Source organism: Mytilus edulis, chromosome 11 (assembly GCF_963676685.1).
Source record: "Mytilus edulis chromosome 11, xbMytEdul2.2, whole genome shotgun sequence".
Classification (NCBI taxonomy): domain Eukaryota; kingdom Metazoa; phylum Mollusca; class Bivalvia; order Mytilida; family Mytilidae; genus Mytilus; species Mytilus edulis.
Genome location: NC_092354.1, coordinates 35,782,214 through 35,926,392, shown reverse-complemented (window position 1 = coordinate 35,926,392; position 144,179 = coordinate 35,782,214). Strand labels below are relative to the sequence as shown.

Genomic DNA, 144,179 nt, shown 5'->3' with positions numbered 1-144,179 from the left:
CGAACAGTGGTTAAACAAATGGAGCTGCATAAAAAGGTAATTTGAAATCTATGCCTTCCGCCATTCCACTTACAATTACAGTTAGGTAACCATTGAATAGGTCAAGATATAGTACCTGCTCACGCGTTTTAGGATCTTTAATTGCTGAAAAAACAATTAACATTAGTTCATAAACAAATGAAATGGGGAAGTGTGTGAACAAAATATACAAGTTAAATGGGTCATTTTTAGAAAAATTTAGAAATTTCGTTATGGTGTTTTTCAAAAATAAAATGACGTTCGAAAAGGATAATAGTTGAAAATTACTCGAATGAAATATATTTAATCTAATTTAAAAGATTTTTGAATTTTTTTTCCCCAAGTTAAAATGCAGTCACAGAACAACTAAATTTTTAGTAATAAACGTAATTTATGTGAAAACAAGTTGAATAACTTCTGATTCCTTTCTTTGAGTTTGCAAATAAAAAGCATTTTTTTCTTTGAAATTGAGTGATACATTCGCAAACTGAGATTTAAGATCACTAAAAAAATCTTTTTTTTTTATTGTTGTTTTTGTCTTGTGAGTTTTGAAGCTTTGATAACATTATTGCCTATTTCAATTTGTCCTGTCTGTGTTCAAACCCACTCAACAAATCTGTTATTTCTGTATTAAAATTGGTTTCACTTTCACTTAAATTTTTGTTAACTTAAGCGATTTCTAGCTGTACATTTTCTTATTTGTCCTCCGACCCCCAATGGTGACTGGGGAATAGAAATATGGTCACTTGGTCTTCTCCCGACCGGCAGTAAAACGCTTGCCGAAGGGGGGCGTCCGTTTGGCTGTGCGGGATATATCAAGTCGCAGTCACGTCCGGTCAGAATGGGGACGTTAAATCCAATGTCTCGTGTAGAGAGAGTGCCACGCTCTTTGCACGTTAAGAACCCTTGCAACAACTCTTTGAGGGATCCGTAGGTGGTCTGTTGCAAGGCAAAATTTCTGTCCCTATCCAATATTCCCTTATTTTCCAGTGGCATTCCAAATTTCCCCGACCATCATCCCAGATGGCCTCTATTGTGACAAGACCTACCTATTGTATTTCTTGTCAACTTGTTCTCATCCTGAATATGCATGAAATATTTCACATGGACGTTAAGCAACCAAAAATCAATCAATCTTATTTGTCCTCGAGATTTTGAACTATATATTCGACATCTTTTTTGTCATATTCTTCTTTTGTACCGGTAAGTTTGGACGAATAATCTTCTAACATGGATGTCTGAATTTTTTCTTCCTCTCTATGAACCATGTCCAGAACACCATCAGAAAAGGCAGATTCGATATCATCATTAATGTAAGCGTTTAACTTCTTATTCATTAACGTTATGTCAAGTTCGGCTACAAAAGGGACTTGTAGGTTGTTTGATATCAATGACATTCCCATTTGTTTGCATTCAGAAGCAGACTTCGTACAGGGTTTACAATCAATAATAGTGACTATCGTCAACAAAATAATTATCAACACGAAAAACAAAATCTTTCCCGTCACCTTTATTGTAAATGTGTTATATCCTTTCTTTGAATATCAACTTTGTGGTGTACGTCCTAATATAAAACAGTTCTGCTGAAAAAAATGGAATAATTTCGCAATTTATATAGAAATTGATTTATGTCCTGATAACGTTATGAAATACTTCCACAATAACATTTATGTTTGCTATATTAACAAAATCATCACAATATGACATGTACGACGCAAGCAGACGTTCTTTATACGATATAGTACTAGGGTTTTTTTTGACGCGCGTGGCACTGTGATGCGAGTATGGTGCTTTGAATATATAACGATATACGCTATTTTAAGACGATTGCTAAGTGTAAACATCGTATGAGATTGCGTCATTGCACTTGTTATTTTGAAATTGTTGCACATCTTAAAGAGACTATAGAGACAATAACAAGTGGAAACAAGGAGTTATCGTTCATAAACTCGGAACAGTAACTTATCAAGTCCAAGTTGGAGATTTAATATTGAAGAGATTTATTGATCAGATTCGTGAATTCGTATCGGAGGAAAATAAAGACATACCAAACATACTTGAAATTACCATATCTGATATTGACACTAAATTCATTACAGTACCAACATGTAATTCAAACCGCGATACCGAAAACTCTGAAAATAACAATGAATCCGAACAAACTAAAATAACCGAAAATAAAACAGTTGAAAATGCTAATGATACGTTACGCACCGCACAGAAAGAGTAAGAAAGGCACCATAGACTTATTGAAAACATATGACTAAATATTTGTGGTTAAGTTAGTGTAGTGATACAACTGTAGGTTTAGGATTTCATAATTGAACATTTAATATATAGACAGTGAAGCTTGTAGCTATTTAGTTCAATTGAGTGCAAATTGAATTTATTACTTTTATTCACTAGAGATTAAACTTGTTTATCTTGATCTTCTAAATTAAAAGGGGGATGATTGCTATGTTTACATTATATCTCCCTTTAACTGTAAACACATGGAGAAAATGGTGAACAGCTAAAACTGTTTTTGTGCAAGAAATAACCTCAGGATTGACATATAATTATAGGAAAGACTATAATATAGAAACATAGAACCAAAATTTGATAGAACAACTTATAATTTATGGAACAACAGTGTATTTGAAAAAAATACTAGTCATGAGTAAAACCGGAAGTCCAAAATCTGGTATGGTGGAGTTGAAAACCGACCCAAAACAAATAACTTTTAAAGTAAATAAACAATCTGTATTGTTATGGAGGCGTGTGCTCCTGTTGAGATATTACATTAAACTCGGGGAAAATGATAGCATTAAAGTCACTTGGTCGGACTACGATATTAAATTGAGAAAAATCCTTTTAGAAGACGAAAAAGCTCCCTTTCAACCTGTGTGCCCTGCAACAAACCTGTCAAAATCAGTAACGCAGATAGCTGTTAAAGGGAAAAAACTTGTTACTATTACCCTTTATTACACAACATACAATTGCTTGGTACAAGGACAAGTAACACAGAAGTGGGTTGAAACTGAATTCAAACTAATAAGCGATAAAGTACAAGAGATTATGAAAAAAGGGGGAGGGGAGCCTGACCAACTAATTAATACTATGCCTCTAGAGAGTCCATTAAACGTTGATACTCAAGTCCATAAAACTGATCAAAAAGTATCAAATGATTTTAAAGAAAAGTCTAATCTAGTAGTTATAAGAAAAGAAGGAGAAAATAATGACAAACTTTCAACTGACAGTGAATTAGACACAGAACAAAAAGAGACAGAAATTGAACAAGAAGGTATGAATGAGAGCTTACCAGATAAAGATATTATTGAAGTTCTACATACTATAGAGAGTGACCACATTAGTCAAACAGTATCTTTAAAAAATGATGTCCAATCAGTGCAAATTGGAAATAACCAAATTCTAGAAATAACAAAACAATTTGACACTAAACTTGAATCACTAGAGAAAAGGGTTTTTGAATCAAGTAATGGGAAAATACTAGAAAGAATAAATAAATTGGAAGTAAAAGTTGATCAGCTTATTTTACTTTCTGAGAAAATAGAGCACAACATAGACAAAAATTATGTCAATAGTACAAATCATAAATGTAAAACTGACCATGATGACTGTGCTAATTTATTGAAACTCTGATTGAATTAACAACCAAAATTTCAGGCTTAGAAAGCAAATTTGAAAAATTTGACTTTGAAAATAAAGCTAAACAAGATATAGAAGATGAAACTGAGCCAAACATCCAGGTAAATGTAGACCTGCATAATAAATTTAGTATACTAGAAAATGAACCTGAAGAATCAGAACTAGGAAATAGTCATGTTTCTTACATAAGCAAGAAAACATTAACAAATAATGAAAATGAGAGTTCAAAGACAGAAGAAAGTAAAAAGAATGAAATATGTGACGTAAATGACAAATACATCACAACTGACTTATGGATCATTGGATCTTCAGTTACGAAACACATAAATCCTAAAGTTATGTACAAAGACAAAAAAGTGATAGTTGCAACGCTTAAAGACAAAACAGTAGGTGGTGCAAAAAAACACATAGAAAATGAGGGTATAAAAGCTACGGTAACCCTTTTTCAAATTGGTTCCAATGATTTGAACAAGAAAGTCCCAAGTGAAGTATTACAAGAAGTTGAAGACCTAGTTTATACATACCAAAAATGTATACCAACAACAAAAATTGTACTTTGTGAATTACTTCCTAGGTTCCAGAGGAACACAATCTGGAGAAAGATGTATGAAAAAAGGAGAGCAGAGTTCAACTTAGGATTAAAAGAAATAAGTGATCACTATAATTGTAGTTTTGTTACTTGTCCACACCTAAGAGAAGACGATATAATCGATGGAATTCATCCTTCTATCGAAACTGGTGTCCCAAAACTAGTACGAGCATACAAAAAAGTTCTAAATAAATGATGGGGCTGAAGGAGTATTTTGACAATTGGCCGAGTAAATCTACTAATCAAAACTACCAAAACAGAAATAAGCATGTAAATAAGCAAAGATACAATACAGATAGATATGGAGAACCTTACATGTATACAAGAGAACAAAGAAATAACTATAATTATGGAAAGAATGAACAGCAAAATAGCTATATGTACAGCCAGTCTGGACCCTCAAATCAGAATCACAATGAATATTGGCATGATAAAAGTAACATGCAGGAATCCTTCCATCATAAAGATGAAAATACTCAGGAAAAGCTTAAATGGGTTTTAACATCTCTAATGAAAGAATTGTACAACTAAATAGTTAGATATTTTATTTTATTATATGTTATAGCTACATAGAAATTAATGAAATTTAAACTCATTATTTACAGTTTCTATTTTGGACTTGAAAATATAACAGAAAAATAAATAAAAATGTTATTGACCTCAGAATCATGTGTATTGGCAATAACTTTATCATCTAGTCATAATATGAACCAATATTAACTTACATGTTTATTTAGAATAAAGAGAAAAGTCTATGTTTCAAAGGTAATGATAAAATAAAACAACAACAAAGTAAAGCGCTATTTTTGGAATTACTTTAACTTCTTTAACATTGTTTGAGGTTTGATAAATGGAATTTATTTTCAATATATTTATATTATACACACACAAATTCCATATTAATGAAGGAATTTTAACAGGTCAAACCGTCTACGTATTTGTGTTTATATATCATATACACATGTAGATACATGTATATAAGGGAATGTGTATAGATACAAAATGCTTATCTTGATTTGGGTATATTATATATACCGGTACATATATATTTTAAAAATATATACTTTTTGTTATAATTAAAGCATCTTAGAAAAAGATAAATATGTTCAAACTAAGTTTCATATGAGTTAATATACATGTTCTTGAATGGGGAAATTTCTTGCATAATTAAATGTTTTATAAATAAATATGAAAACTAAACAAATGTTTTCATCTATAGATTCTATTTCTATATCTAGCTGGAATGTTCATGGATTGGGACAGAAACACAGAGACCCTGATTTCTTGGAATTGATAAACCATGACATAAATATATTGATAGAAACTTGGAAAGGGGTAGAACCTGATGTCCAAATACCTGAATATAATTATTATTGTAAGCAAAGAACTAAAGCTAATAAAGCAAAAAGAAATAGTGGGGGTATTATTGTTTACTATAAGAAAAAGTTTGAAAAAGGAATTACTTATCTAAAAAATGTAACCAAATCTCAGAATAGATTGTGGATGAAACTTGATAAGTCATTTTTTGGACTTCAAGATGATTTGTATATATGTGGCATATATATTCCACCAAAGAATTCCCCCCATTACAATAATGAATATGAAGGTTTGGAATCAGAAATAAGTTTCCTTTCTAGCAAGGGAAATTTTTTGTTAATGGGTGATTTTAACTCAAGAGTATCTAATTATTCTGATTTTGTAGCAAATGATGAAAACAACATAAATTTGACTCATATTTTACCAGATAACTACAAGTCAGATTTTCAACTGACTAGAAAAAGTCAATATAAAATCATAAACCCACAAGGGAGGGATTTACTAGACCTCTGTGTTTCTGCCCAACTCCGTATTCTAAACGGGAGATTTATTGGAGATTTGTTAGGAAATATGACATTTTTTAGCATGAAAGGATGCAGTGTAGTTGATTATGCAATAACTAGTGAAAGTCTACTCTCCTCAGTGAATTATTTTATAGTTAAAACTCCATCATACTTTTCAGATCATAATCAAATTGTTACCCATTTAAAATGTGATGGAAAACTGCCAAATATAAATAATATTTATAAAAAAATAGATTTTGAATTCAAGTGGACAAACACTTCAAAACTCTTGCTTGAGAATGAGCTTAAAGAAAAATATATATATATGAAGAATTAAACAATTTTCAACAAACAAACTTTGAAAATACTCAAGATGGACTGAACAGAGCTACAGACTTAATTTCAGACATTTATATAACTTTATCACATAAGTGTATAAGAAAAAGATATTTTAAAAGGAAAAGAAAAAGAATATCTAACTGGACAGACTCAAATTTTTTTGCATTAAGAAGTACTTTTAATCTGTATAGTAAAAAATTAAAGTTATCTCCCTTTGATCAATCTTTAAGACTGAAATACTTTTTTTATTCTAAACTTAAAAAAAGAGAATTTAAACTCAATGTTCTGAATAAACTAGACAACATGTCACCAAATGAAAGCAAGGAATTTTGGAAACTATTAAGAACAATAAAAATTAATAAGGACAAGAATGATGATAACATGCTAGATTTAAGTCAGTTTGCAGATCACTTTAAAAATCAGTGTAAACCTGAAAAGATAGATAAAAATTTTGAGAAAAGTATTTTTGAAGAATTATGCAAAACAGAGAAGTTGCTAACATCAAAAGAAAGTGATACACCAATAAATATATCTGAAATAAAAACACAAATTAAAAGATTAAAAAGTGGGAAAAGTTGTGGACCAGATAAAATATGTTATGAAATTATAAAACATAGTTGTTCTGTAATGTTAACAGCCATAGCTAAATATTTTAACCTTATATTATCTACCTCTCTATATCCTGAAAATTGGAATAAATCATTTATAATTCCATTATTTAAAAGTGGGGATCATCTTGATCCTTCAAACTACAGAGGAATTTCTCTGATGAGCTGTCCAAGTAAATTATTTAATATGGTTATAAATTGTAGATTACTTAATTTATTTGAAAATAATATATGTCACCATCAACTAGGCTTTAAGAAGAATAGTAAGGACTTCAGATGGTGTCTTTATTGTAAAGACTCTGTTTAATAAATATATAAATTATGAAAAGAAAAAGATTTATGGTTGTTTTGTAGACCTAAAAAAGGCATTTGATTCAGTGTGGAGGTTAGGTCTTTTGTACAAAATAACAAAAAATGAGAAAATTGGTGTAAAATTTTACAATTTGATAAAAAAATATGTATAAGAATACTGAAGCTTCAGTAAAATTAAAGGAGAATATATCTGAATATGTCTCTATTGATAGAGGAGTGAAACAAGGGGATAATATGAGTCCAAACTTATTTAATGTTTATATAAATGATCTACCAGAAATATTTGATGAAAGTTGTAAACCAGTGACTCTGCAAAATATGTCAATGAACTGCCTTATGTTTGCAGATGACATTTTGTTATTATCTGAAACTCCTGAAGGTTTACAGAACTCTATAAATAAACTAAATTCTTATTGTAATAAGTGGCAGCTCACAATAAACACACAAAAAACTAAAATAATGGTCTTTCAACAGAAAAACATTTTATATAATAAATATGATTTTTACTTAAATGGTGACAAACTAGAAAAAGTTTTAAAATATAAATATCTTGGAAATATAATTGAAGCATCTGGGAAATTGACTTCATCACACACTGAATTGGCTAAGAAAGGTACTAAAGTTTTGTTTTCTATTTTTAAGTATCTTTCTCCTTTAGAAAATGTGTCTATAAAAGTATACAAAAAATTGTTCGAATCACTAGTTAAACCTATTCTTATGTATAACTCTGAAATTTGGTATATGGATTTTTATGAAAAAATAATAAGAGCTGAAAGACGAGCTCAAATTAAAGACATGAGTAAATTTGATATTTTATCAATGATTGATAGTAGCCAAGTGGAGAAGACACATTTAAAATTTTGCAAATATATACTTGGGCTTAGTAAACAATCTGTCAATATAGCTGCAAGAGCAGAACTAGCTCAGTATCCCATAGATGTCTTCATTAAAGTACAATCATTGAAGTACTTAGCAAGAATTTCTAGTGATGAAAATAACCCTTTATTATATGATGCTTTTTGTTTATCTAAATGGCTTAGCACTAACGGTATATTTTCATGGTTTTCATATGTAGAAAATATAGCCAATGTAAATAAATTAGATATAAATAAAATTCAGGATATAAATTATAAACAAGAGAAGAGTTCATTCTCAAAAAATATTAAAAAAGAACTTAAAGATAGCTTTGAAAATATTTTCTTTGAAAAATTAAAATTAACTAATGAAACCAGTAAAATATTCTTGTACAGTAAAATAAAAACAAAATATGAAATAGACAAATACATTTCTAAAAATAGTTTTGAAAATAGAAAATTATTATGTAAAATGCGTGTAAGTGACCATTTCTTGGAAATAGAGAGGGGTAGATATAAAAGAATTCAAAGAGAAAATAGAATATGTAAACATTGTAATGTAAATGCGGTTGAAGATGAAACCCACTTTTTCTTAAAATGTAAAATTAATAAATCTTTACGTAATCAGCTTGAAAAAGATATAAATAATATATGTCCAGAATATTCTAATTTGTCTGAAACAGATAGATTACAATTAATTCTATCTTCATTTGATATTATGCAGCTTACTGTTCCGTTCATTAAAAAGTCATTTGCACTGAGGGGAGTGGACACAACGCCTGCATACATATTACTGTTTTACCACTTTATATATGATGTTTAATATGTTAATTTTTCTATTGTGTATATTGTATTGTATTGTTTGTATATGCCTTCAACCCCCAGGGGTATAAATGTGCATTTCATTAATAAATAAATAAATTATACGTTATCACTTTTATAGTTTAATTGGCTTATAATTAATACTGACAGTTAAGAATTTATAATCATCAGATTAGCGGGTATTGTGTATTTGTTCTATAACCCTGTGATTGCACTGACACACTGTTTTGTACTATGGGAGATGTGATGTGTAATAGCCAATATTCACCGTGTATAACATATCTTGGGGATTCTTTTCTATTTTTAGCCTAAATTGCTGTCATAGATTGCCCAGTTTTCTGACCTCGTTGCCGCTAATTTTATATCGCGCATATATTTTAACAATTCCTGTGCCCGTGTGCTGTATTTCTCAATGTAGACACTCATAAAAACCATGAATACTAGTCTATTCATGTATGGACAAATAAACACTCGACGATTTTTTTCAATGCAAACTTTCCCCCTTTTTAATTTCAAACCGCCCTCGTCCACCTCTTCCATTGCTTTTATCGTTCTCAAAAGAGAATGAAGCTCAATAAACTTTCCCTCCCAAATTTTTGACTTAATTTTAAAAGGCACGTGTTCCCCCGCTGTGTCATGAATGCTAGATTCTTGTGACGGAGGGAAATCAATGGAATTTTTTTCAATTTCAAAGTTTTGATGTAACGGGTCGTGCCTTAAAGCGGGGAACGCTCGTGCACCCTCCTCCGACTCATTACCCGATGAGAAATCAGTAGTTTCCACCGGTCCTTCTGCCACCACGTGTCCGACCCCTTGTGTTTTCTTGGCAGTTCTTTTCCGGCCAGCTCCGTCCTTCTTTTGGGGGATTTCTTCGTTCTGCACTTTCTGTCCTCCTGTTCTGTTAGCCGTTCTTCTCTTCTTTCCCATGGCCCTTGAGGGCGATCCTATTGCAGTTCTCTTATTTGGCATCTTTTCTTTTTCTTTTAAATAGTTTAACTAATATGTGTAACACCTGCTTTCTAGTCGACAGCAAATTAACAAGGCCCCGAAACGGAAATTCCAAAATTCTAATTCAAGCTGATACGGAAATATGGTTGTACAAAGATAAACAATGGGTGTTATAATATTTGTTATTTCATATCGGTTGAGAATAAGCTTCTCTTTATTAATAAAAAGGGGTCACATGATATTCATTATTTTTCAGTAATAAATTCCATCGGTCATAAACAGAACAAAACGGACCAGAAAACCGGTCGTTGATGGATTTTAACATGATAATGACCGATGGGGCGTGGTTTCTGTTAGGAGACAACTTTTTCATATATATAGGATTATTGCATACAGTGTTAGCAATGATTTCTTTGAAACAAATTTATTGGTTTAAAGAAATGTATGTCGGGACCTATTCAAAAAGGTGTGCTCGACTTCACTGGCTTCGCACATGGTGGTTGGAATTTAAATGTTGTTTTATTGGACTTTTTGTAAACAATAAACGGTATCTGGTCATAGAACAGTCTATTAAACTGTATGGAATTTCCTGAAAAACTTGGGGTTATCAATATCGTTCCCACCTATCGATAGAACAACGGCAAATGGTGATGTTCTCTGTTGCCTATAGCCTATAAATTTGACATAATCTGCTGGCATACTGCTGTACCAGGTGAAGGGTCGGCATCGTACGGCCATCAAATGTCTGGACTCATTCTGTCCTGGATGATTGAGCAACAGATCTGTGAAATGGTGTTGTCCCGAATTTGCTGCGAAGCCTTCTCACGAATGAGTGACCACTACAATTTCTGTTTGCGATAAGTCTGTAAAGGAAGACATTTTCAATTTTGTATAGTGTTCCAATATGTAAAAATTTATATTTATATCATTATACGTTTCGCTAAGTTTTTTTTTCTATTTGGAGAATCAAAACTTGCATTTATTCGTCTGAATCGAAGCCACCAGCTATCAATTGGTTAACTTTTTTGACTGATGAGTCTTTTGTAGACGAAACGCGCGTCTGGCGTATATACAAAATTGAGTTCTGGTATCTCCTCTGATAGAACTCTTCTGATATAAAAGCACACATGGTGTAATCAGAAAGTATTCTCAAATGGAAGAAACTTGGCCGACGATAACAGTGATCAACAGTCAGGGTGTTAAAACATTGTGGTCAGTAAATAACCATGTCCCTCTTTAGCTTTAAAAGCTCAGATATGTGAAGGCGTAGGTGAAAATACCCACTGACTTCTTTGTCCTCAGAATTTTAGTCTACGTAATTTAAAAAATATATTTTAACATTGACTGAGGGAAATATCGTGATACTGATAGCAAATTTAACTATTCAAATAGTAACTCAACAGTCCAATCAGTGTACTTAAAATTTTAAGATGTAATTTATGACGATACAAAGTTCACTATTGATATTGTTTGTTTCTGCTGTACAGGAGCTAGGATTTTATGATTATACCCCATGAGTGAATGGGGTATAGAAATATGGTCACTTGGTATTCTCCCGACCGGCAGTAAAACGCTTGCCGAAGTGGGGCGTCCGTTTGGCTGTACGGGATGTATCAAGTTCGCAGTCACGTCCGGTCAGAAGGGGGACGTTAAATCCGATGCCTCGAGTAAAGAGAGCGCCACGCTCTTTGCACGTCAAGAACCCTTGCAACAACTCTTTGAGGGGGCCTGATGCAAGGCAAAATTTCTGTCCCTATCCAATATACCCTCATTTTCAAGTGGCAGTCCAAATTTCCCCGACCATTATCCTAGATGGCCTCTATTACAACAACCTACCTATTGTTAACTTGTTCTCGTCCTGAATATGCATGAAATATTTGCCACTGGACGTTAAGCAACCAACAATCAATCAATCAACTTTATGATTATATATTTGTTGGTTATAACTAATACTATCTGTCACCCATTGTGTTTGCGCCTAATCTAATCAGATGTGTATCATTAAATGACATGCATGTCTTCAGGTCAATCTTCTCTGTCCCGAAAGTAGGTTTGACACTTTCTAAACCTAGTTTTTCAATAATGGTGGTTTTTTCCGTCATTTTCATACAAAAATACCGGGTGCGGCATTCGAATCAATTGGAATTACATAACAGAATTCTGTAGAGACAATACGTACAACTTAACATGACAGAAAATATATCAGATCAACATTACCACATCCACCATCACTCGTCTGACAATTATCCTTTCCAGAGCTCTGATCAGTACTATAATCTTCGTCATTCATCTGACCATCGTCATTTCAAGAGCTCAGATCAACGGCACCACCTCCACCATCATTCATCTAACCATTATCATTTCCAGAGCCCAGATCATCAGTTCAACCTTCACCATTATTCATTTGACCATTATTTATCGGACAATTTTCTACCCCAAGGGTGACTGGGGAATAGAAATATGGTCACTTGGTCTTCTTCCGACCGGCAGTAAAACGCTTGCCGAAGTGGGGCGTCCGTTTGGCTGTGCGGGATGTATCAAGTTCGCAGTCACGTCTGGTCAGATTGGGGACGTTGAATCCGATGCCTCGTGTAAGGAGACTGCCACGCTCTTTGCACGTAAAGAACCCTTGCAACCTTGCAACAACTCTTTGATGGGTCCGTAGGTGGCCTGTTGCAAAGCAAAATGTCTGTCCTTATCCAAAATACCCTCATTTTCCAGTGGCAGTCCAAATTTCCCCGACCATCTCAGATGGCCTCTATTATTTCAAGACCTACCTATAGTATTTATTGTGAACTTGTTCTCGTCCTGAATATGCATCAAATACTTGTCACTGGACGTTAAGCAACCAATAATCAATCAATCGGACAATTTTCCTTTACAGATCTCAGATCAGCAGTTCAACCGTCACCATCATTCATCTGACCATCGTCTTTTCCAGAGCTCAAATCAGCAGTACAACCTTCACCATCATCATTTCCAGAGCTCAAATCAGCAGTACAACCTTTATCATCATTCATCTGACCATCATCATTTCCAGAGCTCAAATCAGCAGTACAACCTTCGCCATCATTCATCTGACCATCATCATTTCCAGAGCTCAAATCAGTAGTACAACCTTCACCATCATACATCTGACCATCGTCTTTTCCAGAGCTCAAATCAGCAGTACAACCTTCACCATCATTTCCAGAGCTCAAATCAGTAGTACAACCTTCACCATCGTTCATCTGACCATCATCATTTCCAGAGCTCAGATCATCAGTTCAACCTTCACCATCGTTCATCTGAACAGCGTCCTTTCCAGATCTCACGAGCAGCAGAATAATGAAGGAAAAAAAAAACAATACCTCAAAACATGACTAAGTCTAGAGTCCTAATCTCAAATGTAGGTCATCACTTGTGAATGCTCAGTACTATCCAGGGCACATCCATTGATGAAGTTTAATTGATGCAATATATTTAGTTCCAAAAGAATATCAGAACATAAACACAAAACTTAACCAGAGCAGCTCAGGCATAAATTGTATTTAAAGTCATTATGCTAAGTTTACACAAATGAATGTGAAGAACTGGGATTCCATGAGACGCATAAAATTCTTGGCATCTCAAGGCATAGTTGCAGGATACTTCATTTATTTGGAACTATATGTCATGTCTGTAGTTCCCTTTTGGAATCATTATTTTATCACCATTTTCTAATTTAAGTTCACGGGTTCGAAATGATAATTAATGAACTGTGGGAAAAAAACAAACTTTAAGGCATGCTCAAGCTTTTCTGGTTCCATTATTGAACGATGAAATTGTTTGCCTTTTCGTTCATAGTGCATGTAAAGAGGCATATTGCCTAGCCTCGTCAATCTTATACATTGTTAGTCCAGGTATCATATTTTGAAGTTTAGAATATTTTGCGCGTGAACAGTTATTTTCACGACAAAAATGTCAAGTACAAATAAAGGCAACAAAGCGTCAAAATACAGTCGTTCTTTTCTTTTCTTTTTTGTTAACGTTAATACTAAAAATATTGACATTAAAATGTCCAAAATGTTACTAATAATTGCAAAGTGAGGGAATATACATCCTTCAGTTATACTGCAACAGTATCAACAGATTTGACTCACAACAATATTTGATTGAAAAGACTTTCTGACGTTTGTTGTGGACATCGAAATAAAGATTGTTCATGAGCACTAAAATACGTATCGTATGTTGTTTTTAGTTTAAGAAACACTTTTGAAAATAAATACTTACAATCTAGTTGTTGAGCTCGGTATATTAGATGGAACTGTCGTAAGAGATCTGTATCTGCACTTGTAAGAGATCTGTATCTGCAATCAACAGTCTTACCCGAGCAACTACATGAGGTAGGGCATCCATTGACGGTGATGCAGGATGGATATAAAAGTTAAAATGTCTAATTGTACTTGCATTTCTACCTAAATTTCCTTTATTTGTAAAATCATTTTGATTTTTTTTCTCCCTATAATCTGACATAGGTGTTTGGGGGAGAACATCAAGGGGGAGACCATTCACTACTATTTTTCCATATCTAATCGTTTTTTCCCACTGCTTTTGCTAAACAAAAATTTATAACAAACTATTTACTAAAATACATTTAAAAAATATTTTTGTTGAGCCTTTGAGTGAATACAAAAAAGCGAGACATAGTGATCCTACATTCTGTTTCGTCAGCGTCCACAAATTCTGATTGAATTATCCAAAGAATGGTAAAATTTGTTGAAAAATGTTGCAAATTTTCAATAAACGGAGTTGGTTTAATTTTACTTATTATACAATTGTCAATGCGTATAAGAAAATTATCTTGTTCAAATGACCGATTTAAGGTAACATGAAATACAATTATTATAAAAGTTGTCAAATTTACAGTATAATGTGATAGTATAATATATTATTCTGCAATTGTGACAGAATCGTTTATAAGAAACCGGAATTTTGCAAAGGTTCTTTTAAAAGACCGTACCAACGATTATTTTTCTAGGGTTCCAGCTGTCAATATCTCATACTACCTCAGAAGGGTTCTTATTTTGCCATAAGAAATACTGAAATGGACCACTGTCAGCCGGAAATAAATCGTTTACGTCAAAGTGGTCTGTAACATCTTTCATAAAAGCATCAGGACTGTCGCAATTAATTATACCAATTTTATGAAGAAAGCGTAATTTTAGAGCCATGTTTTGGTGCTTGATACATAAGCATGTGTTACGGGTAGCATAGGAAACTAATGAGAAATTTATCGGACTATATTTACAAAATCTTGAATAAGAAAGTTTTATATCTAAATTTTCTGACCTAAACTTGAGAAACAGATTGTTCATGTGATCTGATAAAATGTGCTTTTGTTTTTGCTGACCGCTAACAGTTTTATAATCTGCTTTCCTTCGCATTATAGACGAGTTGTCCCTTCGGTTTAAAAAGGTTAAAACTGCTGTTTTAATTTCTTCTTGTATTTCTGGAAGTCTCTTACGTAAAACTTTTTTCATTTTCTTACACGTTGACATGAGAGATCTCCTACGGATACCAAAAACCTGACTTGTAATAGATTTCATTTTGTATTGTTTTGTTACCTTCCCATTTACTATGTTTTTGGTAAAGCAGGGATCAACAGCCTTAATTTCTTCCACAAGTACATTGTGAAATTGTAGTTTACGTCTAATTGTTTTATTTTTGGACGGCTCAAGACCGACATATCTCATTTCGTCATCCGCGGAAGTCAAAGGTGTGATATTTTCCTTATTTTGTTGATTTTTGTTTGATTTTGATTCATTTTTTACTATTTTCAATCTACTGATTATCTGTCATACGGATATGAACCGTACGTAGTTAGAAGTGCCGAAGACTCTGTTGTTGAACCATGCTGATTAAGATGGATTACACAGCACCGTGTACAACACGATGCGGCACCCAATATAGATTAAAAAAAAAGTCACCGAGGAAAAATCAAGACGATGCATAATAATATTTTGTTTTCTTCAAATTACTGGAACTAACGGAAAGATCTTTTGATATAAGGACGATACAGCTGCATTGTTCCAACGTGTATTATGTAAAGAAAGCACATGCTTTAACCAGACGGATGATGGATTAAAGAGGAGACATTACATTGTTGAGCAAGATTCAATTGCTGAATCAGGTATGCTAAAGTTAAAACGATTGACTGATTGGTTACTTAACGTCCAGTAGCAAATATTTCATGCATATTCTGGACGAGAACAAATTAACAATAAATACAATAGGTAGGTCTCGTCATAATAGAGGCCATTTGGGATGAAAGTTAAAACGTAAACCTTTCGTATCTGAGGGGTTCAGTTGAACATATATACAATTATAATAGACGAATATCATCTTAATATTTTGTAAAATATGCTGCATAAATGTCTTCTTTTGTTAAATTGAACTTTTTTTTATTACTGTTTAAAACTTTTCATATGTGCTTGCCTGTTTTATGAATGTGTGGTCATCGTATTTACGCTTATGCTTGTGTGTACAATCAATTAACGTCAAATTATTATTAGAGTCTGTAAATGTACTCTCACCTTGAGGATGGTAGCCCCAGTAGGTTTATCTAAACACAAACATTTATATTCTCACCAGTGGTTTCCATTTTCTTTACTTTAAATATTTGTTTGTCAGTACTTTAAACGACAAATCTGTTATTTTACCTTCGTGACGTAAATATATAATTGTCATGTCAGGTACATGATGAACAGTACAGACAAAGTGTGCATCTGGGAAATATAGTTTTACTGTGTGTTCTGTAAATAGATGTACGCTGCGTGTGTAGGAGACAAACAACACCCCAAGTTGTATTTATATTTCATCATGTAATTCACTCCAATGTTTCACATATTTAGCGAAGTTACTAATTTGATCATTACAATAAATTACATTGCATTCTTTGTCAGTCAAAGGGTCCCATATAGGTCGTAATTTTGTATTTTCAAACTTCATTATATCTTTTTCATTTTCCTCTTTATCCATCACAAATTCGACAGCCATTCTTTAAAACAAATAAATATTAACAAAAAGAAGAGATGATGGTTTAAAAAATGTATCCATAGTAATGGTGGTTATTTCCAGTCGTTCCCTTTCGTACGAGTTATCATGTATACCTGTATGACAAAACTTTGCCTTTCCCGTGTCATCAGCAGATGCACCTTTTTGAAAGCTACCTAAAGAAGGACATAATCTTATTATTGCTGAAAGGATTAAGTCTCATTTAAAAAAAATTTGTAAGTAAATTTGTTGATTGACTTTTGTTGGAACATTCAACCAACAAATTGCCAGATCTCATTTTTGAAACTTTTTTGACAGTACCAGCAACGCTTTGAATTTGTTTGTGAATTACAAAAGGCGATATTTTTGAAATTGGATTTCATCTGTTCCTTTTATTACAATAAATCTTGGCCAACTGTCATCTTCCCGACAGGGCTCTGAATCATCACATTTTCTTTTCTTATGTATTAAAGCTGATTTAGAGGGTTTGTTTTGTTGTGCCATATGAAAGGAGAAAGGTTCACCATTCTCGTCATCCACCCACCTCGGAGTGCCTACAAGGGCGATGCTGTGTTTCCGTGGCGAACCGGGATCAAGTGCTAATGCCGAAAACGAGCTCCAAATATAATGTAGCAGGTCCTCGAAATCAGCACCTAACATCCACTGCGGAAAGCACCAGATGTTCCAAGAATAGTATACTCAAGCAGAGCGTATCCATCAAGCGAAAAAGAAAGAGTACCACTTGATTGACCCATGAGCCATCGCCTTCCTCAGTTATCCGGAATATAAATAGCTTAATTTGAAATACATGTGTATATTATGAAAATTGTTACAAGAAAGCTTATTGTTGAGGATTAACTGAAGGGCTCGACATGACCAGCCGATTGATCGAACCGGGTCCATCCGACCTCCCGTTTAGATGATATCGAAGCCAAAGCAGCTTATTGAACTATAGTCTCGTCCGTCCGGGTATTTTCTGACCGTAAGGAGTCTGGCTATAGCCCTCATCCACAAGGATCTCGTCAACCACCGACACGGGTAGCAACCCACGGCAAACGGGTTGGAGAGCCTATTTTATTTAAAACATCGGGCATCTCACGATGTTCGGATCACTTTAGTCTGGTCTCTACCCTTCGACCTGTCCAGCATGGGTAACCCTACCAAGAGACGAGGCTCCAGCTGGCATAGCTCTTGGGGTCACTGAGACAGGCAAGCCCCCCGACCACGGCAAGGATAGCAATCCACCGGAGGGACGTTGAATCCGATGTCTCGTGTAAAGAGAGAGTGCCACGCTCTTTGCACGTAAAGAACCATTGCATGGAATCTTTCAGGGCCCGTAGGTGGCCTGTTGCAAGGCAAAATTTCTGTCCCTATCCAAAATACTCTCATTTTCAAGTGGCAATCAAAAAGACCTACCTATTGTATTTATTGTGAACTTGTTCTCGTCCTTAATATGCATGAACTATTTGCCACTGGACGTTAAGCTACCAACACTCAATCAATCACTGTTATAGTGTCATATTGTCGCTTTTATAGAAATTGGAGTTCTAAGATTCTCCCTAATTCAGTAATAATGTAGTTCACTTTGTAATGGCCCCTTGTTTCTTCCTCCAACAGTGCGTGAACTTTCAATACAAGGTCCTGAAACATTGAAAGACACAAATGTAATTGTTTATTAATTTTTAAGGTGCCAACAGAAGTTTGAAAACATTTATTTTTACTTAATTTTTTAGGTGCGAACAGGAGTTTGCCCATATATATAATTTTTTTTACTTTATAATTTTTATGCCAACAGAAGTTGAGACATTTTATTTTTACTCTTTTTTTTAAATTGTGCAAGTATTTCTTTTTTTTCAATTGTCATTATAAATACTGTTTTGCTTATACATTTGTAAATAACACTCACATAAACATGTAATGATGTATTTGATTTTGTATTTTGTTATGCTCCTGTTGTTAAACTCACAAAAATCATGCTCGAAAGTTTTATCACCTCAAGGTCTGGTTGACATTCTTGAGTTTGATTCAGCAATGGTATGACACTTTCACAATTGTAATTACTATAAAACACAGATCAAGTTATCATTTTGACTGTTCTCGAGTATTTTTAATAAAACACATAATTGTAAAAAAAGGATAAAGTTTACCATAATAAAGCAGCCGTTTTGAACAAAATAAAAAAAAAAACATTTTTAGATCTTGTCATACAGCTTTAACTGCTTGTGATATCTTTGAGAACATTATGGCAAATAGTCGAACAATTTGTTTGAAATTATTTTATTGTTGAGAAGCTGATCTCTCCTCCATTCTAGGTTTCCATATAGCTATGGCTATGAGAAATAAATACTAAATTTGTGATTGATCGTCCGCAATTGGACCATTTAGTTTTGTTGTCATCTTCATAGAGACTACTCGAAACCCTGGAGTTCTTCCAGAACCTTCAACTTTTTGTCTAGCACCAGCACCTTGCTTTTCTCGGTCCTTTAAGCTATCAATTTAGTAACTCTTAAATACCATGTCTGCTCCTAAATACTTATCGGTGAAAGATTTTATGTAAGGCAGTATGACATCATTTGCATGATAATCAAATATGTTTGCACGTGATGGCCTGGAATAACCATTGATGGCCAGCCAAGGAAAAAAGCGATCTAATAACTTCATCCTGTTATGTTACGTTCCATACTCAACACATCTGTGTTTAATGCAATCAATTCTTTGGAACTTTTGATCACCTTTTTCGCATATTGTCAAGTTAACAGCTTCATATTTATCTTCAAATGTCAAACCATTTACTTTAAGCCAGGAATTTTTGATTTGTTGGTTTATGTATCGGATCTGCCAACCCTATTTCTTCCAATTTTGGTAAAAAATAAAATCGTAGTGTCGTGCTTTTTAGCTCACCTGACCTGAAAGGTCAAGTGAGCTTTTCTCATCACTTGGCGTCCGTCGTCCGTCGTCCTGCGTCCGTCGTCTGTCGTCCGTCGTCCGTCGTCCGTAAACTTTTACAAAAATCTTCTCCTCTGAAACTAATGGGCCAAATTCTACCAAACTTGGCCACAATCATCCTTGGGGTATCTAGTTTAAAAAATGTGTGGCTTGACCCGTCAAACCAACCAAGATGGCCGCCATGGCTAAAAATAGAACATAGGGGTAAAATGCAGTTTTTGGTTTATAACTTAAAAACCAAAGCATTTAGAGCAAATCTGACATGGGGTAAAATTGTTTATCAGGTCAAGATCTATCTGCCCTGAAATTTTCAGATGAATCTGACAACCGGTTGTTGGGTTGCTGCCCCTGAATTGGTAATTTTAGGGCAATTTTGCTGTTTTTGGTTATTATCTTGAATATTATTATAGATAGAGATAAACTGTAAACAGCAATAATGTTCAGCAAAGTAAGATCTACAAATAAGTCAACTTATTTAAAATGGTCAGTTGACCCCTTTAGGAGTTAATGGCCTTTATAGTCAATTTTTAACCATTTTTCGTAAATCTTAGTAATCTTTTACAAAAATCTTCTCCTCTGAAACTACCATGCCAAACTAAACCAAACTTGGCCACAATCATCATTGGGATATCTAGTTTAAAAAATGTGTGGCGTGACCCGGCCAACCAACCAAGATGGCCGCCATGGTTAAAAATAGAACATAGGGGTAAAATGCAGTTTTTGGCTTATAACTCAAAAACCAAAGCATTTAGAGCAAATCTGACATGGGGTAAAATTGTTTATCAGGTCAAGATCTATCTTCCCTGAAATTTTCAGATGAATTGGACAACCCATTGTTGGGTTGCTGCCCCTGAATTGGTAATTTTAGGAAAATTTTGCTGTTTTTGGTTATTATCTTGAATACTATTATAGATAGAGATAAACTGTAAACAGCAATAATGTTCAGCAAAGTAAGATCTACAAATAAGTCAGCATGATCAAAATTGTTAGAGGACCCCTTAAGGAGTTATTGCCCTTTATAGTCAATATTGAACAACTTTTCGTCATTTTTGTAACTTGTATAAAAATCTTTTCTAAAACGACTTGTCCAAATTTAACCAAACTTCGCTACAATCATAATACATTGTACTAGGGTATCTATTTAAAAAAAAAGTGTCTAATGACCCCGCCTACCAACGAAGATGGCCGACATCAGTAAACACATTAACAGGTGAGCGACACAGGCTCTTGAGAGCCTCTAGTTTATTTCAGCCGGCCCTATAAAAGCGTTAGCAATGAAATAAAAATATTTATATTTTGAGCTAATGCAGATATATAACTTATTTCGAACACAAAAACATAACTCAAAATTTATTTAAGCTACTTTAGATTGAAATAAATATATTAGGTGTACCAACATTGATCGGTAAAAATACAGGAGAAGTTGTCCATTATGAAATAAAGGACCGGTCAAAATTTATCGCCACATAGGACCGGTGCAAAAAATAAAAACATTTAATAATAAAATTAACGGTATCAATTTTCTTGCACCAGATGCGCATTTCGACAATACTTGTCTCTTCAGTGATGCTCCTGGCCAAAATCTTTGAAATCCAAAGCTTATAAAAGTTACAACCCTATGGCTTTCTGACTGAAAAAAATATGTCCTTGGCCAACTTAGTAATAAAAACTTGGTGTCCTATGCCAACTTAGTAATAAAAACTTGGTGTCCTATGCCAACTTAGTAATAAAAACTTTGTGTCCTATCCTACTATTCCAATGTATTGTAAATAAAAGTATACTTAATAGAGGCATTTAACATATGTTGTCTTTATAATATGATCTAAAGCAACAGTTTCATGTTTGATTTTGTTGATTCACATACAATTACAGGCATGGCATTATCATAAATTATACAATGAATATAGCATTCAAAAAGACATTGCATAATGAAATCAAACCACAAATAGGTGTTTGTTAAACTGAAAAATTAATGAAGCTGCATGTATCTTATATAGAATTTTATCAATACCTTTAAATATTAATTATAAAAACAAGCTCCAGGAGAAACATGAAACTCAATAGCATTTGGTTTAACTCTCTATATATATTTGAACCTGAAGACCCATAGGTTGCCTTGGAATGTGTTTTTTAATAGGAATGGTAATAATTGGTTTAACATTTTCCCATTTACAGAAAATGTACCTGATGTGACCCCGAATGATTTTTGCTACTTTGTTAATTAATGTAATGTACATGATGTATGTTTGTTGCACTTCACCATATACCTTCTTATTACTGAATTTAATAATTATATGTACATGTAGGTAACTCTGCAATAAGGGAGGTAAATCATGTATAATGAAAAGACTGAAAAGACAAAAAAGGAGATATTCAACCATGACTTTTCAGATGTCTTTACTGCAATGTCTGAATTTTAAAATGACCATATAAAAAATAGTATGTCACACCATATACATCTGTAGGCATATGTAAAAAATTAGGAAATTAAATGATAAATCTAATTATGTTGGTTTCCTGATAAATTCAAAAGTACAAAATGTATGTAAATTATATAATTCTAATCAATGTATCATCTTCTTTGTTCCAGCTCCTCCTTTGCCTACTAACAGATGAATGGATAAGAAATTTGGTTGGATTCCTAATGCGAAGAGGAAAACAGGGATATTCTACAATGAAGTGCTGAAATCGCTATATGATAGTTACTAGCCTGGGATCCGGCCCAATCTAGCTGCGCGTCGTAAGGGCCAGGTGGGGAACAAATACCATGTGATCGATTCAGTGCCAGTTGACTCTGAATTTAAAGTGAGGCTGAATAAATATTTGCATAAATTTTGATGTTTGATGTAAACCAGCACAATTGGAATCCAATTGACACCTTGGACATGTGAAATCTTAAACTTTTAACTTTCTCACCAGGCGATTGCTGATAAGAAATAACCCTTTTCTGCTTACTAATTATCATCATACTACTAATTAGATATGATAACACTATACATCAATTCATAAAGAAAAAAAATTACAGTCTAGTTTTTACTAATTGATGTTAAACAAGAATTGGTTGGATACAGATGTAAAACAAACATTGAGGACAAAATTAGTATTAACCAATCATTGACAGGCAGTACATTGATACACGCCTGGCTATACTGACAAGATTAGCCAGGACCCCAAGCTAGATAGTTACTGGCCGTATTGTGGAGATCACAAAATATTCAGAACTGTTTCATGACTGAGAGAAACCTTCAGTATTCATATCAGGGAGACATATACAACGTTAAAACCAAAATTGCTTACATAAAAAGTGAAAACTATCAGAAAATTATGTACCACTACCTGGGGATAAAGACAATATTGTCAGATTGACGTCAGCCTTAGAAGACCAAAAAAAAGGTTCTTGAGGAAAAAATGCCAGATTAGAAAAAGATGATGAAGCATTGTTTTGTAAAAATGTCCCAGGAAACGGTCGGTTAAAACCAGGAAGGCATTCATTTCATCGTTTTAATGAAGACACAATATATGAAGTAAAACTGTTAAATGATAGTATAACAAATCTTAGAAATCAGTTGTTGGCAGTTAAAACATCGTTCACAGCATCATTTTGGAAGCCTGTAAATAAATCAAAGTTTAATGACAAACAAAGAAAAAAACAAAATAAATGGAAATGTGAGAAAAGAACCCAGAAAAGGAAACTAGAACGGTGCAGTCAGTTATTTGAAAAGGAGGAGATCGTTGTACTGAATGGGAATTCTTTTCTCCAGCGCTGTCTGGTGTAAACCAAGTAACAGAAATAGAAGACATTACACAAGTGTTTCCTGGAAAATCAGCAGGTTTGATTCGGACTGTCTTTCGTATATGCTGGAGGGGTTCTTCTGAGAATCAGCTGCAGAAATTGTAGAAAGTGTACTGTAAAATATTAGAGATTATAATTTTTAACAGTGTACATTGTATGATAACAGGGGTTAACATTTTCTAAATTTCATGAAAAAATAGTTGAGTCCCAACTATACAATATAATTCAGCAAACAAACTGTCAGTCTTTTCAATTTTTAAATTCCTAGATCCATCTTTTCATTATAATTAATCATGTTTATTACATGTAATTCAACAAACTGTAAGTCAATGTTACATTATTTTGTAAGACTTCAAGTTGTCATAGTTTGATTTCTGTTCCTATTTTTGTTTATGCTTACTACATGCAATTTATTGTTAGTAATAAATTTAACTGTTTTCATGCAATATACTGTACATGTATGTTTTATATATTTTGTCTAGTCATACACCATTGGTCCTAAAGCAAATCCAATCCATCACATTTAAAATTATTAAATATACAAATGTTCTTTTTCGAAGCAAAAAGAAAACATCGACTCTGAAAAGCTTGAGCCACCTTTTGCAACCAAAGTTCGGCGAAGAGGGCAGTAATGCTAACAGTTTAACCTAATTGGCATATATCAACCTGTCATGACAGATATATGGATTAACTTCTAGGAATCTGGTTTTGACAAATGTCCCGGTATTTATTCCGATTTTTAGCTTACTAAAGCATTTAGAAGAAATTTCCTGGTGATAGTTTCCACTTAAGAACTTCGCAAGTTGACTTCCCAATCAATTATTTCAATATTAAATTGCAATAATTGTCACAGGATGGAAACTAATAAAACAAAGTACAACTACCTACCCTACGTGTGAAAGTAGCTTAAACTGACAATACTGCTAGCCAAGAAAACTAGGACTATCTATTTTCTTTTTTTTTCAGATACCAGCAAGAAAATGATAATAGTACTGACTTCCTATTTGTGCAACAAACAAGCTCAAAAAAGATTGATAAGCTTATATGGGAATGCTACTTATAAAACATCAAACTACAGTTTACCTCTTTTTTTCATTTGTGTCCAAACCAACATTGGTCATTCAATTGTAGCATCGTTCATCAACGCTAAAGAAAGTCAATCTGCTGTAAGAGAAGCCTTGGAGATAATAAAGAAATGGAACGTAAATTGGAAACCCCAATTTTTCAAACTTAATAAACAAAAACAGTTAACTTTAAACTTGTAACTTGCCTATTATTGTGTATACACGCTGATAAAATGCATAACCCCGAAAAAAAGTATTACACGAAGTTAATATATTAGTACATGGTAAAATGAAATGTTTGGTATATAGGTAAATGTGTTAATATTTGTATACAATCTATCTTTTCAGATTGGCTTCCCAATATCTGACGTATGTGCTCGTCAAGGAAATGATAATAGGAATCCACATTGCCGGAAACTACTTACCTTATAAGTTAATTAATGCAATCTGCCAAGACAACTGAAAACAGAAAGCGAAGAAAATAGATTGTAAACCAAGAATGATGTTCGCTATTGTTATTTTGTGAATGAATTATGTTATAGTTGATGAGGAATTGTTTTCTGTTTAAAAAGAGTTTAAAAGTTAACATGTATTTTAATTGTAAGACATCGACTTGATAGTTGATATATACCTGTATCTTACAGTTTCAGTTTAAATTCGTATTGGTCCAATAGACAAATTATATTGCCATGAGTTCTAGCAAATGAAGTATTACTCAAAAAAGAAGATGCTACTGTTTTATAAAAGTTTCAATTAATTTTGCAGCAAGTAGGGAACAAAATATTGCTAGGTTCAATACTAATAGCTTTCCTTTTTTACAAACGGTTAGATCTTCCATATTTGACATTTATTTCCAATATAAACTAAGGCTCATGGACACATATCCTGCATTTAGAAGAATGATCATTTATGATTTAATTAGCCCATCATTTTGTTTAAATATCATCCTTGTCCTTTCACCATCCCCTCTGATGATTACAATGATAATAAGCAAATGTTCAAACCAAAGGGTGAAATATTATGTTAAACACGTATCTTTGTTGCCTTATCATATGTAAAAATAAATTTATATATATGTAAAATAAAAGTCATTTCATTGTTATTGATCAATTTGTGTATTTTGTATGTAAGCCATGACACTGATGTTTGAACTGTTTTGCATTGTCATTTCGGGGCCTTTTATAGCTGACTATGCAGTATGGGCTTTGCTCATTGTTGGGGGCCGTACGGTTAACTATAATTGTTAATTTCTGTGTCATTTTGGTCTCTTGTGGACAGTTTTGGTTAGGGCATGGGTTGGGTTAGGGTTGTGTACTTTGACAAGGGTTAGTGAGGCGCCCTTTTTCACTTCTGCGCAAGTCTGCCCTTTTTGTGACTGTGCATGCGTCAGACATTTCCAAAAATATTTCGAAGTACAGAGTATGAAAAGTGCCTTTGACTTCAATCTTCAAACAGATGTAGAATGGATTTGAATAGAGATATTTTCATAAAGTTAACTGTTCCTAAAAGATGGAAAGGCGATCTAGAGGATGGAAACTTATTGGTATCACTGAAGTGTACGGCAGCACTTTCCGACCTCTCTGAAGAAACGTTGTGCGAGAGTGAAGCCTAACCCCGAAATTAACCCCAACTCCCAAACTACAAAAAAATGACTTGCGGTCTTCGCCACGGGGTTAATTGTCAAAAATTACTACCCGTAACGGGGCCGATTTTTTTTATGTTCAAGCCGATCGAAGCATAGGACCATGTTGAACTATTAAAAAGATCGCTTATAAAAAGTACCAAAAACAATAACCTGACCCCCCATTCCTCCAAAACTCTTTTTTTAAGAAGTTCGTGGAAAACCTTTATACGAAAATCCAATCGGTTACCCTTCTAGCCTTACACGTTTCGAGATAAAGTAAGGCCTCCAAATCAACAATTTTAACACATTTGGGGTTTGGGTTAGGGTCAGGGTTTGAGTTTGAGTAAGGGTTTGAATAGAGATATTTTCTTAAAGTTAACTGTCCCTAAAAGATGGAAAGGCGATCTAGAGGATAAAAACGTATTGATATCATTTCGAGTGTACGGCCGCACTCGATGACGTCACTGATATTTGAAAGATTTTTTAAAATCTTTTTTTAACTATATTGATTTACTCTTTGGAAGTTTTGGATTTTCTATGGTCGGGTTGTTGTCTCTTTGACACATTTCCATTCTCAATTTTATCTTCAAAAGGATATTGCGTTAGAAACAAAGAAACAAGTATGCCGATTACTATGTTTAATGGGAAACCACAGATATCTCTTTTTTAATATATGAATGCACATATCACTACATTGTTAACGAAACATAACAAAAAAAGCTAAAATATAAGACCTTGAAATATTTTAAATGTACATGTATTTTCATTTAAGTCAACAAACGAAACAGGTATCCTTTACAACTCGGTTCAAGCTAAAACTTTTAATTCTTGGCAATTTAATGGTTCCATGGATTACAGTATACTTTTGTAATTACGCTTTTATAAAACAATGTGTAACTTAAAAAAAGAACTGTAGTAGATCTGCGTACAGTATAAATGACACAACTGAAAACACAAATTACAAAGTACAATTAAGTTATTTCTTCAATGACTTAAAATCTCTCGATATGAGCTACTGTCAATTTCCTCGGAACACTTTGATGGCATTTTTTTCTCTGCAGCTAACCAAGAAAATTAGGATGTAATTTGACAAGCATTTAAGTATTCACTGTTACAAAACATTTTTGTACCATTCTCCAGTGCAACTCTCATATTTATTGCTACAGTGCCAGCATTCATCTTGTTCCCACTCTTTTCACCATCTTCAAATATTGACTTCAAATACAACTTAACTTTGTTTGAAAATCTCACATGCTTCTTTTCTTTTTTAAGGCTTTGTTGGTCTTTGGATATATCTTGTGAGATAACAGGTTAACAACCATCAATTCTTAAAATTTAATATTTCAGACAAATTTATAAAAGCATCGTACCATCTGAGCCTAATCTTGTCGCAAGTTGACATTTGCTGAAGATCGTTGTTGTGGTCCCCAATTTCAAAAAATGCATATGCATATCCATAAATGATGTAAACGTCTGAACACAACCTTCTTGACAACCGAAACCATCACCTGAAGAACTCTGCTTTATGGATAATTCCACCTTCATTGGAGGCTCAAAATCAGCAATCACTTTCAATGACCTGAAAAAAAAGTTTATAAAATTCAAAATCATCTTTTTTTCTAAAAAAATCATGATTATACATGTTTGTATTTTAATAAAACATGATTGTATGAATAGAAACATTACCAATGTGGTCCGAAGTCAGTAATTGCTATTTGTGACGCACCTGCTAAAGCTTTGGTAAACATTACTCTCGATTTTTAGTTGAGTTTGTGTTGTTTCTTATTTATTATTTATAACTGTTGATGTAAATGTCCTTTGGATTTTTTTAGTCTTTCTTAAATCACTGAGCCCAGATACTGAACCAATATCAAATAGTTGTAGCATGTATGATGTCAATTCTGGATAAAGTTCAGCATAACTTTTTCGCCCAGATCCTGAAATTCGCTGTGAGCATGCCAATTTCTTTTGATTCAAATTGTACCTAGAAAGTTCAGAAGATTGTCTAGAAATTTCATCAACTCCACAATAGGTTTACATGCTCGCTTGCTTCAAACTTTTGTGATTAAATTTTACGTCAAGTTCACCACCACCCATAAATGTGTTTGATTCAAGACTTGCAAGAAAAGTCTTGATAAGGTTTCTATCGCGTGAAGTAGTTGCATACTTTAATGCCGGCCCAAGAAATCCTTTAATTTTTCTTTTATAGACTACTTTTAAATTCTATCCTTCCCAGGCCATTCTATATCATTGATTAAACCTTCCCAGTTTATTGTAGACGACCTACGGATTAAGTAACTACCACTGCCTCCATACAGCAGTATCAAGGGCAAATTTCTTCAAAACAAATCCCTAGCATCAGATGATTTATACTTGAACTTCTCTTTACAATTAATCTTTAAATTACTGTTTCAGAATACAGGATAAATGCATCTTTCAGTAAAAACATACTTTTTTCTGTAATTTTCTCAGCAACAACAATAAGTGCAAAAGATTTAACTCTGGATCTTACATGCAGTTTTAAATTGTTACCTACTGATACAAGTTTTTTTCATAGAATATTCCCACGATAGCCTGCACTGTTTTAAGTCATACCATAAGTGTCCTGTACCGATTTCTTGTTTTCGACTCATTATTTCTATTTTTCTTGTAAAATTTAATGTCTGACATTGATGCAGTGGTAGTTACTTGAATATTCAGGTTTTTTTTCTGTCCCTATCCAATATACCCTCATTTTCCAGTGGCAGTCCAAATTTCCCCGACCATCATCCTAGATGGCCTCTATTACAACAACCTACCTATTGTAATTATTGTTAACTTGTGTTCGTCCTGAATATGCATGAAATATTTGCCACTGGACGTTAAGCAACCAACAATCAATCAATCAATGTAGTCCTTTAGTACCCTTCACATTGCATACTAAAAAAATCAAACCCTTTTAACAAGTTCAATATAAATAATACACAAGTTTCAAAGTAAATCATTCCACAAAATGGAACAAGATGAATACGACGACATCTTTCACTACCTTAAAGAGACCAAGTACGTTTATGGTAAGAATAATGACAAACGGATTTTAAGAGGAAAAGCAAAGAACTTTGTGTTAGGAAGCCATGACAATCTATACTACATTAAAGAGAGGAGAAAGAAACAAGTTGTAACGCACGAAAGACTAATATCTGTGTCGAGGTTATGCAATGTAAATTGTGAATCACACTTGGGACGTGACAAGACATATCACAAAGTAAAAAAGGTAGGAATAAACAATTTATACAGTATATTTGAGAATTAATTGAATAGAAAATATTTATTGTACATCTTGCAAAAAGAATGTTGTTTGCCAAAATATTGAATTAGACTTATATACGTTATTCATGCAGCAATTCAACAACAGTGTTCAAAATCAAAATCACATTTATATCTTGAATACAACGATAGAGCCAACAAATATAATATGAGAGTTATAAAATTGGACCCCGATTTGGACTAACTCGAAAACTGGGCCCAAAATCATAAATCTAAGTACATATTTAGATTATGCATATCAAAAACCCCTAGAATTCATTTTTTTTAAATCAAGCTAAGTTTAATTTTTGACCTTAATGTATACTTGTTCCAATTGCATGTTGCCTTCATGGCCTGTTCTAGATATGGAATTAACTGCGAAGAAAGTCATTGTCAATTAATACGATTATGTTTTTCTATATGGGTTAACTTAAAACAGTTCTGAAAGATAAACACTTAACCATTATATGTATTATATATTTCTCCCATAGCCGCTGAACAGTTAATTTAATTTTCTAAAAGGCCAAGTAAGTTTTTTTCATCACTTGGCGCCCATCGTCGTTAATTTTTACAAAAATCATCAGCTCTGAAACTACTGGGCCAAATTTTACCAAACTTGGTCACAATCATTATTGGAGTATCTCGTTTCATCAATGTGTCCGGTGACCTGGCCAACCAACCAAAATGGCCGCCATGGTTAAAAAAAAAATTAGGGGTAAAATGTTGATTTTGGCTTATAACTCTCGATACCGAAGCATTTAGAGCTTTTATTATATAAAAAACAATCGAATTGTTCTATTTTCCCAGGATGAAAAATTCTTCATTCGTTATACTCTAATAATTGATATTATACATTTAGTATTTCAGACAAAGTTACATTAAATTGGTTGTCCATTTGGAATGAGAAGAAAAATCATTTTTGATTTATATATGACTTTGTGTAAGGTAATCTGGACTATAAACCGTTTATGAATGATATTCAAAACGCTTGAATAATGGCACACATTGGCAAAGTTGTGTGACGAAGAACCTTGTCTTGGACCCTACATTAAATACAGGGGTAAACACAGATAAAAATGAAACTTTATAAATAATGCTGAAGCTTTAACTTTCGTGCTTTTAATGTAGGATGCAAATAAAGCTATAATAATCTGCATAATATAATACACGAATGAAACCAAAAGAACAACCTATTTGATGAAATAATTGGTAACTGACCTCTAATGGAGTTAATGTTCTTTACAGTCAAGTTTTTAACTAATTTCGTAATCGTCTCCTTTAATAGTTATCAAAAGTACCAGGATAATAATTATATACGACAGACGCGCGTTTCGTCTACACAAGACTCATCAGTGACGCTCAAATTAAAAAAGTTAAAAAGCCAAATAAATATAAAGTTGAAGAGCATTAAAAGAGGGATAAAAGATTCCGAATGAGCAAGATTTGTTTGAAGAGACTACCATAAACATCACCACTATAAAAGAGAGCTTCAACACATCACCAACTAATACCAGCCATTCTTCTAGCACGTTTTGCAGCTTAAGACCTTACTACTGAAGACTGGCACACATCAGATGAAGGCTAATAGACTTTATCAGGCATTAAATTAGGTTACTGACAATGACTAAAATCTGTATCATATAATGTATTCATACTTTGTACATATATAACATATAATTATTTAAGCTTAGGTACTTAATATATTATAAATTGTTGGAATTAAAATTGAATTATTCATTTAACATTACCATGCTTTATTTGACAGTGGTACATACGTGTACATGTATTTTTTATTTGTGTTCTATTCACTATAAACATATTGATTGACACTGAGTGGTTCTTTGTTTTAGATAAAACTGATGTCAGATTGTACATAGTCTAGCTTTGAACACCTTGATTCATTCAATATTTAAGATCTTTACTTTTTAGGAAATATATGGTGTTTAAGTGAGAAACTGAAGAATACAGATAAATCAGACAACTTGATTGCAGGATTTTTAAAATGAGAACGAAAATTTGTTGTTTCAAACCGACTGATATTCTATCTCATACTTTTATTACTCATTTATGTGATTTTGGATTAACTGGGAAGAATTGCAATCTCCCTTCAAATGAACTTTTGACTGGATATTGCCGTATACAGAGCAAGACATTGTTACACAATAAACGACATAAACTATCTATTGAGATTCGTTTCCTTCATTCTGTTTAATCATCTGTTATTTGACTTTTGTAAATATAGCTGTGATATGAAAAACATTAACATTAAAGATAAAGGATACCACAGTATGCAACACCAAAGTGCATTTCTGCAAGTGAAGGTAATTAGAAATAACAGAAAAAAACATAGTATCTAGAATGTCAAAAATGGTGATGGCCATGCTGGATCAAAATATATTGGTTTCTATTTTCATTGAAATCAGCACAATCTTTGCGGAAATTTTTTTTTTGCCTAAAATATAGTTTGTTTTACATCATATGAAATGGTCACATTATTTTTAAAAGAATAGGAAAATACTCAGGAGTATGAGAGTACTCTGTAATTGGAAAAGTGAAAATTAGTTCGTTCATAAACAAACAAGTTAACTGCATGTCAATGATTGTATTCCAGGTTAGTTTTGCTGTCAGTATGTCGAAGACGTTGTTAGGCATAGTGAAAAATTGTCAAGAACATGTTTATGATGTGAAGACAAAACAGTTGCCAAACTTGGTTCAAAAATTGTTCAGTAAAGCTTACCAGACTTTTGTGATGTGTGTTTTAGATAGTAAAAAAAAAGCTTATGAAACAAGTCTCCTCAAGTGACAAAATGACACAGAAATTAACTTGTCACCATTTAGCCTTCAACAGTGACCATACCACATAGTCAGCTATAATAGGGTCTGAAGTAACTAATGTAAATTAAACAATTAAAAAAAACGCTATGAACAAGAGACTAGTAAACAATATTCCATACTATCTTAACTGCAGGTAAGTTTGTTATGTGTATTAAAACTTCCCTGATTTAGAAATTACCAATTAACTTTGCTACTGTAACAGATCTCTATGTTTATATAAACATAACATTGCATAATTTGTATGAGACAACTTTCCACCATAGAACAAATATTGTTTATGAAAGCAACTATCTGAGATCAACATACTCTAATCATTGCATAACAAAAACACATCATAGCAAGTTTAAAAAGGCTGTATATGTCTGAAAAGCATGCTCTTTTATTTTGATAGCTTAATCTCAATTTAAATTTTTATTAATTTTAGGAGCACATCAGAATTGAAAAACTTCCAAAATCTTATTCTTATGTATGCCTCGAAAGAGCACTCAGTCCACCAGTATACAGGGCAACGAACAGACTGGCTGCCCTCGACCACAATGCCCATACAGAACGTGAAGTGATGCAGAACAAAGATGGTTCATTAAGGTTTGTATGATTTGCCAGTACGCACTACAGCAATCACACCATCCTCTCTATTAAATAATAGATTTTTTTGTCCATCCTCTAATCAGATAATGCAAATGAAATCAAAGTGAAACCCTGTATAAAATGAAACTGTTGCCTTGGACAAATGCCTACATTTAAACTTTAATTTATGTTTCTACTTGTAAATGGGAACGAAGTTGTAACAAAAAAACGTCAAGGTCCTGTGAAGGAAGACAAAAAGTACAGTAACATCCAAGACCTAATCAGAATCTGGGTCTGTGCATAAGTAATTAGATTCCACTAGCTGAATAACTTGAAACTGTTGACCAAAATGCCGATTATACGCAATTTAAATATTTTTTTTGGTACGGGAACAATTTTAATCTGTATTTTACAGTATTACCCATCTGTTTTCAATGATAAAAAAAAAAGATTTTGAGCGACAATATGCCTTTAAACTAATGTATTATGAAAATTGTTGATTGTTTTAACCTTGAAAATTGTGACGTCATTCTTCCCTCGATGCAGGAGAGAGAAGATGTAGACAATTGGTAACAAGTGTTGACTACTGGGCTGGTGATTCACTTAGGGACAAACGTCCACCAACAATGGCATCGACCCAGTTGTTTAAAAGGTACCAGGATTATAATTTAGTACGCCATACGCGCGTTTCGTCTACAAGACTCTTCAGTGACGCTCATATCAATATATGTGAAAAGCCAAAAAAGTAAATAGTTGAAAAGCATCGAGGATCCGAAATTCCAAAAATTGTGCCAAATACGGTTCAGGTAATTTATGCCTGGGATAAGAAAATCCTTAGTTTTCGATAAATTCATGTGTTTTTTAAACAGGAATTTTTTTTAAAGGACCACATAATTGATATTCATGTCAACACCTAAGTGTTAAATTCTGGGCTGGTGTATCCCTCGGGGACGAAACGTCCACAAGCAGTTACATCGACCTAGTGGTGTAAAAGTTATCGAAGGTACCAGGAATCTAATTTAGTACGTCAGACGCGCGTTTCGTCTACATAAGACTCATCAAGAAAATAAGCAAGCTGAGAAGAAGAGTAAGCCAGAAGTAGTAGGAAAGAAGTGGGATCGGTAATGGCTGAAAATGAAAAAAAAAATTTCAGGAATATGTCCGGGAACTGATTTGATAGAGAAAGGAAGAAAAAATTTGGATGTGATCCAACGACAAAATTATCAAAAAGATCAGCATTATGAATCATAAAAATTGAGAGAGAGAAAACAAACAGAAAGGGTCCGTTTTTTCCTTAAGTGCTGCATAGACACAGAGTTTTAGGGGGGATTTAAAAGACACATAAATTATTGACATTTTTTAAGCAGTGGTCACGTTGTTGACGTGTGACCTATGCTGACATTAACAAACACAAGACAGTTTTGCTTCCATTTCTACAGGTAGTGATGACTGAAACAGATGATATGAACACTTTGGAAAATACTTCTATCACATAATGGAAGGGCAGACACGAAAATTACTGAACTAATATCATAGATTGATATGTGTTCCGTCCGTGGTAATTTTTTCAAAAATCATGTGTAAGAAATTACCATTTACAACAACGCCTTTCGCGGTATAATTTTGTTTGGTTATATTTGATTTCTAAACTCGTTTTAAAACATTTTTTGAATTATAATACCTGTTTAATAGAGTAGAATTTGCAACTAAAATTTTGACCACGAAACAAAAACATTGATTGATTTGGATTTAGGAAATAGACAGTTTAGTCTCAATTTCATGTATTTGGTTTGATGTTATATTTGTTATTCTCGTGGGATTTTGTCTGATGCTTGGTCCGTTTCTGTGTGTGTTACATTTTAGTGTTGTGTCGTTGTTCTCCTCTTAAATTTAATGCGTTTCCCTCGGTTTTAGTTTATTACCCCCATTTTGTTTTTTGTCCATGGATTTATGAGTTTTGAACAGGAGTATACTACTGTTGCCTTTATTTAATAAAACAATTGAATGTATGACTCTTCAATTTAAGATAATCGACTTGGGGTTGTACGAGGTACAGTATGGGTCAAAGAAGCAAGTTGCAACGACATTTGTTTTAGCCAGTGGGACCGAGATGGACAGAGAGATTTCAGAAGACAACAGATCACAAACACCATCACCAAATCCACCACCTAGGTCCTCACCCAACAGAAAATCTGACAAAATGCCAATCCTACGTATGCCAGTAAGTCGAAGGAAGAACACTAACAAACAGTATAAGAAGGTTATTTTTGTTTTTCTTTCACAAATTGTTCTTTATTATGACTTTTATCGGGACTTCGGGATCAGGTGTTTTTAAGCTCGGGATTTCGGGATTGACTCTTTTGGGATGCGGGAATTTTTTAATTTTTTTTCGAATGTCGGGGTTGATTCTTTTGGGATCCGCAAATTCTATTTTTTTTTTCGAATTTCTAGATTTCGGGATTCAAATTTACTTAAAGTCGGGACCTCGGGATTTCGTATTGTTGAAGCCCGGGGTTTTGGTATCATATAGCCAAGCACTATTTGGCTGTCCGTATAGAAATGAAAGTCTTCATTGTCTATGTCTAATTGATCTTTAATAATCTCTGCTATGTCTATTCCAAGCCCAGCAGCACATAGTTCGAGACGGGGTATAGTATGTCCGTGCTTCGGAGCAACCTTCGTTTTTCCAATAAGGAATCCTATATCACTAGTTTCTCCTGAGAACACCTTTAAATACGCAACGGCGGCTACAGCTTCCTTCGATGCATCACAAAAAACATGAGCTTCTAACCTATTATAATAATAATAATAATAATAATAATATCTTTATTTAAAGAGAGTGACTCATTTGGATTAAACCAATTTTCAATATCTCTACATGCATACATGTTAACAATATGAATAAAAAATAATTAATCTACTGTTACACACATGTAAACAATAGACGTATATAAAGTAATATAACAACAACAACAAAAACAACTATGGTATACATTGTGGCTTAACTTATAAATTCAACACTTTTAAAAATAAAATGACTTGTAAGAGTTTTTGAATGCAGATATACTTTTTGATTTTTTAATTTCACTGGACAGTGAATTCCACACTTTTGGACCACTAAAAGAAAAACTTGGTTTGTATAATTCTGTATTTGATTTAGGGACAATAAAATTATCCGATGATGAAAGTCGAGTATTGTACGATTGTTTACTACTTGTAGGCACAATAAGATTGGATAAATATTTTGGTGCCTACTTGCATTCTCAACTGAATAAATACAATACATTCTTGGAATACGCAAATCACAAAGGTTTTTCAACGAGTCAACCCATACTTTCCAGCGTTTATGAAAATCTTCCTCTAGCGGATCATCCCAGTCGGTAGACGAAGAGCATGACATAATCTCGCGTAGCAATAACTTTCCTTCTAGAGTTACTGGTGCGGTAAAACCAATGGGGTCGAATAAGCTGTTGATAGTAGAGAGCACCCCACGGCGCGTGAATGGCTTCGGTTCTGTATCGACACTAAATACAAAGGCATCTAAATTAATGTCCCATGATATGCCTAGACTTCTTTGCAACGGTAAACTTTCTTCGTCAATGTCAATGTTTTTCAAGTCTTTCGCAAGATCATCTTTAGCAAATTGTTTAAGTACTTCTGTTGAGTTCGACGCGATTTTGTGTAGTCTTAATCTGCCGCCTTTCATCAATTCACTTTGTGTATTCTTCACTAAATCAACGGCTTCGCACACACTTGAACAACTTATTAGTCCATCATCGACGTAGAAGTTCTTAGATACAAATCTCTGAACGTCAAAGATGCGGTTTGGACAGATCTACGCAAACCATATGTGGCAACAGCTGGTGAAGGGCTGTTGCCAAATACATGAACTGTCATTCTAAACTCCTCCAGAGGTTTACTTAAATCACTATTTGGGTGCCATAAGAAACGAAGATAGTTGCGATGATCGGTCTTAACACGGAAGTTATGAAACATTTGTTCCACATCAGCTGTTACTGCAACGCGTTCACGACGAAACCTAAGCAGAACTCCTTGAAGACTATTCGACAAGTCTGGACCCGACATTAACACATCATTGAGGGCTACACCTCCAAATTGAGAGGACGAATCAAAAACAACTCTGATAGATTCTGGCTTTCGAGGATGGTATACCCCGAACATGGGCAAATACCATCGCTTATCATTCGGTAATAGACTTGGTGCTTTTTCAGCATGACCACGTTCAAATATTTTGTCCATAAACAACTTCACATGTTCCAACTTAGTAGGAATACGGCACAAATTCATGTCAAGAGAATTGGCGCGTTTTAACGCAAGAGCTTTGTTATCTGGCAATGGTTGAATATTCTTACGAAATGGCAAAGGTGCGGTCCAATGCCCATCAGTGTCTTTTTCAAACTCCGAGTCCATTAACCTTAGAAAACGTGTATCGTCCACTGAAAGTCCTATTTTGTTATCCTTATCTGTTTTTATAAATAAATCGGTTTCAACCTTAATTTTACTTTGACAAGGTTCAAATAATGTTGGTCGACCGCTATTTGTGATGTATGTTTTGTATACAGTTATTTCAGGCATATGTGCATTTCCAAGACAGACTTGTCCAACAATGACCCAACCTAAGGGTAACTTTTGGGCAAATGGGAGCCGGTCTCCCTCAGTTCTCTGATCTAACACATAATGCACTGCAGATATGTCTCGACCAATTAATAGCTCTATTTCTATGTCTTCCATCACTTTAGGAATATATTGGGATATTGGTTTGAGATGGGGATATTGAAACGCAATTTCTGGAGACGGAATCTCGTCTCGGTTGCAAGGAATGTCATTACATTCTATAATATTTGGCAATCTAAACATACAACTTCCATCTAAAGACTGAACAGAATATCCAGTTCCTTGCCTACCACTTGCTTGAACTTTACCAGCACAAGAAATCAACGAATAATTAATATCAGGTCAATGATCCTGGAATGCGTTAAAGAGATTAGATGTTGCTAATGTATGCGAACTCTGATCGTCAATCATTGCGTAGACAATACGATGTTTTTCAGGCATGTTGTGATTTACAATTCTTACCGGAATAATTTTGGCGCAAGATTTGCTTGTATTTTCAGGATACCCACAAACCTGTGTACACGTCACCTTAACATCATCACCAGAGTCCATGGTCCCCTCCCCTTCTTGGACTGAGACCTCCACATGAAGTGCTGTGGGATGTGATGGACTCTTACATATAGCACATTTAATATTGTCACATATACAGTTTGCAGCCCTATGCTTTGTTGGACCACAACATTTGAAACAAATACTGTTTGTTAGAATAAAGTGTCGTCTTTCCGATAAGGGTTTCTTCCGGAATGCCGTACAATCATTAAGAAGATGATTTGTCTTGTGTATCGGGCACAAATTTGCCTTGTGTAACTCATTGTTTGTTTTTCTTTCCTCAATTGTTTCTGTTTTATGAGTAGAAATGTTCACATTTCTGTACGATTTCCTATACGTGCGATCTTGTTCGCTTGCACTACTTGTTTTCTCATGAGTACTGGTAAGTTGAAAACTTGGGTCATTCTTCATTTTAGCGATTCTCTGTATGAATTGTTCGAAAAATGTAAACGGGGGATAGACACATTGTTCTCGTTCCTTGTATCTTGTTGCGTCTGTTGTCCATTTCTCACGGAGATTCCATGGCAGTTTGGAAATGAGGAGATTGACTCCTGTCGAGGAGTCAAAATACGAAAACAGAATGTTATACTGAGGTTGACATTTTATTGAAGCTATTTCAGAAGCAAGGTCTGCTAACTCATATAAGCGTTTTGGGTCTTGTTTGTCGATGACCTTGAATGACGAAATTCTTCTTTTTAAGCATGTCTCTATGACTTCTGGCGAACCGAACCTTTGTTCTAGTCGTTCCCAAATTTTCTCAACTGCTAAACCTGGATTTATCGCATTACATGCACGAATGGTTGACGCCTGTTTTGATGACTCAGGCCCCAGCCAACGTACTAATAAATCGAGTTCTTCTGTAGAAGAAGTGTCTAATTCTAGCATGATGCCCTTAAAACTTATTTTCCATGAAACATATAGCATGGGATTATCGTCAAATTTCGATAGGCGATTTAAGATGAGATCTTTCTTAATCAAAAAACGACTTAGTCCAGTGGCAGATTGTAAGGTTGAATCATCTATTGTTTTTGGTTTAAATGCTGAAGCAGATGCATTTAGCGTTGACACTGGTTCAATACGACTTGGTTGTTCATAATTATCACTTGTGAACTTTTGGCTAGGCTGGCCATGTGGAGTACTAGATGAAAAAGTTACATGGTTGTTATTAGAATCTGTCTTTGTGTCACTACGAAATCGTTCATCAGAATCTATTTGTTTAACTAAAGTCTGATCATAATCATCTAAACTTAACAGATAGTCACTTTGAGCACTTTTCAACTCTAACAGTGCCTCTAACTCTGCTGTTTGCTTCCGAATCTCAATCTCAGTTTCTAAACACTTTAATCTAATACGTTTGGCTTCAAGTTCTTTTGATTGTCTTTGTTGGGTAGCTGTACTAGCTAATGTTACAGAATCTGTACTCACAGATGGTTGTTGTGGCACAGGAGAACCTATGCAAAAAGACTGTTGCACAGGTAGACTTCTATCATGAGACGCCTGCACAGATGAACTTCTTTGTGGAGATGGCTTATTACTAGCATTAACTTGATCAAAGCATTCATCAAAGTCTGAAAGTAGTTGTTTAACCAATTGAATGTTTTTGTCCAATGATTTATCGTAATCATCTCTACTTTCACAAAATGACTGTAATTTGTCTGAAAACGCATGTCCTTCAGCTTGACTCATCTTTGCTGTTGCTGTATGAGATCTTTTACTGTGATGTTACATGACCCAAAATCAAAGAACACTATAAATTTGGATATGTTTATTCCTCCTTCTACTGAGGGTAAAAGACTACAAAAAAGAAAATATCACAATGTAAATGACAAGCAAACATACATGTATCAACCATAAGTCATTTATAACAAGCAATCAATATCAAACATAAAAATATTGGATGAATAACGCCGACTTTATACTAGTAAAATCTTGAAAAATAAAAAATAAAACTTTATTACGATTCACACGTTTCATACAGTGAAAATTAAAAAAATCTGACATGACCCATGTGATCAACTCATTTGACGATTCGCACTTTTCATACAGTGATTTGAACAACGTGATTTGTGTGTGAAATAATTCAAAGCGTATACTTTATAATCAGTAAAAATACTTATGTAAACTTTATCTAACAATAGTTTTAAGATAAATAAATGTAAAGAACTTACTCTATGGCGCTTATAACCAGCAAATATAAGTGTTGAAAGCAGAACAAATTTGACAGGAAATGTGTCTGACACCACAAAAATACTAATAAAGGTAACAAATCGGAAATCCGTTCCGGTAACATTACAAGCAGATTACTAGTATGTATTCATTGGCATGAGACTAGCAGCTTTGTTAACCATGTGACCAAGTCATACGTTTAGAGTCTCTAGTTCAACAAACAGTTTTGATAATTGTGATAAAGGCATTTCTTGTGTTTTACATACCCCATAATTTATGAGAAAATAAAATTTAGAGGAATCCTCACTCATGTATTTAAGCAACTTTTATTATTGTGTGGCTTAAATTTGAAATTTTAAAGCAATACCATAAATACAAATGGCTTAAATTCCTCAAATTACAGTAGAGGTTGTCTCTTTGGCAGTGAGAATAATTGAAAACTGGTAGTTTCTTTTTAGGTAATGAGTAGAAAATGACTGTTAGAAAGGAAATGAAAGTAATTTCAATTGTTTATTTTTGCAGAGAGGACAGAATGTTTGACATGAATGTTTTTGAAGATGACGAAGAGGAAGAGGATGTAGAGGAGGATTGTCCTTTACCTAGTCACAACAAGCAAACCAAGCAAAAGAAGCCAGTAGTAGTAAGAAAGAGATTGGATGAAATTGAAATGGCTGAAATTGAAAAATATTTTAAATCATATTTACATTTAGAAATTTGTCCAAGAACCGAGGCAGTAGAGAAAGCCAAAAAGAAAAGCATGAAAGAACAAGGGAAAATTTGAATGAGATCTAACGATAAAATTATAAAAAAATAAGCAATATGAATCATAAAAAGTGAGAGAAGAAAGACTTCGGTCTTAATTTGAGTTTCATTTGACAGAAAAAGTTAATCCTTAAAAACATGACAATAATGTTAGGAGTGTGACAAAATTTGTAAAGGGTTAGTTTTGCTTTAGCAAGAAGAAATGTTGCATTTATACATATTATTTTATATTTTGCAGTTTGTTTTATTTTATCAAGAGTGCATATACGATCTCAAGATTTGTTTTGTAAATAGTTTTTCACGAATGACAGAATGTTAAACTTTGTCAAATTTGCATACACATTGCAAGGTTTTCCCCACTTGCTGAGCAAACACCTCGCACAATTACACCACACAGAGTATACTATACTAATGTCTGCACCAAGTCAAGACAATTGTTTATCATTTTTTATGGGACTCTTTCGTTTTGAATTTTCTAGGAGTTAGTCCTGTTGTGTAGTGTTGTTATTTTGATGTTGTAGTTAACATTGCCATTTAAGACGGAGGTTTGGAATGCCATAAAACCATGTTCAACCCATCATTTTTTTTAATTCCCTGTACCAAGTCAGGAAAATGGCCTATTACAGTTCGTTTCTGTGTGTGTTACATTTTGTGTCGTAGTTATGTTTGATGTGTTTACCTCAGTTTTAGTTTGTAACCCGGATATGTGTTTTTCTCTATCGATTTATGAGTTAATTATTATTTACCTGCAGATTTTAAAATGGGTCTAGGTACAATAGTTTAGTTAAGCGGTCATTTATAAATCTGTATTTCTGGAATTTTCTGCAAAAAGGATGACTGGGGAAACAAATTTATGGTCACTTGGTCTTCTCCCTATCTTTTATACCCTCATTTTCCTGTGGCAAATAATGCCCTGGGTGACCCTCTATCTAACTGTGATATACCATATACTGATTTTAAATCTAATATTAAAGAATATGTTTTTAATATATTGAAAAATGAATGGAGTAAAAAAGATGATAATAAATTTAATGAAATTAAACCTTATTTAGGCAAACTTTCTAATAATTTTTTGTGCAGAAAAGATCAGTGTGTTATTTCTAGATGTCGTATTGGTCATACTAGAGAATAACACACGAGTATCTTTTAAAAAATGAAGAAACCACAATGTGTATCTTGCAACTGCAAGTTTACTATTAAACATGTTTTCATTAATTGTATTGATTTTGCTGATATTCGTTAGAAGCATTTCAATGTCAATAATATGTATGATTTATTCAATAATGTTCCATTTACAAATATTGTTGCATATTTAAAAGAAATTGGAGTTTATTATAGAATATAAAAAATGTTATTATATTTAAGTCGTTTTTAATTTTTTATCACGTAATCTTACTGTTGATTTTTATTTGTATATATCCAATTTGCTTTAGTCAATAATTTTAGTATATTGAAGGACTTTTTGTCTTATTTTAAAAATATGCTTTAAATGACTTTTTGTCTTATTTTAAAAATATGCTTTAAATTGTAAAAATATTAGAAATAGCTCTCGCCGCGATATAGCCTTTTGTGCTAATGCGGTGTAAAAAGCCACCAACAATCAATCAACCAATCCTGTGGCAGTCTAAAATCCTGGATGGCCTCTATAGTTACAAAGTATGAAATATTCGACACTGGACGTTAAGCAACCAACAATAAATCAATGAATAATTTCAGCAATAACATAAGTATGGATTTAGCATAACAAGTTTGACTTGAGTTGGAAGATTAACCAATGATATTAAAACATAATTTAGCATTTTAACTGACTTTTTTCTCTTGAATTTTTCTAACATTAACCATTTAAGATGGAAAAAAATATCAGATTGATCGATCATGACATTTATCCTTGTTAAGTTTATCTTCAATCAATACATGTGATATAACTTTATTTGGAGTTATGCCTTTTTTAAAACTGTATAAAAGCTTGTTTTTTGTCAATCTGGAAGTGACAAAATTGGCAGTTAAATGGTTCTGCAGGTATTACACTTATCACAGGAAACAACTTTCAAATCAATAAAAAGGTATAATTATAAAACATGGTTTTACCTACATAAACAATTCTTGATTAAAAATGATTAATAAATCAACAGTAAAAATTAAAGAATTAAAATAACATTTTAGTTCCAAAGAGAGGATACCAAAACAAAATTACTCAATACATGGGACACATGTATGAGTTTTTTTAATTTGTGAGACTACTTGCCACAGTCAGTACAAATTTGGTATTAAAGATTAAGTGGCAAAAATAAAAATTAATCTTACTTTCAAATATTTTATAAATCATACCTTGTTTGTCCCTAATTTTTCTTCCATAGTGGGTCAGAGCATCAGTAAGTAGATCACATCTGTTTTCTGGGGACATTTCTTTTGATATATTAGCAAAGCCTCCTAAATAGGACCACAGTCTTTCTATTCTTTCACCATCAGTTCTTCGTGTACCATATATAATCTGCAATATAGAAAGTCTGTTATTTGATTAATTGTATTGGAGAAGGGTTTTGTTTTGAATGCATTATACCAATAGTGTATGGGGACAGTTATATGGTGGCAAAAAGCTAATTAAACGAGAATATTCATAGTGGCCTGAAGAAAGAGATGGTGGCAAAAAGCTAATTGTTTTCGTCCTGAATATGCATGAAATATTTGCCACTGGACGTTAAGCAACCAATAATCAATCAATTTTAAGGATGAACACGAATGTTGACACTTTTGTTTTACACAGAAACCGTCTAAAATTTAACTAAATTGCTCTAATTGTGAAGATTTCAGTAATTTAACATGACTTTATGGTGATATTACTCAAAATATGTGCATTGTTATGTCAAAAACAGCACATATTTATGTAGCAGCAACTTTCTACTGTACAATAAATAACTGAAAGTTTACATTTTAAGAACTTTGTAAAACTGCTATATTTTTGGGCCAAAAAGTGGTCGGTCTTACTGGACCTACGCCTTTGAGAAAGGGAATGGATAATGTGTTAAAGCCACGACTACCCAACCATAGAGCAGACAACATACATTTTATGATCCAGCTTTGTATTATTATAAAGAGTTATGAAATTAAAAAGTCTGTTAATGCATTGTTTCCCTATGCACTTTAAAAAAAAATCTCCTAAAATTTGTCTAAATTCAGACTTTTTAAAGTGAATAATTCCACACGTTTGCATTGTCTTATCGCGAACCTTTTTGTACTTACCCGGCACACGCATATACGATGCTCTTTTTTACATGTACTTCACTCCCTATGTTTTACATATTTAGCGAGGTAACTCAGTTGGGACTTTGCAATAATGTACGTTGCAATGTTTGTCGCCATAAAGGTCTATAATTTGTATTTTTTTAATTTCTTTACATTTTTTTCGCTTCCTCTACATCAATCACAAATTCGTTAGCCATTCTCATAAAGCTGATGACCGAAACTGCATTTACCCCAGTGATTCTGTAAAACAAGTAAATATCGTATAAAAAGGAGAAAAAAAGTATCATAATGTCCTACATCATGTTCAATACAAACACAAATAAGTTTAATATAAAACTAACAAAATTAAATGTAAATGCAAACACAAATCCCAATCATTTTGTAACGGAGAAAAATTTGAATCCATTTGGTCACCATTCGAAAAAAACACTGACCAAGTTACAGACATAAACAGAACTACAAATTAATGTCACTCGAGAAATGTTTAAACACTGCTTTACAATATAAAATCAAAAACAAAATACCAGATTTTAAGACACTTGTAAGGATTAAATGATCATGATGTTGCTTCTGGCTCTGAATTGGCAATAACTTTTAGATTTCTCTGAATCGGGCGTATGTATATCTTTGCCTGGCTGCCTATTATCTGCTTTAATGACTCAACGACCCATTTGCAGTTTGGGCGTTGGAGTTCCCTGCAGTTGATGGTGCAATGAAGTAGTTCAAAACTACCGATGTTGTACAACTGAGGAAACCCCTTTTCTTCTGTTGACAAAATCTTATAAACTTCTTCTTCGTTGTCGTCTAGCCGGAACTGTATCTTTTTATGACCTAATCCTGCAGATTGTAGTGAAATTTTTTCAGACGATGATGGTGTTCTTGTTGCGTTGCAAACAAATTGACCTGTCCAGGTTCTCACCTGCTGTTTACTTCTGGTCCTTCCAGTGATTCCGCTCCTCGCTGGCCGAAACAGTTGTGTTTCTGTAAAAGAGGTACACGAGGCATCGGATTTAACGACCCCCTTCTGACCGGACATGACTGCGAACTTGATACATCCCGCACAGTCAAACGGACGCCCCACTTCGGCAAGCCTTTTACTGCCGGTCGGGAGAAGACCAAGTGACCATATTTCTATACCCTAGTCACCCTTAATTTGAACTCCTGCGTCCAAATTGAAAAGATACGAAAATTTCGACTTCTTTAAAATTCAAAATTGCCGCCAACAACGTGATCTGTTGAACTTATATACGTAGTTGACTACGTATTGACATTGACGACAAAAAATAATCCTACGACTTTTGCAATTTTGGGAAATCTTAACTACTTGTCTTTAGAGATTTTCGGCGATTAGATATTTCATACATTTGTTCTTTGACATCTTAGCCAAACGCTCAGGGGATAATAAACAACATAAGGATTCCGTATGTGCTCTGCTTCCTATGTGCAACTTCAAAATTTTGGGAAAATCGACGATCATTTAAGGTTTTTCTGGTCATATTTTTTTGTAATCCAGAATGAAAAGTATAAAAAAACTGTCCAATAAGTTACAAATAATATAGTAGCCAGCTAGATAATAACAATGGCACGTATTTCAGCATTTATTTGGCAGCACACAAATCCAGGGTGCTCGCATACGGCAGCTTAACTGCCTAGAAATCTCCTGTTTTGAAACGGCTGCCGGCACTTAAAGAACAACAACAAATAACCTATATTTACGTACATGATATAGTTTCGAATTGGACAATTGGTCGCCAAAAACTCGTATACACAGAATTGCCCAACCCTTTCAACCGTGATATATCGTTTTGACAATAAATATACTTTGATTTTTTTAAACTTTTGGAATTTTTGAATACATAAATCAAAAATAACAAGAAAAATTCTATGAATTATTTATCTATTTAATGTTTGCATAATTAAGTAATAATGACTATGTAAAGATTATATATCTTTTATTTTTAAATCTTATTCCAGATTATGGAAATAGCCCCATTTGAAGTCGACGAGACTAACATTAAAACGTTTTTAGCGCCAACCCCCATAGATATGGGGGATATTGGCAAAATTGGTTTGTTGGTCGAAGACCCACTAGTTACCATTTCAGGCTGATTGGTTAAAGTAAGTTTCGTAATAAATTTGATATATTTGTAGTTTATAAACCACACATTTTTCATTCGTTTTTTAACTAACTGATATTTTATCTTAACACAGGATATTTTAATAAGGAGTTACTGTTACTAGTATCAGTTATTGAAAATTGGAACGTTAGAATTTCGAAAGTTTTCGATTGTTGGTAAAAAATTGAAGAGCACTGAAAATTGGGGTCCTACCACTGCTAATATAGTGCTGCTTACTTTTATTTCTGTTACATACCCATCAAAGACCATCACCTTAACCACCCCAAGGGTGACTGGGGTATAGAAATATGGTCACTTGGTCTTCTCCCTACCGGCAGTAAAACGCTTGCCGAAAGGGGGCGTCCGTTTGGCTGTGCGGGATGTATCAAGTTCGCAGTCACGTCCGTTCAGAAGGCGGACGTTAAATCCGATGCCTTGTGGAAAGAGAGTGCCACGCTCTTTGAACGTTAAGAACCCTTGCGACAACTCTTTGAGGGGTCCGCGAGTGGCCTGTTGCAAGGCAAAATTTGTGTCCCTGTCCAATATACCCTCATTTTCCAGTGGCAGTCCAATTTTTCCAGACCATCATCACAGGTGGCATATATTGTAGCAACCTGCCTATTGTATTTATTGTGAACTTGTTCTCGTTCTGAATATGCATAAAAGATTTGCCACTGGACGTTAAGCAACCAACAATCAATCCATCCCCTAAACATACGTTTCTTTCCCCTATTGATATTGATCCTCACCAAAACATGGATGTGCCAGAGAGTGAGGCAACAAACCAAGATAAAAGTCATGAGAGTTCTGATTGAAAAATAGAATGCTTAACAATTTATATGAGCCCAGGCATAGCCGCTGTCAGTATTGCGCTCCAAAACAAGGAGCGGAAAAGGGTCAAATTCCCAATTACCCTACTCTAGCAAAGGTAATTAAAGAACTTGCCGATCAATGTGGCCTGAGGGAAGAGGCAGAAAAAAGAGGTCTATGTTCTGTGATTGATGTGAAAATTGCCAGGCTGTTAAAAAGCAAAGATGGTCCAAAGGCTTATTCAATCAGCACACAGAATTCCTGGGAGTTGGAAAGTCCTTGTTTCAAGGATTCAGGTGATTGCCTTCAAGGAAGGTAATGATAACATTTATTCTTGCAGTTCATATATATATATATAATCAACAAAACAGGGAGGGGGTGGGGGAAGGCTCTGCAGTTACAGGTTTCCACTCTGAAAATACATGTACACCACTTTTTGTTATGTCATATATATGTTGTAATATTTAATAAATTTATCTTACTTTCCGTTTTATGGATATATTACAATACAAAAAAATAAATAATAATTACTCATAAAACCTAAATAAAAAATTGTATGAAAAATTAAACGTAGAATTATAATAAGTATTGTTTGTAAACATTTCTTTTGTAGGATGCAAGAATTTATTTACATATGATTTTTATGTTTCCTTCACAAATGAATATTTAAAATACCAAAACAGAGTATATTGTCATATAAAATACTTATTCCTTAATTGTAACTCTGAAAATATTCTGATTTCAATCATTGTTAGTTTCTTCAGAAACATAAATACAGTATACATTTGGTATATATTTCTTTCATTCCGATTGAATTAAATAAGTTTGATAAGAATATTATTTTTCTGTTTTCCGATCTAATATAAATAGTTTAACCAGAATGTTCTCCACGCAAGTCTATGATGAAATACACTGTCAGTATCCCGTGGTTAATCTTCAAACATAATTAGTTTACATGTTATCGAGAAACGTTATAATTGACCCAGATGCACACAATGTACAGTGGTCGTTTTAACACAAATATAACTGCTTCGTCAAAGACCATCACGGCCATCAAGTGACCATATCAAACACGTAGAGAACAACCTGTTTAGAACTGCAGAAATGACCCAAAACTTTCGAGACGTTCCGAGAATTTTATTCTGACTTCCCGCCGAGAAATATTGAGTGGCCCATAGACACATCCAAAACTCGCCAATATATAAGCATGAACCCCTCAGGGGGTTGCGAGGGGTTGGTGCAATAATCAACAACACTATGCACATTTCTATAAACAATCATCATTCCAAAATGTTCAACAGGTTCAACAAAAAATTAAAATATTTTAGTTTTCACATATTTACACAATTCGACGTTTCGTCCCCGAGGGTATCACCAGCCCAGTAGTTAGCACTTCGGTGTTGACATAAATATCAATTATATGGTCATATTATAAATATTCTGTTTATAAAACTTTTAATTTTTCGAAAAACTAAGGATTTTCTTACCCAATGGGTAGATTACCTTAGCCATATTTGGCACAACTTTTTGGAATTTTGGGTCCTCAATGCTCTTCAACTTTGTATTTGTTTGGCTTTTTAACTAATTTGATACTTTTGTAACTCACACTCGGCTTTCTTATAAACTTGCAACTCGCATACTGTAAACGACACATATTTTTCTGTTACCTGTATGACGTACAAAAAATAGTGTCACTTAGTGCTGTTGATATTTTAAAGAAATGAGTCATTCTCACTGTTAAGGCATACAGACGCATACTGCTAGGTACGGGGAATCGTAATCAAAAGATAACATGTGTAAATATATACTGAGAGAGAGAGAGAATTATTGTGACTTGACTTTTAAGCATCGAAAGAAAAGCACAGAAACATTGTAAATATATGACAAAGTATTTTTACCATAAGTGTGTGTGGGTATCGGTGTAAATAGCCGCAGCATATTTGGTGGAAGAAATTGTAAACAGACATTGCAGATCACAAGTTCTACATACTAGCGTATGGTTCTTCTTACTTCAAATTCCCGTTCAATGATAATAAATTTAGTCCTATTGAAATTCATTAACATCTTACAACTGGGGATATAAAAGAACTTCCACCAGATGAACTATCATGACTGTTCTGTCTCGCATACGTGGTACAACGCTTGAGTAACATCGGCATAACCTTTTTTTCTTTTGTTAGATATTATGATCTACCATGTAGCCAAAGCTTGCTGATGAGAACTGAATTAATGGAAACTGTAAAATGAAGTTCATGTTGTTAAATTTCTCGTTTTCTTATGATCTTGATAGAGTATGTAAGCTTCCTTGGATTGACTGACTCATTCTCCAAAATATCCTTTCAAGATCTGTCCGTAATAAATCAGACGTCAAGTCTTCTCCATGAGGTAAATTTTTGTGCTAATAAATTTGCTCCGTCTTTAAAAACCCACATCATTAACTAATACAATGGGTGTGGCCACCACGCATGTGCTCTACTATAACGTACAGGCCATATTCTATTATTTCAATATCCCCTTTGTTTTGATATATCATGAATAATTAATTATTTAGTATAGAATTAATAACCATTTCAGAGAGCTGCTGCCGTTGGCTTTTGATTGCATATAACTTTTTAATGACATCTTTTTTACATGATCTTGTCACTAGTTTTAATGTTTGATTCGGGATGAAAAAAATCATTCTGTGAGTATTGCTTGGTAAAAAGAATGATTGTTTATGGGGAAATACATCTAACTTTATCTATAACTTGTTATTGTGTAAACTACAAATAAAAGCAAATTATTCTAACACTAAATTCTTCAAACAGCCAAGCAATCCTCTTGTCCTTGAAATTCCCTGTCTCGTCAATTGCGCTATACCAATTCCTGATTAGTTAACACCATTCTGCTTCATCTTTAAACCCCAAATTTTCCGTTTCAGTTGTACATTTTCGTTAAATATGGTATGGGCAATTCTTTTGCAATCTCTAAAGAGAGCCCAGTACCATTCGTTTTATAATTATCTCTGTTTTGGTTACTGTTGATGCAAACTATGACAATTAATCATAACAAACAATCATTTTCAAGAATAACAACATGATACAGTACTTTGTCAACATTTTTATTATCCATTAATTCATTAATAATATATAAATTCCCAATAAAAATATATAACAAATAAAACTAAAGTCTCTTTTTGTTAAATCTTTATTCAAACAATAGCCCACATAAACATAGAAATCATTTTCTATGATTAATAAACAGGATACAATTAACCTTAAAATATTGCCCATGAAATATAAGTCAAACAATCATAGAGTCTCTACTTTAGTTCATCTTGATTTAATACAATGGCAAATAAGCATACTTCAATTTTCAGATAACGTGAACACATTTAATTTATTTGAGCAAAATCCGATCGTTAAAGAAACATTATGATTTGTAGGGTTTCCCCTGAATCAATTATTTTTTTCGCCACCTCTTTCGCCAAAACAAAATATTTTTCGCCACTTTACTATTTTTTTCGCCAATTGACAAATATATTTTTGTTTAAATTTCACCTTTTTTTCTACCTCCCCCCCCCTTTTCTCACTTAAATAAGATAATTTTGAGCCATTGTTCTATGATTATTCCTTCAAACTTAATTTAGAGTCTCCATTGTAATGAATAAACACTAAACATTTACTTGAAAACAACAGTTTTTTCTTTAACATCTCAGTATAACGATCTCATCATACTAAGACGGATAATTAAAACATTCCAAGGCCCTATAATCTCCCTTCAATGATAATTTAGAACAACTATGTTTTTTCATGCACATCTCCATATGGTGTTCTTCCATTGTGCACAGTATAATAGAAATTGACGAAGCAGCTTAGGAATCCGTGAAAATTTGGAAGACAAAAAATGAAAACTACTACCACCACCCTTTTTTACCAATTAGTCCAAAACCTAACATTTCTTAAAACATAATTTATAAGTAGTGTAAAGGAGGTAAATGCAAGTCAATACTAACCATCCCTTCATTGTATGGCAACTTGTGGTATATTTTCAGAGATATTCATTCACTAAAACACAAGTTATTGTTTAAAAACTACAAACATGCTATTTTAGGCCCCCAATTCCTAAACAATTGGGACCATAACTCGGTGAAAACTTATTGTCAAGAAACTGAATGTCTATTTGGACGACGAAGACGACAGTATGATAGCATTATACGACGCAAAAAACATTTTGGGGTCGTATAAAAATAACAAGATGTTAACATTGACTGTTAATGTGTTATGTAGTATATGTCTATTTCGAGGGGTAACCTCTCATCAGCTGCATTCAACTCGAAACAATTGGAAAATATGAACACAATTTTGTTTGTAAGACAAGCACTCAAAGCAAGACATATCTGAAAAATGAAACCAAATCCATCACCAAGGACATTGACGAACAAAGAAACCTGGTAGGTTTTTTTTTATAAGAAGTCCATCAATTTATTTTTTCAAATCCAGTAAAATGTGTTGGGTTGGTTCTTTGTATTCGATGCAATTGTGCAAGTCAGAAATTGTATTTCTTACTTAAAGTTTCTCAGGTGGAGCTTCATTCTTCTTGTTTGATGGAACTCGCTATTAAGAGGATCCATATAGATTATAATTTTTTTCTTTATATCCAAAATCTGCAATGAAAAATAAAATTCCTTAAAGTTCCTTAGCCAGGGATCACTTTATATTATTTTACAAGTTTTAAAATTTCTATTTCATAGAACATTTCATTTTTCTATAAGCACAACATAAAAAACATTCTTTTTGTAAAAGGAAATTTTTGGGGTCATCAAATGATGCTCTCAGTCAACATTACCAAAAACGCATTTTTTGGATTATTTTTTTTAAGTTAACTTCACTTTTTTTATTCTTACTAAAACACTTGAATATATTTTTATTTCAACAAGTTTGAGCAAAACTGTATGGAAAATCAGTGTATTTATCTTAATTGAAAGCATGTACAAAATATTTAAAACTTTACAATCAAACTTAAACTACACTACAAATGGAGTTAAATATGTGATATGTGGAGAGGCATTTTCCCTTGAAAAAGCCTGTTAGGTCGAAACGTTGGACTAAATTGGTATGAACAATTGTTTATGACTTTCCTTGAAGGAAATAAAAGAATCAAACATAAACTGACAAATAATTTACTTCATGATGAATTGATAAATTGCTGTTGCTATTTATCTTACAACTTACAATAGCCACACAATGAGATCTTTCATTAACACACTAGAAATGCACATCATGTTTTAAAACTTCGTCCTAAAAAAACATCATTTATGTTATCAAGAAAGGTCAACAACGTTTAGATTATTTTTAGTTATGTCAATAGTGATTACTTATAACTTGTAAATAGGGTTGTGATTGTAATTTTAACGACTTTATTTGTGATGTGCAATTTCCTAGCACATACTGTAACAAATAAATTCGATATTCTGAATCAATTTAACTTTTGAGTCCTTCTCCACTATCCAGTATGTAAAGACTTATGATTTCACCGTTGAGTTATTATCTGTATGTATCTGAAGGCTTCTTCCTTTGATAATAGAAACAAATCGTGTGTAACTGGAACATCTAAAAGTGGCCTTTTGTCAAGATTGTGTAAATTTACTCTGTAAGCAGTCCAGTATGAGGCAAAGTAATGGTAGTCTTTGTTTTTGTTGGTCATTCGTATATCATTTGTGGTTATATAGATGTCTAGATTGTCACCATTGATCTTCCCGTCTTTTCCACAGGCTATTTCCTGTCTAATATGTACATATGAGTGATATGCAAATTCCTGAATTATATTTCTTTTTGACTCATCCGAAAGTGTCATGTGTACTTTATTCAGTCTTTTCAGAAGCTGCAAACATATTAAGTAAGCATATCATACAGTAATCGCATGTTAAAGACTGATTATACTATTTTATAACGTTCATCATAACACCATAAAATTGCCGTATTTACACCACAAATGTTATCCTGAGTTCAGACAAATCTTAGCACCTGTTAAATGCATTTTAGGGTTCAGAAAATTATAAAAATTTTACTGGATATTGGTATTCATTTTTTCCCCTTCCCTTTCTTTGGAAATTTCATAGAAAATACACAGCTGTTATATATCAGTATGCCCCCCAAGGGTGACTGGGGTATAGAAATATGGTCACTCGGTCTTCTCCCGACCGGCAGTAAAACGCTTGCCGAAGTGGGGCGTCCGTTTGGCTGTGCGGGATGTATCAAGTTCGCAGTCACGTCCGGTCAGAAGGGGGACGTTAAATCCGATGCCTAGTGTAAAGAGAGTGCCTCGCTCTTTGCACGTTAAGAACCCTTGCAACAACTCTTTTGAGGGGTCCGTAGGTGGCCTGTTGCAAGGCAAAATTTCTGTCCCTATCCAATAAACCCTCCTTTTCCGGTGGTAGTCTAAATTTCCCCGACCATCATCCCAGATGGCCTCTATTGAAACAACCTACCTATTGTATTTATTGTGAACTTGTGACCTCCTCTTTTTGCTTATCTGATCCTATAGCCTAAAACATTTTCATCGCCCATTATACAATCAGAAATACGTATCTGTAAGCAAACAGCAAATAAAATGATAAACATTCAATATCAAAATAAAATGATCAAAAATCGTATGTTCCAGTACGACAGTATTGGTTTAAAAAAATAAACTGTATTTCATACATACAAATATCAATTCATTACACACTAAATTTTAATAACATCAAAAAATGTGCATGCGTTTTCTAAAAATTCTTAGATGAATACTAATTCTAACCACAAGTTTGTAATATAAGAAAAAAGAACAGACTCAGATCTGATTTTCTCTTCTTATAAGGATATGTTAGGACATATCCTTATCAGAAGAGAAACTCAGAACTGAGTTTTTTTCTTTTTAATTATATTACAAACGTTACTTATCCTCAACGATAATACATAATCTGCACTATAAGATATATTGTTAACCTCACTTTTAAAATACTACTTTATTTATACTTAAGCTTGTCTTGACCGAACTATTGAAGCTGAGTATTTTTTTCATATCTTAATTCTTGTCAAACACACAGTATGGATATATTCTTTTCCAAACATTAAACTATATATACACAGTATTGACCAGATGAAAACATACATAAAGGTCGTACATCATCTTATCTTACGACAATGTTTATGTGAAAAGCATTCAAAGATCAATCCCCAACACACAATAGCAAAATTAAATCAAATGTATTTATTACAAATGTGTCTTGCATCTGCAAAATGCACACGAAAACAAAACAACCCAACATTTGGTTGTCGTATTGACAAAGTTTTCAGCAACAATAATTGGAGGCACATTCACTATCAATTCGTAATGTATTTTTACATTATCTCTATCATCAACCTAAACTTAAGCTAATCCTTAGACATAAACTTATACTAAAACTTTGTCTAATCCATAACGTTATCCTCATATCTCTTTAATTTTGAATGTTATTTCAAACAAATCATTTGTTACCGCCAATTTAAACACGCTAGTTTTTCATCGTCAAAATACGTGTGTAATCTTTACGTCCAACACAAGTTGATATAAAAGTGAGTGGTTTAGGTAGCTATAAAACCAAGTTACCTTTGATAACCTTTACATAAGAAACTGCCTGTACCAAGTCAGGAATATGAGAGTTGTTATCCATTCATTTGATGTGTTTGTGCATTTGATTCTGCCATTCGATTAGGGACTCTCCATTTACATTTTGCAACTAAAAGGTATCGTGGTTAACATTCAATTAAAGGTGTATTGTTTAGAAATTTATTACAAGATCGTATCCAAAACTGAAACGTGACCTTCTCCTTTTCTTATCGGATCCTATAGCTTAAAAGATTTTTCATCGCCCATTATACAATCAGAAATACTTATCTAAAGACTACTGTATTTTTACACTTAAGTTTAACAATAATCGCTGCTTAACCCTAATCTTATCCTTAGTTTTATTTCAAACCTATCTAACATTCAAAACTGTTTCACGGACAACTGTTGTCTTGCATCGTATTTTTACCCACGTCGATTTTAATATTTTTTAACAAGACAGCAGTTCAACAACAGTATATAAAATATGTAGAACTGGAATCTACTTTTAATATTTAGTGCTATGTTGTTACTTTCAAATCATTGCAATATTAAGGTACCTGTATTTTACAGTACTTGATTTTTTTACTAGAAATTTTAATTCTACATGTTTTTGGTTACACCGTCACATTTTCTGCATTCTGAAAGTTTGTCTATTTCAAATTTCTTAAAGTTATGATTTTCAAACATGGAATATTGTTGGTATTATTTCTGTACCAAAACTTTAAATACAAATCAAGTACTGTAAAATACAGGTACCTAAACTTACAATATGTTTAAAGTGCAGAAATAGTACTAGATGTTAAAAGTTAATTTCCAGTACTACAGATTTTAAGTACAGAAATAGTACAAATTCAAAAGTAGAAACCTTAACAATATACAATCGGAAGATTTAATGTTTACCCTCCTTGCTTTTACACACAGTGTCCACCCTGTTGTACACATGGTTTTCCATTTTGTCCGTTTCTTCCCAATATTTGTGAATTACTCCTTCTGCGAATATTTTCTCCTTACGTAATTGGCTCTCTTGTAATCTAACTTTTTACACATATCCTGAATTAATTGGTTTCCCTTAGCATACGGTTTCCATTCGAATCTTCTTTTCTTCACTGTCTTTTCCTTCCTTTTCACTCCAGAACAACTTGGAATAGCATCGCTTGGTGAAACGTGAGCGATTGGTTGAATAGCAAAACATACTTCTGTTTCTTCTGAATTGGCACAGGAAATTTCACTACTGGTTTCAGCGATGCATTCCTTTGGTGTACTGGTATGTGGTGTCTGGTTTATTGCAATGTATTCCGTGACTGGGATATTTTCCGCCGAAAGGTCTCTCTCCAACCCAGGAAACACTTCAAAGATTGTAGTGCTAAAGTTGTCTCTGTCAGTTGCATTTGAATTAGTCTTTATGCTCAATGTTGCATTGTTCAGACAGCTCTCAATCTCATCTTTTTGAGAAGATTTCAACATGGTTAGATCTGTTCTAATATTTTCCAAAGCTTGGTCATTAGTTTTGTTATACATGTCAATGTCATTCTTTATTTTTGTCAGTTCAATGTTGTATGTTGCGATGGTAACACCTAACAAGGCTATTTCATTCTGATTCTGAGATTCATTTTGGTTTTCATCAACCTCCATGTCCTTCTTCTCTATTTCTGTCTTTATTGTATTAATCTCACTTTTTAATTCTAGTTGATTTTTTTCCAACTCTTTGTTTTTGTTATTCAAGTTCACCACTTCCGTTCTTAATTTTTCATTGTCGTTTATCAGCCCTGAAAGGGCGCTTCTGTTTTCTTTGAGAATTTCTTCTTTGAATTTGTCGAACTTCCTTTGAACTATCAGTTCTAAGTTTGAAAGTGATATACATTCTAAAAAAGGAGAAAGAGGTGACGGATCAATATGAACTATCAGCTGACAAGGGTGTTTTTTATGTTTTGCCTTGGTTTTTTTTAGCATCGACTATCTGTTCGTAATGGGTGATTAATAACTTTACAATCATACAATTACTTCGTAAGTAGAAAACACGATCTTATCCAAAACCATAGAGTGATCATTTGCGTTTGCCGGATGCGTTTACTTGAATTATTAGCCTAACCCTGATACCATCACTTAATCTCATCTCTAAACTTATTCTTATCTGCATTTTACCCCCTGTCCTTATTACCACTTGTCTCTTTATCTTCTCCTTATCCTCAAACGTAACGTTCTCTTAACCTTCAACTAAAATGAAATCTTATCGTATCCTTAGACATGAACTTATGTTCAACCTTATCCTTATGGGTTAGGGTTAGATCCAATCTAAGACCTTTACCAGGTCAAAGTATTCCAATTAAATTGTTACATCAATTTGTATTTTATGAGTCTCATTAGATTATACTTAATCATCACAGTGATTTGGGTATTGAAATGATTAAAATCTTGTTTTGTCTTATTTGAATAATTTATTTAAGAATTGAATGCTCTTTTTTGTAAATTTATTGGGGTGTAAAAGCGTTGACCGAAGTACATTTTGTATGAAGCGCGGAAGCGCTTTATACTAAAAATGTGCGCACGGTCAACGCTTTTACAACCCTATTAAGTTACAAAAAAAAACATTCAATACTTATAATTACATTTTTACCTATAGGATCATGAAATCACGCCTTTTATCAAGTTTTTATTTCATTTACCTGTGCACTTTATTGTGAGACCTCGTGTCATCATGAATGAAAAGTTTTATTGTGTGATACAACTGCTTAAGGAATAACAAGGGATGTCTAGTTAGCCAATCAGAATAACGTATTATAGTGAAACATACATTTAATGAAATTATTTATAATAAAAATGGTGAAATGTTTTGTTATATTAGATATTAAATTGAGTGTGATGTATTGAAATTGTGATGTACATTTAGAATGTTTATGTTCTTGTAACAAAGTGAAGTTTTCATACCGTCTTTTTTTCATTGTCATTTATTTGATTTTTTTTAATTTTCAGATTTACATGGTCCATGCATCAAGAAAATAGCAGCCCTTCGTATTGAAAATGAACTACTTCATGAAGAGCTTGGCAGGTTACAAGCATAAAATATTACGCTAAGAAAAGAATTTAATGACTCAAGGTTTGGTGACCAAGCAATATCCAGTGACCGTAAACACTATTTTACACAGGTGTGCCAAATAAAGCCATTTGCATGTGGTTAGTTTCATTTTGCCTGACAATATTACCATCCAGCAAATTAATGTCTCCGTCAAATATTTTATTGTGTATTTTAATGAAGCTGAGACTGAACATTCAACACCAAGATATAGCTTATCGGTTCAAGGTGTCAATTTATCCGATATATTTAACAAATGTATTCAAAAACTTGCTGAAAAACTGTCATTTCTAGTGCAGTGGCCAGATAAAGACAATCTCATAAAGAACATGCCCATAGTATTTAAACTTTCATATCCAAGGTGCATCAGCATCATAGACTGTTTCAAAATATTCATCCAAAGACCAGCAAATTTAACTGCAAGGGCACAAACCTGGTCGAATTATAAACATCACAACACCATCAAGTTTGTAGTGTCCATAACACCTACCGGTGCAATATCATTTGTGTAAAAAGCCTTTGGAGGTAGAACATCAGACAAAGTTATAACTCAGCGTAGTGGTTTTTTGGATAAATTAGAGCATGGGGACCAAGTTCTAGCCGACCGAGGTCTTTTAATTGCAAAGGAGTTAGCTAGTCGCCATGCATCATTAGTAATTCCTGCTTTCACCAAAGGTAAATCCCAACTTAGTGCAAAAGAAGTAGAACAGACAAGAAAAATTGTCCATGTACGCATTCATGTGGAGACGGCAATTGAACAGTTAAAAAACTTCAACATTTTAAGTAGTAATATGAGCATTTATTTGGTGCCACATTCAGACAGTGTTGTTACATTATGTTCAGCAGTGTGTAATTTACATCCTAAACTTGTGTCTTGATTTACTGATTGTACTTTTGATATATAAATAAAAAAGAAAAATACATATTATATACTTTATGTAAACATTTCAAAACAGTTACTATTTCAATATTGATATGGAATAACCTATAGTACAAATATAGTATGAAATAAAAAAGAATTGGTTAAATAAAACAATAGTTTTGATATATGTACATTGAAAAAAGTTTACCCTTTTTAAGAAATGATACATGTATACCATGTTGTCATTACACTAGAACTGTGCAATGTGAACTTTATTAAAAACGTACATGTATTATGAAAAAAATAAATGATATTTATTTATTTTTGGTCTTCATCTGTCTTGATGAGATTTATCACAATAAATCATGCAAGCAGTAATGAGACAATATGTGTACAGAAAAAAAACCCCACAAAATACATTGGTTACAACCATTAGCATTAATCTGTACATAACAAAGTCAAAATAACACAATGTTCAGTACAAGTCTATTCACTGCAGCTCAAACAATACCACTTTCCCTTTGGCTTTCGTCGGATATTTACACACTTGTAGTGAAACCACTGATACGGACACTCAGATTTGTCGCACTTGATCATTCTGCCGTATTCTGGTTCGGCACATAAACACCATGTCTTTTTTTCGTTGTTGTTTTCTTCTGGTGGTTGTGTTGTGGCTTGTTGGTTTTCCAGCTGTCTGGTGACTAACTCCCTTATTACATACGTCTTCACAAAGAGTTCACATTTGCTTATTAAGGCATGACAAAAGTTCACATCAATGGGCACTCTTACTATGACCATACTGGGTGAAGGCTTACACTTAGTGTAGACAACAAAGTCACAAAATGTCATTTGGAGGATGAACATCTGGAATTGAACCTGTGTGTAGTATCTGTGGTTGGTCTTGAGGTGTAGAGACTTGTCCAAACAAAAGTCTTTATCAGATGATGCAGCTTGCATAACAGTAATGTCCTTATGCTTGTATGGGCACTTAATCTAAATTCGTCCTTTACCACAACACTGACAGTTGGTAATGCCATTGGGACTGGCTCCCAAGAATGGGTGTTGATTGTTAATAGTAAAACCTTACATTCAAAATCAATGTGTTGTGTGTTTTGGTTGGTGATATAGGCTTGTCTGCATTCTTCTTCGTGGTCGACTCCCCACTTGACAGCAGCTTTTTGGACAGGTCATATGATGAATACCCAACAATGCGCTTGACTAAAACGTCAGGTGATGTGGTGTCTTTGCGTGTCCAAACGTCATGGGCCTTAGATGCTGTAACACGCCCCATACAGTGTTGAAACCATAGTGGGCTAATGGCTTGGTTCCTTGTTTCGGCTTCTAAATTTGTAGATTAGTAGTCTGAACACAAGTAGCCGGAGAAAATGTCTTTGCAATGACTGTCAATGTTGATGTCTGAAATGTCTGGATCTTGTAGTGATTGCAATTGCTTAGGATACGTTTCTGTTTAAGTTGCTACTGGTTGACTCTCTACAATCTGTGAGGGTGCTGTCACTGATGTAAAAAATGGAACATTTGGTACCAGAGCATATAGTTCATCAAGGACTTCAGGTTGTGGAAGAAAAGATGAGCCATCTGCTTGAATAGAGACAACTTCTTTGGTTCTTTTGCCTTTGATTTTGTCACAAATATCTTGTCACTGTAGCAGGTATCACCTGAAAGATTAAAATAAATGATAAGTATTTAAGATCAGATAGTTTAAAAAAGAGAAATATTTTTCCTTATTCACATCATACATTGTAACTGACTCAGTACTTTTGCAGTGTGCACTCACACTGTTTATAATTGTTAGGAAAATATGGTCTGGGATGGAGGCCCATCACACCTTATTTTTTGTATACAACTTATTTTTATTCATAATGGCGGAATGTAAAAAAAAAGCATTGTTTTGATTCATTATTTCATTCATCTCAATCGATTATATACAATAATGTAAAAATATAATCATGTACATGTATTATAGTCTCATTGGCTATCATACCAAATCTTTGTTTTTATATCTAAATTGCTACATTGTACATGTATATAAATATAATTCCTTTAATAGTAATTACACTTTATTAAAATATAATTAAAATTACCTCTTTTCTAAATGTACTATTCCACTGGCATGCCTTGCTTGTCGAGCTTGACAGAGTTAGCCCCATCTTTACTCCCATTTCAATCTTGAAGAGAAGTGCACCAACATGGCTGCATACTTCACCCAACCTACAAAGCAAGAACATATATAGATTACTCGGTATTTCAATAAACTTATATCTTACAAATAACGCAGATATGTAAACACCATTACCATAATTTGGCTGTAAACTGCCTATTTTGCTGTACATACCCTTAAAGGTTACATTGTACATGTTATAAAAGTTGGAATAAAGTATTTTGCCTATATCGATCCTTTTTATTATACATTTCTTATTTGCTTTTAATTCCTTTATTCGAAGAATAATAATTCTATATGCCTTACAGCATGAAATCTTTTTATGTTTACTTTCTATTAGTAATTCTAGATTAATTAAGCATGCTTGTGCACAAACATATATATATATATATATATATTATATTTAATAAAAACAAATACTATTAATCTAACTTACCCTGTCATGCATGTACAGTGTGCACAATACACTGACGCACTGGCTTTATAAGAAAAGTATTTGGCACAACTTTTTGGAATTTTGGATCCTCAATGCTGTTCAACTTTGTATTTATTTGGCTTTTTAACTATTTTGATCTGAGCGTCACTGATGAGTCTTATGAAGACGAAACGCGCGTCTGGCGTATAAGATTATAATCCTGGTACTTTATAACTATTTATCTAAGTAGACCCAGGGTTGATGTGGCTTTTCCCTGGCACGTTGAGATGGCGTCACTTTGTCTTTAATGGCAATACAAGGTGAGTCATCAGATACTTGATTTGTAAGCACAACCTGCACATGTCCACTAACAACATACCTGGAAAAAATAAAAGAATATAAATAATTTTACATCAACAAAAAATAAAATATTGTTGCAAAATTATAATGATTTTAGTAGGACTGCCTCCTCAAAGTAAGAACAACTTAAAGTATTTTAAATCATTTTAAATGTGATTTTTTTTTCAATAAAAGGTCAATGTACATTTCTTGACTTGATATATAAATGTACTTGTAAAATGTGTATTCTAAATGAATGGAACAATTAAACCTATGATCAATTATAATGTTTGGAGTAAATTTCATATTTTTTTATCTTAATTACGTTTTAGCTTGGTCTTATAAGAAATATTTTCCTACCTCATTATTAAATTGATTAACTTGTATTTCATTCAAAAATTTACCTGTACAGGTAAGTAATATTGTAAATCACCATATATGGATATCACGTGGGGTAAACAATCTTATTTGAACTATGCAAATGGCTACCTGTGAACCATGAACTTTGAAGGGTAATTACAAATTGACATGTAAATATTGTCTCCCCCCAGGGTGACTGGGGAATAGAAATATGGTCACTTGGTCTTCTCCCGACCGGCAGTAAAACGCTTGCCGAAGTGGGGCGTCCGTTTGGCTGTGCGGGATGTATCGAGTTCGCAGTCACGTCCGGTCAGAAAGTGGACGTTAAATCCGATGCCTCGTGTATAGAGAGTGCCACGCTCTTTGCACGTTAAGAACCCTTGCGACAACTCTTTGAGGGGTCAGTAGGTGGCCTGTTGGAAGGCAAAATTTCTGTCCCTATCCAATATACCCTCATTTTCGAGTGGCAGTCCAAATTTCCCCGACCATCATCCTAGATGGCCTCTATTACAACTACCTACCTATTGTATTTTTTGTTAAAAGAGGGACGAAAGACACCAAAGGGACAGTCAAACTCGTAAATCTAAAACAAACTGACAACGCCATGGCTAAAAATGAAAAAGACAAACAGAAAAACAATAGCACACATGACACAACATAGAAAACCAAAGAACATGTTAACTTGTTCTCGTCCTGAATATGCATGAAATATTTGCCACTGGACGTTAAGCAACCAACAATCAATCAATCAATCATCTTCTCCCAAACCGGCAGTAAAACGCTTGCCTAAGTGGGGCGTCCGTTTGGCTGTGACAGATGTATCAAGTTCGCAGTTACGTCCGGTCAGAAGGGGGACGTTAATCCGAAGCCTCGTGTAAAGAGAGTGTCACGCTCTTTGCACGTTAAGAACCCTTGCAACAACTCTTTGAGGGGTCCGCAGGTGGCCTGTTGCAAGGCAAAATTTCTGTCCCGATCCAATAAACCCTCTTTTTCCAGAGGCAGTCCAAATTTCCCCGACCATCATCCCAGATAGCCATTATTGTAACAACCTACCTATTGTATTTATTGTGAACTTGTTCTCGTCCTGAATATGCATGAAATATTTGCCACTGGACGTTAAGCAACCAACAATCAATCAATCAATGCAATTAAAAGTATTAGTTATCTAAATATAGGTCAATTTCTTTCATGGTTGAATTTCTTTCATGGTTGATGTTATTACAAGTGTAGGACTCGGAACCGCGTTGGTCACGCTAACGTGCGACGGTCTACGCTGAACCTCGATGGTCTGAGCTGAAGTGCGATGGTAACATTGTGACGTTGACTTGTTGATATCTACGCTGAAGTGCGATGTTCTAACTATGAAGCTGACTTTAATGAAACGATAAAGTGTGAAGGCGTGTACCAACTAAACACCCAATCCCATACTTTTTACCTTTTAATCTAAGAAATATATTATTTTTTAAGCCTTTTTGTATAACTAACAAAATGAGACTGTGCGATCATCACTGGGGTAAAACTGATATCCGTAACTGCAGTTACGTATATCCCAAGATGGCAGACGATGTTTCAGGTAAATATTTCATTTGTCGATTTTGTAATAAATATGCATCATTTTTGGGTATTTTATGTCTTTTTAAACGTATTACTAAATTTGAAATGGAGCTACTGCCGTTTTTTTTTCATAGTTCTGTCGTTTGAGACAGAAATCAGCAATCCAAAAAAAACGCGATGATAAGGGTAACTGAAAAAATGGATAACCGTAACTGTGATCAACGTTTAGAAAAGGATATCCGTAACTGTATCTATAAGCTTGTTGTTTCTACGTTGTTCATTATCCTCGATTAAATGGTTCGGAAAATCAATTTTTGGAAATAAAACTGTCATAAAATCGTCAAAAAATAAACAAATATCGGAAACGGAAAAAATGTATACTCACAATAATATCACAATGTTAGAAAATACCAATTCAAGGACTTACAATCCAAATGCATTCGAAAAAATAACCGTGAAATCTGATATATTTTACTAACTTATTGACAGGCCTTTAATTGGTCTCGACACATCCGTGTTCATCGCTTCATTATAAGCGATTTGTGTAATATTTGTTGCCAACCAAACCTTATTTGATCAAGCTATGGCAGAGCAACAGACTGAAGACTGGCGGCAAGCGTTAAATTTTACAAACAAAACAAAATATAGTTGCACATAACGGCTACATCTACATATATTACATATATAACAATATCTGCTAAAAAATAGGAAGGCAAAATGCCCTTTTGAAATATAGATAAATGGACGACATAAAAGCATTTTTTATGTTTTTTTTCAGATGAATTTATGTGTTACGTCTGTAACAGAACATCTTCAGTTGCTCAGGATATTCTAGAACATACAATAAGAAACCATGCTGGACCTAGCAATTTTAGTGTCAGATTGAAAGTGCTGGATGAATCCACTGGACGTCAGGCATACAGATCTCTCCACTATGGCATTAAGATTTCAGAAATTAAAAGAAAGATAGACGATGGATGTAAACCGTACATCGATATTCATCAGAAAAAGATAAGCTATAAAAGACCATCAAAACAAAAAGAATCAATATCAGAGCAAAGAGAAGAAGTAACGAACGAAACAGAGTCACAGACGACGAACAGCGATTTTTTTCAGCTGCTTCCAGAAGTTTTAGAGAATCTTTCTAAGATTGGAAGACTAGAAGATTTTTATAGTGTTCTCTCCGCCATTTCAAATGGAACTCTACTTGAAAATATTGCCTTTCATCTGCTTTTGGACATCGGAAAATTTTATTCTAACTCAACTGTGTTTGGAGTAAGGTACAGTAAAGAAACTCTTGACTTTTGGTTAACAATAAAAAAAACTTTTCAAAGGCAAAGGAATAAATTTTTTTAGAGGATATAAAAGTCAAGGAACAGATGGGAATTAATTCGTCGACCCATAGACTGTAAGATTAATTTCGCTGTGCCGTCGGATACAATCCTTGCAAGGGAGTCTGCCAAATACATTGCAGGTACAGAAACCCCTGGAATCATGGAACTACCCCTGGATGCATATGCAAACACCCACAAGGGCCAGGATGTTAAGTTGTCTATTGACGGAAAGAAGTTAGCAGTAGGTCTTGGAAAACTCGGCGACGAAGATATGTGTGGTTTTGAATCGCCACCAGCACTTCAAGAGAGAAAAGCGAGAATAGCAGCAGAAATAAGAAATATAGAAGAGATAAAGGAAGCAACTGATAAGATGTCTCTAGACGGCCTTGAAGAACTTGACAGTATTCAACAAGTTGACCAAGATATAATGAAAACTGCAATTTTGATATCTATAACAGATATGAGTAATAGAATCAGAGAACTGCGTGAGTTGGTTGTAAAAAAAAAGATCGCATTGGGAAATCTCTTAAAACAGGTTGAAGGAGACTGGAAAACGAGCAAGGTGGCGCCAGCTATAAGTTTTTACAAAACTAAAATTGTTCACTCCCAAGCAACAATCAAGGAACTGCTTGGCTCGGTAGACAAACTTGGATATATCGTAGCTTGTATAAATGGAACAGGACATCAGTATATTATTGGAAGCCAGAGTGTAGTTAATCTCATCCACCAGACTAATTACATATGTTTAAAGTCTCTTTCTGGAGATATTATTGTTTCTCCTCAAACAGCAAACATGATTTAACAAAGAGGTGATGAATGGTTTGAACTGCGTAAAGGGAGTCGCATAACTGGAAGCACAATATTCAGAGGAATTGGATTAGGTACACTAAAAGAACAGCAACAACATTACGATAAAGCCTTCCATGGGAAGGAAACGCCAGTATCAGCAGAACTCCAAGAGTTATTTGACTATGGGACCTCTCAAGAAATTAATGCACTGGGAACTCTAGTTAGTAAAATCCTACCTGTATATTTTCCAGACTTGGTGTATAGAGAAGACGGCTGTGAAGTTATAAGTATTGGTGATTCCTATGCTGTCATCAGTGGGGATGGGAGCGGTGTTGATAACAACGATAAAGTACAAATGGCTTTTGAGTTTAAATGTCCCAAACCAGGAAAAGAGCGGACAACTGACGTGCACTATCAAATACCGAAATACTATTCTACTCAATTACTTAGTCAGATGGCAGCAAAGAAATGCGGTAAATTCTGTTATATAAGTTACACTCCCGAAAGTGCAACTGTAATAGAGGGAGTCTATGATGATGAAATATGGAGAGAGATATGGGATTCCATCAATGAATTATATAAAAATGACGACACCCGAAGACCATCAAGAAATAAACCGGAGCAGAAAATACTCCTGCAGAGACTTATCGAATATAGTAAGTCCTGTCCGTTTGTAGCAGAATTTCCATCTGTAAAGAGTATACCGTGTTCATGCACGTCCACCAATGACAAAGATCATGTATTTGGCTCTCACAATAGCGAACCAGCTATCAATCTAAACCCGCGTATGACGCTAGAAGACATTTCGTCGACATTAGATGCCGCAACCAGTCAGCTTAAAGATGCTTACGAGATACTTAGAAGGCCATCAAAAGAAATCTTGTTAACAGTTATGTCGGATATTGACAGAATGAGCACACGCAATGAAACCGCACACTATGCAGTTCCCATACAATATGCCTTACCGGGTTATAGTCTGACTATGGACATTGTTAGAAAGTTACTGATCAAAGCTGTTGGTGAATGCAAGAGTCGTGACTTACGTGTTAAAGCAGTGGCATTTGATGGACAGTTTCTTGAATTGGCCGTCGAAGACGACAAAGGGCGACCTCTCACAGTTTTAAGGTTCATGAAGTTTTTTTGGGAAAAGGTACAAAAGATTGATAGAGCTACAAAAATCTCGACCTTGTTAAACCTGAACAAGTTTCCAGAAATAACTGATGATGATAGCTTGAAAGCAAATTTTGAGGTACAGAAAGATATTGTTGTAAATGGTAAAATTATCATAACTTCAAAAACTGATCTAAAAGTATTGCCGTCAGCGATTAATATCACAGAAGCAATTAAAAAGGTACATTCAAAACGCAACCAAGACATGTCACAAAACCCTTTACCTAATGATGTTAACCAAATTGACGAACAAGAAGATCTTGACGTTTTAAGATACATCCCAGAAGATGTCCTTTCTGAAATGAATGAGGAAGCAATTGATTCTGTTCGTCATGCACAGAAGGGAGAAACCAAACGCGTGAAGTAGTGACTGAGAATGACACCCCTCCTGAACAAGAATCAATGTTTCCTATTGAAACCGACTTTGAGATGGCATTAGTTGTTTTAATTGCTTCATCAACGATAGCGAATTCTAAATGGAATGAAGTGTCTCTTGACGAATTCAAAACATGCTTTTCAAATGCTGAAGCGATAAGAAAATCATTCACCGTAAATGAAATGAGAACAATTTTAAGTCTCACACAGAACAAAAATGAGTATACAAAAATGTTGAAACCAAACCTTGTTAATTCCATTTGTTGTATTTATGGTGATGGATCAAAATTACCACAACCCACATCAAGTCCTAAATGTTTGAAGGCGCTAGTTACCAATCATATCTTGAAATGGCCGATTCTGGCAGTAAACGTAGCTTATGCTCAACTTACGTTTCCGGACGAATTCATGGAATGGGAAGCCAGTAATTGCTTTAATGGCAAGGGAACAATGAGGACTGACACAGGAAAAACTTTCTGCATATCAAAGTGGTATGCTCAGCCAACGGAAATAAATGGTCAATTACTTCAACCAATCATCGATCCACATCACATTTTTGTGAACAATCGATCAAGATGCTGCTCCAAAGGATTGCATGACATGGGGGTTTACAGTGAGGCATGGTGGAAGGTCGCTGAGAATTATAAAACCAATGGTACTGGACTATCTTTAGAGATTGCGAAAGAATTGCGTGATAGACAAAAAAACGCCTTTGCACATACAACATTTAGCAATAAAGTACAAGCTGAAATGGAAATATTGGGATTTAATCATGAAGCGGAATGGTGTCAGCTCATCAGGAATTGGTACAGCGCAATTGATGAGGCAGGGGTTCCTATTGACCTCAGGATTGATTGGCTGTTGGCAATGAGAAATAAACTGTTACCGTTCCTGAAAGTTGGACATTTCCCGCCGCCTGGTGCATATGTTGCTAGTTTACCATTGGCTCAGTTTGAAGGCCTTATGAGCAATGTCGACAGAAGATTGCAGCTATATGACATGGTTCAAACTGGAACATACAACCAAAGAGCTATCACCAGTCTGGATTCTGAAACCTTTTTCTCTGGATTTCAGGTATGTATCGATAATGAAATTTAGATAATTATTGAGTAATTTTAAGATATCAATAACCCGATGATTATAATTTGAAGACATTGTCCATTAATAATCTTTGTTTTCCATTTCAATCCTATTAATATGCACATTTAATCTAATTAAAATAATAAGTACTGCTCAGGGTCGCAATTATTGAATTCCGAAACAATAAACCAAACGATTAGTTGATAAAAGTACTTGTTTGTCATAGTTGGTTGCTTTTGTGGAATTTTACTATGAAGTAGAGAGGATACCAAAAAGTAAAAAAAAAAAAAAATCAACATTAAAAGTCCCTAATGAAATGGGAGGATCTTTGAACTGTGTATACAGTTCTTGATATCGTTGTACATATGATCTGAATGATTCGTTCAAGACTACATCGACTGTCAAGATGAAGAACAGGAATAAAAGCCCTGTTCATTGATAATTTACATTCTTTCTATGTATTTTGTGTGATTTTGTCCCATGTTCATTTACTCTATATCCCTTTATTTTCAATATATCTATTTTTTAGGACTATGACCCAAAGGGGACAGGCGTTTTAAGACCGGACGACATCCCGATAGCCCTAGGTTCTGCTGTATACTTATTTAGCCAAAGACTAAATTCTGACCGGTAAGACCGATTAGAATTAAAGTTACCAAAGAAATATATACCAGGTCTATGAAAAACAACACAAGGACACATAACAAGTGTAAATGACAAGTTGTGTTTATTTCAATCAATAACATATTAACTAGATGTCTTAAAGGAAACATAACAAATAGAATTAACAGTTTTGGTGTAATTGCCAATGAGACTACTCTTCACAAGAGACCAAATGACAAAGAAATTAACAACTATAGGTCACCGTACGGCCTTCAACAATGAGCAAAGCCCATACCGCATAGTCAGCTGTAAAAGGCCCCAAAATGACAAATGTAGATATTTCATTTTGTACAAATAAGTGAACGAAAAACAAATATTGAAACACAACAACAAACAAGTTCAAGTCTTTTTTAAGTGTTAGCTTGTCAGTTCAAAGTGTGATCAGTTATCAATAATTTAATTTAAAGATTGATATTTATAAACAACATTTTTGAGCAAATTTCTCAACTTTTGTTAGAATCTGTAATTATTCTTTTGCAGCAAATTTTACATGAAGACATCTAAAAAATTACGAGTATATCCTGAACACAAGTTAGATGATCCTGAATCAATTTGTGATAAAGGGAATGAAACAAACGACACCAATACAGATACACACGATATTCAAGTAGGGTAAGGACGACTTTATTCAATATAAGCTAATTTGATGCACTTATCAGCTGTTAGCTTCAGACTAGCTTGAAAACTATAAGGAGATTGTAAATGTCCAATAAAGATATATCAGCGACGCTCTTTCCAAATCAATTGTAAAAAAACATTATAGACTTTGTAGAGCATATCGAAAATACTAGTAGGCTATCGAAACTTGTCACCAAAATAGACCTAAAACATAAAAAATAAGAAAGGCGTAGTTTTTCTTAAATCGAAGTTGTTAATTCTCTTTGTACCTTGTACTGTCTTTTTAATTTGATCAATATATTCGAGACACTAACATATATATATATATATATTAGATAACAATTCAACCCATTCACTAACCTACTGAATATTTTTGACATGAATATGTAACTACTAAAGACTTTCTTTGGTTTCAGATCTCATTTCTTTGACAAAATGGAGAGGAAGAGTAGTTGTCTAAATAGGAAAAAGGGTATTATTTCAGAATTTGGTGCTCCCGGTAGAGGTGCAGAGGGTGCAAGGTTATATCACAGGACTAACGAGGAACGTATTTTAGCGCACAAAAGATTTGGTTTGAAAGATGATGATTTAACAGACATCTAACATCTCAACAAAAAATAATGCACCCTGTGATTAAAAAATAAAAAAAGCCAAGTAATTTTGTTATCAGTGTATTATTTTTATCAATTTACATTTGATGTACATTTTTTTGATGTCTTCTATAGTTCGACCTATATCGAAAACTGGCATCACACATGATACACACATAGGTTTTGTTACCGTGTGCTGCCTGGCAGTGCTCAAACAGAGTTTTTTTATATGAAAATTTTAGCTGACAGGTGTCACATTTATAAATGGTGTCGCTGTGCTTTGCATTTATGTGGTTGACCAAATCCTTGTTATGCACATACTGCTTTGAACAATCTCCACATTTGTACTGTTTGTCCTGAAATAAAAAAGAAAATCATTCTGAAAAAAAGGAGAAATGTGGCCAACATACATATGCGGTAATAAGAAAGAATTTAATTGTGTTTGAGAAGTTAAATTTTCTTAGTTAAATGGCCGTTTTAAAGTCGATCTGAAATCACAATATACGAATATTCATGATAAGTGTTCATTCTTAAACATTTGTTCAAAATTGCTAAACTATGTGTGTGTGTTCCTGGAAGTGTCTATTCCGACTATGCGACTGCCGTACAAGTGATTGGTTAAGCTACCTTTTGAACCAGGTTTAATCGACCATTTTCTACATAAGAAAATGCCGGTACCAAGTCAGAAATATGAGAGTTGCTTGCCATTTGATAAAGGGCCTTCTATTTAGAATTTTCCTTGGAGCTCGGTATTTTTGTTATTTGACTCTTTCAGTCGTTTCCCATAGAGTATACGTCTTTTGGGTTATTTCGTAGGTATTTGTTTCCTTCATGTAATGTCATCAAAATGAATGTTGTTACAATTGTTTTACTAAGTTGGTCAATAAATATTTGCCGAACTTTTCTGTTTTGTTAATGCATTTTCATTTTAGAGACCGGTATTTATTTAAGGACCTACAAGGTATCTTATCTTTGGGATAAATTGTGCTATAAAATATTGTTTTCCTTGAATAATACCTTTGAATGGTTAAGGAGGTGGGACCGGAACAAAGTGCGGGATATAAATTTTTTTTGGCACTGGGTGCAGGTGAAATTTGGTGTCCCATGCTCTCTCTTCATATGGTCCAACATCCCCTGTTTGGACCGGTAATGTTTACCACAGATGTCACACACATATTTAGCTGTAAAATAAAAGGAAAGATTATATGTTTTCTGTTTAGAAATTGATAACTATGATACATTTCACAAATCATGTAGTTCATGTGGTGATACTTGATTAAGGGAGCATAGTGTCATTCTAGGATACAGCAAAGTTATACTTGTGAAGGCTAGAAGAATTCAAAGCAAATTAGATAAACTAAGAGGGGTAATCATTCATTTACAAACTTTACAAAGGTGCATATAACCACCAAAGTTACAATACCTGAAGAATCTATCAAGTTAGGTGTGCTTTTTGCCTGTGGTGTTGTCAAAACCAGGATGGACCCATCGACAGCTGCAGTACTTTGTTCTAAAATATAGGAGCGATTATAAACTAGTTATATTTAATTCTAAAATATATTCCAAACTAGAAAGTTTGTCTATGGAACATAAAATTCCCCAATGGGTTTCATATTGATTTCCATACAAACATCATACCAGAGTAATTGATACATAAATAAAAGTCAGAGCGCCCTTATTGATAATGAAACCTGTAGTCATATCAAAGACCCAGCCACTGACTAGAAACAGTATCCAGGAAAATTGAATTAATGTAAAATTTAACCAAAGTAGTGTGTGTCTGAATGTAGGTTACAGTGACCTTAGTAATAGTGAACCATGTTATACTACCAAAGAACAATCCACAGGCCAGATACCACTGCTTTACTTTATCCAGTTTCTAAGATATCGTCCTAAACGCAAAACTTAACCAGTCATTTATTATTTTCATAAAGGTTAAACTGACCATATCTAAAGTGAATCCAATGTCTCTCTGCTGACCAGGTACCAATGATATATCATGTTTAGTATCCAAAAAAAAACGGACCTAAACACATAGCCTAACCAAGATCGGGACGTACGGACGGTCGGACAAGGGTTAACATTTATGCCCCTTTAACTATTAATCGTGTTCTACAAACAACTTATCCATAAAAAGTAAATGCTTCTTTAGTTACCAACGAAGTTTGCCAATCAAAAACAAAAAAATATGTATAGTACATGTTAAAATAAAAAAAAGCATCAATCGAATATAAAAAGCAAAAATTAAGAAAAATGAATTGAGTACAAAATCTCCACGAAATAAAAAGTTAAATCAACATAATTAAAAATGTTTGTATAATTATATAAATAATTTTTATACAAAATTGTATCATTCCAGTCACGATCCATTGAATCCAAATATAATCAACCACATTTTTAGGGGAGAGGGGGGGGGGGCGACTCCCTGGCCTTTAATTCTTCCCCTGTTTGAATTCAATAGTTTTTGAAAAAATCTCAGTTTATTTTTTGTAACACTGACCACAAAAAACGATAAAGTTTTTTGTTAAAGGAGAATGATAATGTGTGTGATAAGGATGGCCGAATAATTTCCCTTACAGTTGCGGATTCAGCAATTTTCATAAAGGGGGAGGGCACTGACTGCCATAAGAGGGGGTCCGCCCCAGTCTTGCTCCAATGAATCCCTATACAATCAACCAAAGCCCCCTCTTCGACTATTGCAAAAACACATTCAGCGTTCTGAATATGGATTTAACTTGCCACTGGACATTAACAAAAATGTTGACACAATTTTAAATACATAAATTCATACAAGAATATCTTCGACGGTTGTATAATAAAATATATGTATCTAGAACTGTTTCCTAAAATAACTCATTTAAATAACACAAAATCAATTAACAGCATGCAATGTTCAATAAACTTCAAGAAGATCGATCATTTAACTTTAATTACATTAACGAGGGGTCGTCCTCATATTCAGGATGAGAATAAGTTCACAATAAATACAATATGTAGGTTGATACAATAGAGGCCATCTCGGATGATGGTCGGAGAAATTTGGACTGCCACCGGAAAAGGAGGGTATATTGGACTTTACACCAGGCATCGGATTTAACGTCCCCCTTCTGACCGGACGTGACTGCGATACATGCCGCACGGCCAAACAGACGCCCCACTTCGGCTAGCGTTTCAATGCCGGTCGGGAGAAGACCAAGTGACCATATTTCTATACCCCTATCACCATTGAGGAAAGAATAAAGAAAGTGATAACACTAGAGAAGAAGTCCGACGGATATAAAAACAACTTTACCTGGAGGTTGGGTAGATACCTTCCAGACATTCCATTGAAAGAAAATGATACGTCTCATTATATTCATTCAAAATAGCTTTAAAGAGAGCATGAATAACATACAAAGTCTTGGAAAATGTAAACAAAAAAATAATAACTTAACATTCCCTTACAGGCGAAAACAGATAGTATAAGACAAAATTAGTGTCAGGAATTTGGTTGAGCTTTGCCCATGGCTTACACCAGACTTTGGGACGAAAAAAATATTTTTTTTAATTTAAAAGATGATTGTGAGAAATCCATTGACTATTTAACGCACACATAACAAAGATAAAACTAAAGAAATTGTTAATGATTATGCTTCTTAACCCTATATAGCTAACAACATGAATTTAAGTAGCACACAATTATGTTTGAAAAATATCTTGCATTAACTATGAATGAAGGTTTGACCCAATATATATTATACTTGTTTCAATATTTATTGCAGCTTTTGAAAGAATTTTCGCGACTTGAGCCAACTACAGCTTCAAATTACCTTGTTGAAATGCTAACAGAAGGACTTCAAAAGTACAGGAAGGGCATTGGAGGCGTCCTTAATGGAAAGAAGACACCAGATTTTCTGGTTGCAATTGATGAGGCAGCCAAACATTACAGAACAGAAAGACAGGGAAAATGTGAGTTAAATAATCAAAATTGTTACTGATTTAGGATTTTTCACAAACTCGTATGATATTTCAATACACAGTGAAGCTTTGAAAGTGTCCATCTTTGAATTATATGTATGTTTCGCCGTTTTAGTCGAAAAAGATGATCGTTAAAGTGTTTGAAGAATCAGCCAGTATTGAAGATGCCAAGTATTGACTACATTGTATAACTTTAAACCAATTTCTTTCATTACAGATCTTGTATAATTGAATATTCAGATCGTTTGAAAATTTATTGGGAAGGAAACTTAAGTCGCACGGACATTGTTAAGCAAACTTCAGATACTGGTGAAGCCAGGGCCATCCAAATTCCCCCAAGGAGAGTTGCTCTTGTCTGGAAAGACATAATTAGTCAAGAAATTGACAAAATGTTAAAATATGACATGAAAGAGCATTATAGAGCACATTAATAGTCCCTGGAGTTCCCCAGTCGAACTCTGTAGGAAAAGGAACCAGACTTGGAGATTCTGTATAGATTATAGAGTCCTTAACAATTTCACCCGAAAAGATGCCTACCCTTTGTCCCATATTATATGTATTAAGCACAAAATATTATAATTGGTCCTTTTTAAGGGGAACCAATATACTGATAACAAAAGTCAAAAGGAACTTATCAACTAGTTACAAAGAACCTCTTTGGCAAATAAGTCTAAACCATTACTTACGAACTAGCCCAAAAGTTCCAACGGAACTTGGTGTGACTGGTTGAAAAGTTCCGTTGGTTTTTCAACCAGTCACACAAAGTTCCATTTGGAGAAAAGGATATCAAAGGTACCAGAATTATAATTTAGATCGCCAGACGTGCGTTTCGTGTACATAAGACTCGTCAGTAACGCTCATATAAAATACCAAACAAGTAAAAAGATGAATTGAGAATTGATGCAAAGTAAAATATAGGTATAAGTTCTAATTTATTGTTATTCATTAATCTAAAATTGACATTTTAATAAGTACCCACATTCGGAAGAAGTATTTTTCTCTCTCTGAAGGGTACTGTGAATACCAAATTGGTAAAAACATACAACTTATTCCGTTTTAAATGAGTAATGAAATGCAACTTAAATTTGCCTTACTAGTTGTGCTATGTGAATGGATGATTGACCCAACATATAAGTTATGTTCTGGGACTTTTCCCCCTAGCTCTCTTTTTCGGAACTTTTCAACTGCACTCGGAGCGGATTAACTAATCGAAAGATAACTGACAGAACATAGTGGTTGTATCATTTTTTTCACACTATAAACGACAAATATATTTTCCAATAACTGTGTGACGTAGAAAAAATAATTGACACTTATGGGTCAATGACAAACGTTTCTTCCGTCAAGTGGGCCCGAGACCACAATTAATTCCTCTATCATTTCTTTATAACGTTTTGCCACTATATGTAATGCTAAAATTGAAAGAAAAAAAATGTTTTCGGTTTGTCGCAAAAAAAAATAGATTGTTCTTCGCCGAAGTCGACAAAAAAAAAGTAGGCATAGAATAAAAATATAGCCCCCCATTGATTCAACATTGCGAGTAAATTGTATGTCATTCATTTTTCTGTTTCTGTTTTTGATTACAGTAATCTAGTCATAGAAAAGATTTCTAGTCATTTTAATATCTATTTTTGATTTTAAGAATTCACACAATTAGCAAATAACTTAACAATCCCTGTTACTGAATTTTTTTTTAAATTTCATATTTTTAACACCAGGTACAAGAAGTGTCAATTATTTTTTTGTCATCACACAGGTATGGGAAAATAATTTTGTCGTTTCATGTTGTTAAGCACAGGGTATGTTGTTTTGTGACAGTTAATAGGTAGCTTGCACATGTTGATGTCTGTTGTCGTCATGGAGCTATTCTCCTCTACTTAATTCACATTCGTCTTTTTTATTTTTCAAAATATAAATTTCAGGTATTTCCTGTGTTTAAATCCATATTCCAGAGGGATGCCATAGATTTTAGTTCCATATTCAATCCCCCTAAGCGTGACTGGGGAATATAAATATGGTCACTTGGTCTTCTACCGACCGGGAGTAAAACGCTTGCAGAAGTGGGGCGTCCGTTTGGCTGTGCGGGATGTATCAAGTTCGCAGTCACGTCCGGTCAGATTGGGGACGTTAATTCCGATGTCTCGTGTAAAGAGAGAGTGCCACGCTCTTTGAACGTTAAGAATCCTTTTAACAACTCTTTGGAGGGGTCCGTAGGTGGCCTGCTGCAAGGCAAAATGTCTGTCCCTATCCAAGATACCCTCATTTTTCAGTGGCAGTCCAAATTTCCCCGACCATCATCCCAGATGGCCTCTATCGTATCAACCTACATATTGTATTTTTTGTGAACTTGTTCTCGTCCTGAATATGCATGAAATATTTGCCACTGGACGTTAAGCAACCAATAATCAATCAATCAATCCATATTTAATGTTATGACAGTTCTTCTATATTAACTTCAGTATTTTATATTTTTGGCAAATTCAGATATGTGAATGTTTCTGGTATTGGTAGCATAACTACAAGCGGCGTGTTTCCACCATAATCAATGTCTGTCTCATCTTCTGTTGTGTAATTGCACCTGTATAGCGTCCGGGGCGTTCAGCACGAGGATAATTCTGTCGCTAGGATAGGAACAGAAATCCCACTGATATATAGCATATTAATACCGTTTACCTACGCAAAAAAAAAATAGTTCAAGAAGTGAAAGTAGGGGTCAGGAAATGTGACAATCCCTTGAATATCATGGAATGCACTACATGAAAGCACGGAACATATTAAATGTATATGTCAACAGTGTCATTTACATAAAACATATGGTATTTTGTTTGTTAAAGCTTACCACAGTATATAAATAGAAAATTGCTTTAGAAAATAACAGTTTGGTTATCCAAGATCCCAGTAGATAGTGTGCTTTTGCTTAAACATTTAATGACCATACTTCCATTTCCTTCCATAGCTGCGTAGACTTCTGCTTTGTTCCCTCAAGGGATCCATTACAGCAAGTTCTTTCTTTTTCACATCTAGGACCTGCAGCATTTAATATAACAGAACATTAGAAACAAGGTTAATATTACAGTAACCCTAATTATAACAACAGATAGAGAAATGTTGAGGGAACAAAGCAGAAGTCTACGCAGCTATGGAAGGAAATGGAAGTATGGTTATTAAATGTTTAAGATATGCTTTACACAGTTACAGATGTGCTTCAAAGTAGATTTTTGCCTTTTCAAACAAATGACAAATGAAAATGAATAGAGGACAAGGGGTCAATAACCGAATGTTTTGTCTTTATGTAAGTTTTGATAGGGGACCAAGCGGATGTATCAAGTCCACAGTCACGTCCGGCCAGAAGGGGGACGTTAAAAATTGATGCTTCGTGTAAAGAGAGTGCCACACTTTTTGCAATTTAATAACCCTTGGAACAACTCTTTGAGGGGTCCGTAGGTGGCCTGTTTCAAGGCAAAATTTCTGTCCCTATCCAATATACCCTCCTTTTCCGGTGGCAGTCCAAATTTCTCCGACCATCATCCCAGATAGCCTCTAATGTATCAACCTTCCTATTGTATTTAATGTGAACTTGTACTCGTCCTGAATATGCATGAAATATTTGCAACTGGAGGTTTAGTAACCCACAATCAATCAATCAATCTGAACATCCCATTTGTTTTAAAAGTATTTTACCAAGTAGCATTCAATATACAACAAAACACCTAAACTTGAAATTTTAAGATTAAACTCTCCGAAAGTTAAGTGCGGTAAAGTATATTTAAAATTTCAAGAAAAAAATCCTTTTAAAATCAAGGGCAGATAATTAGACTGAATTTGATAGGACAATTTGTGTTTTGGATTTTTCAAGAAAATAAAACTGGGATACCATTACAATCTAAAAGAGGGACGAAAGACACCAAAGGGACAGTCAAACTCATAAATCCAAAACAAACTGACAACGCCATGGCCAAAAATGAAAAAGACAAACAGAAAAACAGAAAAACAATAGCACACATGACATAACATAGAAAACCAAAAAATAAACAACACGAACCCCACCAAAAACTAGGGGTGATCTCAGGTGCTCCGGAGGGTAAACAGATCCTGCTCCACATGCGGCACCCGTCGTGTTGCTTATGTGATTACAAATCCGGTAAATAGTCTAATTCGGTAGGTCAAATTCATGAAAGGGAATGGGATTGTAGTTACGACGTAAGGAACATATCCATTAGACCATTACATACATGTATCTTCAACACTATGATAAAGATAGTATGTTCTGTAAAATCTTACTTTCTGAATTTCCAAATGGCATGATAGGTGTACTTTGGCTATCCTGCTGATGATCTAAAAAATATTAAAATCATTAGATTTACAAGTACACACCCGTGATATCGCGGGTCCGTGACTGAATTAAAGTATATAACTATGCCTAAGCCTTATTTTAGTAATTAGTATTGTCATCTGATAAAGTCATGTCAATTATAAGATACAAAGTTTTCTCTGCTTTCAAATCTTTCTGTTTGAACCCGTCGACCTTGAACTTATCAATTATTGGTAATATTAATTATTTGGAAAACAAAAGGTCCTGGCTATCCAGGAATGGAGTATTTTTTAAACAACAGCATTGTCCTATATTAGTTATCTTAGAAAGTCTTGCTGATTGCTGAATAAAACTACAATAGGGAACAATTTGACAATGATTGAATTTAGTAAAAAGTAAAAATACAAAAATACCGAACTCCGAGGAAAATTCAAAAGGGAAAATCAAAAGGCAAAATCAAAAGTCCAAACACATGTAGTAGTGTCAGCCCTTTGATTATGACCCGTGTATATGTAGCAAAATCCTAAATACACCGTTAGGTGGTGCGCCTGTCAAATGCGGAACGTACAGATAAGGTAATAGCTAACAGGTTCACGAATATTGGTATCGGTATCGGATTCGACCCGGAACTTGTTAATTATTGGCAATATTAATTATGTGGAAAACAAAAGGGTCTGGAGTGGAGTAATTTTTAAGCTACACCATTGTCCTATATTAGTTATATATAGAGTTGAATTCTTTGATTTGTCGTTTTTACCCGATGACGGCTGACAAATTGGACCTCGTAATTTTAGTATTATAGATATCATATAGATAAAGGCAGATGTGGTGTGAGTGCCAATGACACAACTCTCCATTCAAATAACAATTTAAAAAAGTAAACCATTATAGGTTAAAGTACGGCCTTCAACACGGAGCCTTGGCTCACACCGTACAACAAGCTATAAAGGGCCCCAAAATTACTAGTATAAAACCATTCAAACGGGAAAACCAACGGTCTAATCTATATAAACAAAACGAGAAACGAGAAACACGTATATATTACATAAACAAACGACAACTACTGTACATCAGATTCCTGACTTAGGACAGGTGTATATCAGTTGTAAAAACTTTAAATACCTGAGAGTTCCCCGACTTAAATAAAAAAAAAGAAGAATAAATCCCTGACTTCATAAATACTATTAAGAAAACACAATAATGATTTTTGGAAAGATTAAAACTTGTTCTAAATCTCTACTTAGGCACCACCCTCCCGAACAACAGGACAGGTTAGCTACTGTTACTAAATGTATTCACACTAAAACATAGTTCCCTATGGTTCTCATGTATGTGCACATAATACACAAACAAACTTAAAAAAAACTGGGTATATTATTGGAGCAGTTCATTCAAGAATGTATGTTATTAAGGTGTGTTGATGTGCAGGCTTTTTTAAAAAACATTTTGGTTAGGTAAGTGGGTATTGATTCCACTTGAATGATTGACCACTGTCATTATCACTTAACAATCAGAGACCAGGTGGACCTTTAATTACAATGCCCCACCTCCTAAACTGCTCAATCAAATTGACCACATTACCTATCAACCTCATTCTTACATAATTATACAGACCACTCCAATATGCATCCAATTCTTAATACATAAGTATTTGACCTCATAATTGAATACACAAATGTGTATATTAGATGTTTGATATGTATAAGGATGATAGATTTATTCATTGCCAATTACTTTTGATCTACATTACATAAAGTGATTCTGTAAATTATATCTGAAAGATAAATGATTAATGAATTAACAAGATCTTAAAAAAATTAAATACGAATATAAATATAAATATGTAAAAGGTATTCAAGTATGTCCATTAATTTTGCATTACCTTTCACATGTACAAACATGTATCATTTCTATGATTTTTTAAAAACATTCAAAACTGAATAAAAATCTTTTAATTTTTTTCTAAAATGTTGACAAATGTTTGGGCTTCAGTCCAATTTTGTTCAGTTTTCATCGTCTCTTGGTATCTTTGATTACTTCACTTGTACATCATACACTACCGATAAATACATTAAATTATGGACAAATTACCGTTTATCAAAGTGAGAACTAACATTGATTAGCTGTTGCAATAAAAAAAAACAACACTAAAAGGAATAAATAAAATTGGTAATGGAAATTGGGAATGTGTCAAAGCGACAAGAAAACGACCATAGAGCAGACAACAGCCGAAGTCCACCAATGGGTCTTCAATGTAGCGAGAAACACCCGGAGGCGTCCTTCAGCTGGTCCCGTTAAAAAATGTGCACTAGTTCAGTGATAAACTCAGAATTTTACACAAGAAACTAAAATTAAAAATAAGAAAAGACTAACAAAGGTAAGAGACTCCTGACTTGGGACAGGCGCAAAATTGCTTAAATACATTGCTCTGAGTGGTGTAATCGTTGGCCAGACTAACAGCCTTGATGGATTGCATTCTAGAAAAAGCACGCTTCATATCAGACCTGCATTACACATCTAGTTGGTCAACTTTCAGCAAGGAGATGGGGAAGAATGCCATAGCCCTTTTCTACTGTTCAGACGGTTTTAACCCCTTCCATCACATCATCAGCCAAGGGTCGTACAGCATTTGGGCACAGTCTAGTCTGATCCTGAATCTACCACATCAACTGAGGTCAAAGACTGGTACCACTCTTCTACTTGGATTGATTTCGGGTAATAAATTTAACCATATTAACTGATAGCACTTATGAGGGGAGATAGGACCGTTATCGGGACTCTTGGATCGGGTATTTTTAAGCTCGGGATTTCGGGATTGACACTTTCTTTTCTTTTTTTTTTGAAATTTCGGGTTGTCGGGATTTAAGATTTTTAAGTGCAGGACCTCGGGATTTCGTGTTTTTAAGCCCGGGATTTCGGGATCAGGACCCCTCCTACTCCCCTCACTTATTGATATATAGCACAAAATAATCTTACTTAATTCAGGTCTGTGTGTAAAAAGAGGGCGACTGACATGTATAGAATAAATAATATTAGAAAAACGACATTATGGGAGCTACCATTTATTTTTAAGGGGAGAAGGGGGGGCTATGATGAAATTACAAAAAAAACAAGAAAAGAGTGTTGAGTTAAAAAAAAAAAGCAGTATGTGCAACTTTGCCAATTAAGGTTAATAATAAATTAATGTCACACGGTGGCATGGTGTCTCACTATTTGAGTACCAGCATATATAAAATTTACAACAGTGGGTATAACAACAAGAGTTTAAGGAACAAATTTTAAATTTTTGATATACGATCTACTGTGGATCCCTCATTCAGTAAATCATTTAATCTTACCAGCATCCCCTCCGTGGATAATAATTACAAAGAATAAATAAAAATGGCTTAAACACATTCAATCGCAAACGTGCTCAAACTACGGGCAGCTTACATGTAGACTTTTAAAAAAGTGAAAATGATTGTTGAGAAATAAAAAGGGGGGTTTATCCTAGAACTGTGCATCCGGCAAGCGCCTGAGACTTGCAAGTATTTTGTTCATCAAAAATATTGGATCGGCCCTAAATTTCCGTGTTTGATAGAAGCATAACTTTATCAAACTTGTGCATTGCCGGATGACGAATTCTTTCTTGACGTTGTAGTTACTTGTGTAGTTCCGTACTGCATGGTGTTAAAATACATATATGTGAATTATGATTGTTCTGGTTAGTTTTTGAAAAAGTGGATAGTCTGGATTCCACAACAAATATTTTATAGTTCAGTGTCCCACAGGATTCACAGATGAAGTATGTGTTAATTATTAGTGTATATGAACTATTTCTCTGTAGGACCACGTGCTCCTAAGAAATTGAATAAGTATAATGAGGTCATCGTAAACGAGTTGGTTCAACTTAAAGAGGGATTAGCAACATCATGCAGCCATTGTACAGTCGATGGTAATTATTTCTGAAACCTTTCTTATTTGTATTTAGCCATGCTGTTTCCTTTGGGTGACTTTAATACTTTTGTTGTTGCTAGGATTCTGTTACCCCTCCGTTTTCATAGAAATATATTACATAGACATGCAGGAACAGTTCTGTGTCCCATATATAACATATAAGGCAGAACCTTTTTTCCCAAGCATCGGATATCAGGTTATCTAAGTTCTGAATATCAGGATTGATCATTTTGGGATCCTTTTTTTTACAGGATGACTGGATTTAAATTTCTTTAGATTTGGGATCTCAGGATTTCGGCATCAGAACCCCTCAAACGCCTCCCCCTCAATATCACCTGATCTCAAGAAGAAACATATTGTTCAGCAAAAATACTTTCATCCTTTATTTCGATCACACAATGATGTAGGCACTGCTCATGCACTGGAGGGCGCAGGTGGAGTTAATTGCTCTTTTACAGAGGCATCAGCGTTGGGACTCTCTGGGGAAAGTCAACCTCAGCTCCGGTGAGCCTTTCCAGGCATACATAGCCTTTCAATCAAAATGGAAAGAAACAAAACTATGAGAACAAATCATTAAAAGCAATAACAACAAAAAAATGTTTGAATTTTAAAAAGAATTAATTTTTAACAGGACAGCCAAGATAGCAATACTAATTGAATTTATGAATCCGGTTCATAGCAGTACCTCTTTGATGACTTGGTAGCAGCACCACTCCCTAACCTATCACATGGACAGTTTAGTTGTGAAGGGTGTAAATATAACTCTTTGTTGTTATAAGAAATAGGTATGTTATGTTTTTGAATCTATATATTTGGTGACATGCATAATTCAATATCCTGGATTTTTCTAAGAAGTGTTCATGAAGTGTTTCCATCCAAACTTGCACGGTTTTATAGACCCATTGGTCCAACCTTCCTGATTTTTAAAATTATTCAAATTGATTATGAAATGTATTGGAACCTACTTCTAGTGAAAAACTTGTTGGTAATTGTTGCAAATTTATAGAACAGGGGTGATAACTCATGAAACTACAAAAACTATAAAGTACTAAGCCATGTAAATGAATTAATAAATAGATGGGCACTGAATGATACTTACTGACTAAGCCTGCACTTATTAGATTAATGTATTATAAATATAATGTGTAAGTAGATATTTTCATTTACTTTGAATTTCCTGTAGTAAAGATACTGGAGAATAAATTATTTTACCAATTATTTTCCGATATGTTAAATGCTAAATATCTTTCTGTGCTTGCTTACCTATTTAAAATGGCATTTCCTAACATGTATGTAGAATCAAGTTATGTAGGTGTGAAAAGCAAGCAGTAACCTCACTCTGTCCCATTTTCTTAAATTATCTTTTTTAGTTACTTCATCATAATACTCCACCACTTTAGCCCAAAAGTCGCTAAAGAACTCCAATTCATCACTCCCTTCAACATTTAATTTCTGGGAATGCATGAATTACCTCTACAAGAGATAATTTGTTTAAACACAATCAAATGAATAAGAGAGGATATTTTGTTTGCTTCCTCTTGAATTCTTGATCAAAGGAATCTTGATTCAGCTGTAGGACTGTAGGAGTCACTCACCCATCTTATCCAATGGTGCAAGTTTTCCCTGTTGCTGTATCAGTCAATTTGTGTGGAGTCACATAAACAACAGTCGGTTGTCAATTCATGTAATAATAACATATCAATATATAGTATTATACATTTTATATCTTTAGCATACACATTATTAGAATATAACAACTGGTATAAAATCATTGTAAATAATTGCAGGCTATGTTAAAACATGTGCAAACAATCATTGGTTTTACAAGACGTCTACCTTTGTGTGTACTGTATGACCTTCGCTGGAAATTGAAATTATTGATCCTGTCCACATATATACAGGTACCATCTAGCACAAGAATTGCATTGTAACTCGCTATTCCTCCAAACATTGACTGAGCTAAAGGTCTGGTATGTTTTTGAATAACCTCTTCTCGGGATATATGCTGGTATGAAAATCAAATGATTGCTGCTTTATGCAGTCACTATATATATATTATGTTGTATCGTAATAATTTATATGTTTTGAGAATTTAAAAAGACGTCATACAAATGACATTGGTACTTCTAGAGCTGGTAAATATCCTTGTCTTTATGTACCTGAAGAAATTATTAAAATTAAAATAGGAATGTTAGGGTATAATTGAAACACCACAGCTTTATTTAAAAATTGCATCATTTCCTCGGTAACATTTTTTCAGTAAATATGAAAGAGATATACATAATGAAACTGAAGTATGAACTAATTACAGTAAACTAAACCCGAATACATAATGCTAAGACCAACTCAGAATAGACACACCCGAATCAGTCCAAGCGTTAACGTAATAAATCATAAAAATGACAGACGCTTCATACAGAGTTTCAGTAAAGTCAGCAGACCTTTAACCGATTTGATTCCGGCACCAAACAAGAAGAAGCCTGAATCCAAGTCATCTAGAGAGTGGATATGGAATAATCTACACCAACAGGCATTCCAGTTTCTGAAAGACCACCTAGTAAGTGCACCAATCCTTGGTTATGCAGATGGTTCAGTACCGTATTTCTTTATACTGATGCCTCTGGAGATGCCTTAGGAGCAGTTCTTTAACAGAAACAGCAGGGAATGAAAAGAGTCATCAGTTATGCCAGTCAACTCGACAAGGCTGAACGCAATTATGCACCACACAAAAGAGAATTTCTGGCATTGAAATGGGTAGTATGTGACAAGGGTAGAGACTACCTTTATTGACAAGACTTCACAGTATACACAGACAATAATCCAGTCACTTATGTATTGACAACTGCAAAGTCAGACGCCACAGGACACCGTTGGCTAGCAGGATTCGCAGCTTTTACTTTTGATATCAAGTACAGACCTGGAAAAAGTAACGCAGATGCAGACGCACTCAGTCGGTTACCTATCACCAGTGATTCCATCCAAGCAATATGTAATGTAGCTATGCCGGAATCGTGCATCGATAGTCTTACGTTGACATCAGATGCTGCACTCAAAGATCTGAATTGAAGAGGCCGTGGAATTGGTAATATTGTTGACTGGAGGAAAGTACAAGAACAGGATCAACACATATATGTTGAAAAAAAAACCCAACCTGATATGTTCGGCATACGTGAAGGATTTTCTAATTTGCTGTGAAAACTTAATTTTATCGTGTATGTTATAATTTATAATTACACTTTCAGCATTAAATTTAAGAATTAAAAGTGTAAATTGCGTTATTTTGTATTAAAAAAGAATTATTAACTGACGCACGTCATTATTTTCCCTCTGTGAGCCTCTGACAGTCCCATAGATTTTGACTACGTCACATAGTAACCGGTATTATACTGACGTTTTTGAGGTTCCAATTGGGGATATAAATGTCGTACTAGTATATACCCCTGCAGTTTCCCGAATATATATATATACTATCTATTAAAATATTGTAGAAATATCCATGTACAATGTCCTGAAAAATATACAAGTGTATATATAAATATATATAATGACAATATATAAATGATAAAAGAGGGACGAAAGATACCAAAGGGACAGTCGAACTCGTAAATCGAAAACAAACTGACAACGCCATGGCTAAAAATGAAAAAGACAAACAGAAAAACAATAGTACACATGACACAACATAGAAAACTAAAGAATAAACAACACGAACCCCACCAAAAACTAGGGGTAATCTCAGGTGCTGCGGAAGGGTAAGCAGATCCAGCTCCACATGCGGCACCCGTCTACTGATCAGGACTACAGTACTAACAAAAACCATCATCAGTTTAAACCACCTGACATGTTAATAATACTTTTGTCTAACAGTCAGAAATCCGTTGAAATAAAACCTCTCTGTATTGTGACCATTCAATAATAATCAATTAACTAAAATTTGATCTATATCAACAATTTTCTTGTGCAAACATATTAGCTTTACATGCATATTTATACAAAGATATATAGTGTATGTAATTTTGCAGGCATCACCTGTAGGAAAGAAAAGAATGAGAGCTAGGGGAAAAGAAGTGCCCTTCAAGAAACTAAAATTGAGGGACCTTAAAGGCGATACAGAAATCACTTTTTTATAATTCTTTTTTCAGGACATCAGGGTAAAATGAGCAACATCTACCGACCGCATATGGCCAAATCGGAAACACCTACGTATACTTGAACAGTAATTTGTATAAACTTACTGTACAGGAAAAGTATTTCCAAACTATGAGCAAAGGACAGCATTTCCGTATCAAAGGGCATACGATAAACCATCAACATCAGTTCATAAACACAGATTATGCCACAGTAAGTAATATCACACATAAAGTCCTACTTGACTTCGTCGGTAGGAAACTAATAAAACAGTTTTAAAAAGTTGTGGACCTTGAAAACTAACTTCTGCGAAAAGTCTAACGTTTGATGCTGACAAATACTCTTGGAGCTTATTTATAGAATTGAGAGAAATCGGCGGGCTGATATAAAAAAAAAGAAGATGTGGTATGATTGGCAATGAGACAACTGTCCACACACAAGAGACCAAATTTACACAGACATTAACAACTCTAGGTCATCGTACGGCCTTCAACAGGGAGCAAAGCCCATACCGCATAGTCAGCTATAAAAGCAAACTACCTTGCGAGAGTCCAGACAACACTAGCGAGGTTTCTGTAGATTCTCCTTCCAGCAGTTAACTATGCTGTCTTTCGACCAGAAAATTTCTCAGACAGTTTATGATGTCCTTCTTATACCATAATGGTCGATCTTGTAAGGTAGTCGCCTATACAATAGCGGACAATGAAAAAGCTTGTCAGTGCAGTATATATAAAAAACATAAAAAAAAAGAAAATAACTCTAAATTCAAAATTGAAGAACATTACTCAGTGTTTTGATCATTACAATAAAGTTCTGAAATACACAATACCTGTCTTCTTCAATTTTTGTAGAAATGGTGATACATGGTCGTGAACATTATGTATATAAAACTCGTCTGAACATCAACCCAACAATGTTAGATCTATAAATTTGCTTTCGCAAATGTTTTGTTCTTCCCTCGCCGGGATTTGATTGATTGATTGAGTGTTGGTTGCTTAACGTCCAGTAGCAAATATTTCATGCATATTCAGGACGAGAACAAGTTCACAATAAATACAATAGGTAGGCTGATAAAATAGAGGCCATCTGGGATGATGGTCGGGGAAATTTGGACTGCCACTGGCAAATGAAGGTAAATTGGATAGGGACCGAAATTTAGCCTTGCAACAGGCCACCTACGGACCCCTCAAAGAGTTGTTGCAAGGGTTCTTAACGTGCAAAGAGCGTGGCACTCTCTTTACACGAGGCATCGGATTTAACGTCCCCCTTCTGACCGGACGTGACTGCGAACTTGATACATCCCGCACAGCCAAACGGACGCCCCACTTCGGCAAGCGTTTTACTGCCGGTCGGGAGAAGACCAAGTGACCATATTTCTTTACCCCAGTCACCCTTGGGGATCGCCGGGATTTGAACCCATGCTACTATATATATAAAGAGAGATAGATAGATCGATTATAACAGTAAAATGTTCTGTATATATTAAGTTGACATTATAACGTATATATGTGTTTTTATTTCTTTCAGAGAATTGTACAAAGAAGGGGTAACATTGTCAAAGGTACTTTCTGGACCAAAGTCAGAAATCTGTATGACTCAGTTGAAGAAAAGATACCAGCCAGAAAACTGGCTATTTGCCGATCCAAAGAATGTCAAACTATGGCAAGGACAAGTCAAAGACGAAAATTTCTTTAACTGAACTTTCAGTTGAAACGTAAGTCAACAAGGTTCTACAGAACAACTGACATATTTTCAGAACTCATCTTAAATATCAGGGTTGTCATGGTTGTGTAACAAATTGACTTATCATTTCTTAAATTATTGATATTTATATTTTTAAATTGCAAGCCATGAACTATTTTACCAATGAATAATTTCAAACTTTCATGCTATGTGTGTATCAATGCTTGAATAAAGATGTACGGTATTCATCATAAAAATTATTTGCTAGTAAACCTCTTGTTTAACAATATTGTATAAATTAATAGTATACCTTTTTTTTTCAGAAAAAAACCCTCTTCTGAGAACCAAACTGACAATTCAACTTTCCAAGATAAATGAGTGATATAAATCATCTTGCTTAGTTTTCATGTCTGTGCACCCTTGGTTTTATATTTAACCCTAGAAAGTAGCTACCGGTAAATGTAAACTTAAAAAAACTAAAATCCTTAATCAATTAGATACAGGAAATAAAAGTATTTTGAAATTTTTAATCATAAAAATGGTTTAGCTCATATTCAAGTTTCAGTAAATTCTATGAAGGGTTTTCACAAATAACCATGACTGATTTTTACAATGATTATCATGTAAAAATAAAGAGATGTGCTAAGATTGCCCATGAAAACTATCTGTATGAACAATGACAGTTCAGTGGTTTGCTTTCAACCTTTAGCCAAAATGATTACCACATATATTGTAATAAGCTATTTTAAAATAAAAACCCACATTGTAAAATGTTAAACAATTAAAAAGTAAAAAAACAGCGTCCTGATTTTTATAAGTTCGAAGAAAAAAATTGAGGCGTATTATGGCATGATGTCGTCGTAAGCGATGTATGTCGACAAATATGGTTTCCGGATAATTACATAGTATCCATGAAATTTTACTACAAGGTTCAATACCAAAAAGGAAGGTTGGGATTGATTTTCGGGGTAATGGTACCAACAGTTTGTATTTAAGTATGTTATTATGTAAGTTCAGCTTAAAATACTGTCAGGGAAACTAAAACACATGCCTGAGATTCAACTTGACGTGAAATATACAAGAATGTGTATGTTCGATACAAATGATAAAACCAGAAATTCCAGACACATTAATACACTGTTTTAAATTTAGACATTTAACAACACAACAGTTGATGTGCATCAATTTATGTAGCCTATTCATTAAAAAAGTAATTTTTTTGTTAGTATTTTGACAATTTAGAAACACCAATGTAACGGTTGATATTTGTCCATGAACTCTTCCTTACCTGTAAGCACACAAATTCAATACTGTCAAACTCAACATTTTCCAGCGCCGGAATATCTGTACTGTGCATATCTGTTTATAAAAACATATGGATAAACTTGACACTTTTTCTTTCAACGGCATTGGAGGCTGACACTGTAATGTAAAGACAACAAAATATATGTCACAGTAATATAGCAATCAATAGTATGTAAAGTTGCAAACAATTAACTAGCCCTATGTTGTGTGAGGCTCAAGTGAAAATTCAATGTTGTGTATCTAAGACAGCATTAAATGTTGGTCAAATAATCTCTTTGTCCGATATTCACATTATAGAGTAATATAATTAGAAATCACCTGAGGAGAACAAGGAAGAAATTTACTTTCAACATTCCGATAGTCTTCCTTTTTAAGATGTGAAAATCGAGTAAGAAAAAGGTTACGTCAACACCACACAAAATCTACTTCACATAGCATCACACGCATCTTGCCTTTATAGAAATGACAAATTTGTGGCCATTTAAACACTTATTTATGTAGCGGAACAGTTTTAGTTCTTTGGACTGCCACTGGAAAATGAGGGTTTATTGGATAGCAATAGAAATGTTGCCTTGCAACAGCCTACTGACTCCTGAAAGAGTTGTTGCAAGGGTTCTCAACGTGCTAAAAAGTGGCATTCTCTTTAGACGAGGCATCCCATCTAACGTCCCGAATCGGACATGATTGCGAACTTGATACATCCCGCACAGCCAAACGGCAAACGTTTTACTGACCATATTTCGTTTCCTCAGTCACCCTTCGGGTTCCCTATACTATGAATATTTTAAAATTGAATTTGTGGAGGATTGATTATAAATATATATCAACTGTAGGTCCATTTCTCAATTGACGAGGTAGTATTATGGATGTTGACGATAAACTTTTGGTAGGGGTCTTTTCTTTGTCGAATATATCTTAGTTCAATTTTATCTTGGGATTTTACTACATATTCTGCCTCGAAAAGTGTTGCTAAATACAATAGTATTTTTTCATTATAAAATAGAAGTAATAATCACGATCAAAAGATCACACTGACGAACTGATGACAACTGCTTAGGCAGCAACCATTTGATTTTCTGGGGGGAGAGCTATGGATTTTTTCTTCGGCGAAAAACAATCTATTTTTTTTATCGACAAGTTGAAATCATTTTTTCTCTCTCAATTTTAGCATTACATATAGTGGCAGCTGAGGGTGAAACAAAATTTTATTTTTCTCAAGGTCAAAAGCAAATTATTTTGTTCTCCAAAAACTGGAAAAAAAAAGATCCATCCCCCACAAGAAAATCAAATGTTTGCTGCCTTACGTGAGCATGCCATCTGGTTGATTTATTTTGCCCAGGATAGCACCATCCCAGTAGTCAGCACTTATGTGTTTACTTAAAATCATTGATATATTCATAATTATGAATGAACTGTGTTCAACTTTGAATAGGCTTTTCTACCTCAGGAAATAAATTACCGTAGCTGTATTTGGCAAAACATTTAGGAATTTTTGTTCCTCAATGCTCTTCAACTTCGTACTCTATTTGGCCTTTTAAAACATATTTGATCGAGCGTCACTGATGAGTCTTGTAAAGACGAAACGCGCGTCTTACGTAAATATTAAAATCTGGTATCTATGATGAATTTGATTGAACTTTTAAGGATACGTTGGACATCTCTTTGCTCGATTGTTGATAAGCTTGTATAGTTTGTCATCCGAGATATCTTTGAACTTTGAATTGCTATACAAGTACGTAAGCTGTCCAGAGGTTTCATTAAAAAGGATAGTTTTATAGAACTGAGATTAAAAAAACACATCAAAATTGGAAGAAAAATATAAAATAAACTGTTAACACAGAGATATGTCTCGTCTGTTGCAAATTGACGCAGGGTATTGAAGTCATTATTTGAATCGTTAAATCAAGTTAAAGTATAATACCAATGACCTAGCATTCATTAGTGGTTCATGTTAAACTTGAGATTATCACAAACTTAGAATTTGCATTGAACCATAGAACCCCCAAAATCAATCCCTTACCATATAGTTCTGTTAGCATGATTCATTTTAGAAATCTTTTTGATAATTGCGCAGTGATGTTAAGGCAATTTCGCCGAATTTCGCGGAATTTTTGTCAGGGGAAGGTAACTCCGCAATTACCTCATTATATATTCATCAATGGCGGATTCCGTAAGCAGCGTCCATCGATAAAATTGTAAAATACAAACTGCATGCAGGCATGCGGATAAAAAAGGGATACTGGTATGATGTCATTTGATTATTAAAACAAGATTACGGCATTTTTTTGTTGAAAATATATAATAAATGGTTGCAATAGATGTTTTTATTGCCGGGATTACACCCCGCCTACTTCCGAGTAGCAACCAATGAGAAGCCGATCGACCCCAAATCGCCGTCATTAGATGCTTGGAAGTTTGCAGAATGGAAGCACCTTGCCGGAGCAATTATTTTCTCTAATGTGTGGAAATATACCGACAAAAGTAAGTGACAGCTACAAAATATGTAAGCATTAATGAATGTAAGTTGTTTACTTTGTAATTCATCCATTTTAGTAGATGAAAAAAGGTGGAGAGTTAGAAAAAAACGAGTTTAGCTTTGGCAAACATGCTACACGTGTTCAGATGGGGGAAATTAAAAAAGGCATAATTGACTTTCATTTTTAAATATTGATAGAGGAGCGGATGAAATGAATTAGTACGTATGCTACCACTTTTACCACTTGCATTCCCGATAGCTGCGGCACTGTCACAGGGTTGCTTCGTAAAAATTGTTGTTTATTTGTTGTGAGCACCTGCTAATCATTTCTGGTGATCAATTTATAATGTTATTATCTAGTAACAAACAAAAAAATCAGCCTATCAAGATATCATAGATAAGAATAAAATTAACCTTGCAAAAGTCATAACTTATTTAATTAATTGATATGATAATGAAGGAGGATTTAGCCCCCCCCCCCCCTCATTTTCTTTTAACATATTTAACCACGCCTAGACAAAACCCTACCTTATTCTGTATGTGCATCTGAAGTCAGTATGCGAATATTATATTTGTTCTTTTGTAGTCGTGTTGATAAATTAGGCTGTCAGTGTTTTGTTGGAATTTGTTTATGTTTTGTTTTGTCTGGGCCTTATTTAGTCCAAATAATTATGATGTCTGGCAAGGCTAATTTATTTTATATATATAAGTCCTTGGGGACGCCGAAGAAATTAAAATAGCCTTGCCAGACGTCATAATTATTTGGAATAGGCCTTATTTCATTTAGTTTTAATAATTATGACGTCTGGCAAGGCTATTTTAATTTTTTTCTGGGACACCTTCCTAGCGTCCCAGGATAAAAATTAAAATAGCCTTGCCAGACGTCATAATTACTTGGACTAGGCCTTATTTTAGTATAATAGCTTGGTACAAGTTTTGGTTTTGTTTATTGTTAGGACCAATGGTTACTAATATTTACTTCATTTGGTCACTGGTTGATAGGCAAGTCTCATTGCAATCTGGTGCAGTGATATTGTTGGCTTTTTTCAAAACTACCTCTACCCATTTTTATTGGGAAAATATGTGTCATTTTTTTCCAATTGGGAAATATAAAATAAACCAGGAATTTGACTGGAACTTAAATTTGCAGACCCCCTTTCTAGAGGTAAACCTTCATTTCAAGTTATACCCCTTATTGTCAGTGAAGATGCATAAATATACCCTCAAATCTGCACATATAGTCATTTTAGGCATGAAAAATGTCTGAAAGAGTGTTTTTCTGTTTGAATTCATGCACTTTTACTACTAAGACTGCATTGTTTGTGAAAAAAGTTGACTTTTTGGGAATAATTTTAAGCCATTTTTGTTTCAAATTGGGATTTTTCTCCACGGGAAAAAGCCTTTATTCTCCATTTATTTAAGGCAAACAATATCACTGTGGTGGTAACATATCGTCTTAAGTCAAAATAATTATGACCACTAAAAAAAAAATATTCTGGGACACCTAGACAATAAGGGACGACATCAAAAGATCGATGTGGGATAAAAAAACTTAAATCAAATAGTTTGGGGTTGGGGGTCAACATTGCTGCAAGTTTTGATAATCCAAAATCGATTTTACATACATATATATATATATCCCTATTGGTCAATCAATTTTTTCAAAATTAAGTTAAGAAGGGGGGGGGGGGGGTGAAAAAACTATGTGAATTAAGTTTATTATCCATCATTGAACATTTGTAGTGCCTAACAGTCACTGAATAAGTCTTTTTTTTTCAAATTCCAGCTTTAGAATATGTAAAAATATTGGGAAACTATCAAAAATATAAAAATAAGGTCATTAAAGTTCCAATATTTGCTTTTATCGCACAGCGGGAAGATTATGACGTGATTGGTTTAACGCCATCTTATGGTGACCCCCTATGAGACCATAGTAGGGAGTTCATGACACGTTAATGGTGACATCATCTATTAATGTTGTGTTTCATTGTTTATTTTTATCAAAAGGCAGCATTTTCATTATACAGTTAACTACTGACCCCCTACGAATCAATAGATGGTGAATAAAATCCATAAGGGTTCCCCCCCCCTTTTTTTTGATTGGTTGATTATATAGGGAATCACTTAGACCTCAAAAGGGTAAATTCTGACTTCCCAGAAAAGGTCCTTATAAACAAGCCTCCCTTTCCTTGTTTTAAGGACTCCCAACTGCTAACTCATTCATATGTACATAATATATGACCTGTATACCGCATGCTCTATCTAAAATTCATTATTTTGATAATTAATCTGGCGTTTTTGTCTGGCATTAGTTTGCAGTAAAAATGTAGCAAAATCTCCCTCTAGATGTCCGTTGAATATTTTGTTGGATTTTTATCTCCTTAATCTATGTTGTATGGTCATTTTATATATTTTTTTTTAATTAAATTGCTTTACATTTTTTATGTCATTTCACATGTTTCATGCCTTTCACACATGTAGCTTATGTATGTGCCTGTTGCAAGTCCGGAGCCTGTAATCATGGTAATTCAGTGGTTGTCGTTTGTCTATGTGGTTACATATTTGTTTTTCATTCATTTTTTTATACGCCCGTCAAAATTTTGACGGGACATATTATGGTATACAAATGTCCGGTGTCTGTCCGTCCGTCTGTCCGTCCGGCGTAAACATGTCGCACCGTAACTTGAGAACGACTTATCCAAATTTTATGAAACTTAACATAGTTGTTTCTTATGATGGTCAAATGATCTGTATACTTTTTGGTGAAAATAAGATTAAGTGGTTGAAAATTTATCATTTTTCACATACATGGCCAGAGGGTCAAATTGATTTGAAATATTTGTAAAATTGTCTGACCACTGCTAGTATTCCTTAGTTTTCTCACATGGACAGCCTGTTTATTGCATTAAGTAGTGAATTATGTACCACCACTTGTGAGTTGATTTCCTCTTTCATAAATCCCCAAAAGTGTGACTGGTCATTAGAAGTAAGGCCGAATGGCAGCAACATGCTAGCCAAAAAGTCGGGCGTCTTTTCGGTGGTGTGGGACGTAAAATCCAATGCATCCTTTACAGGAAGCTCCACGCAATCTGCACGGTTAGAACGCCAGCAACAATCTAATGAACTCATTTTCAAGTGACAGTCCCAATGTCCAGGACCTTATTGTTAACTTGTAATGTTTTCTATCTGATATGGCGATGCGGTTATCTTATGGTATGTCTCTGAAAATACGAAAAATACGTTGTCTTCCCTTATATGAATTTTAATTGAATAAATTGTTTTGGAGGGACTAAAATGTTGATAGTTGAACCTTTGTATCAACGACATTGGAAGCAAACTGATTTGGTTTCAACTTCATAATAAGAACTTTAAACAGTAAATGACAAAAGTAAACTTGCAATGTACGTCACTCACCCATTGTTGAATTTACACTAATGGTAATCCCCTTTTGACAGTTGTGTGTTGGAAAAATGTAAAGACTAATTGCATGTTATCAATCTTTTGTTTTCTTTTGTTAAAGCTCTTTCCGGTAAGGCATTTATAAATTTTTTTGGAGATGAATGTATGTTGGTTAATGTCTCTCTGAGAGCTCACTTCGTTGATGTGTCATTAACCTACTTTATATTTGATATTAAAGATAAAAAATGTAGTTAAGGTAAAGAAAAAGATAACATGCAAGTATCATAGCTTTACTGCATAGATGTCCAGAACATTTTAAAATATACGTACAAAATACATTTACCAACTATTTTCTGTATAAGTCTGAAAACACAGGAAAAGGTTCGGCTTAATGTTAAATGTATTAATAACCTTAAGAATGAATCCCATTTATTAATCACTCGACTGGTTCTTCAAACGGTATCACTCTGCAATATAATTGAGTGTACGTTGGATTGACCATACACACTGACGTGAAGTTAGAAGTCTCGAAAAATAAACTAACTTTTATATAATTGCAAAATTTCAAGATGAATGGAAAACATTTTCTCTGTCTTTATCTTCTGTGTTTGGTTTAGTTTAATAGATAACTTTATAATTAAAAACAGGAATCCAATATATACAGTATATAAATGGTTAAAAGGCTACTAAATGTAAGCTTAAAATGTGTTTTAGTATGTGTATTTTTGACTCGGGTTATACGACATTTTTAATAATGAAAAGAAGTATTTTTGGACAGATTTATCATTTCAAACATCAACTTATATGTAATTGTTCTTGACTCACCTGGCCCTTCGTGAGCTTTTCTAATCACTTTGCGTCCGTCGTCGTTGTTAAAATTTGCAAAAATCTGCTCTGGTACTACTGGGTCAAATTAAACCAAACTTGACCACACTCATCATTGGGGTATGCAGTTTAAAAAAAGTGTCCAGTGACACGGTCAACCATCCAAAATGGTCATCATGGCTAAAAATAGAACATAGGGGTAAAATGTAGATTTTTGTTTATATTTCTGAAACCAAAGCATTTAGAGCATATCTGGGGTTAAATTGTTTATCAGGTCAAGATCTATCTGCCCGGAAATTTTCAGATGAATCGGAAAATTCGTTGTTGGGTTGCTGCCCCAAAATTGGTAATTTAAAGGGAATTTTGTCGTTTTTGGTTGTTATCTTGGATATTTTATAATATATAGAGATAACCTGTAAACAACAATAATGTCATACCAAACTTCTTTAAAATTTGATATGACATAACAATATATATAAACAAATTGTATTGTAGATCCATGAATGTGTATATGTATATAGCATACTAGAAATATTTAATTTGCTTTTAAGGTACTGATAACATAATCAATATTATATATCCAATAAATTAACTACTCTTAGAGGGGTTCATATGTGGCCTTTTGAAAGGCAAAATTTCTGTCCCTAACCAATATACATACACTCAAATTCCAGTGGCAGTCCAAATTTCCTAGACCATCATCCCGAATGGCCTTTATTATGACAGGACCTACCAATTGTATTTATTGGTAACTTGTTCACTTATATTTTACTTTCTTATGATTTTCGAAGATTTTTGTAGACGAAACGCGCGTGTGGCGTTTATACAAAATTTAGTCCTGGTATCATCTATGCTGAGTTTATTTACACAGTTTTTCAACTGTTGAATGCGACGTTTTATCAGAGACTTGATAGTTTTAACCCATTCTGACAAAGTGCCCAGTTCAACTTCTTCTCGCTTAGCCCTTGCTCTGGCGTAGTCCAGAATGCAATCCATAATTATTTTTGAAGTTATGGTTCCAATTGATGTGTTGGGGTTCTCTAAACTTAGGACCATGATAAATCACCTATCATGTTGAATTATGTTAAGATTCCCAGTTATAACATGACCAGAGGGGCTGTAATTATAAGGCGAATGGGAACAGTCACATGTCTGAGGGTTTTTAGGTATTGTTCTAAGTTAAGGTCCTGCAATGCTTGTTTGTAGTTAAATATTTTAGGTGTAATGGTTTTGGTGTAATTGTAGGATACAATAGGAACAGACTGATTTTGAAAATAAATTTTCTCAATGATGCGTACTTTCATAGATAAAGAAAGATCATGGTCCAGTTGATTAAAATGGTTATAAAGAACCCTAAATTGAGGATCTTTATTATCAGACCGGTGTTGATTCATTCTTTTATGCTAAGTTTGACGAGTTTCAACAACATAAAGTAGTCCACACAAAGTACATTCGATTCCGTATACGGCATTGTCCGTGGAACAGTCAAGAGGCTCGAAAGATTTAGTAAAATATGTTTATCTTCATATATAGATACGCGGTAAATTTATTCTGAATGTAGATTTTGAAAATGCGCCAATTTTCAGGACATTTACGATTTATATAAAACGGAATTTACAAATAGATTAAAAAAACAAGCTTGTGTTTCTTTTTTAAAATAAATTAAAAAAATTATGCATTTCTGTCGAAAAAAAAGGTAAAGGAGTCCGAATCTTTGAGTACATTTGAAATTTCGACCTGAATTTAGTTTTCTCGTTTGAATTGTTTTATATTGTTATTTCCAGACCTGTTATAGATCACTATGCGGTATGGGTTTTGCTCATTGTTGAAGGGTATATGCTGATCTACAGTTCTTAATTTCCGTTTCATTTTGGTCTCTTGTAGAAAATTTTCTGATTGGCAATCATACCACATCTTTTTTTATATTGTCTGTTGATGTTTTTTTTTTAATTCTTTTTATATTAATAACATACCAAGAATTGACTCCTCACAATTTGCAGTGGTGGGAAGGTGGTCTGTGGGCTCTTCTTTAACCACAGAAGGATACCACTTAACCTGTTTCTTCTCTTGAATTACCCTCAATCACTGTTTCAAAAAGAAATTTAAAAAATGCAAGAATTAAATACATTTTTTCATGTACTAATGATACACTAGAACAACCGGATGTTTATAATATAATCCGCGGTACCGTTTCAAAACATATGTAATTAAGTTCATTGATACATATTACTTCTTTAATTATTTGGTTCCCTCCGGTGGATCGCTATCCTTGCCGTGGTCGGAGGGCTTGCGTGTCTCAGTGACCCCAAGAGCTATGCCAGCTGGAGCTTCGTCTCCTGGTAGGGTTACCCATGCTGGACAGGTCGAAGGGTAGAGACCAGACTAAAGTGATCCGAACATCGTGAGATGCCCGATGTTTTAAATAAAATAGGCTCTCCAACCCGTTTGCCGTGGGTTGCTACCCGTGTCGGTGGTTGACGAGATCCTTGTGGATGAGGGCTATAGCCAGACTCCTTACGGTCAGAAAATACCCGGACGGACGAGACTATAGTTCAATAAGCTGCTTTGGCTTCGAAATCATCTAAACGGGAGGTCGGATGGACCCGGTTCGATCAATCGGCTGGTCATGTCGAGCCCTTCAGTTAATCCTCAACAATAAGCTTTCTTGTAACAATTTTCATAATATACACATGTATTTTAAATTAAGCTATTTATATTTTGGATAACTGAAGAAGGCGATGGCTCATGGGTCAATCAAGTGGTACGCTTTCTTTTTCGCTTGATGGATACGCTCTGCTTGAGTATACTATTCTTGGAACATCTGGTGCTTTCCGCAGTGGATCTTGGGTGCTGATTTTGAGGACCAGCTACATTATATATGGAGCTCGTTTTCAGCATTAGCACTCGATCCCGGTTCGCCACGGAAACACAGCATCGCCCTTGTAGGCACTCCGAGGTGGGTGGATGGCAAGAATGGTGAATCTTTCTCCTTTCATATGGCACAACAAAACAAACCCTCGATATCAGCTTTAATACATAAGAAAAGAAAATGTGATGATTCAGAGCCCTGTCGGGAAGATGACAGTTGGCCCAGATTTATTGTAATAAAAGGAACAGAAGAAAAACCAATTTCAAAAATATCGCCCTTTGTAATTCACAAACAAATTCAAAGCGTTGCTGGTACTGTTAAAAAAGTTTTAAAAATGAGATCTGGCAATTTGTTGGTTGAATGTTCCAACAAAAGTCAATCAACAAATTTACTTACAATGTCTACAATATCAAACTTTCCTGTTTCTGCCTCTCCTCATAACAGTTTGAACAGCTGTAAGGGGATCATTCGAGACAGAAGTCAATACCTTGGTGACCTTACCGTGGAAGAAATCGGTGAGGAACTTTCAAGCCAAGGTGTAACTAATGTTATTAGATTTCAAATTAAAAAGAATGGAAATATAATCAAATTAAATACTTATCTTTTGACCTTTAGAACTCCAACTCCTCCTCCATCTATTACTTTAGGTTGCTTCGGAATCAGAGTTGACATGTTTATCCCTAACCCAATTCGATGCTTTACTTGTCAAAAGGTTGGTCATGGAAGCAAACAATGTCGTGGTAAGCAGAGATGCTTCAAGTGTTCTGACGAAGGACACGAGGGAACAAACTGTCACTCTGAATCTTCTAAATGTGTAAACTGTGGTGAATCCCATTTTTCATCGTCTAGGGACTGCCCTGTTTACCTTAAAGAAAAAAATATTATTAAAATTAAAACAGAAAGAAACATTAGTTACCCAGAAGCTAAACAGATAGCTTCTGTTTCGAATGATCTCCTTGTTTCAAACAGACCATCGTACGCCAGCAAAGTTGTCCGCTCATTCAGTCACGAGAATACACAAACTCGCATGACTTGGCCAATTGATGCGGACAATTTTAAAATGCTGCCTGTTGAAACAGAACCTACCGATAGAATATTAATTCCAAGAAAACCAATATCTTCCAAAACCAGTACTCAGTCAACTCAATCTTCCCTACAGAGCTCACTATCATCACCAAAAAAAAAATGAGAAAAAAAAATCAAATAAAAAAGAAACAGTAGAAATACACAATTGGAGCGGTGAATCTGTCTGGGATCTTCCCAGTGATATAGATGATTCTTCCACCTCCAAAAGTCTTCCTTCATCTGCATCCAAGAAGGTATCTTCTTCGTCCAGTAAACAGTCTACCAGAGCCCCATCTCCTCTTCGTTCTCAAGAAAAGAAGGATGTCCAAAAGAAGCCAGGAAATTCATCCTCTCAGAAGTCTTCTGATTCGAGGTCGCGGGGTAGGGGTCGAGGCGGAGTAACACCAGCTGCGCGTAGTCCTGGAGATCGACGACTCTCCTCGCACAACAGATTTTCAACACTTATCATCGAAACTGAAATGGAAACCGAAAGTGTTCCGCCACCCGAAAGATCACGATCTCAGGGTGAGCGAAATAAGAATGCTGGCAAACTCGACAGCATTCGCCCTTCTTTTATTAAATAATGACAAATATAATCCAATGGAATTGCCGAGGTCTTAAAATAAATCTTCTCGAGTTAACACTTCTAGTTCAGTCTTTTTTACTTATTGCATTTTGTCTTCAAGAAACTCATCTAAAAGAAAGTGACAACGTATCTTTAAAAGGATACAACATGTATAGCACATTTTCTAAGGTAGATGAACGTGCTGCAGGCGGATCATCCATTTTTGTGAAGGACAACGTCATTCATAGCACAGTCCAACTCACAACGGATCTGCAAGCAGTTGCAATTCGTTTATCATTAGACAAAACAATTACATTATGTTCGATATATATTCCACCTAATTCAATTATCGATAAAGCAAAACTCAAAAACCTCACTGATCAATTACCCTCACCATTTATACTTATGGGCGACTTCAATGCCCACAATCAATTATGGGGTAGCAAGACTCATAATGCCAAAGGTAAGATCATTGAGGACTTTGTCTCTCAAGAAGGATTATGCATTTTTAATGATGGATCTAATACGTATCTTCATCCTGGAAACGGGTCTTATTCTTCTATTGATATCACTATATGCGATCCCTCTCTGCTCCTGGATTATTCATGGCGTGTTCATGATGATCTATGTGGAAGTGATCACTTTCCAATAGTACTTGAACATTTTTTTAATTCTGCCCAACAGAGAGTACCACGTTGGAAACTTGACAAGGCGGACTGGTCCTTGTTTGAGAATCTCTGTCGAACGGAACTTCAGTCAAAGATGTTTGAGACTGTGCAAGATCCAATTTTAACTTTTAATACAGTTCTAACGTCAATTGCTGACAGAACTATTCCTAAGACCTCGGCAAATCCAAAACATCCCAGTAAACCATGGTTTGATGACGCATGTGATCAAGCCATAGGTGACCGTAAAAAATCTGAAAGACGGTTCAATCAACAACCAACGACGGAAAACTTGAGTAATTTCCGTATTTTTCGCGCTAAGGCACGGCGGACTTGTAGGCAAGCCCGACGAACATCCTGGAAAAAATTTGTCTCGGGGATTACATCTCGCACTCCGATGACAAAAGTTTGGAATATGGTAAATAAAATAAAAGGTAAAAATTCTAAAGCCACTGTAAAACATTTGAAAGACGGCAATAATTTATTAACATCTGAAAAGGATATTGCCAACAAACTTGGTGAAACTTTTGCAAAGTCTTCTTCTTGTAACAACTACAGGGAAGACTTTAAAAAAGTTAAAAAACAAAAGGAAAAAATTAAATTAAACTTTAAATCAAAAAATGGTGAAAATTATAATAAACTATTTTCTCTTGAAGAACTTAAAACATCTCTGTCAAAAGCCCATGATACAGCTTGTGGGCCTGATAATATTCACTACCAACTCTTAAAACACTTGCCAGATTCCTCGCTAGAAGCTCTCTTGCAGCTCATGAATAACATCTGGGAATCTGGTGATTTACCATCAATCTGGAAGCTTGCAACCGTCGTGCCTATTCCAAAACCAAGTAAAGATCATACGGATCCTATTAATTATCGACCAATTGCTCTTACCAGTTGTGTCTGTAAAACACTCGAACGGATGGTCAATGATCGCCTTGTTTGGTTCCTGGAATCCAATGGGCTATTAGCCAATATTCAGTGTGGATTCCGACAGGGTCGCAGTACTCTTGATCATCTTGTTCGATTCGAATCATTTGTCCGTAATGGTTTTGCGAAAAATGAGCATGTGGTGTCGGTCTTTTTCGACCTTGAGAAGGCCTATGATACTGCATGGAAATATGGTATTTTAAAAGATCTATTTGATATGGGGTTGAAAGGCAATATGCCTAATTTTATTTCTAATTTTCTCTCTAACAGACAATTTAATGTTAGAGTTAATTCGACCATGTCTGATCTTTATGATCAAGAGATGGGTGTCCCTCAGGGCAGTATTTTATCTGTTACATTATTTAGTCTTAAAATCAACAGCCTTGTTGAAGTTTTAAAAAGTAATATTGAAGGTTCATTGTACGTTGATGATTTTTTAATATGTTACAGAGGCAAAAATATGAATAACATTGAAAGACAATTACAATTATGTCTTGGAAGAATTGAAAAATGGGCCTCGGAAAATGGTTTTAAATTTTCCACTTCAAAAACGGTCGGGATGCATTTTTGTAACAAAAGAAAATTGCATCTTGATCCAGAACTAACTTTGTACGGCAACCCAATTAAAATGGTTGATGAAACCAAATTTCTTGGGTTAATTTTCGATAAAAAGTTAACCTTTCTACCCCATATCAAAATGTTAAAAGCGAGATGTTTAAAAGCTTTAGATATTTTAAAAGTTGTCGGCAGCACTGACTGGGGTGCTGATCGCAACATTTTACTCAATTTATATAGATCTCTTGTTAGATCTAAACTAGATTATGGCTCTATAGTGTATGGCTCTGCAAGGAAGTCCTACATACAGATTCTCGATGCTGTGCATCACCAAGGTTTGCGTCTCTGTCTTGGCGCATTTAAAACCTCACCAGTTGAGAGTCTGTATGTAGAGGCTGATGAGCACTCACTCACTGACAGACGTTTGAAGCTTGGACTTCAATATGCTGTCAAACTAAAAGCCCATTCAGATAATCCTGCCTACAGCTGTGTTTTTAATCCGATTTATGAAGATATTTTTGCAAAACATGAACATAAAATTCCTCCGTTAGGTTTACGTTTAAAACCACATTTAGCTTCTTTTGATTTAAAATCTGTTGCTCAAGTTCAAACTTGCAAATGTCCTCCATGGGAACTTCCCAAACCAAAAATGATATTTGATCTCCGTGAACACAATAAAAATAAAACAAATCCTCTTTTAATTCAGCAACACTATGCTGAAATTAAAGCCGATTATCTCGATTTTTCAACTGTCTATACTGATGGATCAAAAGATGGTGATAGAGTTGCATCTGCTGCTGTCTTCAGGGACAGAGCTGCAACCCTCCGTTTGCCATCTGATGCATCCATCTTTACTGCTGAAGCAGAAGCAATAATTTTGGCTTTGAAATTTATTGCTTCTTCAGATAAATCCAAATTTATTATATGTTCGGATTCACTTTCATGCTTACAAGCTATACGAAATACTAAAATTAAAAACCCAACAATCCTGAAAATTTTATATGTAATGAGGAATTTAAAAATTCTTCTGAAAGAAATAATATTTCTATGGGTTCCGAGTCATGTTGGAATCCTTGGAAACACAGCTGTAGACCTTGAGGCAAAGAATGCCCTGGGTGACCCTCTATCTAACTGTGATATACCATATACTGATTTTAAATCTAATATTAGAGAATATGTTTTTAATATATTGAAAAATAAATGGAGTAAAAAAGACGATAATAAATTGCATGAAATTAAACCTAATTTAGGCAAACCTTTTGATAATATTATGTGCAGAAAAGATCAGTGTGTTATTACTAGATGTCGTATTGGTCATACTAAAATAACACACGAGTATCTTTTAAAAAATGAAGATGAACCACAATGTGTTCCTTGCAACTGCAAGTATACTATTAAACATGTTTTAATTAATTGTATTGACTTTGCTGATATTCGTAAGAAGCATTTCAATGTCAATAATATGTATGATTTATTTAATAATGTTTCATTTACAAATATTGTTGCTTTTTTAAAAGAAATTGGAATTTATTATAAAATATAAAAATGTTATTATATTTAAATCGATTTTAATTTTTATCACGTTATTTTACTGTTGATTTTTATTTGTATATAATCAATTTGCTTTAGTCAAGAATTTTAGTGTATTGAAGGACCTTTTGTCTTATTTTAAAAATATGCTTTAAATTGTTAAAATATTCGAATTAGCTCTCGCCGCGATATAGCCTTTTTGTGCTAATGCGGCGTAAAGCAACCAACAATCAATCAATCAATTATTTGGTTTACTTAACGGTTTTCCGTTGAAAATTATAAAATATGGGTTTAAGAAAACAATCTTGAATAAAATAAGTTGAATGATCCTTTATTGTACCTCAGAGCTATTCCGAAGTTTATCGAAGCGGAATGTGGATCATCTCGAGGTTTCATGAGGTGTTAATGTAACATGTCATCAATCTTTCGAATTTGTTTTAAAATTTTGGAATTTTTACACACATCGGACATTTTTTTTTTTTTTTTTTTTTTTTTTTTTTTATCATCGTTTGACCCCCAAGGGTGATAGGGGTATAGAAATATGGTCACTTGGTCTTCTCCCGACCGGCAGGAAAACGCTTGCCGAAGTGGGGCGTCCGTTTGGCTGTGCGGGATGTATCAAGTTCGCAGTCACGTCCGGTCAGATTGGAGATCTTAAATCCGATGCCTCGTGTAAAGAGAGTGCCACGCTCTTTGCACGTTAAGAACCCTTTCAGCAACTCTTTGATGGGTCCGTAGGTGGCCTGATGCAAGGCAAAATTTCTGTCCCTATCCATATACCCTCCTTTTCCGGTGACAGTCCAAATTTCTCCGACCATAATTCCTGAATGGCCTCTATTGTATCAACCTACCTATTGTATTTATTGTGAACTTGTTCTCGTCCTGAATATGCATGAAATATTTGCCACTGGACGTTAAGCAACCAGTAATCAATCAATCAATCATTATCATCGTTTGAATAAATCTTGTGATTTCGAATAAAATCTTGGAAAAATAAATTTTCTTTCCAACAGGTAGGGGTACAGTATGACTATATGAAACAGTAGCTGGAAGGGGGGTAACAATTGATAAAAATTAAGATACCATTCATATTTGAATAAAGAAAGATTTATAATAAGTCTTACACCTGATCTGACATCCTGACGTTGTAATCCCGTGCTCCTGCTCTACTCTTAGCCTAGTGAATGGGGAAGAGCAGGTCACGTGACTGGTTTGGGGGGGGGGGGGGGGGGGGTGTAATCTCAACACACTGCACCCCTTTTCCACATCTTAAAACTGATCGTGATACCCTCATACATGTTAGGGATCCTCTGGAGCAATCGGTTTGCCTGGTAAGATTTATACAAAGTGATATGATAGCGGAGCAAATTAAAACTTTTACACTAGTAGATCTCGTGTGGACAAAATGCACTTCTGGCGTATTAAAATTTTGAACTTGTTGCCTTTTGTTGGCTGTTGTTCGTGTGTTTCTTTGTAAATTGTGTTCTCCAATTTATTTATATTGTAGTCCTGTGGTGTTGAGTTGTCATTTTAATGTTATATTTCACATGGCTATAAAAGAGGGAGGTTGGGCATGCCACAAAACCAGGTTCAACCCACCATGTTTTTGAGTGTCTGATGCTTGGTCCGTTTCTGTGTGTGTTACATTGTAGTGTTGTGTCGTTGTTCTCCTCTTATATTTAATGTGTTTCCCTCAGTTTTAGATTGTTACCTCGATTTGTTTTTTTGTCCAAGGATTTATTAGTTTGAACAGCGGTATACTACTGTTGCCTTTATTTCAAACGGCCATTTTCTATATTTTCTGTAAAATGTTAGGCGGGGTCAGTTTCGCGTCGGCAATAGGTTATAACGTAAAGACATGAGACATGTTGGGTTTTTTTTTTGCAATATATATTTATATTTTATATATGATATGAATTTTAAAATAAAATAAGAAAATAGGATTTGATTATAGAATAAAACATTCAAGTCTTTTCAGACTCCTTTTGTACACTGATAAACCGGGCGTAGCTTTATACGACCGCAGAGGTCGAACCCTGAACAGTTGGGGCAAGTATGGACAAAACATTCAAGCATGATACAGCTCTGAATTTGGATTGTGATCAAATTTTTGACATTACATGGTTTTTTTTTACACAAAACAAATGCCAAGATTTTACAAATCAATTAAAGATTTCTTCTTCAAACTTTTTAAATCTAAAATTAAATAGTTGACACAGCATAGGTTTCTGACACAGAATGAATGTGGTCTAATGAACTTAAAAGGTTTTTTTTGCCTTTGAGCAAATCACTATGCTGTTGAATATTAATCCTCTCAAAAAAATGTTTGAAGAAATTTTCTTTTTATTTATGAAATCTGAAATGAGAAAAATTTACCCCCCCCCCTTTTTTTTCACATCCCCGTTTCCCTTTTTCAAAACTGATATCAATTCAAATTTCTAATAGAGTTTGCAACAATAACTACTCATTTAAATACATCATAAAATATTAAGATGTAAAAAAACTGCTTGTTATCACTGAATGGTAAAGATTATTTAAATTTATCAGTTGGTAGTAAAAAGTGTATATACATTGTATATTGTATATAACAAAGATTTAAGTTGATTCTGGACAAAGAAAGATAACTCCAATTAAAAAAAATTCTTGCTATTGCACAAATATGATATTTCTTGCTTACTATTCTGGACAAAGAAAGATAACTCTAATTAAAAAAAAAATTTGCTATTTCACAATATTGTGCAATTAGATATTTCTTGCCATTGCACAATACTGTGCAATTGAAAAGACTTGCTATTGCACAATACTTAATATAATAATTTTAGATCCTGATTTGGACCAACTTGAAAACTGGGCCCATAATCAAAAATCTACGTACATGTTTAGATTCAGCATATCAAAGAGGCCCAAGAATTCAATTTTTGTTAAAATCAAACTTAGTTTAATTTTGGACCCTTTGGACTTTAATGTAGAATTTGAAATTTGAAAACAGGACCAAAAATGAAGAATCTACATACACAGTTAGATTTGGCATATCAAAGAACCCCAAGGATTCAATTTTTGATGAAATCAAACAAAGTTTAATTTTGGACCCTTTGGACCTTAATGTAGACCAATTTGAAAACTGGACCAAAAAAACTTCAATAATCAAGAATCTAAGTACATTTTTAGATTCAACATATCAAAGAACCCAACCGATTCATTTTTTGTCAAAATCAAACTAATAGTTATCAAAAGTACCAGGATTATAATTTTATACGCCAGACGCGCGTTTCGTCTACATAAGACTCATCAGTGACGCTCATATCAAAATAGTTAAAAAAGCCAAATAAATACAAAGTTGAAGAGCATTCAGGACCTAAAATTCCAAAAAGTTGTGCCAAATACGGCTAAGGTAATCTACTCCTGGGGTAAGAAAATCCTTAGTTTTTCGAAAAATTCAAAGTTTTTTAAACAGAAAATTTATAAAAATGACCATATAATTGATATTCATGTCAACACCGAAGTGCTGACTACTGGGCTGGTGATACCCTCGGGGACGAAACGTCCACCAGCAGTGGCATCGACCCAGTGGTGTAAATAGTTATCAAAAGTACCAGGATTATAATTTTATACGCCAGACGCGCGTTTCGTCTACATAAGACTCATCAGTGACGCTCATATCAAAATAGTTAGGAATAAGGGGCCAATAATTTTGGACCCTTTGGACCTTAATGTAGACCAATTTGAAAACGGGACCAAAAGTTGAGAATCTACATATACAGTTAGATTCGGCATATCAAAGAACCCCAATTATTCAATTTTGGGCCCCTTTTTTCCTAAACTGTTGGGACCAAAACTCCTAAAATCAATACCAACCTTCCTTTTATGGTCATAAGCCTTGTGTTTAAATTTCATAGATTTGTATTTACTTATACTAACATTATAGTGCGAAAACCAAGAAAAATGCTTATTTGGGTCCCTTTTTGGCCCCTAATTCCTAATCTGTTGGGTCCTAAACTCCCAAAATAAATACCAACCTTCCTTTTGTGGTCATAAACATTGTGTTTAAATTTCATAGATTTCCATTTACTTAACCTAAGGTTATTGTGCAAAAACCAAGAAAAATGCTTATTTGGGCCCTTTATTGGCCCCTTATTCCTAAACTATTGAAACCAAAACTCCCAAAATCAATCCCAATCTTTCTTTTGTGGTCATAAACCTTGTGTCAAAATTTCATAGATTTCTATTAACTTAAACTAAAGTTATGGTGCGAAAACCAAGAAAATGCTTATTTGGGCCCTTTTTGGCCCCTTATTCCTAAAATGTTGGGACCAAAACTCCCAAAATCAATACCAACCTTCCTTTTATGGTCATAAACCTTGTGTTAAAATTTCATAGATTTCTATTCACTTTTACTAAAGTTAGAGTGCGAAAACTAAAAGTATTCGGACGCCGGACGACGACGACGACGACGACGCAGACGCCAACGTTATAGCAATATACGACGAAAATTTTTTCAAAATTTGCGGTCGTATAAAAATCACCCTGAATGTCCCAGGTTACGTACTATAATAGGATCGCCATAATCATAACAAAAAAACATATTTTGATGCATCTGCTAAAGATTCATTTTCGAGTCGATATAAAATCATGAAGTTCCATAAGAGATTTCTTATAAAACGATATTCCCCAGATCAACCAACCTAGTTGAACGTATTAAAGCATAATGGATGGCAGGTTATAGTGCAATCATATTTTGATCGTTAAATACATATATTTGGTTAAAATATATGTCATTAAGAAATTTAACTCAATATGTATTTCGAATCTTCAAATATTCACTTAGTACATTCTGCTTGCCCTTATTGACACCAAACATTTGCCTGTACCAATCAGGAATATGACTTGTTTTCCATTCTTTTGGATGTTTGGCGGCTTTTATTTTATTATCTGCTTAAGGGTTTAGCTACACTTCGTATGTTGTGTCGACTTTATATTATTTGTTTGTGCAATTCTCTGTGATGAGTGTGTCTGTTCCTCATTTCTGTCACGCAGTGTTCTCATTTCAGCGATATTGTTTAACATCGTCACAAAGCTTGAGGTTTGGTTAGCCATTAAACAAGGTTCAACCCACTATTTTTTTCATTAAATGTGCTTTGAAAATATAAGGAAATCAAGTAATGATACCTGAAGGTAGAAGATTTTTTTCATTTTCGATTGATAAATTATGAATCCCCCAGAATTACTTACCAATTAAGACTTATTACTGGGTGTGTTTTAACATAACTGCGCAGCACGACGGGTGTCACATGTGGAGCAATCTGCTACCCTTTCGAAGTTATGTTTATATATTGTTCAAGACCATGAACACCATATAGTTAGCAAAGATAACACTTATTTTGTGGTTAACTGTTCAAGCATTCACGACCTCCTTCAGAGTATCTCAGAATATCATCAATCTTTATTTCTACATACACAATACATTTTGTCTCAGTTTCTCTGGTTTTGTGAAGTGTATCATATATATGCAAAATCTTCTCTTCCACATTCCAATCTATAAAAGTAAAATATAAGCAAAATATTTATTCATGACCTACAAAAAAAAATAATACTTAAGAGTAAAATATGTTTTCGAGAGGGCACAATCTGTGAGAAACAATACATATTTGTTATTATCACACACAATGCAAAAACAATATTTCTAACAATCATATGATTAGATACATTATATTATCACTCTGTATCATCGCGACCGGATATTGGGTACTAAGGAGGCGGAGAGAAATAGAAAAGAAAGTAAACACGTTAAGAATTCATTTAATTTAAAGCATTTCCACTCATTGGATGAGGGTGCCGCTTTATAAATCGTTTTCTTATACATAATTCTTTATACTCCAAAACTTGCCACTTAGTACCAGAAAATTTCGATGTCGACCGTCCTCTGTCGCCCTATTATCAAGGTATTGAACTGTTTTTCATTATTTTTCCAAACACCTTTTTAGATTATTATAGTATGGCATCATATTTACTGAAATTTCTTGTCAAAAGATGTTTTTTAAAGAAAATTATGTGCTCAATGTATATGTTAGCTGCCTTGAAAATAATACATGATTTGGAGGACTTTCAAGATTTAAAAAAATTGGAAGTTGAAGTTGCCAAAATTTCAGGATAAAAAGGATGATGTTGTGTACTAAATCATTCTTTATCTTTCATGTATCTTTTATAAAAGTGTCTCTTCATACTAGTTATTTCATCATTATCTAAAAACTCATTTTTGTGATATTTATAAATACTTCATAATGGCTGAAGCAGACGTCAATGATAATTATGGAAGATAGAGAAATACTTCGTCTAGATGATGATTTGAGAGAAACATTTCCACAAAATGGCATGCATTGTGATGTAACCGGGTGTAATACCGTATTTTCCCGGAACTACTCACGTTACATAAAACATTGGAAACTTGTACATTTAGAAAATATTCCTATGTATAAATGTACTATGTGCAACAGAAAATTTAAATACAGATGTGAACTAGGCCGACATTATAGAACGAGCCACCTTTTAGAGAAAGATATTGCGGCAGAACGTACTGCAACAGTTTACTCTATTTCTTGTACTAATAAGAGATTTATAAATCCTAAGGGAAAACTTCATAGAACGAAATTTTTATAATGTTTAATATTGTATTTTACCTTTTTCAGCATGTCTGAAAAGTCAGTAGCCAAATTTGTTATACCTTCCGAGGGAGTATTGGCCGGATGAATGATTGTCCTGTGAGGTAAAGGGGTGTAAAAAACCCTGTTATCAAGAGGTTAGGAATGTATTGTAAACACTGGCTCCGTTTTCATGCCAAGACAACCTCAATAATTATATGCCGTCTCTGTCAGAGGAAGTTAGGAAGAAGATGTTACCTTCTTCAGCATTTGAGGGACCATCATAAGCTTAGTATTAAAGACCGCACAGAAGAAGTGATGAACACCATCCCTCAGCTGGTAGATAATATGAATTATATTGACCCCGGCAAGATAATCAAACGAGTTATAAGACCAAAGGTAAACGTACAAGCAAGAGAAGCAGCTAAGAAGGAAAGACGCATTCTTAGTGAGCAAATGAATAAGAAGGAATTATTTCCGAATGTTACATGGAGCTGTAATCGTTCCCAGAGACCATGAAGCATATGATTTCCAGATGCCGAATATGAAGGAAGGGCAGGTATTGCAGTTAAAAAAGAAACCCGGATGGTGAAAGTCATTTAGGACTGTTATTGTTTTGGTTATTTTGCAATTGATTTGGACTTTATAAAAAACAAATATATAGATATAAGGGAAGTTGTTAATTACATGCAACTATTAAATTTCAGATGTTTAAATATTAGCTAAATTGTTGAAAATTAGATATATATGTTAGTCAATAATAATGTATATTTTTCATATAAATTGATTCTTAGGGGGGGATGTAACAATGTCGCTATAAGATAAAGATTAATTATCTCCCTTGTGCTTATTTAATTATTTTGTTATAAGTTTAATATTGTTAAGTAAATTAAAGTTATAATATATGATCTTTATAAGTTATCACTTTTTATAAATCTTGGAAAAATTCCGAGTAAAAATAAATATTTTTGAAGGAAAAATTACATGTAACCTTAGTATCGTAAATAATCAATTTATACATATCATCTAAGTTCAAATATTGGTTTGTCTTCAGACCAGTAGCTAATATAAGGCTCACAATTATACAGTATTCATTTATTACTGACACTAGGTATGTCTAGGTAATAGACCTAAGATGTAGAAAAGTTAATTCTATAATTTTGAAAGTCCTTTCCTTAATAGTACCACAGCGTGTTCTTTTACAGTCTTTAACAATTAGACTAAATTAAAGTATTTAATACAGTTCTAAATATAAACCAAAAGTTATAAATAATAGGTCAAAACAAAAAACGGGTTAAAAAACTTTAGGTCCACTCGAATACTCAATTTATCTTGAAATATAATTGTTATACTACTCAGAATATTATTTTACTATTGTTAAACTTATAAACTGTTGAAATTAATTTACCTTTTAGACAATTTTACACTTGTTGATATTGTATAATGTTTTTGTTGCTTTACATCATGTTTATTTTTTTCTTATTGCCATAGCTCAGTTCCCTGAGAAGAACTATAAGAACAGAGATAGTCCAATGATCTCACTCGTCAACACATTATATATATATATCAGTATATTTGGTGTATAGAGTCAGATATCTCAAGTTATTAACACGACATAAACAACTAACTAGAGGGGACGGAAGAATCCAAGCCCGACCCTCCTGTTACAATTATATACACTTGTAATGTAACTGCAGTTTCCGTGTTCTTAGTGTTTCTCTGACCTTGTCGTTTAGTAGTGCTGCCATCTATTTTGATATGGAGTTTGTTCTTACAAATATCACTAAACATCTATTAACTCTATTTGCAAAATTTTTGAGGATGTGAAAACAATGATTATATTTACTTTATAGATGAAAGATGGGATATGAGTGACAGTGTACGAAATAGTCCTTGTTATGTCATCTTATCTCTATATGGGGTATACTTAATTTCTCATTCTTCGCATAATTGGAAAAGATTTGAGTGACTGTACTTCCAATTCCCCAGTCAACCTTCGGAAGTTTAGATTGAGGACATCAACATACCAGTACTTGTGCACAATTCACTACACTAATAACAGGCTGATCTTGTGAACAATTTTTTTTGAAAATTAATAGTGGTCGACCAATCTTTGCACTTACTTGGTCTAGTTTCATGTTCATGTACGCACTAATAAATTCAAATTCAAATATGTTATTGCTAATCAAAGCGCCCACAAGGAGCAGAACAATCAACATTAATTACATACACATGATTACAAGTGATTCAATATGATTAAGACACAATGTTATAAAAAGAAAAGAAAAAAAAACAAAACAAAACCAAAAAATATTTATAAAGACAAGTACAAGAATACAACAAGCACAGTGTTTAATAATATAAGGGGGGGGGGGGGGGGTCACTGGGCATTTCTGTATCTATATATTATTTAAGGAAACTTTCCTATATGAGGATAAATTTTCCAATAATTCTCCTAGTTTCTGGAGTATGAAAGTATCTTCAGAGGACATTAGCCAAATAAACTGTGATTTAATATCTAAACCACTAAAATTTTTAAACAGTTGTTTTATTTCATTTAAAAAGTTGAAACGAATATTTGAAAGTTTGTGGCACTGAAGAAGAAAATGAATTTCATCCTAAACCTCAGTACCACACAATTTACAGATACGTTCTGACACTGTCAGATTTTTGTACCTTCCCCTCTCAATCTCTAAATCGTGTGCACTGATACGGAATTTTGTTAAATAATGTCTATATCTAAAATTTTCCTGCAAAAGGTAATTTTCGAAGCGAAATCTGCTTTTAAACTCACCCTTTTCAATACCTTAGCTTCAGTCGAAATATCGGTTTTAGAATTTGGAATCTTGAATAACATACATTTTATAGTTGACACAAATTTGAAAAGGAATCACAAATATTGGTAACGCAAGATAGTTTATTGCGTCTTCTCTGGACACGGATAAGATGGGAACCAATATGAACAGGAATATAGCCAGCATTTTATGAATTTTCTGTTACACTAAATACAATAAGAAAGAGGCCATTTGGGGTTGAAGGTGTGAGAATTTGTAACGTTCACTTTAAAATGAGGGTTCTAGTATATTGGATAGGGGCCGAAATTTTGTTTAAAAACGGGTCACCTACGGACCCCAATTGTTTAACCATCTCTGTGCCATGGGCCACTTTTGTGCCATCTTTTTCGTACTACGTTAAGTACTAAAGTGCCACTTTTGGGCCATTGTTTTATTTTTTCTCTGATGCTGAAAATGTTTTGAGACGTAACGTCATTGTTATGGCTCCTATAAAATACACAAAGCGCGCAAAATTCTTTATTTTATTTTAAAATTAAGTAAGGTGCGTGTAAATCATAATTTATTACTATATACGCATTTGATGAATAGTGTCCTTAAAATAGTATATTTTTATAATAAATTCATCACTCCTAAACTTATTTTTTTCGTTCCAAAGTGAAGATTAAGAGATTTTTTGACAGCTACCTTTGAATTTTTCGGGTCACATCTATCTCTGAATTGGTAGGTTACACTCACATGCATATTGACGATGATATTTGAATATATACCTGGTGTTGTACTAGCGGAAAAGCAAATACCAATTTTCAAGTTCTGGTTTAACCAGTCCAGATCACTTTTATTTAAAATGTGCCTTTACACATATCTTTTTAAAACTTAAAAACTTATCTGATACATGCAACGTCGGGAACACATAAAGCAGTGCCTGCTCCTGTTCTGTGTGTTCTTTTAAGTAAAGATAATGTTACTCAATCTTCAGTTCTATACACATTTTGTAGACTCATAGTTTGACTTTTTATATCCTGTTTTAAATATTTTTTGTAATGATATTACCAGTCAATTTTTGTTTTTTTCTGCCATCCTGTAAATTGTTTATTTAGTTATTGCCATTAAATAGACAAGGCAAAACTAAAGCGTTCACAATATTATAATATTTAAGAGAAAATATGAAACGAATAATTTATTCTTCAATACACACATGATTATTCATACAATCTTTCTGTAAGAATTTGGAACAGTTTCTGAACACCGTTTTTTGTTCGATGACGACCACCAAATCCGTCTCTATACGAACACATGGATCAATCCTTATACTTGGCAATTTTCCGCAAGCGAGTTATCTTAGGTTAACTTGTGCATCCATTTCACGAGATAGCAGATAATCGCATGAAAGATCTTCTATAAGTGATTGTACAAACTGTTGTCAACTCTTGACTGGTTGATCAGACGTGTAATACAAGATATATGCGTCAATTAATTTGAAGTGGTACCTTGCAAGAAATTAAATGCAACTTTCTTCCATACCTTAAAAGTTTTCCTATTGTCTTTATAATGCGTTACCATCATGTCTGCCAGATCAACCCCGCCCATGTTTTTATTATAGAATTGAAGTATTTGTGGTTTATTGTCATTATTTTGGGTAGCCTTTTCAACGGGGTCAAAATTCTTAATTCGTAACTTGTCAATTCGTTACTTGTAACAGTGTAATTTCTAAATTGTCAATTCGTAAATTGTTAATTTGTTACTTGTTACTGTGTAATTCATAATGCTTTATTCGTAAATTGTCAATTTGTTACTTGTTACTGTGTAATTCATAATGCTTTATTCGTAAATTGTCAATTTGTAACTTGCACCTTTGTAGTTTCAACATTCTTAATCGGTAAATTATCAGTGTGTTTGTAACTGTGCAATTTCATAATGCTTCATTCGTAAATGGTCGATTTGTAACTTGTATATTTGTTTCAAAACTCAACATTCTTCATTTGATAATTGTCAATATGTAACTTGTAGATTTCAAAATTCTTTATTGGTAAATTGTCTTTTTGTATATAGATGTCATTTTAATACCAAGTCTTGCTGAAAAGTTTGCAGAAACATATTGTTGAAAAGCAACACCAACAACGATGAAAGCATGGAAACGAAATGGAATAATATGTAGTTCTAATAAGAAGAAAGCAAACCAGTGTAGAGAGGAAATTATCGAATATGTAAAGGAAAGTTAACTAAATAAAAGAAAATATTTTACAGCGAATAAAATATCCAGGGAATAAATAGTGATAGCTATTTGGCAGTGAAAATATAAAGTGTTGAATTTGCTTCTTTATTTAGTAAAGTTGGGTTAATTGATTTGAATAGTGTATAGTATTATTAATTCATTTCGCAATGTTGGTGTATTCTGTTATTGTCGTATTAAAATAATTATAGAATGTATTTCATTTTGCTACATAGTGATCAATTTGACAGATAGTGCAAATTGGTAGTGGCATTGGCTTGTTTTGTTCCATTGTACTGTGCAGATTGACGGTGCCATTTCAATTGTATTTCTTTCATTGTGCTGTACAAAGATATATTTCAAAAGTGTGTGTTTTAACTAAATTCTACCTGGCTGTGGTATAAATCAACTGTTTTATAGTGCGCTTGCAAGTGTTTCTTGTGTCATAGTTATACATATGTGTTTTGGTTATCATTGTTAAATAATGGGGTGACTAGCAAATACTGTAAACCAACTTAATTTCGCGAGTAGAAAAATAGCGCGAATATGTCAATCTTTGATTTTCCTTAAAAAAAACTTCATCAAGTAAACCAGATAATCGCGAAATTTAATAGCCGCGAGGTGGTCAATAAAGGGTAAAACGCGAAATAAAGTAACCGCGAATATAAGTTGGTTTACAGTAACGATTCTGATTGATTTTTCGGGATATACTTTGGAAACTTGGAATTTGTTTATTTCGGTACTTAACCTTTTGATCACTCAGGTTTACACGTTACAATATTGTTTTCTTTCTTATTGAAACGAAAAATTAGCGATATTTCCATTTGTAAAGGTTAATACCTCTCGAACGGTAAAAGTGACGCTTTCAAAATTTAAACTCGATTTGTGTTTTGTGGTAAGAAGCATTATGTATACGTTTCCTAACATTTGATCGAGTCCAACAAAAGTTAGATATGGAAAACAATTTTGGTACGTACTTGCGTATGACAGGACGTACGGACGGACAAGGGTTGAACAAATGCTCCTTGCGCTACGGCGGGTGCAATAAAAAAAAGGTTTACGTAAAACAAATACAACAGACATGAACCAATCGCAACGACAATCATTTATCTACAGGCTTATCAAGAAAATCAATAATTACGCCAATATAACAAAGATGTAATTAAAGTGCCATATCTGTCTAAATGTTGAAATAGTTTTTTTATGATTTTATCTCTTTCAAATAAATTTCGTAATCGATTGCAAAAACATGATTTCAAAATTCAGCATATTAAAAAAGATATCCACACAGGTGAATTTTGTATTAGTATTCACACCTAAGGCGATTTTATCGATCGGCAATTTCCGGAGAAAAAACGAAGTCTAACGTCACATTGTCAACACATGTACTTCCGATATTGCAAGACTATAACCAAACGAGAATATATACGATCGATTTCATCTACGACAATGCGGAGAGGAGATCGCGGAGGTTCAAGTAGAGGCAGTGGGACGAAATGTGTGGGAACACAAATGCGGATGAATTTGATAACACTAAAGAAGTCTTTTCTGCTGCTCTAAGCTACTTTTTTAATATGAGGAGAGACTTCACATTTTGATGTTCTGAACTCTTGCATCTTTTTTTTTTTTTATCGACCCTTTCCTTGCACTGTGACCCGTGAGCCTCTTGTTATTATTAGGCAGTGCTTCAGTTGCCATACTTTTTATCATGTTTTGAATTGATTTTGTACCGAGCCTTTGACCTTTATACCACATTAATTTTTAGCCATACTTATTACCTTGAAATGTTGTTGATTGTTTGTAAAATTGGGAATCATCTTTTTCCATTGTTTCTGATAAAAAAAAAAAAAGTTTGAATGCAAATACTGGACATCAAGAGTTTTTGTAATGTTCTGTTACCCCCCGTATACCAAAGTGGTAGTTGTTTGTTATATATACTGTAGTCATTAGAGAGCGCGGAGTTGTTGCACCTATTACATTTTGAGAGAAGAACTTATTTGCGTCATCATCTGTTAATGGGCCAGCAGCATTTGGTTTATTTCAAAATCCAAGAGACTTTTTGTTTTTTAAATTTTGCACTCAAAAAATGTGGTGTTTTTTTTAAATTCATCATCCGTCATGATTTTGCATTGGTATTTGCTGTCTTTAAGATACCGACTGGTACTTTGTTGGATGGATTTCAACGATGTTGGTTCGTGCTCCATTGTGCTATTGGTTTGTCTTTCTTTTGTGGCACTCATAAAAAAGTAACATAAAAAGCGGTCCAATTCATGCGGAGGGATTTCATCAATTTTTTTTTTGTATCATTATGTTTAGTTTTCAAATATGATTGAAAGGTGGTGAGATGTATTTTTGCTTTTTTGTTCCTTTATTAATTATTCTCATTCAGCGTCTGTCACATCTCTGAATCTTTCATGGTCTGTGGATGTAGTGTTTTTTGTTAACATATTTTAGCTGCGATACTAATTTTGAGAAAAATACACTTAAAACTGAGAGCCATGACTATTTCTAGATGCGTCAATTTCGGAACATAATAAACTATCGATTCTGTTGGAACAATTGCCCTTTTTCGATACAAGTTTACAAAATAGGGGTGATGAAGTTTTATTATCATAATGCAATCCACTGATAACACTTGTCTCAGTTGGCAATATGGAGCCCCATAAATTTATTGTGTCGACACCAAGAACATGAGGAAAATCCATAACTTTAAATAGGTAGTAATCACTAACAGGGTCATCTGTGTAAACAGTTTATATAATTCTCTTTTAATTTCGGAGTTCGTGTCTTCATTGCTTTCACTACTGCCGGGGTTTCTTTAATCATTTTACGTTCGTAAAACATTCCATGTCCAACGAGTCAAAAGTAAAATCACAAAAGTAATGAACTAACAGCAAAATCAATTCGGAAAGTCCATAATCACATGGCAAAATCAAATAACAAAACGCATCAAAATCGAATGGACAAGAACCGTCATATTTCTGACTTGGTACAGGCATGTTAGCACTGCTGATTGTGTCCTATATAAATTCCAACGCCATCGTGTTTTTTTAACCTGGAGTTTTTGGAAGAATTCTTTTCTTGATTGTAATACATATAATCTCAAATCTGTCTTTATAAAAAAAAATTAAAACCTTCTAAGGCTGGTTCTTTCCCCAATCCATTCTTAATCTAGGTAATCTGTGTAAGTGTTTTCTGAGTCGGCGCTTCTTACCACTTGAACATCAGACGCATTGTTTACTATGGCTGACAGGATTATGAGACAGTGTCACATACCGTGTGCATTAGAGGTTTTAAATAAAAGACAAGGTACAGGTAAAACAAGAAAGTTGATATCTTTTTCTGTATGTGTCAAATGTAAGTGTTGTGGTTCTGTTGTGTCGTAGTTCTCTTATATTTGAGGCGTTTCAGTGTGTAACACGGATGTTTTTTTTTTTAGCTCAATCGATTGATGAATTTCGACCAGCAGCATACTACAGTTGCAGTGTTTTGGTCTGAGAAATTGTTTATTAAAGCCAAATCAGACGTTCATTGTTTCAATAGAGGGATGTAATTTCAATCATCAGTTAGTTAACATAATTTGTGGATTGGTCTCTTCAATTTGTATATGTTTATGGATTTATCCTGTGATGTGGATGATTATAAGATCACTTGAAAAAGCAAAGGACTTTATTTTGAATTATTTGTTTTTTATCATCAAAAACTGTTTTTCCAAAAATCCACTGTTAAATTTGGTGTAAGAGATATAAACAACATGTAAAACTTAGTTTTTAATTTCTTAAAATATCAAAGCCAATATTCTTTATACATACAAGGCATACTCTTTACTTCATCTTATACGAAATATTGCTCTTTTTAACGAACTGCTTCAATATAAAACTGTGACCAGCTCATTTACGAAGTTGTAGAGCACAAATTGATATTAACTACATGCAGGGGAATCCAATACACCAAAGTTTTTTGGGATACAATTGCTTTTAAGCAATCTGTAGACTTTAATCATTGACTCAGGGTCATACCTTTTGGTCAATCGTTGTATTCTTTGTTCTTATTACTTGCCGTTCATAAATGATTCATACACTTATGAACTTTAAACATCCATAACTGATCATTTCAGCATTCATGCTATCCAATGAATATCATACCTTGAGTACAGATACAGGAACATGAGGTCTCTCGAAACATCATAGTGAACTTAAATAGATCCAATGTTCATAATGCAATCATCTCTGCCATCATATGGTATGTCAGCTTCACATGTTCTGTTGGAGCAAAGCTTCTTATAACCTGCAAATGATATAATACACATATACATATGTCATTCATCTAGGTCCTTCTTTAGAGTTTCTCTAATTTGATAAATTGGTGTTATTTATTCATGCTTCTATCCACACTCCTGCCTGTACTGTTACTCTAGACAGAAACAATTATCTTTGTAAGGAATCAACAGAATGTCTCTGTCAATAACAATGTATGCTTCCTTCTAAAATCTAAAGTAAATGTACATCCACTCAGTTCATGTTGGTAAATAATGCTTAAATAGTACATTGAATTGTCAATAAATCATATAAATTCAAGTTATTCTGAATATCAAATGTTGTTCAATTCAAACTGATGTTTGTGCAACCCAGTCATAATTTATTTATTCAATTGATCTTAATACTTACCAGTGATGTAAATGTCTTACATGAACAATGTATACATCTGTATCCTGATATCAGTGTACAGGCGATTGGTTCCTCTAAAAACATCTGGTAGCAGTCTGTGGCCACTAGTAGGACAGTCTGTTTCTTTATACACTGCTTTTAAGTCTGTTGTTTTCATCATTAAGTAAAGAATTTTCTATATCTTTACAAATTTGTTCTTGCATGGCACCCTCTAGTTTGAATGGATTTTTTTTATAAGAATAACATCTTAACTCATACTCATATGTTTAGTTGCAGTCCTGTAATTTGTAGTGTATTTTGTCTAGAAATTCTGGTAAGTCAAAATGTTTTTATTTTTTACAAAAGGTTATTCAAAAACTTTAGGTGGTTGCAGTCATTTCTTACTCTTCAGAATATACATTCCATTTTTCCAAAGATTACTTTTACAACTGAATACAACTTGGTGAATATATCAAAAAACCCATAATATTTCACATATGTCTAATATATACATACTTCAAAACTAGAAAACTGATCAACCCTTTCAAAATACAAATCATATTCATTTTTTTATAAGAGGTTTTGTTACATTAATATTTAATAGAGAATAAATCAAATTTAAAATGATGCACATTTTAAGGGTTAACTATGCATATGCTCACAACACTATCATTCCATTCATCACAATTGTGTCCTAATGGAAGTAAACACATCGAATATTATTCTTTTAAGACCTATTGCCACATATTGTAACAATGAGGGCTTTACATTTCTTGTCTCTGTGTGCTTAACTTTATTTTAATAAGTTAGTCATGTGATATTTCTTTAACAGTATAACTTACCACTACATGACTAACATATTCATTGATGTCTGCCTATCACTAATAATCTCGTAAATGTAAATCTCGTTATACATATACACTAGAATTATTGTTTATCGGCGTAAAAATCCGTTAAAGTTTAACACAAACAACACAACACATAAAAAAACATGGAACGTATTAACAGTTGATTAACGTTATCGTGTTTATCTGAATAATAAGAAATATATATGTAAATCAAACTGAATATAAAATTGCGAATGGAATCATAGAGCAGAAAACAGCAGAAGGTTCACAACAGTTTTACCAATATCATCATGAGGATTGGAGTCACAATGTATAAGCCCTAGGTCTACAAAAAGTTGTATTTTAGTCTGTTGATTGAAACTGTTCAAATTTAATGGTATTGTCGGATTACAATTGATGGATGCAAATTTCCTAAAGAAAGTACCTTCACTACTAATGGGTAATTAAAAAAATGATTTAGTTGTTGACATTTGTGTAGATCTTTTCTCTCTTATAACTGAAGAGTTCCAAAAAGGGGACAACTCACTACAGTCACTTCAGGAGCTTTAGTCTGTACTTTATTACTGCTTCCTTACTCTTCTTATTGTTCTTGACTGTTACTTCAGCATCACATGTGTTCACATCTGCTTCTTTTCTCTTACGAATGTTCTTAAACTTCTACTTCAGCATCACGTGTGTTCACATCTGCTTCTTTACTCTTATGAATGTTCTTAACTGCTACTTCAGCATCACATGTGTTCACATCTGCTTCTTTACTTTTATGAGTGGTCTTAACTGCTACTTTAGCATCACATGTGTTCACATCTGCTTCTTTACTTTGATGAGTGGTCTTAACTGCGACTTCAGAATCACATGTGTTCACATCTGCTTCTTTACTCTTACTTTTACATTCTATTTTAAAAAAAATAATAGAATGAAAATGTTTAGATGGAAATTACTGCATAATACTACAGCAATTAATCATAATTGGCATCGTTGGAAAATATCTGATAATCCAAATTTGTTCCAAATGTGATAACTATAGTCATTTTTTCTTTGAATGTAAATGGGTAATAAATTATTGGTCAATAATCCATGACATATTTATGTATTTTAACATAGACCAACATGTCTTCTGTCTTAAAAATCTTTTACTTGAATATACAATTGAAGATATTGAATATTATACACTTAACGATGTCATAACAATGATTTTTTTTGTGATTTATGAATGTTTTTATTTATCAGAAAAGAGAAATAAATTTTTGAACATGTCGTCAGTTCTAAAAAATGAAACTGAAACACAAATGTTATATCATCCAGATCGCCTTTTTTTGAGAAAATTTCATTGAAAAATATCAAAACTTTGATTATATTTCTATTTTATGAGAATTGTACCTTATATAAATACTAAAGTGTTTAAATAACAAAAAAATCAATCAATTAGTAATTTAGAATTCAATCAAGATCAGGGGGCAATATACTTCATTCTTACTTACCTGAAATATTCGATTATTATAAGTTTAAAATTTTAAACATTTGATAAGCGACTGGACAACTGTAATAAACTACTCACCATTTCATGATTTTTTTTTGTCAAGCCAAGAGGTCACCCATGCTTGATCATTCTACTTTCGGTTAAACTACCTTTGTATAATTAAAACAAATGACGGGCAAAAATCTGGTTATCTGGTTTTCTTCTTTTTATTAAATGTACTTTCGTATAAGATTGTTTAAATACATGAATATAGATGACTAAAAAAATATATATGTATTGTGTGCTCGTATGAATACTTTGTAAAATGCAACTAAAACAAGATATAAATATAACATATATTTTGCTAATTAAGTCCTTGTTGTAGCGCTAAGGGACATTGTTCACAACCAGTAGTGAAATAAAATATTTAAAGTTGGAAAAAAAGAGTGTTTTACCTCGATTTAAACATTTGTAAAATTATTCAGTGCACCAGATTCGACCAAGATGACAATATATATTGTGCCAGGATGACAAAAATGGTTGGAATGGCGCACCTTAGATTGAACACGATGGCATGTATGTGGAGGAGTTTATAAATATTTGAGATATTACCTGGGGACTGCAACAGATCTTTCAGTTGGTTCTTTATATCAGCAAAAATAAAACATCTTCTTGGTTGACCATCTCGATTAAAACGACACCCTGTGCAATTCTCGGTACTTCATCTAACAAGTTCTAAGTTATCCGGGAATACTTCAAAGCAAGATTCACGGTAGGAAACTTCTTAAACTTCTTTAATCAGGTATTTCTGCACAAAAGACATCAGATACTTATAGTTTAAAATGTGGGAATGTTCAGCACCATGGAATATAGATTTTATAGTATCCGTAATATCTTTACAGGCAAAAACGGTCAAATGTGTCTGTGAAAACATGCTAATATTTTTAATGCACCGAATTCATTGGTCCAAACACTTTCAAAATGACAGTCAATTGACCATTTTGATTCACACCAGACCTCATTTTGTTCATTAATACTGGTTGCATATTCAAGCGATGAGGCGAAGGTATCATATAGAACTTATTTCACAAAATTCCTCAATGTCTTTTAGATTTTCAGTGAGTCTTTTTTCATCATAATCAGTGATGTTCTCGAATGATTCTGAACCTTGTTCATTCGTCTCGTCACATGTTTTGTCTTGTTCCATACTGTCGTAATCGGCAATACTGTCTTCTGAATATACATCGTCGCGCCAATTCAGATACCCGCGGGGAATACTCCGAACTTAGGAAAAAGGGGTGGATATGGTAACAGATATAAAGGAAGAGGGAGAGGAAATTATGGAAGAGGTGCCCAGAGGGAGATATAATTCTCCTGGCCAATTCAATGGTCAAAACCAAAATAAAGATTATTTTAATTATCCTAACCAAAATACTGGATTTACAGGTCAGTCCCAAGGCAATGTAACAACCTTTTGAGATATTTTTTCTAAGAGAAGATGTTGGAATTGTTGGGACTTGAACCATTTTAAGAGAAATTGTTCAAATGGGTATTAAAACAGGTATGGGTAGATGGTGGGGCCACCGTCTGCCTGATGAACACACCCTGAACATTAGTCAGCTTGCTGCCTCATATTTGAATACCAAGATAGAAAAAGAAAATATAAGATTTTTGGTTGATACTGGTTCTACTATCTCTTAATTAAATTTAGAAATGGATTACAATAGGAAACCCTGTTTTATATCCTTTGTCCGAAAATAACTTGCAGTTTAAAACTGTAAGTGGAGAAATAATCACTTCACTTGGTACCACTTCTGTTGATATTAAAGTCGGTGTACATGTTTTTTACTCAGCAAGTTGTTGTTGCTGATATTCCACAGTCGGGGAAATTAGGGGTTGATTTACTAGATAAATTTGGGGCTCAAATGGATTTTAAGAAGAACATTATACATGTTAATGGCAATGTCTTCCATCTTTCTTCAGATACAAGAAAACATAGTTGTAAAGTTTCATTATCTAAATAATCTATTTTATACCAATCAATTCAGAGATTATCACGACTAATAAAATAAGGTAAAGAAGTAACTGGTTCCCTAAAGCATAGGCGACTTTCTCCTATGCGATTTAGAGATTATGTCTTCTATTAAACACAATATACTGAGCTAGACTGGGAATCCTGTCTTGTCAGCTGTGTATATATTTGTTTTTATTTTCTTAGCCACCGCTGCCCCACTAATGTTTGTAAACTCCACGTAATTATAGAGGTAAACATATAAGGTTTATGTCTGCTTGGAATAAAAGGAAAATTTAATTTCTCCTGTGATCTTGAATTGGAAAAAAGAAATTCTTTTGAAATGATGTATTAACTTGCTTCAACTGAAAATTGGTTGTTTGTATTGTTGTCGTATGGTCAAATTTTGCATGATGTCCACCCAATTGATGTTTCTAAATTAAAAAATATATAAAAAGAATCCATTCCAAGCAAGAATGTTATAGAGGTGTTAGTGTAATGATGATATATATTTTTATACCCCCGTTTAAAAAAAAGGGGGGTATACTGTTTTACCTCCGTCAGTCCGTTCGTCCCATGAATATTTTTCTCAGGAACTACAATACAAGGATTTCTGAAATTTGGTTTCAGGGTTTATCTAAGTCAGCTATACTGTGTGATGCGTTTTCAGATTGATCACTTGACAACTTCCTGTTTACCAAACACTTGTATGATTTTACACATGATAGCCAAGTTGAAAATTTTCGTCACATTTTTCTCAGGAAATACAATACAAGGATTTCTGAAATTTGGTTTCAGGATTTATATTATCAGCTATACCGTGTGATGCGTTTTCAGATTCATCACTCAACAACTTCCTGTTTACAGAACACTTACATATTTTTACACTTTTTATATTATCCACTTGCGGCGGGGGTATCATCAGTGAGCAGTAGCTCGCAGTTTCACTTGTTTTTTTAATTTTTGTTTAGATAGTACCGGATGAAGGTTTCAACTTAAAAATTTCATGTTCTTTTTCTTGCTCGGATTCTATGACTGAATACTATTAAATATTTGATGTATTTTTACGTGTGACTGTGGGATATTCAATTGTAAATTTGACGTTGACTGATAAAACCCAAAAATTTCCACATGCATAAGTAGTCAATATTAAGTAGTTACATAATCGTGTTATCTTTATATCCAAAAACTAACTCTGATGTACAGGAACTGTCAATATTTGCTATCTGTTATGTTTTATTTGTATGTAATTATGCCAGTGCAGCTTTAAAAAACTGTCAGGGAAAACTGAACACATGCCTGTGACTCAACTTCACATGAAATATACCAGATTGTGTATGATCGATACATATAAACCAGAAATTCCGGACACAAGACACGGATTTAACATTCAACAACTCAACAGTTGATGTGCATCAGTTTATTAACCCTATTCATTAAACAAGTCATTTCTTTGTCATTGTTTTAATTATATGTCTGCACAATTATGTAACACCAATGCAGCGGTTATTTATCCATGAATTCCTTTTTAACCTGACAATACAGCCATTAAAAGTGCGCCATAATAGGCTCTATTGTCCGGAACTGTTAACTATGTTTTAGCTCGCTCTCTCTCTTCGCTCTCCATTGTAAACTAAACATCATTGTATACATGTGTTAGTCTAAAGCTGTATTAAACAAGTAACATTCAATTGCAGTTAAGTAATGACTTAATGCCCTGGTGTAGTTTCATCTTAACTGGCGTGGTGGCAGCGTGATTCGAATTTACGCCTACAAGAAAGGTTTATTATTCATCATATTGTTGAGACGAACATCGGGACTGACTAAAACCTGTCTAGGTCATCCGTAAATAAATATTTACCGTGAAACTTAAACTGCATTATAAATAAGCAAAAGCATTTAACACAATGGCTAATACTCACAGAGCACCTAAACAGTGGTGTCTTACTAAAATTGAAACTGTAAACTCATTTGAAAACTGGAGACAAAACATAATATACACGTTATCATTAGACCCACATTTTGCACCATTCTTAGGAGACAACGTACAATGGCAAAAGAAAACTAGGTTTGGTCCCAACCGTGGCTTTTTGAATGATGGTGAAGATGTAGCCGAAGCAAATAGGCGTACACGTGAACAAAAAGTCAGCATGTTAGAATTAATGCTTGGTCAAATAGCCAATTATTGCCCAGTTATATCTAGAAACACAATAGTAAAAAATTCTACTTCTATTGAAAATATATGGCAAACCATCCGTTTACATTATGGATTCCAATCAACGGGTGCTCATTTTATAGACTTTGCAGCAATACATTTTGAACCGAACGAACGTCCAGAAGACCTTTATCAACGAATAATGGCTTTTGTGGAAGACAACCTGCTCCGTCGCGATACCCAAATAACGCATCACGGGGGCGCAATCGAGGAAGATGAAGAAATGACACCGTCACTTGAAAACTTTGTCGTTCTAACATGGTTAAGACTAATACATACAGACCTACCGAAATTGGTCAAACAAAGATATGGAACAGAATTGAGATCGCGAACATTGTCGTCAATAAAACCGGAAGTTTCGCAAGCGCTTGACTCATTACTTGAGGAACTCCGTAATTCTGAGGATGCAAAAGTTATGCGAGCAGCTACTTCTAACTTTCCTGCAAAATCCAAGTTTGTTCATGAAGAAAAACTCAAATTATCTTATCCACGCTCTATTAAAAGTTGTCCGTTGTGTAAAGCAACAGGCAGACCCGACCGCCACTTCCTCAGCAAGTGCTCTTTCTTACCGAACAGCGACCGAAAATACATGGTTAAAGCCCGACAAATTGCCGGAATATTAGATAATTCAGATGACGAATTGTCAGACGTAGAAGTCGACAATGTTTCTAAACCTATGCATTCAGTAAACCGAGTCCAAGTCCGCCAGTATCCGTATCTTGACGTGTTCCATACACATTATAACACGCGTTTAACTATTGATAGTGGTGCGACCGGCAATATGTTACGTGCTTCCGCAGCTAAACGAATGGGTATTGAAATAAAGTCTAGCTAACAATCTGCACATCAGGCCGATGGATCTTCACCCCTCAAAGTCATTGGGGAAGTGCACACTAATTTCACACGTGATGGACGTGAACTACATTTTGAGGGTTTAGTCGTCGAAACTTTGGATGTAGACATCTTGGCTGGTATTCCTTTTATGGAAAAAAATGACATTTCTATCCGTCCCGCTAAACGTCAAGTAATACTGGGTAACAATACCGTTTATACTTATGGCTCCGTTCAAAACACGTCCGAACATCATACAGTCCGTCGGGCACACGTTTTACGTGCTCCGGCTCAATTTACAACTATTTGGCCTGGTGATTTTCTTGAAATGCAATTACCATCTGATATTTGCTCAACTGATGATACATTCGCCATTGAACCAAGATTAGAGTCGCATGTTTCATCAATGCATGCTGGAAAGGATTCAAACGTGTGGCCCCCGCCAAATTTGATTACAAGCGTTGCCGGCAGAATTCGTATTCCAAATTTGACACAGGAACCCCATAGTTTAAGACGCAACGAACACTTTTGTCAAATACGATCAACATATGTTCCAGAGTGTATAAGTGATGCCGTCGAATCAACTGAGAACATTGATAAAATAAATCACCCAAGATTGACAAATCATTCAGAATCAGTAAAAATTGACCCAGATAATTTGTTATCTCAAGAGTTAAAAGTAAAATTCAGGGATACGGTCAAAGACTTTGATGATGTTTTCGACCCATATTTCAAGGGATACAATGGTGCCGCCGGTCCATTTCAAGCTAGAGTGAACATGGGACCAGTCCAACCACCGCAACGCAAAGGCCGTGTGCCGCAATATTCCCGTAATCAACTAGTAGAACTTCAACAAAAATTTGATGAACTTGAAGCAATTGGTGTTTTCAAACGCCCAGAAGATATTGGCGTATCTGTAGAATATGTTAACCCGTCATTTTTAGTTAAGAAACCAAATGGCAGTTTCCGTTTAGTTACCGCATTTGCAGACGTAGGCCGATATAGCAAACCCCAACCGTCACTCATGCCAGATGTTGATTCAACCTTACGTCAAATAGCACAGTGGAAATACATAATAGCAACATACCTTACTAAATCGTTCTACCAAATTCCACTTTCGAGTGATTCAATGAAATACTGTGGTGTAGTAACCCCCTTTAAAGGTGTGCGTGTGTATGTGCGCTCTGCAATGGGCATGCCAGGCTCAGAAACAGCACTTGAGGAGCTAATGTGTCGTGTTTTAGGTGATCTGGTAGAAGAAGGTGTTGTAGCTAAAATAGCTGATGATCTTTATTGCGGTGGAAATACCCAACTCGAATTACTACAAAACTGGACAAGGGTTCTACAGGCTCTGCAAAAGAACAGTCTAAATTTGTCTGCTTCTAAAACGATTATCGCACCCAAAACTACAACTATTCTTGGATGGATTTGGCAATTAGGAACTATCAAAGCCAACCCGCATCGTATTTCTACATTATCAGTTTGTCCACAACCAGACAAAGTATGTGGTTTACGGTCTTTTATTGGAGCGTATAAAGTACTCGCACGAGTAATACCAGATTGCGCTTCATTACTAGGTAAACTTGATGATATGGTAGCCGGTCGAGAATCTAAAGAAACTATAAAATGGTCGGACGAACTTACTGATATATTCTCGCAGGCACAGAAAGCTCTTTCAACAAATCGTTCAATATTTTTACCTCAACCAAATGATCAACTATGGATAGTTACCGATGGTTCTGTGAAAAAACATGGCTTAGGCGCTACCCTTTACATAACACGTGATGATAAAATACATGTTTCCGGATTTTTTAGTGCAAAACTGCGAAAACGCCAATTAACGTGGCTGCCTTGTGAAATCGAAGCACTGTCTATTGCCTCAGCTATTAAGCACTTTAGTCCGTATATCATACAATCAAAACATAACACGTGCATATTGACCGATAGTAAACCCTGTGTTCAGGCATTCGAGAAGCTGTGTAGGGGAGAATTTTCAGCAAGCCCACGTGTTTCGACATTTCTTTCAACAGCCTGTAGATATCAAGTAACAGTAAGACATGTAGCAGGAGCTGCTATACTTCCGTCCGATTTTGCAAGTCGCAATGCACCAGACTGTGAGGATTCAGCCTGTCAAATCTGTACATTTGTGCAATTTACTGAAAATTCAGTTGTTAGACATATCTCAACAAAAGACATTCTTGAAGGGATTCAAAAACTTCCGTTTACAAGCAGGAACGCCTGGATATCAATCCAAACAGAATGCTCGGACTTACGGCGTACACATGCTCACTTGCGCCAAGGGACCCGACCGTCAAAAAAACTTACTAATGTAAAGGACATAAAACGCTATCTAAACAATGCGTGTATTGCTAAAGACGGTTTACTCGTTGTCAAGAGAAACGAGCCGATGGCTCCAACACGTGAATGTATTGTTGTTCCTCGTCAGGTTTTAGACGGACTACTTACATCGTTACACATTAAACTCGACCATCCTTCAACCTATCAACTTAAATCTGTCGTACACCGTTACTTCTTCGCACTTGATATGGATAAAGCAATTGAAACTGTCAGTAATGGATGTCATCAATGTGCCGCTCTTCAAAAAATTCCTCACAAGTTAAATGTACAATCTACAGGTGACCCACCAGAGACAATAGGGTCTGCATTTGCTGCAGATGTGATGAAGCGTGAACGACAGCTTATCCTAGTTGTGCGTGAATATGTTACGTCATACACAGCCGCTCGCTTGATCACAGACGAGCGCCAAGAAACTTTACGTGAGTCTTTATTGTGTCTTTGTGTTGAACTATGTCCACTCGATGGACCATTTGCCGTTGTTCGTACCGACCCTGCACCAGGATTCCAAGCCCTGGTCAACGATGAACTTTTGCGCCGACATAGAATTACCATAGAAGTTGGTCGTTTCAAAAACAAAAACAAAAACCCTGTAGCCGACAAGGCAATTCAAGAGTTAGAAGACGAAATTTTGCGACAAGACCCGAATACACGATGTATATCACCCCTGTCACTCACTCTGGCTATTGCCCGTTTAAATTCTCGCATTCGTAACCGTGGGTTATCCGCAAGAGAAATGTGGACTCAACGTGATCAATTCTCAAACAACCAAATACCTTTGACAGATCAGAATCTTATTCAGCGTCAACATGAGTTACGAAAGTCGAACCACAGTTACAGCGAAATTCCTAAAGCTCCCTCTGGAGCCCTACCCGAAACTCCGCATTTAGAAGTTGGTGATCTAGTTTACTTATATAACGACCGAAACAAAACTTGTGCTCGTGACCGATACCTAGTTGTTTCTACAGACAATTCTTGGTGCAACATAAGAAAATTTGTTGGTTCTCAGTTACGCAATACATCATACCGTGTAAAAAGGAGTGATTGTTATAAAGTCCCGTCACTATTAAACACTTTACGCCAACAGGATACTTATAGTCACGACAATTCTACATCTTCAGACGAGGACGATAATACAGTAAAAACACAAAGCCCGCCTAAACCTACTGACATTCCGAATGTAATATCCATTCCTCATTCACAGGAGTTAGAACCGGAACTTTTCGAAAACGAACCAAGTGACTTAAGCTTACCAATAGGCGAAAATGAATTACAACACGACCCTGATGATCAAGTAAACACCGATGTAATTCGACGATCCACACGGAAATGCCATCCTCCTAAATTTCTTCAAGACAATTATTTTCTATCTCAGTGAGAGACAAATCATTGTGTACTAATATAACTAGTGTGGACCATAAGCACAAAACCAATTTGCGTTGGAATAGCAAATTTGAACTATTATTTGTTTGATTATTATTATGTATAAGTGGGGCAGAATAATCCACGATAACACTTGATGGCAGTCTACCCTATGAAAGTGTGTTTTTTTCAACAATTAATATGTTTGTTCTTGTAACAATTATGCAAAGTCTTATATTTAAAAGTAACTTTAATTTAATATATGAGGAAAGAAAAGAAAAACTGGTAACGCCATAATAGGCTCTATTGTCCGGAACTGTTAACTATGTTTTAGCTCGCTCTCTCTCTCTTCGCTCTCCATTGTAAACTAAACATCATTGTATACATGTGTTAGTCTAAAGCTGTATTAAACAAGTAACATTCAATTGCAGTTAAGTAATGACTTAATGCCCTGGTGTAGTTTCATCTTAACTGGCGGTGGCATTTCAGGGTTCTCGCTAAGGCCTGGACTCATCAAAATATGTCTGGGCTCACTATTTTCAAAACTGGTGAGTCCACAGATGCATCAAGATTGTAAAATTTTGTATAAACTGAACACAGTTAAATTAAAATATATATTTATAGCAAAAGTTTAAAAATTAATCTGATTTAATGTCATTTCATTGCTCTGTTAGGCCATGGAGGATAAAATATTACATTATATTGCAATAAAAATATTCTTTTTGCTGTTGTACTCACCATGGCCAAAAATGACAAGTCCCTGGACTCACCTTCAAAAGTCCATAGCGGGGACCTTGGCATTTAATTGGTTACTGTCATACTTATGAATAATTTCCAGCGACGGAATATATATACTGTGCATTTTTGTTTAAAAACATATGGATAAACTTACCACTTTTCCTTTCGATGGCCTGGGAGGCTGACACTGTACGGTAAAGAAAAAGAATATCTGTCAGAGTAAAAGTACCACTCACAGTATGTTAAGGAGCGAGCTATTACATAACACTACGTTGTATAGGGCTCAAGTGAAAATTCAATGCTGATAAATCTCTTTGTCTGAATTATACAATGGTGGTTAACTGTTAATATGTAAGATTTTTTAAACAATGTGAATAAAACTTACCCTGATGGGAACGACTTGAAGTTGATATTAGGCCTGAAATATACAAAACAATTAAAATATAACATTATACTGTGACGTGACCTTTAATTATTTTTATAACTACTTTAGGTACTGAGTGGAGATTTATCGTGTTGGCAATCTTATCCGATCTACTAGTGTTTTATTAGGTATATTTGCATTTTAATTATTACCATAATCGATATTAGTCCTTGTCATGCATTTAAAAATATATTGCTTAAAATGCAATAGATTTTTTTCATCATTCAGCATTTTCATACAAGGTGTGGTATCCAAAGATGTGTTAAACCGTTCTTTCCAAAGCTAGCTGAATGTTCCACAGATCCGTCTTTTCTTTGAAAGCATACATGAAGCATCTCAATATATATGGAATGACATCAAGGTGTTTCAATTATTTAAACATCTTTGACAGTTCTTACAACTTTTTTGAGAATCCTTTATTAATCTGATTTTTGTCAGCTTTTTCTAGATCATCAAAATGTACTTTCAGTCAAGATAAATTGATTGATGGTTTCTTAACGTCCAGTGGCCTATACTTCATGCTTGTTCAGGACGAGAACAAGTTAACATTAAATACAATATTATGACAAGACCTACCTCTTCTTTTTCCTTTCTGATCCAGTCACCCTACCTACTGGTCCATCTTGTGAAATATCTTTCATTTGTATACTTGTCTTTTCATTTGCGCGGCAGATGTCTGTCTACACAACGATTCAAAGTAAGTTTAGCGTCCTGCAGTAACTTTTTTCTAGTCGAAAATTCGCGAAGATCAATGACTCGTTTAAAGCTTTCCTGTACACTGCATTAATTGTTGTTTGAATGAAATAGTAACTGTCGTATTAAGTTGTGATTAATGATACAATTACTTGTTGTGAATCCCCCACGTAAGATTGTACCCGCTCGGACCCGTTTTTTATAAATCTATAATCTTTGTTTTCTTATCTGTACCTACTGGAAGAAGGGCACAAAAAGATTGCAAAACATCGCGACTTCCTTGAACTGTTATTCCTCTGTATGCTTTACCATTCCAGAATGAGATGGGTTGCTGTATTTCTTTTGTTTTTGTTTGAAGTATATTCCCAGTTTGTAACGATGATGTGGACACACTGTAACATCCCTGTACAAACGATCTTCATATATGCCGACTCTATGCAAAATAACTTGACCTGTCATAGATTCGCCAAAGCTAAAATGCCGATAAGAGCCTCCTGTTGCAATCCCAACACTCGTTATTAATGTGACTAGTCCTTAACACAACACTTAATTTTGATAGCATCATGTTCATGTGGAAATAAATAATAACTTGCACACTCATTACTTCGAAAGGCTGAAATTCCTCATCTGAGTGTGTCGTCTGCCATTTTCAAGGCAAAAGTAAAAGTGGGGTAGTCCCGCTGAAAAAAAAACTTTCATAAAAATCAATAATTTATAGGAATTTAATGTTTATTCATATATTTTCACTCTAAAAAAATGTTGTTTTTTTAAATTGAATTTAATCTTAAATTTAATTTTTAAAATGCCTCAACCTTGAAATAATTGTGTTTGATTGGATAAGTTGGAGTTCGCTCCCTTAGTCCAATTTTGAATTCATAACAACATTTGACCAGTTTATTTTTAAATAGGGCATAACGTGCGATTTTTGTACTTTAAACACGAATTGAAATTGACAATTAACGTAAAACTTAAAAAACATGTATAAACTGATATATTGTGTTAGATATACAAGAACAAAACAAGTTATGATCTGACCGATTCTTATTCTCTCTACCACAATTATCCATTTGCATATAAAGTGTCTCTGGTAACTTTTCTTTTAACATCCACAATATGATTATCAGAACATGAATAGTTAGGGCACTTCCATGTTGGTACTGCATATAATAACAAAAAAAAAACATATCCCAACACCATGCACAATTGCTTCTAAAATGTACATACATAACTATTCTTAACAACATAATGCAAGAATAGAAAAATAATTAATACATTCCAGCAACCAAGATAACACATTTTTCCATATAAGAGGAGCCAGGGGTGTGCAAATCAAGGAAAAATAAGTTAAAATTCTGTTTTAAATTTGTATTGGCTATATATAAAATTGATTTGAGACATTATAAAAAAAAAACAATATTTAGTCTTTCAATGATAATTGTTTGGACATTGACAGATACTTTGGTCCATTCAATCAATGATGATACTCGTGTGAACTAACACATATATAGTATGGTATTTCCGTCTTACTTTGGTCCATTCAATCAAAGATGATACTCATGTGAACTAACATATACATAGTGTGGTATTTCCGTCTTACTTTGGTCCATTCAATCAATGATGATACTCATGTGAACAAACATATACATAGTGTGGTATTTCCGTCTTACTTTGGTCCATTCAATCAATGATGATACTCATGTGAACTAACATATATATAGTATGGTATTTCCGTCTTACTTTGGTCCATTCAATCAATGATGATACTCATGTGAACTAACATATATATAGTGTGTGGTATTTCTGTCTTACTTTGGTCCATTCTTTCAATGATGATACTCATGTAAACTAACATATATATAGTATGGTAATTCCGTCTTACTTTGGTCCATTCAATCAATGATGATACTCATGTGAACTAACATATATATAGTATGGTATTTCCGTCTTACTTTGGTCCATTCAATCAATGATGATACTCATGTGAACTAACATATATATAGTATGGTATTTCCGTCTTACTTTAGTCCATTCAATCAATGATGATACTCATGTGAACTAACATATATATAGTATGGTATTTCCGTCTTACTTTGGTCCATTCAATCACTGATAATACTAAATTTAATGATGATAATCATGTGAACTAACATATATTTAATGTGTTATTTCCGTCTTATTTTGGTCCATGGTCCATTCAATCAATGACCATAGTGCTGATGACAACTAATCAACTGAATAACACATATGTTCTTTTAAACATAAGCAATATGCATATAACAACACAAATTATCATCCAAGAGAAATATTTATTTCGAAAGCACACAATCCTTAATACACAAATTTTGCTCAATGTCTATTTGAAATATCTAAATGATCAAAATATAAACAAAGTTTGCTGTTCGGACACTTTCGACCCCATGTATTCTAATGTTTAACCACTGATGGTACAGATATATTCAATACGATACAATTAGAACGAATTTATTTATTAATAGTGAAACTTCAACTTCTTGTTTCTCAAACCTTGTCTTTTTGGAGCCAATTTTAGGAAGTTTGTAGTTTTGTCAGACACTTGAATTGCTGTTCCGTGATTCCACCTAGGTCTTCATGATGACATCTACAAAATCAAAAGTTGTAACATTGTCAGGTTTAATTCTGTTCAACACATTAACTATTAATAACTTCATAATGATATTACTTTAAAGTATATATCAAAAGCATAAGAACTGGTGAAAACTAAAGTAAATGACAGTTGTCATTAATGCATCTCAAACCAAATACTAGAAATAAAACGCCAAAACACGCAAACACATGAAATAAAAAGGCCATAAATGCAAATACTTTTTACCAACCTCATATACCATTTTTTTTTTATTACCTTGTCGATACTCTTCTTTAATTTTGACAGTAAAAATATTAAAGGTCCAACTTGGTGAGTCATATATAGCTTCTGACCTTACCATCCTAAACTTGTAAACAAGCCCCCTTTTTATGCGATTAAAATTTTTGGTTATTATCTTGAATGGTTAATATTCAAGATAATAACCAAAAACTGCAAAATTTCTTTAAAAATCATCAATACAATTCAGGGGAATTATAGCTGACGGCCATGTTTTTAGACGAAATAAAAAATAAAACAAACTTTATTTTATACACCCTACTGATCATTCAGTTGAAGGTTGGTTGAGTAGTAGTTTTAGAGGAGAAGATTTGTTTAAAGTTAGCAAATATGATGAACAAATTGTGCCCTTATTCGTGTTTTTTCTACAAATCCATTATATCTGCTTTTGAATAAATGCCTTCTGAATATATATCCCAAGATGTTTCCAATTGGTTTCCAACACAATAAGCATAACAAGTCATACATGTATAATGCACTGAACCAGTATAGGTCAATAAACGGTCTCGGGCGCGGATCCATGGATGGGGGGGGGGGGGGGGGGGGGGGTGAACCCCCTCTTTTTTTAACGATCAAGGCATTTGAATGGGTACAAGTAATTGTAACCCCCCTTTGTCCTGGGTTAGGAACGCCCCCTTTTTAAAATGGCTGGATCCGCCCCTGGGCCTTCAATATGGAGCCTCGGCTCACACTGAACAAAAAAATATAAAGGGTCCCAAAATATTGTCTGTACATCTAGTTACATTGTTCGTTTTCTTTACTGATTGAATAATATGTCATAATTGTACATGCATTTATAGGATTAAATAATTTGAATTTGAACAAATATTTTGGATAAACTGAAACCAAATAAGAGAATCCGATATCAGTCTTTAGTATTTAATAAGACCGGAGTCTAAAGAATACATCAAGTTCTAATCCGTGATGTGAAATAAAAGAACATTTGAACTTTCACTGGCGCTAGTTATTTTGTCGGGTCTTGTACAGTACGTCCATCTACTAGTATTTATATATGTATGGTATATTGTTTGGGAAAAGTCCGGTGAAAATATGAATTTTTCTTGCAAGTGATAATATTTTTTTACCTCAATCATGATTGCTGACGTGCTATTTACATGTGATCAATGTTTGGAAGTTGCTACGCTTATAAATTAGCTATGCCTATACAATGATTGTAGCTATCATATTTTAACTGTTACAACTTTTTCTGCGTTTAAACAGTTTATTTATGACTGTTTCAACGCTTTCCGTGTTGGGACTGTTACTGGTATGGACAGACGTTTTTTCGTCTAGTAGTGACAAGGGGTTAAATTGTTTATCAAGTCAAGATCTGGCTGCACTGAAATTTTCAGACTAATTGGACAATCGGTAGTTGGGTCGCTGTTCCTGAATTGGCAATTTTAAGGAAATTAGCATTTTTTTGAATATCTTGAATATGATTGTAGATAGAGATAAACTGAAAACAGCAATACTGATCAGCAAAGTAAGATCTTTAAATAAGTCAACATGACCAGTTGACCCCTTAAGGAGTTATTGCCCTTTATAGTCATTTTTTTACCAATTTTTCGTAAATTTTAGTTATCTTTTACAAAAATTTTCTGCTCTGAAACTACTCGGCCAAATTTAACAATACTTGGGCACAATCATCAATGTGGTATATAGTTTAAAAATTGTGTGGCGTGATCCAACCCACCAAGATGGCCACCATGGCTAAAAATAGAACATAGAGGTAAAATGTAGATTTTGGCTTATTACTCTGAAACCGAAGCATTTAGAGCAAATCTGTTTATCAAGTCAAGATCTAGCTACCCTCAAATTTTTTTTAGTCGAAAAACAATTGATTTTTTTCGCGGCAAGTGAAAACAATTTTATTCTTTCAATTTTAGCATTACATATAGTGGCAGCTGAGGGTGAAACAAACAAATGTTTTTTCTTCGGGTCTTAAACAAATTAATTTTTCTCCCAAAACTGGAAACAAAACTTTTTTTTCCAAAAAAATCCATAGCTTTCCCCCTGTACTAGAAAAAATAAGTTATTAAGAGTTAAATGTGGAATAAAAGTTATCATACATCAATATTTCAAAAGTAAAAATGATTAAGGTAACATTTTTATATAATTATCCAGTTCTGAAACTAGATCACGAATAAGAAAGATAATTGTTTAAATCATTGGTTTTATCAAAAAGCAAATACATTCAAGATTAAACAAAATCTGGTACATTTAATATGTAATTAGAATTATTGAAAGTTACCTTCAAACATCATCAGACAGCGGGCAATACTCTTCCGCTTCTGATTAGATTCAGCTGGAGTTACATGCAATGAAATTCTAGCTAGGAATTTGTCTGCAAACTTAATGAAAAAAAAAAATCAAAATATACACCTAAATAATAACATTAACGGTACCAAATTTCTTGCACCAGATGTGCATTTCGACAATACATGTCTCTTCAGTGATGCCCGTGGCCAAAATATTTGAAATCCAAAGCTTATTTAAAAGACGAAGAGCTATAATCCAAAAGGTCCAAAAAGTATAGCCAAATCCGTGAAAGGAATCAGAGCTTTGCATGAGGGAGATACATTCCTTAATTTATAATAATTTCTGATATTTTGTAACAGCAAATTTTAATAACACAAAAAAAATGTATTTCATCCCAGTTCCAAAGTTAACTAAAGTAGCCCAAAGGTTTTGTATATTTACTGTAATATGTTTTAATGAACAGAAACTAGTAACAGTTTGTCTACACCAGGGATCAGGTACTGCCAAATACTGATACCCCATTTAGGCAATGAATGTGAATATACGTAGAAAAAATTATTGAAAAAATGTTACTGAGAAAATGATTGAATTTTTAAATAAAACTGTGGTTATTTCAACTTTACTTCTAATACATTTGTCAATACATAGTAGAAAATTGTCTTGTTCAAATGACCGATTTAAAGTAACATCGTATTCAATTATCCCCAAAAATTTCAAATTAACAGTAAAATGTTGAAAAATTACCAACTTGAATAAAGGTCAAATCTGAATGAATCAAAAAGCAGAGAAAAATTACTGAAAAAATAGTACTGAGAAAATGGTGTAATTTTTAAATAAAGCTGTGGTTGTTTCAATTTTACTTCTTATACATTTGTCAATACATATTAGAAAATTGTCTTGATCAAATGACCGATTTATAGTCGCATCGTATACAATTATCCAAAAAAATGTCAAATTTAAAGTAGAATGTTTTAAAAATTACCAATAAAGGTCAAATCTTAATGAATATAAAAAAGTAGTAAAATTTACTGAAAAATTTTACTGAGAAAACGTTGCTATTTTTAAAAAAAAACTCTGCTTGTTTCAATTTTATTTCTAAAACATTCGTCAATAGATATTAGAAAACTATTTTGATCAAATGACTAATTTTAGGTAACATCATATACAATTATCCAAAAAAAATGTCAAATTTACTGTAGAATGTTTTAAAAATTACCAATAAAGGTCAAATCTGAATGAATATTAAAAAAAAGAAAAATTAACTGAAAAAATAATACTGAGAAAATGGTTTAATTTTTAAATAAAGCTGTGGTTGTTTCAATTTACTGAGATTAAAAAGACTGAAAATTACACAATGCAAATTGAAAATTACACACTGATAACTGAAAATTACAAACGAGATGAAATAACTGAAAAATTCGCACTGAATTTTGTAGTCACCCACTGAAATTTGTGTGCACTTTTTTGCGCTCATATAATTAGCATACTGAATCTGTCACCTAGGGGACAAAACTCGTAAGTATTTAATATGGCGTTAAATGTTTAATAAAAAAAATTGATTCAACGTATAGAAAAAAAAATGTGTATGTCCTGACTAAAAAAGCAAGAAAAATACCTTTTTTCTCTCACAAAATATAACCAAAAAGTGAACATTTTTATCAAAATTCTAAAAAAAAACCACTTGAACAAACTGTTAAAAGAGAGAACAAAAATGCAGTGACATTTAATGCCTATTGTATCTACTACTGTAACAATAGGAATAGGCCCATTTCATTGAGCTGCAAAACTCCTCTGTAGGCGGAAACACAGTTGAAATTTAAAAAAAAAGTTCTTTGTTAGAGAATAATGTAAGAAAGGCGAAATAAGTAAATTTTAATTGTTTACACCTATTACTGTGGGCTTTAAAAGTATGTATTTTTACATATATTATTAAATTCAATGTTAATGTGTATGTAAACTTTTAAGCTATAGTATGGTACCTAAAAACAGTCGATTTTCGTGGATCTTTTTTTGTGCATAAATACCGCCGACAATCAAAAGAAAGACCAGATTTATTCTTAAATCACCAGTTTGCATCTCTGCCTCTGGATAATCTCATCAAAAAAAGAAAGTGGAGTAAACATTTTTAGGTCCAGGTTTGAGTAGGTTGTTCTGTCTATACTTATATAAACGAAACCTATAAAAGAAGCATTCGCCTCAGAATATATTTACATCTATTTGCAATTCTATGTGTGTCTTTTTTCGATTGATTTCATCTCCGTGTATCTTTTTAAAATCTCAGTGTGTAATTTTGAATTCTCAGTATGTAATATAGGGTTGTAAAGTGTTAAATATTAAAAAAAATATATTTGCAAACTCAAGACTTGGAGAAAACGCATGGACTATTAATAAAATTGTAACCGGCTTTGAGATAGTTTTCAGTGACTGCGAGTACGTTTTTTGAGTTTAATCAAGGCAACTAAGTTTTAGTTTGTTTTATATTGTACTGTTGAATAACTGTCCCAGGTCAGAGGACGGTAGAGCACTCATAAACTGGTTTTAATCACCCATATACCTTATTTGCATGTCGCAAGTCAGAAATCTGTACTGCAGTGGTTGTCGTTGGTTTATGTCATATTTGTTTTTCATAAATTGTTTTTTTTAATAGTCCGTAAATTTCTGGTTTGAACTGTTTCCCATTTTTCATATCGGTGGCTGAATTTTTTTATCATGTGCAATCAACCACATCTCCTTATTTAATACATTCTATATTGAACCGAATTGTAAAAGTGAAGGAATATAGAATACAAATCCAAATTGTAAACTGTTTTTTTTTCAGTTTGTTCTTTACGAACTCAAGTAGTGCTTCTTTTTTTTAATCAATCTTAATGTTAAGAGACTTGAAACAAATTTGAAGCATGACACGTTTCTTAAACAGGAAAGTTGCAAGCATAATTTTCAATTAAGAATTCCTCTCAATAATTTGTACTGTTTGGTGATAAATGTCGATTCCATAATATGAAGATGCCCAATTACTGGGGCAATGTAAGTTAAGTTCTTCTTGACAAATTTGCAACTATTGCTATAAAAAAGAATTAACAAACTCCCAAAAAATTGGAGCCATATCTCTTTTGTTTAAAAAAATGATCCCCTCTCCCTTAAACTATGATGTTAAATTACTAGCGTACTACCAAAAAATTTTCACTCTGATCAAAAAGGTTACATAAAAAAACAGATACATAGGTTTTAACATAAGACAGCAAGACAAATCCAAGATATTATTGATTATTCTGAAAAATTTAATGTAGATGGTGCAATTTTATTTTAAGACTTTACTAAAGCTTTCGACTCACTCGAGTGGTGCTTTACGTTTGAATCTTTAACAAAATTTGGTTTAATAAAAGAATTCAGTAAATGGGTTGAAACTATGTATATAGACATAAAAGGATGTATTTTAAATAATGGATGGGTTTCTGCCCCCTTCAATACATTTCGTGGAATAAGACAAGGATGGTGTGTTGAAATAATGGCAATTAAATTAAGAGAAAATAAGGAATTAAAAGGATTTGAAATCAAATAAGATGGAAAATCTTGCTCACTAAAAATATGTCAACTGGCAGATGATACTCAATTGTTTTTAAATACACGCAAAGATATAAGTATTGCCCTTAATATCATTGAAACTTTTGGAAGCCTTTCTGGACTCAAACTGAATAGAAACAAAACAGAAGGCTTATGGCTTGGCAAATTTGAAATTATAAACTGGAAACAAGACCACGTTAAAAATCTAGTCATTTGAACCCTTGGCTAACGTCAGCCCTTCTTCAGTGTTCAAGTTGTGCTTCATCTCCATAAGAGTCCTAAGCTCATTGATGGCTGGGTTCACTGTATTGCCAGGCCCTTCCTGTGGAATCATTTCAACAAACAAAGCAGAATCAGTGGTAGAGACTACCTGAAAAGAGTTCGGAGAGCTAAATATAGATTGTTGAAGTCCAGAATTTCTTTAGCAACCCCAAGACCATCAAAACAATTAAAGTTATTTTTAGGAGCCAAAAAGGCAAAGGCATTAATAATATTGGAATACATGTAGCAATAAAAAAAAGTTCAAATTCAGCACCATTAACAAGGAAGGCCAATTAACAGAATTGAACAAACAAATATATGGCAGAAAAATACCTCTCCAGGACATAATTTAGGCTGAAACAAACAGCATGACTCTTCTTAATCTTCAAAATAAACTAACAACAAACAGTAGCAACAAATTGTCAACATCACCAGCCAGAGACATCTTAGCTGAACTGAACTGCTAGATTCCCGAGCAACATTCCAGATAAAGAACTTATTGCGCCAATTTCTCTCAACATTAGAACACCAGTGATTTACCCACAGTTTTTATCTTTGCGTTCGACAACAATTTTACAAAACAAAACTTCTGTTAACACCAATTTGCACTTGTTTCAACCAGCACCTACGATATCGCCATACAACCAGATCCCTGACAACCATCTGCAAGATGCCAATATATCTGCAGGCGATTCTTGTAGACGATTTGCCGTCAACCTCTTCAGGAATATTTTCTCCACAGAAGATGTAATGAACAACCCGATGCTCCGCAGGGCGCAGCTTTATACGACCGCAGAGGTTGAACCCTGAACGGTTAGGGCAAGTATGGACACAACATTCAAGCTGGATTCAGCTCTAAATTTGGATTGTGATTAAATAGTTGACACAGCATAGGTTTCTGACACAGAATGCATGTGGTCTAATGAACCTAAAAAAAATTTTGCCTTTGAGCAATTCACTATGCTGTTGAATATAAATCCTCTCAAAATAATGTTTGAAGAAATTTTCTTTTTATTTATGAAATCTGAAATGAAAAAAATTAAAAACATCATAAAATATTAAAATGTAAAAAAAGTGCTTGTTATCACTGACAATGACTGAATAATAAAGATTGTTTTAATCTATCAGTTGGTAGTAAAAGTGAATATTCATTGTATATTGTATAAAACAATGATTTAAGTTGATTCAACTACTATTCTGGACAAAGAAAGATAACTTCAATTGAAATCCAATTGGAATTTCTTGCTATTGCACAATATTGTGCAATTAGATATTTCTTGCTATTGTGCAATACTTTGCAATTGAAAATATTTGCTATTGCACAATACTGTGCAATTGAAGATTTCTTGCTATTGCACAATACTGTGCAATTGAAGATTTCTTGCTATTGCTGAATTTTAGCTGCGGAAC

At 34.0% G+C, this 144,179-nt stretch overlaps 4 protein-coding genes, 2 long non-coding RNA genes and 1 pseudogene across 6 annotated transcripts; 2 read left to right on the top strand and 5 right to left on the bottom strand.

The window, feature by feature from the left end:
- Positions 1-36,851: 36,851 nt before the first annotated feature.
- On the bottom strand, positions 36,852-37,838 carry LOC139494223 (uncharacterized). The gene has a single exon (XM_071282393.1). It carries the CDS (start codon positions 37,836-37,838, stop codon positions 36,852-36,854), a length of 987 nt encoding a protein of 328 aa, XP_071138494.1.
- A 2,182-nt stretch (positions 37,839-40,020) lies between these two features.
- On the bottom strand, positions 40,021-40,508 carry LOC139494818 (uncharacterized). Its single transcript, XR_011657169.1, has 2 exons — positions 40,439-40,508; positions 40,021-40,064 (listed from the first exon to the last, which is right to left on the bottom strand). It is a non-coding gene; the product is annotated as an uncharacterized lncRNA (long non-coding RNA).
- A 2,666-nt stretch (positions 40,509-43,174) lies between these two features.
- LOC139494222 (uncharacterized protein MCAP_0864-like) lies at positions 43,175-56,926 on the bottom strand. The gene is made up of 4 exons (XM_071282392.1): positions 55,988-56,926; positions 52,997-53,230; positions 43,527-43,689; positions 43,175-43,179 (listed from the first exon to the last, which is right to left on the bottom strand). Exons 1-4 carry the CDS (start codon positions 56,924-56,926, stop codon positions 43,175-43,177), a joined length of 1,341 nt encoding a protein of 446 aa, XP_071138493.1.
- A 2,359-nt stretch (positions 56,927-59,285) lies between these two features.
- LOC139494220 (uncharacterized) lies at positions 59,286-62,206 on the bottom strand (annotated as a pseudogene).
- Positions 62,207-67,450: 5,244 nt separating this feature from the next.
- Positions 67,451-70,414, top strand: LOC139495516 (uncharacterized). Its single transcript, XM_071283776.1, has 4 exons — positions 67,451-68,497; positions 69,033-69,133; positions 69,647-69,778; positions 70,201-70,414. The coding sequence occupies exons 1-4, from the start codon at positions 67,451-67,453 to the stop codon at positions 70,385-70,387; spliced, it is 1,467 nt and encodes a 488-aa protein (XP_071139877.1). The 3' UTR covers positions 70,388-70,414.
- A 25-nt stretch (positions 70,415-70,439) lies between these two features.
- Positions 70,440-72,256, bottom strand: LOC139495517 (uncharacterized). Its single transcript, XR_011657377.1, has 3 exons — positions 71,798-72,256; positions 71,392-71,555; positions 70,440-70,730 (listed from the first exon to the last, which is right to left on the bottom strand). It is a non-coding gene; the product is annotated as an uncharacterized lncRNA (long non-coding RNA).
- A 26,453-nt stretch (positions 72,257-98,709) lies between these two features.
- LOC139494219 (zinc finger Ran-binding domain-containing protein 2-like) lies at positions 98,710-100,913 on the top strand. The gene is made up of 2 exons (XM_071282391.1): positions 98,710-98,765; positions 100,424-100,913. The coding sequence occupies exons 1-2, from the start codon at positions 98,710-98,712 to the stop codon at positions 100,911-100,913; spliced, it is 546 nt and encodes a 181-aa protein (XP_071138492.1).
- Positions 100,914-144,179: the final 43,266 nt, after the last annotated feature.

Bases quoted from the DNA above. Each gene is read 5' to 3' on its own strand.
- LOC139494222 (XM_071282392.1), bottom strand. From the start codon at position 56,926: ATGCTAAAAAAAACCAAGGCAAAACATAAAAAACACCCTTGTCAGCTG. The intron at 53,231-55,987 runs GTAAGGAGAAAA...ATATGTTTGCAG, and splicing joins ATTACAAGAGAGCCAATTAC to CTTCTGAAAAGACTGAATAA. The intron at 43,690-52,996 runs GTAAATTTACAC...TCTATATTGCAG, and splicing joins CATACTGGACTGCTTACAGA to ATTATATATGGTACACGAAG.
- LOC139494219 (XM_071282391.1), top strand. From the start codon at position 98,710: ATGCCAGCTGGAGCTTCGTCTCCTGGTAGGGTTACCCATGCTGGACAG. The intron at 98,766-100,423 runs GTAGAGACCAGA...TCTTCCCTACAG, and splicing joins CATGCTGGACAGGTCGAAGG to AGCTCACTATCATCACCAAA.
- LOC139494223 (XM_071282393.1), bottom strand. From the start codon at position 37,838: ATGGAAGACATAGAAATAGAGCTATTAATTGGTCGAGACATATCTGCA.
- LOC139495516 (XM_071283776.1), top strand. From the start codon at position 67,451: ATGTTTCCTATTGAAACCGACTTTGAGATGGCATTAGTTGTTTTAATT. The intron at 69,134-69,646 runs GTAAGACCGATT...ATTCTTTTGCAG, and splicing joins CAAAGACTAAATTCTGACCG to CAAATTTTACATGAAGACAT. The intron at 69,779-70,200 runs GTAAGGACGACT...CTTTGGTTTCAG, and splicing joins ACACACGATATTCAAGTAGG to ATCTCATTTCTTTGACAAAA.